At 37.5% G+C, this 144179-nt stretch overlaps 2 protein-coding genes across 2 annotated transcripts; one reads left to right on the plus strand and one right to left on the minus strand.

Moving 5' to 3' along the window:
• The first annotated feature begins 7432 nt into the window (after positions 1 to 7432).
• kcna4 (potassium voltage-gated channel, shaker-related subfamily, member 4) lies at positions 7433 to 90046 on the plus strand. The gene is made up of 2 exons (XM_041985381.1): positions 7433 to 10652; positions 85269 to 90046. Exon 1 carries the CDS (start codon positions 7433 to 7435, stop codon positions 9524 to 9526), a length of 2094 nt encoding a protein of 697 aa, XP_041841315.1. The 3' UTR covers positions 9527 to 10652; positions 85269 to 90046.
• A 34782-nt stretch (positions 90047 to 124828) lies between these two features.
• LOC121641846 lies at positions 124829 to 127011 on the minus strand. Its single transcript, XM_041988198.1, has 3 exons — positions 126480 to 127011; positions 125338 to 125773; positions 124829 to 125187 (listed from the first exon to the last, which is right to left on the minus strand). The coding sequence occupies exons 1-3, from the start codon at positions 126828 to 126830 to the stop codon at positions 124829 to 124831; spliced, it is 1146 nt and encodes a 381-aa protein (XP_041844132.1). The 5' UTR covers positions 126831 to 127011.
• Positions 127012 to 144179: the final 17168 nt, after the last annotated feature.

The following is a 144179-nucleotide window of genomic DNA, read 5'->3' on the forward strand; positions in this document are numbered from 1 at the left end:
TTTTTTTTTTAATTTATTTTCCTTGTTTCATTCGTTTCAATATTTCCTCTATTTTGCTATTCATGCTGTTTTCTCATTACACATTAGTGAGTTGTTTGAGATCCCTTTATGATGTTGTCTCCAGTTGCTTTTTATTGAGTATTTTCTTTCTTTTACTTTATTTCTTTAAAAAACAAAGTCATTTGTTGCTTTGTGTGTGGATGTGGGTGGGGGTAAGGAAGGGTACAAGACACTGGGGGTTATTGTTATCTATTTATTTAAATAATTTGCTGTCTAAAACTCTGTGTACTATATTCTGTGTACAAAAATGCTATACAAATAAAAATCTATTGACTGACAAACCCATCCATCCATCCATCCATCCATCCATTCATCCATTTTCTATACCGTTTAGTCCAATACAGGGTCACAGGAAAGCTGGAGCTTATCCCAGCAATTAGCAGGTGAGAGGCAGGGTACGCCCTGGACAGGTCACCAGTCCATTACAGGTCCGACATAGAGACACAAACAACCACTCACACACTAGGGAGAATTTAAAGTGACCAATTAACCTAACACATACTGTTAAACTACTCTAATGAAAAGCCAGATTTGCTGAGAAGAATTTTAAAATTAATAAATGATATTTGCAGCAGAAGTGAAGAAGAAATTGATTACAAAACTCCTGGTGTGCTCTCTGAGCAACGTGACCTGGAGCTTTGAGCCTCAGGCAGGAATGAGAAGAAACAGTCAACTGATCATCAGCCTAGATAATTACTGCATACAATATTCAGCATTTGTTTTAATCCCCATTTATTTATTTATTTAAATCAGCTTGATCAGGTTAAAACGTGGAGTCATTCAGCTCTGATGCGGCTGTCTCCATCCACAGAACCACTCTGTATAATGCCCCTCCCTCCCAGTTCCCAGATTCCACTGAAAAGGATCAAATAAATTCAGAACGGCTTGTAACTTTGTACCAAAAAGTTTTTAAAAAACAAACCCCCACCACCTGCCCCCAAATGGGAGCAAGATGGTATACGAAATGTTGACTTGTGGATGGATGGATGTAAATATGTGATCAAACAAATAACAGTTCTTACTATCTGCTCTGGAACGATCATATCAGCAAATCCTTGATGAAGAACAGGTCTCAGATGTGTGGTGAACACCCCTCCTCCTCATTTGTTTTTTTTTCTTTTTAATCTAACATGTAGTTCTTAGACCCAACTCGAAATGGCCTTCCTTCTGGCATTTTAACTCATTTACATGCAGCTCTGTCTGGACCCACAAAAAGCTTTTTTTTCTCCTTTTACAGCATATTACATATGCAGCTGTGCACCTGTTGACACCCTCTGATGTTAAAAGATCACCTTCAAGAGCAGACTGAAAGGCTGAGCATCAACTCTGCTCTCTGTTTGACTGCAGCATCCCTCACCTGCACATCATGACCGCAAGGTGAGACATTATACCGGATTCAGCAAAGAAATATTTTGTTGGTGTATTGTCATACATTTCCATAAAGAAGAAATACAACTGTATTTATTGTAATTAATGATATTGGTCAGATGTGCTTGAACTGAGTAGTTAGGCTTAATGATGCAGTTGTTATGCAGTTTGTTTCAAGGCATCTGCAACAATCTTTGACCTTTTCCAACTAACAGACGAAATAAGAATTCTGTTTATTACTAAGACCTAAAGCTCCTTCAAAAACAAGATTCTGTAACATCAACAATGTTTGAGCATATTCTGTGAACCTGTTGCAGTAGTTCTACTGAGCTTTTTTCTTTAACATTTCTCTATGCTAAACTGGATGTTGTTCTACTGGAATGATTCCTGCTATTACTTTTGGACCTATTAAAAATACCCATGATAAGTTACCATGCCAACAAGACACTTTACATAAAAGAGCAGGTGACTGAACTTAAGTCATGCTTGAAATAAGACCCTAAATCCAGAGAAGTTGACATAGAGAAGTTGTGAATGTAGAGCAAATAGGGAGCAAATAGGAGGAAGTTTAAACCCTTTTGGGAAATCTCTGGAAAATGAAGTGGATAAACTTGGAGCACTGATAAGGACTCAGTGTTAATATCAGGAATGTAGTATTGTGTGCTTCCACAAGATGCATGTCTATGCAGCTGTCAGACCGTACAGGCATAAGAGAGCAGCAGACAGACGATGTTAAACTGTTGACTGTAAGTTTCCATCCATTTTGTCAACAGAGAGATCACCTGTGTTACTTGCCAACACTACCTGTGATATCATGAGCTGACTTGTTGCCAAGCTACAAATGCAGCATCCCAACCTATTTATAAGAGCTATGGAAATTTCAGCCATGTCTTTCTAAACACATGATATATATATATATATATATATATATATATATATATATATATATATATATATTATTTACATTCTGTTTTATATTTATTTAACATTTGTAAGACTTACAATATTATACAGAATTGATGTAATTTTATTTTGGGAGTAAATGAAGTATCATCCTGTTCAATACAATATAGTTCAATTCTCAAATGTGGAGGGTTTACTAAACAACTTGTTACTGTCCACCAGAACCATTTTTAACCTTATGAAAGACACATAAACATGACAAAATAATATTTGAGAGTTTAAACATATTGTTTTCCCTGTAAATTGTTGCATTTTTCTTGTGGTAAGCAACAATGCTTTAAAATATGGTCAAATTGGTCAGATGTCTTCAAAATAACAAGGTCTTAAAGCTTGATGGTTAATGTTATATTACAAATATTTTTATGACAAAAAGTATGTCAAAATTCCTTCCTGTAATTTTATTATTTACACCACCTGTTGAACATTTGGACACATTTTCCCATTAAATGTAATGGGAAAGTGTGTCCAAACTTTTGACTGGCACTGTAAATGGGTGAATTGTAAAAAGATGCAAGTTCAGTTTTGCAGGGTGAGCATCAGAATTAAGTAGCACCAACATTTTTGTTTACTCTGTAGGATTTGCAATGTGTTGCAACTGTGGCATTAGTCCAGGATGCATCTAAATTTGTGCATAAGAAGACACTTTGCATCCCCACTTTATCAACTCTTATTATTACTGACCTCACAACTCCCCCTGGTGCTGACTGAGGTGGATGCTCAATGAAGTGCAAGGGGTGAGGGTGCAAGATGAATGTGCTCCAGGAGGAGGGTTGCCTACATCTTGTTCAGATTATAAAAGAACGTTTTAGGAAAGTATCTGGAATACAGATAAACTACTGTGGAGACAAACTCTTTAAAGAACCTGTGTATGATATTTGCACTGTCAGCAGTACTGCTGATTTAATATGTAGACTGTAAGCCTCTGCATAGGATTCAACATTATGTTTCAACTTTCTTCTTATCAAAAAAGAAGTACAATAGCTGAATAAAAATGTTTTAGAAAGAGGCTGCTCAAGCAACCAAAAATACCCCTGTAGGAGTATTACAACTGGAGATTTGCAAAATACCTCAGGGGATGATTGGGATTCCTTAGAGGAATATTGTATCTGGAATAACAGGCTGTTCTGTCCTAATTAGAGCTTTTGATTCAAATGTATACTTGAATCAAATGGATTGAAGTGAATTGGCTAGAGCTGCTGATTGTTGTGTATCCCAGCACTGGGCCTGCGGGGGACCTGCAGAAAAACTAATTATCTGTGCAATCAAATTCAACCAGACAAGTTTCAAAGGTGCAATGAATAAGACCTTTACTCTCCCACAGCACAAAATGATCCAAATAAATCTGAGGTTGCAATAAGGTGGATAATCAGTAACAGGGACTTAACCGTTACATCACCAAGCACTGCACTGTCTAATTTAGCGGCTTTTTGAGTTTGTCTGCATGTTCTGATTAAAGACATGGTAATGTAATGTGGCATTATTTCCAAAAATCTTTTACACCTATGTTGCATATTAATACTCATTATACCAATTTGTCTGGTTTCAAATACTCATTAATAAAACAAAAAAACTAAAGTATTCTTAATTACTTTTCAATACAAACACGTTTGACTAATTAATACCCGATCGCAGTCATTTGTTAGCCTGACACTTGTGTTATAATCTCCAAACATGTGACTGTATCTCTCAAACAAATCAGGTTAGTTTAAGACTTTCTCCTGTCAATGTTCAAGGTTTTAAAAACATTGTGTTTTTCCTCTTAAAGTGTAAGAGGAAATACTCTTCATATCCATAATAGAAATGTATTGCTACTCAAAGCTTTACATTTTCTAATGAAACAAATGCTGTTGTTTCTGTTGTTGGGGTTTTAGGGGGAGGCTGAGCACAGAGCTGCTGGTGTCACTGACCATCTCGGCTCCTTGTCTCATGTCTAAATATTTTATATTTTATCTCCCACTGTTGGTTTTAAACAAGTTTTTTTTTTTATCTATAAACCTCCGAAGTTGTATAACGTCCTTAGCCTGTCATATAGATGTAGGAAACGGAGTTAACAAGATGTGTTCACCACACAACTCAGTTTCCAATAATGACATCTTAGTTAAAGAAGGATGACTTCTAGTTTTAATTGCCTACACATGTGTATGAAACCTCAGAGGACTTGGTTGTAACATGACCTCATACCACATACTATTTCATATTCATTACTTTTGATAAGGATAGGTGTCGGGTTGGGATTGTTTGTTTGCTAGTAGATCACATTGGAACATATTGCATGGATGGTTTTATTGACACAGTCTCAGGCTGCTTTTTGTATTATATTTGAAAATTGTATGATCATTACTTTTTCTAGTTACAGTGAAGACATTTTTTTACTAGCCTGCTTGTTGTTCCTCATCATTTTTTAACTATTTTGAAGACAAAATTTGGTATTTTAGATAAAATTTAAATCTGCTCCCTGTTTGATTTAATGTAAATATTGATCTGCAGCAATACTGAGGGGCATTTTATTCAAGATAGTTTGTCTCTTTTTTTTATAAAGTCTTTACGTTTGAGCAAAGTCGTATTTTTACTTATGAAATCACACGACACAAATGAATTGCCATGAAGTTTGCATATCAGTGACACTTCTTTGGCATCACTTGGAGATTTCATTCATGTCCCCAGTTATATTTTTACATTGTGCACATTTCAATGTTTAAATCTTCGAAAAAGCATATATCCACTATAGCAGACAAGAAACTTGGATTGCATCCTAACGGGATAATCATCAAGTGAGTGATTTCACTGTATAAACAGGTGGTATTCCCCTTTGAGTGCCTCCTTAATCATACATCAGAGAGAGGCAGAAACAGCGGGCATTAATGGTGCTCAGAGTTGACTCATAGGGGAAATGCAAGCCTATGCAAACCTTTTTTTTTTAAATTATTATTATTCTTAAAATACAGAGCAAATTTTTTTTTTACTTTGGACCTCTTGGGGAAATAATTGGTTTAAAGACCTGATGCCTAATTAATATAATGGAGTGTTGGCATTTCAGGAAAACGCAGCTGTAACTGCTTGTGTTGTTCTTACTCTCAAATGTAAGTCGCTTTAGATAAAAGCGTCTGCTAAATGACTGTAGAATAGAAAAGAATAACTGGTATTTTATTAAAGAAAAAGGTATTACCATTATTTCCATTGAGCTGAAGTATATTTTATCTTTAAATGTCCACTCTAATCTTGTAGCAACACCTGTGTTCAGGTAAGATATGGATTTATGAATTCATTATAATACAATACATGATTGAAACATCGGTAATTGTGTGTGAGTGTGTGACTGCACCATCCTCTGTTAGACGAATAGCGTTTTTACGAAAATAAATAAAAAAGTAATACAGTACTTTTGAGGGAGGGAAAGAACAACGGTTGCCATCATTCAGTGACGACGGTAGGCTCGGTTGTCAGACTGCATCACGGTGCGCAATGACCGGGTGCATCCACTGGGGGAGGACCGAGCACCGCCTGCATGCGCTGCGGTACATGAACGACTCTCTCACCGAGACTCTCCATCATCACACACACAATGGGAGGGATACAGGAGTATAGGTAGGGCTACAGCGGCAGACAGACAGATGTGTGATGCTCAGACTTAACCATGGGGCTATTTCTCCTCGCCTGTGCCAAGCTAAACTTTTACCCACCCTTTCATCTTTTGGCGGCGATCGCGTGGAGCTGTCATTGATGCCAACTCGTTGGTTGAATATCTGATTCTTTCTTTTTTTTTCTTTCTTTTTTAATGACTATTGCTGCCACTATGTATCAGAAGCGATGCAGCAGAAACGGGGGCTGAAGTACCAGTAGATCCTGTTGAATTGAGACAAGACGTCGAGACGCAGCCCAAAAAAAGAAGAAAAAAAGTATCCTCCTCAGAGTGCGTCAGAGCACGGATGTATATACTGGATGTGGATATAGTCGCTGGTTGGATACGACGAGGGATTTGTGATGTTGCTCCCCCAAATCAAGACGGAAATTTGAGCAAAAGCGAGGATCTGCATCTTCACCTAACATCCATTCAGATTTGTTTGGAGGGGGGCTGAGGCAATTTCATTTGGCCCCTTTTCACATGTAAGTATGGATGACAGAATAAAAAGGAAGCCACTTTGAGAAGATGTGATGAAAAGATTTTGTGCATAATGTTTATTCTAAGCATACCATCCGTGCACAATAATGATGATGATAATAATAATAATACCAATAATACTAATAATAATAACAATAATATTAATAATAATAAGCTGGAGAAGTTGCGTAATATCCTGGACAATTTATTCAGATTCTCCTTTCTTATTCATCTCTTTCTTTCTTAAACCCATTGCTGTTTTCTCTTTTCTTCTCTTTTTCTGGCAGTTCCTTAGAGCGTCAGAGGAATAAAAGTCATTCAGATTCATCAGAGCTCCATACAACAACAGCGAAGATCCCTTTCTTTAAAAAAAAGACACAAAAAGACAAAAAAAAAAAAAAAAAAAAAAAAAAAAATCCCATAAAATGGCAACCATGGGTGACCACAGAGGATCAAAAGAAGCATTTGGGCTCAAGCTCCCGGCGTTGGGAAATTAACCACCTGATGGGCACAGGAGAACCCGAGGAGAGACTGTTTTGGTGTAGCTTGTTGACTCGGTGATTTATAACGCTGAGCATATAAAGGGGCGCTGCAAGTTTGACAGAGCGTCTGCGTAACAGGCTATGCCACCGGCCCTTATATTTTTTGGTTATGGTAATGATGTCATAAATAATTCAAGGACGCTTGTGCCAACATTGGAAGGATAACTAATGATTATATCCTATTATGTAACATGGAATACAGTCAATATGGACCTAAGTGAGGTGTGTTTATTTTGACTTTCTCATATTCACAACGGATTGGTCGAAGCGTTTGATGCCTCATTCTCTCTCTCTCTCTCTCTCTGCACGCTCCGAGCTGCAACTTTTTATCCTCTGGTCTGTATCCACCTCGCCTTGAGGCGGCTGTTGTAGCCTTCACGGACTGAACCGTTGACTGAAAATGGAGTTTGCCATGGTGGGTGCAGATGGCGGGTGCAATAGTCACCTGCCTTACGGATATGCCCAAGCTCGAGCTCGAGAGAGGGAACGCGAGAGGGAGCGCCAGGCTGCTCACACCAGAGCGGCGGCTGCAGCGGCCGCGGCCGAAGGTGGATCTGGCGCGGAGGGAGGAGGAGGTGGAGGTGGAGGAGGAGGAGGAGGAGGGGGAGGCGGTGGCAGCGGCGGTGGTGTTGGGGGATCCACCTCCACCACCTCCTCGAGCGCTCATCTCCTTAACAACCGCCAGCATCAGTCTCGCGCCGCCTCCTCCACGAACGCCAACATCAGCAGCGGTACCGCCTCGCGCCCCTCCTCCTCCTCCACCTCCTCCTCGCAGCCGCCACAGCACCAACAGGAGCCCGAGCAGCAGCAGAGAGTTCTCAGAGAGCGGAAAAAGCAGCGCGGCGTCGGACGGTGGAGACGCAACCGAACAACTCTCGGAGGAGACTTGCGCCACTCGGAGCTGGCGTTGCTCGGATCCGAGGAGGACATCATGATAGAGGAGGAAGAGGCCGAGGGAGCGGAAGAAGAGGAGGAGGCGGAGGGGGGCCGGGGAAGCAAAAGGTCGAGTTTTTTGTGCAACATGGATGATGAAGAAGAGACTGTGTCGATCACTGACAGGCGCCCTCAGTCCGGATACGAAAACGTTTACAGTGAGTGCGGCTGCTGCGAGAGAGTTGTCATCAACGTGTCGGGTCTGAAGTTTGAAACTCAGCTGAAGACTCTCACTCAGTTCCCGGACACTCTCCTGGGAGACCCCGACAAGCGAATCAGGTACTTCGACCCGCTGAGGAATGAATACTTCTTTGACAGGAACCGACCAAGTTTTGACGCAATTCTTTACTATTATCAGTCAGGGGGGCGGTTAAAAAGACCAGTAAACGTCCCGTTTGATATATTCTCCGAGGAAGTGAAGTTTTATGAACTCGGGGAGGAGGCGATACTCAAATTTCGAGAGGATGAGGGTTTTGTTAAAGAGGAGGAAAAACCTCTGCCAGAGGACGAGTTCAAGCGCCAAATCTGGCTTCTTTTTGAGTATCCGGAAAGTTCGAGTCCTGCCAGAGGGATAGCAGTCGTGTCCGTCCTGGTTATAGTAATTTCTATTGTCATTTTCTGCCTGGAGACGCTGCCGGAGTTCAGGGATGAAAAAGAATATCTACAGCCACGACACAACTCATCTCAGCCTGACCACGGATTTACTCCTTTCAACGACCCGTTTTTCATAGTGGAAACTGTCTGCATCATCTGGTTCTCTTTTGAGTTTATAGTTCGCTTCTTTGCCAGTCCGAGTAAGACCGCTTTCTTTAAAAACATTATGAACTCAATAGACATTGTTTCCATTTTGCCTTATTTCATAACTCTGGGCACGGACCTGGCGCAACACCAGGGCAACGGACAGCAGGCGATGAGCTTTGCCATTCTGAGAATAATCCGCCTTGTCAGGGTGTTTCGCATCTTCAAACTGTCCAGGCACTCCAAGGGGCTGCAGATCCTGGGTCATACCCTGCGCGCCAGCATGAGGGAGCTGGCCCTCCTCATTTTCTTTCTGGTCATAGGTGTCATCCTGTTCTCCAGTGCGGTGTATTTCGCCGAAGCGGACGAGCCCACCTCTCAGTTCACAAGCATCCCAGATGCATTCTGGTGGGCCGTGGTTACCATGACCACGGTGGGCTACGGTGACATGAAGCCCATCACTGTAGGTGGAAAGATAGTGGGCTCCCTCTGCGCGATCGCCGGCGTGTTAACCATCGCGCTCCCGGTGCCAGTCATAGTGTCCAACTTCAACTACTTTTACCACAGGGAGACCGATAACGAGGACCAGTCGCCTGTGGTAGAGAGCATGCCCCCTGGCTGCCCATATTTCCCCGACTTTTTAAGGAAATTCAAAGGGTCACCCTCTGGCTCCTCGCTGGGTGATAAAGCGGAGTATATGGAGATGGAGGAGGGGGTGACGGAGTCTCTTTGCGGGGTGGACAAAAGCCCCAGTAAAGGAAATGGAACAGACATAAGCCGAAAAAACAGTACTAACTCAAAATCCATTCAGACTGACGTGTGATTACAAGTAGTCCTGCCCCCTCCTCTAAGTAGAAAAACACTCCGTAAAGATACTTTCTGCCCAACAGCAGGTGACTTCCCCCAGCACAAGTTTTACGCAAGCCTCAGAGCAGTCCCACACGGATACACAAGCACACCCACGTCCACACTCACTGAGCACCATTTGGCAAGTTAAGATGTTAAATATTAAAAATTCACTGCACACTGACGAAATGTGAGGCGCAATCTTGACTATATTTGCAGATTAATCTATAAATTTAACCTGTGCGGGCTTCCAAATCCGTCATGAAATCTAAATTTGATCCAAGACAGGCTATGCATTCGCACTTTATAAGTTTCATCTGTCACATTTGAGGGGTAGGTCCATGGATGTTCGTTTTGCTGTTATGCAATAAAGTTAAAATTTGTTTGCACTAATGTAGAATTTGCGCTGGGTTTGGCAGATTTCTATTTAGAGACAGAAACTGTAGGCCATGCAAATGGCAATAATTCAGTCATCCTTTGCTTTCGTAGACAAGGAACATTTTACTTAAATTCTTAAAGGAGAGCAAAATAAGCATATTAATAACCCCTTTCATTTGCTGCCAGTAAAAACTGGACGAAAAGCTGGAATGATAAAAGACTTGTAAATGTTCCAACACTTTACATGAAAAAACAAAACAATCGAAAAAAAAAAATCCAGCATTTAAAAGGCTTCAAACAAACCAGGGCTACAATGACATCTACACAAATAAGCTTTTTCACAAGTGGCCACAAAATATGTTTAAAAAAGGAAAAAAAGGGAGAAAAAAAGTCTCGTGGTGTTGACCCATCATGAGAGCTAAGCACAGCAGTTTAAAATGGCTGGAGAAATGACTCGCCCCAGATTATGAATGGACATTCTTGGAGCCTTGGCGACATTTTTTTTTCCAGTTTCATTTAAGACACCTCAAAATGACAATATCCCTTTACACACGGACGGAGATGGAAAGTTAAAGCAAAAATGACTGTCTTGAAAACCCATTGGAGGCGAGTTTACGAGCATTTTTCCTCCTGTCCGCTGGACTCTGCACAATTTTTTTTTTTCTCAAGAGGACTATGATAATCTCGAAGCTCAGAGGATCACCGGGATGTGGATGTCTTCCAAGGTACGTAGCCTTCAGATCGTGACACTGATTTATTATTAAGTGGAGATGAAAGCAACCGGATTCTCATTAAAGTAGGCCTACGCATGCAGTGCACATGAAAACATTCACAACGCACCATATTTAGATATACATTATATCCTTTTCTGATTCTTCTGGTTGTCCCTTAGACCAAAGGATGACGCATGGATACGCGCGTAACTGCGCGTAAACGCAATATGAATGCTGGACGACTATGACGCACATTCCAGCCATCATTAGTTAATTTCTCCTGTGCAACGTTGAAGCTACACTCAGATTTAATATCCAATAGTATAGGAACCCTTTCATTACTAAAAACTGCAATTATTTAATCTCTGCTGACATCAGGTCAGTCTCACGAGAACTTGTGCCAAGTCTTTTGAAAGATTTAGAAGAAATGATTTTGCAGCTCATTAAGAAGATTAAAAAAATGGGTTTATATTCTTTTTAATATAACTCTAAATTAGTCAAGGGTTTCCTTCCAGTTCTGCTGGAAAGCTTTTGACAGCTAACATCAAAGGCCAATTTATTATACTTCAGCTGTCCTTGTTTTGTCTCTAGTATCCACTTTTTTAAGTCATAATATTTTCATTCTCTACAGCAGAAGTAGCACGAGGTCACTGTGCAATAAAGATCCAGGGTATAGTATTCACATTTATCAGCTGAAGTCATAACTTTTTATGATCTAAAATGATTTAGCAAGTCCTCTTTGTATACTAAATCCAAACATTTTAAAAAAGTTAAAGTCTCTCTTCTTTACAAAAAGTGTGCTTTGGTTTTTATTAACTTATATTTGAGTTTCTGCAGGATGACATGTGTATGTGTGTGTGTGTGTGTGTGTGTGCAAGGTTTGGCACTGGAAAGATGTTTTTATAGCCATCTGCTGAAGGAGGAAATATTCTGTGTGCTCACCCTAGATCTCAGTTTAAAGACATGTACACAGAAGCAGGACTCTGTGACACAGACTGGCTGGAAAGCAAGTCGTGGTCAAATATATGCCTCTTGCACAAAGTGGAAAGTTAAAGCCTCTGTTGCTTCTTTCTATGAGAATGAACTTCTCAGTGAAGTAAGAGTCATTTTACATTTGACTTCTGGAATGGGTAGCATTTAATCCTAGATTATATTTTTTTAGCACGGTATAGATATGTTATTGTTTGAACAGAATAATTATGTGTTAAAACATGTCTGGAAGTATGTTTAGATTTAGTGCAATGACTATTCTGCATGTTCTCCTGTAAAAGAAATTAGGTAAAGTGTGTTTGTGATAAATGAATTACTGTTTAAGGCTCTAGAACTGTTTCATGTTGGTGAAAAGTTGAAAAAATATTAAGAAAACAAAAACTAACAAAATCAAAACAACAGCACCACTTCACATTACCGTGCAGTGCTTTGCATTCTGATAACCTGCTCTAAAATGTTCACAATGCAGCATAACATCAAAACAAATTTCAGACTATGCACATTTCTGATTGTGGTAAACTCATTCAACCCACCACTCACTCATATCTACTTCTTGGTGCACAATCAAAGCATCAGTGTTTAATCATTTGTTCAACTGCATGTTTATGTCCTCAGAGGAACTAGGATATATTTAACACTTGTACCCACAACCAAACATACACAACACCATGCTGGCTCAGGGCCCATTCCTCCTGATACCTCACACTTAGCACTTACATAATGTGGCTTATGGTAGAGACACAATCCAAAGCATTTTAAAGCAAACTGTGTGGGTCAGGCATATTCCGAGGCTTGTAGCTGCTGAGTTGACTGTGAAAACAGCCTGTATCATCTCGAGCCACAGAGGCTCAATGACTGAGTGTTTGTAGTGTCCTACTGTCACGTGCAGGCTGACTCTTTGTAGTGCAGATTTAAACCATATGGCTGGGCCATGTGACAAAGTTATTTATGGTTATTTCTCCAAAGGTATTCCTTGTCTGTCAAAGGACACAGAGGAGAGGTGGAAAGAAACTGGCTGTACAGCATAATGTCAGACTGGATTATGTAATGCTAGGAAGAGCAGAGTACAAAATGAGTAGGGCTGATCATCATAAAGTTAAGCGGCAGTTCAGCTAATTAGATAATAGCTTGAGACAACTTGTCTGTAAGGAACTCTTTGCTGGTTTGAGCTTTTCCCTGTGAGAAGATCTGCTGCTTATTTAATTTCAAATCATTATAATGTCAGGACTTCAAAGTTTTTTTTCCACAAAAAAAGTAAAATGCTTTGAGGCTGTGTGAGAAACTGCTGTCCGTTAGTCTTTATTAATGTTTGAAATGAATGATTAACTAACAAATTGTTCATCGTTTATTTGGATGGGACAGTGGATATTAATTAACATACAATATATTGCTGTAAATATAGCAAATTTAGCAAGATACTGATTTCCATTCGCTGTCCGAAAAGGAAAAAAACAAAAACAAACAAACAAAAAAAGAAAACAAACAAAAAAAAAACAAACAAACAAAAAAAAAAACAACAGTCTAATGCTATGAACAGTGTAATAAAGATAAAAACAATAAAACAGTATGAATAAAATAAAAACAAACAAGGCAGTAGTGGTAAAATTGAAACTGCCTTACAAATATGTTTGGACAAGGCATAACAAATATACTGCTGTCACAACTTTAACATGTATTGATGCAGATGTGTTATCATTCTCACGTGGATGGACAGCTTTTTGATTTATTTGTGATCCTTGGGTTGTGCAGTCAAAATCAAGCAGAAGCTGCAAACTGGCCAGAGACCCCAAGGAGAGTCATTTGCTTTGATTAGTTCATTACATATATACCAAATGAAACTGTGAGGACTCAAAAAGAGGTAGTTGGGGAGATATATCCAATTTTAGTTTTATGTTTTGTATCACACTGGTAAATAGAAAGATTATTGGACAAATTGAGAGAGAAGATTGAATCAGATAATTCTTTTATACATTGCTAGGAAAACAGGAAATACAAAACTGTATTGAATCATGTAAATTTAAATGGAAAAACAGTACTTAAGGCAAAAATTATAATAAAAAATGTTCAATATTTGGTATATATATTTTTTTGTCATTTATTTAAGTAGTTCTCCAGTAATAGTTCTCCAGACTTATTGCAGGACATTTCAAAGCCATTCTTTAGAATTTGCTTCCTTTCTGTCTTTTCTCTGACAAGATGGTCCCACACTCTTATTGAACAGTAGTTCTTCAGCTTTCTGAGGGCCTTTCAATGTTTTTCTTTGGATGTTGACTGCTCCTTTTACTCATTTTCAGTCCATTCCTTATAGCTGACCATTAGTTATTAGTTGAGATACAAACTCTGGGGAGGATTCATCACCCTTAAGACCTGTTGCCCTTGATTTTCAGTCCAGTTCTGGTCTCAGTTGTCTTACCTCAGCCTTTTCTCCCTGTTTTCCTTCCTTAAGAATGGCTTCTTGCCTGATGCCTATGGATTTTTTTCTATTTATTCAGGACATCACTTTTACATAATGCTTATCTGCTGTAGGTAGATATTTGGGCCTGCCACTTCTTCTTTTGTCCTCCACTTGTCCAGTTTCCTGATATTTTTAATTACAACAAGATGAGATATCCCAAGTTTTTGGTTAATAGTTGTTCAGGTATCACCTTGTTGGTGGGAAAGTACTATTTTATGTATGCCTATTATGATTCAACAAAAGAACTGGAAGTAAACTGTTATAATGCAAAAGGCTGCTATGTGCTTAAGTTATAACTGGTCCTATGCTAAGCTCTCAGCAGTGTGTAGAAAAAAAACTGGTTCATCTATTGAGTTTGGTGCCATAAAATTACTTTTTAATGCAAACCAACTGCTATGATGTCTCCCAGTTAGGTTTAAGCCAGCACCACAACACTGAGACTGCTCTGACCAAAGTCATTATTGACATATGTTTAAATACAGACAATGGAAAAATGCTGTTCCTAAATATATATTACAATGTCACCAGGAGATTGAGGCCCCATACAGGCGCTTGGTAAATGCATTGAGGAGATTAATGACTTGATGTGCCTGAAATTTCTTCAGTTAAACAAAAGCAAATTTGAGGTGATTGTCTTTAGCGCGAAACAGAAACGATTAAAGCTCACCACTACTGCTGGTCTGTAAAGCTCGGAAAGGTTTAGGACATCTAGGATAGATGGGCAAGGCAAGGCAAGTTTATTTGTATAGCACATTTCATGTTCAAAACAATTCAATGTGATTTAAATAAAACATGAATAGCATTACAGCAGGGTGCAGGAAGCAATAACATGTGCATTAAAAACAAACTTTAAAAATAAATAAATAAATAAATAAGAACAGAAAGATATAAAGCTTTAAAATAAATTAGAAAAAAATGCAAGAAATAAAGTTCCAGTGTGAGGAATTAACAGTGGTTAGGTAAAAGGCAGCAAATAGAAATGTTTTTAACCCTGATTTAAAACTGCTGAGAGTTTCAGCAGACCTGCAGTTTTCTGGGAGTTTGTTCCATATGTGAGGAGCATTTAAAGCTGAATGGTACTTCTCCATATTTAGTTCTGACTCTGGGAAACCGAAAGTAGATTTGACCCTGATGACCTGAGGGATCTGGCTGGTTTATAACAAACCAGAAGATCCGGAATGTATTTTGGTCCTAAACCATTCAGTGCTTTGTAAACTAACAGCAGATAAATGCATGGACAAGTTTTTCTAAATCCTGCTGAGTCGTCAGTCCTTTTGTCCTTGATATGTTCCGTAAGCGATAACAGACTGATTTTATGACTGTTTTAATATAAATGCTAAAAGTCAGCTGAATACTGACATTTTTCTTTCTTCTTTGGCTCCAAAAACTATTATTTCAGTTTTGTCTTCATTTAACTGAAGGCACCTCTAATCTTTAATTTGACTGATGCTGTTGATCATAGTTTGGATCGGACTGTAATCTTCTGGTGAAATGGTTATGTAGATTTGTGTGTCATCAGCATAACTTTGGTAACATATTTTGTTGTTTTTCATAATTTGAGTGAGTGGCAGCATGTAGATGTTGAACAGCGGTGGCACCATGATGGAGCCTTGGGGAATCCCACGGGTTAATTTGGTTTGCTAAGTTTAAAGTTAGCTATAGACACAAAGTAGTCCTTGTCTTTTAAATAGTACTCAAACCAATTAATTCAGTGCCAGAAAGTCCTACCCAGTTTTTCTAGTGAGATGTTATGGTTAACCATGTCAAATGCAGCACTGAGATCTAGTAGTACAAGGACTGAAATGTTTCTGCTATCTGTGCTCAAGCGGATGTTATTAAAGACCTTAACTAGAGCAGTCTTAGTGCTGTGGTGTGGCTAAAAAACCTGACTGGTAGACATCATAACAGTTATTCAGTGTCAGGAAGTTTTGTAGCTGTTGAAAGAAAGCTTTTTCTATAATCTTACTAAGAAAGGTGAGGTTTGATATCAGCCTGTAGCTGCTCATGAGTGACGAATTTAAGTTTTTCCTTTTACAATAGTGGCTTGATGATAGCTGTTTTTAGGGTGTGTGGGAAGACACCTGAAAGCAGAGATGTGTTCACATTCTGTAAGATTTCTAAGGCCATGCATCCTGAAACATTCTTAAAAACCCTGGTTGGCAAGATGTCAAGACAGCAAGTGGTGGTATTTAGATGACCAATGATCTCATCCAGGTTTTTAGGAGAATAGAGATTGGAGAAAAATGTGTCATGGTGTTCATATCTCTGAGCAGACACAGGGACGTATGTCCTGCCCCTGGCATGGAAGCACTGACTGACTGCCTGATTTTCTGAATTAAGTAAAGAAAGAAGAAAACTCATTACAGGTCTGGTTGGATACACACCACAGGAGGATTAGTTAGCCTGTCAACAGTAACAAACAAGGCACAAGCATTATTGCTGTTCTTACTGCTTATCTTATTGCTGGGTTTATTGATCACTTTGGGAGTAGTTGCATGACTTCACCAGTCAGACCTGAAGAACAGCTTGCAGTCCAATAAAATACCTATCCATTTATTCAGAATTCACAAACACTCAGACTGAACCATTTCCTTCACTTCTTGCCTGCCCCCATTTCAGTATCTCTGAAAACTTTCAGTAGTGTCGATGAAAGAATGTCATCTTTTGACAATGACTGAAAAAGCAAAAGTAGCATGGGAAGGATGTTAATTTTAATTAGATTTATCTGATTATACATATTCACAAGGAATAATGACCATCCGTTTAAATCTGATCGTAGTTCTGTTGTTAAATTGTTTAGTTCATAGATAGCGGTTAGATTATTTGGTTTTTAATGGTATTTATTCCTAAGTATTTAATTATCCTCCCATTTAAATAGACAAACTATAAGAATTTTTAATGATTCATAGTTTTTCCTTCCTTTAAGTGCCCTTAAAATATTGGTAAATGCCTTTCTTTTCAGCATAATTTTGGTTGAACAGTCCCTCATTTACCCCTTTCTTTTTCCATGCCTCTTAAAGCCGAGTCTTTATTTTGTACTCAAGTAAGTGAATGATCTTAGACTTGGGTTACTCCTGCTGGCAGTTTTGCACCAAGGAACCAATGACAGCACTGACTACCAAGGCTGGCGTCTGAGAGAGAGAGAGTTCAAATTTAATAAACTTTTCAACAAAGTCTGGAAGCAGAGGGCGAGAACATGCAGTTCTCGTCCTCTGCGTCCTGGGAAATCCCATGAGTATGACTGTTATTTCTGTAGGAATGTGTCTCCAAATACGTGACAGGAGTTTGCAGCTCCTCACAAAGTTTTAAACTATTGTTTCTCTGGACTTCTGATTTATGTCCGAGCAGACTGCTTTCATCTCAGCATTGATACTGGCTTGAGCGGCCTACATATCATTAACTTTCACACGCATGTTCTGAAGAGCATAGTCTTCATTTATTTATTCATTTATTTATTTTTTGTTGCCCCTCATTTCCGCCTGACATATAACGTGACGTAACTTTTCAACCTACATGTTCCTATATGTATACTGGGAGAAGTCTACCGCCTGGGAGACAATGTTTTATGCTGCCAGTATCTCAACACTATGCCTGAAGTCCTGGTGTAGTCAGTGTTGACAGACTAAAGCTAGCTAGGACTAAGAACTTAAACCCTCTACTTTGGATCTATTTTTTAGTTGTGTGTTAGTTGATATCTTCTTCTTTTTTCTTTTTTTTTTTTCAAAGCAGATTAAGTATAGAATACATCTGAAAAGAAGTACTTTTTCTCTACTATTGAAAAAAACAAATCTTTTGCCGATACTTATAATCAGACTAAGCTGATATCAGCTGTAATATGACAGGTTTAAAAGAAGAAAAAATACATTTCATTTAAGAATAACAAAGTCAATCTAATAATATATAAAAAAAAATAATATACTTTATAACTAAATGACAGACTGTTTAAGGTTCAGCTGAGTTGTTTAACAAAGACACAAACCAGAGTTCTTTAAATCTGTAATGTCTTCACCTTTCAGTTCCAGAAGGTCCACAGTTTGATCAAGTTTATATCTGACTTGAAATGGAAAACTTGCAGTTTCTCTGGATCAGCATCACCTTTTATATAAAATTAATCAATGTCCATTCTTTTACTCTTATCAGCATTATGTTTTTTGAAGAAATGTAATTGTCGAGGAATATCATAAACACTGAACATTTGTGATTTTTCTGATTCAGAGGTTTGATGAGTTCTTCCAAATTAAAATCGTAATCATTATCCTTTGACCAGTTAGTGACATTTTTCTGGAAGTGTGCCATCTCTACTACAGGTGTGCGATACAGCTAGATTTAGATTGTTCCGATACCATGAAATTAAAGGGTTGGTATCATCAATACCACTACAGATACTTTTTAATAGGGCTGTCAAAATGTTATGTCTTAATGGGAAGAGGTAAATCTGTAGAATTTATGCATTCTGTTTTTTTTAATAATTTATTTTTTTCACACATTAAAAGGTAGTGCACCCAAAAATGTGTTTGTTTAAGCTGTAAATAACACAGAATTAATTACTTGTGATGAAAACTACATATACTTTTGATAAATTTTGTATTTGTATTGTATTTTCTTTTGTACCAGGTTATGTTTTTTGTGACATAGAGAGGTTATCTACACCACGAGAAAATTTTAAAAACCTCACAGCCTCTCCCTCCAGATGCAGACAGATGGTCCTTGCCTTCCAGGCAAAGAAAACCATGCCCACCATTGAATATGAAGGGATGTGAACTTATATGGTGTAGATTTGCTAGTTTCAGACTTCTATTATTTCGTAGAGTTTCTGATTAAATATTCCTGCAATGGGATGGATTTGTGCTTTTGAGGGGTGTAAAAGTAACACCGGGACTTTATTCTTTACCTGCTGATCCTCATTTGGTGACAGACAGCAACTCAAATTGTGGCAACTTACAGTGGCACTTCCTGCAGCTGCCACAACCTGCTGCGAGTCTCCACAGAGCTGTTGTAGCTGCTGACAGGCCAGCACAACAGTGCTAACGGCTCAGACTGATACGGTTCAGAACCACCTTGTTGACATGTAGCTGAGGTGATTCAGGAGGGGAAAAGTCTTCCACCTCAAAGACCGCTCTGTGGCGTAGTTGCTTTGTGAATCTCGCTTTGCATCTTGCCAGTGAGCTGAGCTGCTGTCTGTCAATCATTTCTACCTGTGTATCCCGACCAATAAAACACTTTATCCTTCTTATTTATGAATATTCAGATAGTTTTCAAGCCTCACAATAAAGTATTGATGTTGTCACACTAGTATTGATCTATATCAATACAAACATTGGAATCAATATTATCAGTGTTTAACTAATTACACACAAATAAAAAGTCTCCATTGAACATAACAGACTATTTTTGAGATTGTATTTGTGGCATCTGCTTTAAATAATGTGTCATTGAAATGTGCTCCTCACGCACTGCAGTCCACATTTAAGTGACTCTTTCAGACTGAAACAGCCTGCTCTGCATAACGAAGCCAAATTGTGCTGACAACCATAGTTCAAAGTCATGACTGACCCTGTTGAAAAATGGCTCATTTAGCTGCTCAGAAAATGACTCCCACCTGCAGCCAAGACACCCATCCATCTTCTACATTGGCTTATACGTGCTCAGGGTCACCAAGGGCTGGAGTCCATACCAGATTACACTGGGCGAGAAGCAGCAAACATGTCGATGGGAGTCTTGGGGGACAGGTAAAACATATTGAAATTTACCTCATACCTCCGCAGGTGGGCTGCTGCATTGAAAAGATAGGAACCCCTCTTAAGGTTGAACAGTCAGGAAAGTTAAGATTACTTTTTAATTTTCTAATGTCAGTTAAATCACATCAGGTGAAGCTGCTTTTGACCATTTCTTATGTTAACTGTTGCTGAGAATATTGATGTTAGCATATTTATGATAAACTAAATTATTTGCTGATAAAATGACAGAATTATGTTGCTTCAGATTAAAATAATGTCATGATATGAATAATAAAGTCATGCTGTGACTGTTTGAGTTTTTTGATGAGAAGCACCTTATGTGCTTCTACTCTTGTACATGCCATTATGCATGTAGCCAATTGAAACAAAATTAGGCCATCAAAAGATTACACCACAGCTGTCAGAATCTCTGCAGGGCGTCTGTGATGGGAAACCAGCAATAAGTAACACAATTAACCTTCGGTGACTCCCTGAAACAAGAGTTATTAATGCAACAGCTCCTACCCTTTGTGCTACCTTTCCTCTATATGAATGAACAGCTGGCTTTGGTGAGTTTGCCACTTAAGCGAGAGTGCTGGGCTTTGTGTACAGCAGTCTCCCTTTCTTAGTTTAGAGAGAATAAAGTGTTAAACTCTTTGATAGATAAAAAAAACAAAAAACAAACAAAAAAAAAAAAAAAAAACACCACTCAGTAAAATCGCCAGAACTTAGATTTGACCTTTGCATAATTAAAATAAGCATATACCATATAAAGTTAATGTTTCAATATGTTTTCTTCAGATGCACCAATGATGTTAGTGCATTAAACAGCGATAGCCTGTTGTTGTTTTTCTAAAGCACTAAAATGAGACTTTTGTCCTACAAACACAGTTAACTGGAGGTCAATCAGTATAACAAGATTAAGGAGCCATCTTGAAATTACATTGAAAAATGGATAGTCATGTGACAATGTGACATTTTTAAAAGGATCCCTGTGGAGCATGCAGTATTGCAAGGTGGGCTTATCTCTACTTTATATCTTAGAATACCACTTTTCAGTGAGACATGCTCTAAATTAGAGTTTGAGATAAAAAAAAAATATGGAAGTTTGAAATTTACTGTGCTTTCCTTTATTGGTCAAGCTCTTTCTTTACATGATCAGCTGACAGTCCGTATAATGCATTTAAGTATACGTTTCCTCATTCACAGTAATGTTTTTTAATGCTTGCTCAGGAATCTGATTGACTGTGGTTTCAGTGGTCATCATAAACCTCAAGTGACTTCAGGTAAAGAGTATAAAAAGCCTGCAAACAAGTCTGACACTTTTTATTATAATGAATTAGCTTACAACAGTGGTTGATCTCATGGGGACACCTGTGGGCAATGCTTAAAAAAGATAACTTTGTGTTTAATTAATCAGCATAGACTTGAAAATTACAGTAAGTTATACTGCCAGGAGGCTGATAGGAAAATAAATTTATTATGACCTATAAGAGCTTATACTTCTTTTTCAACAGTAGTACAGCATGACTGAATTCAACTGTTTTACAACTTTGCTGAAAAGATAAAAAAGAAATACTTGTCATATATGTGCAAAAACTGAGATACCAGAAGGAGAAGGATCATGTTTGTTTCAATTACCTGGTTTGTAGCGATTAAAATAGAGTTTACATATGTTGTCAGCAGGTAGTAGTAAAGTTGAATATTCATCATGTGTTAGTAGTTTGCTTTCATACAAAAAGTAGCACAAAGTATTTTACATAAAAACATATTTGACACATTAAAAACACAAGTCTTCACAGTCAGTATGTGACCTAACAATTTTAAAAACACACACCCAATGATAATCTCAGTCTCACATGCACTTATGCACACATACACACAACATGCAATAATAAGTAAGAAATAAATCTATAAATTTATCAAATAAGATCAAATAAAATAGCCTATTCTTTTTATAAACATCAACAGTATCTGCAGTCCTGGGAGGTTTTTTCCACAGACAAGGGCCGTAATGATTGAACGAGGCCTCAACATAAGTTTTCGTTGTGACTTTTACTAAAAGACCTCAGGGTCCGTAAAGGTTTACAATTTAAAAGGAAGTCAGATAAATAAGAGAGAAAAGGGCAAACAAAACTGGCAACTGCGCCATGAATGATGGCAAATTGAACAGAGCTTTTGGAGATCTTTCCATATATAGTGATTATTCTGTGATGTCGATAAGATTTGATCTTGTTTACTCTGTAGCAGCAACCATCAATCACACGAGTAACATGTTTACCATGTCAGAACAGATTTGCAATTTCATTACATGTACAACAACTTCTTGTAAAAAATACCTCAAGCAGGGCAAAAACTTTTCTTTGGTAAAACTGAGTTAAGATCAGCTCAAAGATTGCCTTAAAGCCATCATGCTGTTTGAAGTTGGAGCTGTACAGTGCTACAGCCACTGTCGTTTAGTTTACTGACACTGTGTTGTAATTTCAGTTCAATATTCACTGTAAATGGCTTGTGATGCATATTTTTTTCCACGGTCATAATTGTAATAGATAGTCCTACAGAAAAGAAGTTTAGAAGTTTACATGATGATACAGACCAATATTTTAGAATGAAACACTACACTTAAACTTCCTAGCATTTTAATAAGGCCTGTCAAATTATAATTTTTTTTAATCAGATTAATCACAGCTTACAAATCATGATTATTCATAATGAATCACTTCACAACTATATATGTCAGTTTTTACTGTATTGTACCAACAAAAAGAGCAAACCAATGCTCAAATATTTAGTGTTAACTGACCTTCACTTTAGTTTTAATAATTTGTTTCTCAGAACCTGTTAATAAGTTCTCTCATCACATTCATGGCCCCTAAATGATCAGCCCGGTGTCTCCAACATCTGCACAGTGCCAATGATTTAGAGAGGACGTCCGCTTGCTTCCTTTTGCTGTTTCTCTCACTAGATATCTGGACCTGATCTATCTACATAGAGGTGTGCATGGCTGTCTGATGACTAGTAAATTTTACAGCTGTTGTACTAGCAAACCTCATTAATTCTGAAAAGTTTTATGGAATAAATGCAAATTATATCTAACTAAAATAGGCTGCTCTTAACATTTTTTATTCTTTAGCTTCACATGATAATGAAATGAGTTTGACAGATAAGTGTTGCCTACTTTAAAACAATACATTGGGGTGAATCATGAACCGCTAGCTTCCTCCTTCTCAGCTGAAAAAAGTGCAACAAAAGAGACAAACACCATCATCCTCCATGGGAGTGACACTTTCAAGAGCCAGTCAGCTCCATGTCTCGCCGCCATAAATGACGGATGCTGCACATGCATTAAATACGTAAAAAATTTTTAAATGCAATTAAATGCATAATTAACATAATTATGGTCATGAACATGTTATTTTTGGCAGGCTTATTTTTAATGTAATCTTTTCAAAGGTTCTTATGTACAAATAACTGAAACCTAGTAGATGGAAGGACAAAGTTTGAAGAATAAACATTTGTTCTTTTCATTCTTTGTTTTCATCGTCACACATATTAAATATTGCACTCAAGAAGTACACTACTCCGCTGTGATGGAAGAATGCATACCGGCCCACGTGCATACTCTAAATCATGTCAAAATAAATAAAACAAAGCTGTACAGAAGACTTAATGCACTTTGCTGCTGCAAAACATGACTAACTGTTACCAAGTTGGCCTGGACTGTTTGTCTCACAGGTCCAGATGCGTTTATCTTATTGGTCATAAATTAAAAGATTTTGTGGAAAAGCATCAGTCAGGCAAAATTACATACCCTGGAACAATGTGAAAAAAAATCTTTTTTTTTTTTAACAAAAGAATCTTAAATATGTTGTTTTTAGCAGTGATTGTAAATAATCTAGTCGCAAATGAGCTATCATGGTTCACTGATAAAATCCTTTCCTTGGAAGTAACCAAAGCAACAAGAAACACAACAAGAAAAAGTGGGATTTAATGAGTTTGGAATATCTCTCCATTTATCTGTCTTTCCAGTACATTAATCGGGTCTGTCGGATGGCTCTATTGCCAACATCCACAACAGACAGTTCCAGCTGTTGTCGTTGTGAGAGATTGTATGTAAATTTGTGTATAGGAAAAAAAAAGCTAAGGAAAAATACAGTTCAAGGAGTAGAAGATTGATTTATCTGCTTCTACTCAGGAAGGCAGTTAAGTTGGATTTCTGTTGAAGTGCAGTCTAAATGGTCAGGTCAGAGAAGCCTGACACAGAGTTTCTTTAAAGGGAGAAAAAGTTATTCACAAGGAGAAAATGGAAAGAGTTTTTCAAGAACTACTTTCATCTCTGGGAATATCTGGGATTTTATGTCCAGTCAGTCTCAAGGGTTGATTGTTTGACAGCTTAGATTGATCATATAAGATGTGATTCTTTTTTTTTTTTAAGATTGTTTACATTTACTCCAACAGGCAGCATGTCTTCTTCACAAGCAAAACCCACCTTAATCAAATCATTAAATCAATCATTCTTAAATAAAAAACAACAAAGAAAACCCAAATTCTGGCCCCTGAGCCCTTCCCCCAAACATCAAAAATGGCCTTAGCATCCATAGCTGATCCCAGAATGCCCACTCAGGTTTGGATCTAAGGATTGGTTAATGATGTTTCTAGGTTAAGAGGAATAAATGAGTATAGTTTGTGATCTGTTATGAGTCTCCAAATATCTTTAACCTTTTAACGTGAGACCCAAGAAATATTGAGCAGAATTTTATTTTATTTTATTTTATTTTTTTGTTTTAATCTGAAGTCTTTATTTGGCCATTTAACAAAATGTAAAAAAAAATAAAAATAAAATAATGTGCATATATGTAGCCTACCATTTGTTACCAAATATGGTAATGGTACCAGAATTATTCTAGTGCAAGTAGCATCAATTAAGCAAAGTTTTTTTTTTCACATTTTACTCTGAAACATCATCATTACATCATAACTGCCTGCACAGGCACTAAGCCGCCAGGTGAGAGAAGGTCTCACTTAATACTTGACACCATGGACGATGAGGATGGAAAGTCACACCATGCTGTATGACACCACACAACCCTATTATAAAGACGTGACTATAAAGCACATGAGACACAGGTTGGACTGGTCAAATAACCTTTTGTTGGTTTAAATGCCATTGAATGCACCAGCTATTGTGCAATGTTGCAATCCTTGTGTGATCTAGTGAAGTGGAGATTTCAGCTGCGGCAGAGATGCTCTGCAGACACTGCACAAACTAAACCTTGTGAAGAATGTATTCCCCTCCTTTCCAGAGGTGACACTTATTAAAAAAATTACTAAAGGAAAGACATGACAAACAACAAAGAAGAAAACTGCTTCATATATTGGGTTAATGCTGGACATCTTTCCTTCTACCTCATAAGAGAAAAACATGGAGCTGCATCAGATTCTAGCAGTCAGAACATTTACTGCATTATTTCCTTTCAGACTGCGAGCCATTTCTTCTGACTAGCATCCTTACATGGGTTTTGGTTGTGTTTACCCACAATACCCCCTGTGTTGTAGTCTATTTCCTGCATTTGGTTAACTTGAAGCAAACCAAGACCTACTTTTATAGGCGAACCAGAATTCCCTTCTTTCATCAGTTTGTTTGCACATTCACACCTCCCCAAATGAAGTGAACTTTCCGAGCAGATGAACTAGGAATTGAATGAGACGGGCTCAACTGAATGCTCTCTAAGATCAACATCGACATCATCCTCAGATAAAACTGGAAAAGCTGGAGGACACTAGAGTCAGATGTGACTTGTAGATGCATTTTGCTACCGAAAAAAGCAAGCAGTGGATTGTTGCTAACGTCATCATAATCAATATAGCCGAAACCTGGTTCCGCTTCGGAGAAAGCTGATTTAAAGGCTTTAATCAAGAAGCTGCGACTTTCTCTCTCTCTCTTTTTTTTTTTCTTTTTTGTACAATGCACAATTCTCATGACAATGGCATTGGCTATTCTTAGCCGGCTGCAGTCATTCTTTTCTCAATCAGTGGAAAAATGCGGTTAACACTGAGTCATGTATGGCAAAAAAAAAAAAAAGAAAGAATATAGACACACACACATATATCCTACCATTTTGAAAAACAGTATGATTTTCATCATACTAACCAGCACGTATTTGTTTACAGTTGTCTGCCTCTTTTTATCAGGCATATCAGACCTTATTCAGCTCTTTTTTATTTGTGTAAAGTTGAAAAAAACAAACAAACAGATCTCACATTTTCCATTTAAAACACCAACATTATATGTTACAGTGACATGCTCTTCATGTCTGTCTTCTGTGTGAATCATCAGTTGGAGAGTACGCTGGCTTTTTGCTTGGGGTATATTTTCTTTAGCCTCAATCTTTCAGCACGTTATTGTGTATAGAACCATCCACTACATAAGACCCAGAATTTTTCACTCGAGTGGGCTGAAACATTAAAAAACATTCTGACAATTAATCAGCTTAATTAGCGGGGCAGCTACAGCTGATAAACTTTGCTAATGACAGTTGTCCTTTCAGTCAGCAATGTCAATACAAACTGGATGCCACAAAGAATCTGTAATACTCCATTTCACCAGTTGTGTGTCCTGCAAATTTTTGCCTTACTCTGAGGATGTATAGTTTCAAGATTCAATTGAAAATGTACCAGCAGTATCACGGTGAACTGTATTATGTTACAAATACTTAACAGGACAACTTTCCTCTTCATTTACCAACTAATTGGGTAACATTTTAATTTGTCCAGGCCATTATGCATTTACCAGTAACTAACTTTCTATATTATCTCTATTGGATCACTGAGTAAATTCAAAGCAAACTTTTGAAATGTTATAAACAGAAAAAGGGTTTCATGAACTCCACTGGAGTGAATTAATTAAGCCATGTAGTGTTATCAGAAGGAGGTGGAATAGTGAGGTCCTGCATTGCTGTAATAAACAGAGAAGGAGCAGCGAACATCCTCCAGAAGTAAAAAAGAAAATAATAAAAAAAAACTAAACTAAAAAAAGAAAAAACAAACAAACAAAAAAAACAGAAACAAACAAACAAACAACAACAACAACAACAACAAAAAATTCAAAGCAAAGAGCAAGAACAAAATCAACTTGAAAAAGATGCAAAAACAAACCTAACCAGTTGTCTTGGACTTAAATGAAAAAAATGAGGAATCTTCAATTGTTTAATTATTAATCTTTCATGTCTGCTACTGTTAACCATATCTGCTATAGCAGAGACAACAGAAGATTCATGTGACCAATGCAAATTAAATTAAGTCACTGGACATTTGAAGCTAATAACAGTATAACCTTTAAAGGAGTAAGTATTGAAGCATCATATATTTTCCCATCTTATTTGTATATTTAGATATTAGTAAAGAATGAGAATAACCATTCTTTTTGTTTTGCTGTTTCCATTTAGCTGAATCCCTTTCAGTACTTTAAAATGTGTATAAAACATATTAATAGAAACTCAAGTGAAGATTGTTTGTCTCCTCCTATTTTCCACATAAACACAATGTTCACAGCCTCATCTGACACGAGCGGTTAATAAAGCACACCTGGGATTATAGCCCAAGTGTAAGTTTATACCAGCATGTGGTTTCCATGTGGCAGCTATATAATGTCCCTCTATTGATGGATAGGAACCTGATTCTTTGCACCCTCCACTTTATCCCTCCAATAGGCTGCATTAATCAGACAGTATCTCAGCCTTTATTGTGTTACTTCATTCTAGACGTGTAGATTGTATTGCTAATTACACATATGACTGGGTGTTGGGTGTCTCCATCCAATAACATGTACACTGTGTTACTGACTGAAGGTTATTAACAAAAACAAAAACAGCAAAACATCAGTTTTATGAGACATGTTCAAAATACAAAAGCTGATTTGGTTTTATAGACTTTGAAATGATAGTGTTTGTTGAAACATAAATTATTAAATCAGTTTGATAATTTACTACACTGCGTAGTCAGTTTACCTGCTGTGTCGAGGTATGAGTGGTCAAAATGGTGATTAAGTCTGCTGTTATGGCATTGGACAAGGTAAGCATTTCAAAGATTTTTCATATCAAATTGTGGCTTTTTTCCCCTCATTTTCCAGAGTGCAACCTAAAACCTTTCAGCACTGCCGGTTTCTATGAACAGGCTTGAGATTTGATTAAATGGAGCAGCTGCTCAACCATAAAAAGTTTTCTCTCCTGCTCCCTGTGAAGGTGAGCTGGTGAGCAGCGTTCGAGTGCAATGCTGGTCCTGTAAACTTTGCAGGGGCTGCAAATGTTGATGATAAACTGTGAGACTCAAAAAATATAAAGACAAACATCAGAAGTAATCTGCAAAACCACTGAATGGTGAATTTGATGAGTAGTCACCAGGAGTCATCCTTTCTAAGCTGTAATGTAAAGATTTTGCTTGAGATTTCTACAGTATTTTATGGTCAGAAGTAATGTTAAGCAAATAGGTTGAGACAGGATTTATGGATGCACTGCATTAACATTCTCATCATGCAAGCCTTACATTTAGAACTGCAGTCTTGAAATGCAACATGCTAACGCAAGTATAGGTCGTTTCTAAGAGTTAATATAGCTCGGTAGGCATGCAAAGCCTATGTGCTAGTCAAAAAACCCATGGCTACATCGGTATTGGGCTCTCCACAGTGCTTGTTGGTTTAATACATACATATTTACTGGTCTTACAAAGCCCTGTTGGACAGCTACTGTATTTTCATTGGCAAGGCAACTTTATTTGTATCTTTCACATACAAGACAAATTAAAAGTTTACATATAACATTAAGAAGCATTAAAATGTACGTAAAAGAATATAAAGAGAAACAAAATCATATTAAGACAGTTAAAATTATGTGCAAAAATCATATTAAAATCATAAAATAATCAAATTTAAACGATTAAAAGCAAGCAACAGTCTACATAAGATAAGAGACACCATGCAGATTTCATGAAAAGGCTCATGAAAAAAGAAATGTGTTTAACTTGGATTTAAAAATGTCCACATTTACTTAAATACACAAACAAAACCAAGTCTATACAATCTGCAGTGTTACAAGCGAGTTAGAAATGCATAGACAGAGCAAGCTTTAAGAAACATGAGGGTGCATTCCTATCCAGTGCTGTCTGATCACATCCACGATAGTGGGCAACCAAGGGAGTCTTTAAGGGCAATTGGTGACCAATGCGATCAGTCAGCAATTGCTGTGATGCTTCTTGAACGGTTAAAAGTAAAATAAAAAACATCAAGAAAATACAAGAAATGGAAAACCGAAGTGTGTAGACGAAAGCTAGAGCTTATATCGTGCCTAGCTGTGTTTCAAAAATAAAAACACGTGTCAATTTGAATAAAAGATACAGATCAAAAAGCAACAAGAAGTGAAGCACAGGCACCAATAATGAGAAGAGCAACTCATCATAAGCGTAAGTTTCATCCCCAAAATGTACATAAAAATGTGGAAACATATTTCTCAGATTAAGGCTTATGCTGTTTCTTTAATGATGTTTACACAGGAGGTCAATTTGAACCATGTTGATACTACAATTGTCCTGCACCAAAACCAAACTGAAGAAACTTTCTTTATGAAATCTGTGTATGTTGGTTCCTTTTAATATGAAGCAGTTTATAATTTCTCTTCTGAGAAAGGCCTATTGTATGCTGTTAAAACATTTTATCCAAAAATATGTCAGTCTACTTGTAATTAAATTAGACAACAGACAAATTCTCAGCTTTTTTATACACCAAGGTCTTGTGTAGGACAATCTAAAACTGATGACATGGGGTCAGGCACTGTGTCACACTGATGTGCTGTCATTGTCAACATTATAATGGATTAATCTGAATATGTTATGACACTTTTCACTTATAATGAACATCTGACTTTAGTGTATTAAGTGGGGAGGAATTTTTAATATTTTTGGATGCTGATCTTACTGGACCCTACACCTTCAGAGATAAGAGAATAAATGCTAAACAAAACATACAGGAACATACATGCATACTTCTTTTCTTCTGCACAAACTGGTATATTTAAAGGAAAAATGTTAAAATCTGGACACCTCATGCATTCTTAAGACAATTCATACACACATTTTTATATACGAGAAAGAAATTAAAAGATGTTATCTAATTCACCATAAAATGAATTTTTTACAAGCCTATTCAGGATGACATTGTTTCTCATAGCTTTCCCAATACATCCTATTTCCAAAAAAACTGGGTGCTACGGTGTGTGATTGCTGTGGAAGACCTCACTAATGAGACTTAAAAAAGAAAATAAGTATTTAAAGTTCATTCTAGCTTTCTGATGCAAGACTGGCTCAAAGACATTGCTGTTTAAGAACACAACAAACATACAATGATCCATCTGCACATGTGTGTCCATCCTGATCATCTCCAAGCTGGCTGTATACTGTGCAGGCTGTGTTTATCTGTTGAAGATAAAACAGGAATTGCCTCTACTCTGCCAGAGCCCTGATGTCATGGGCAAGCTGATCCTCATTCTGTCTGCTGGGTGATAATCCAATCATTTTATTTTATCACTTGAAGGTCCTTTACTCTGAATTTACAGTCGATTGCTTGTAACCTTTTTAATTCAGCTGTTTTTTTTCTGTTCATGGTTATGTAATTCTTATTTGCTGTTGATTTTGTGGCCATGTCTATTTAGTTGTGGTGCATACAATGCTTTGAGATGAAAATGATAAGTAGGAAACATGATAACAAAGTTCTATAAATGAGAACTGTACACATACATGAAACTACACACACATTTGTGCATTTGGCCTAAGGACTTCATTTAATGACAGAGAATACAGTACTTACCCAAATCAAAAGCCATTTACTCATCGATAATGTATTTGTGAAACAAAATGTGAAAAATGTCTACCTCATTTATAATGCTTATGTAAAACCAGTACTTGCCTGAGTAACTTTGAATGGCTATCTCTATTTTTTGTACAAACCAATCAATCAGTGCAATGTTTTTTCACTGCACCCTCTGGCATTTTTCTGGATTGCATTAATATCAGTAAAAGGGACTGCTATTTAATATTCATTAATTAAATGAAAAATTCTACTTCATTAATCCAGTGGTCATAATATTGTTTTTCTATTTTAAAGTCATAAATAGTCTTATGTAGTTCTTGTTGTAAATGACTACTGCTACTGCTGTTTTTGTTGCAGTGGACCTGAAAAGGCATCTCAATGAACACACCCAATCATTTTATCACTGCTTTAATTAGAGGACCGGTATTTTCTGAACTGTAATCTGCATTGTTACAAGTGAGCTGCAAATCAGATTACAGTCTCCATTACAGACTTGTAGCACAAAATCTTGGTGCTGACACTGAAGGATCTATGCTTCCTTAAGAAGTAGAATCTGCTCTGTCCTTCCATGTAGACAGGCTTACTGTACCATTTTCATTCTGATCTGTTGTCAACTGCCTAAACCTATTATAAGATGGAAACAGTTCTTGGCTTACTCCTGGTCCTCCCAAAACAATCATCTCTTTTGTTTTGTCCATGTTGAAGATAATATACTTTGTTCCACACCATCACACAAAGTGACTGACCAGTTCCATGTGAAAACCTCTTGTCCATTGCTGATACGCCTCACCACTGCAGCAGCTGAATATTTTAGCATATGATAGGACTCAAAGTTGTATTGGAAGTCTGAGCTATACAGTAAGAAGACGACTGGTGAGAGTACAGTCCCCTGTGGTGCTCCTGTACTGCTGACCAACCTCCCAGACACACAACCTTTCAGTTTCAAAAACTGTAATTGAAAGCCCGGGCAATTGGGGAGGTTTCTCCCTGAATATTCTAGAGCTGCCCACATAGCCCTACAGGCTGAATAGTCTCAAAAGGATTTAAGAAATCAAGAAACATTATCCTCTTCATGCTACCTGATTTGTCTAGAATAGAGTGGGCTCACTTAAGCAGGCAGATGATGACGTTTTCAACCACCACCCTATTATGATAAAACTGTAATGGGTCCTGAAAGGTGTTCACTTGCCCATTGAGGTGAGCCAATAACCGTTTCTCTAGGACTTTCATTATGTGAAATGTTAAAGGCAACTGGTCTGTAGTTACTGAAGGCAGATGAATGAGATTTTTATAGGCACTAGAACAAGGCAGAATGTTTTCCACAACGCTAGAACTTTCTCCTGATTCAGGCTAATGTTGAAAAAGTGCTGTAGAATCTCAGAGCTTCAGAAACCTTGGGATGACAATATCTGAACCTGTTGTCTTGTTCTAGTTCAGTCTCTCTGGTGGCTTCTTTACCTGACTGCCCAAGACATACAGGTTGGAGAGGGACTCAGCGGAGGTCTCAGTGTGTCCTGATATGAGGGAGGATGATGTTGTATTAAGATCCCTGACTGAGCTGCTGGGTGACATTGTGAAGTTATGACAGTAAAGCTGTGGGTTCATGAAGAGCTCTGTCTGAACCTATTGAAAAATATGTTTTCTTCAGCTTGAAACCTGTGCTTTTTTTTTTATCATTACCATAACCACACATCTCTAACGTTGTTCTGTTGAAACTTGCTTTCTTTATTTCTATACTCCCCGCACTCTTATCTTTGTTTTCAGCTGTTTTTGAACCGTTCTTAGTAACTCCCTCCTCCCTTCCTGAAGGCTTTCTTTTTCATGTTTAGCAGCTTTTTCAGGTCACTGGTGATCCAGGGCTTGTTACTGGGAAACACCTCGCTGTCCTTATGGGAATAATAGTCTCTGCACAGAAGTTTATGTAATCTGTCAAACACTTCATTGATGTCATCTCCAAATGGCACATAACATAGTGTATTTCAGTCTGTGGTTTTAAAGTACCCTCGCCAAGCATGTTCAGCATACTTAGACCATTTTTTTGAGAGTCTGCTTTCATTGCTGGTTACCTCTGACCAGTGGATGTGTTTTTAGAGGTTATCACATTACATTCTGATTTTCCTAACAGAGGCAAGGCAGAAATGCTATATTTACATAGGATAAATCCAACATCTCATTTATTCTGATGGTGGAGGAGTTGGCAAACTGTTCAAAGGTTGGTTCTGTAGCAGAGAGGTAGATATGGTTTAAATCCCCAAAGATTGCCATGGATGTGCTGGGATGTCACATTGGATGACTGAACTGATAATCTTAAAGGTCTCGTCGGTACCAAGTGTGATATGCACCACTACCAGAATAACACAAATAAACTCTCTGGAATCACATGAGCTTAAACCTACAGCAGTCTGGCCTCTGCTAAAAGGATAATAATGCATCCTCTGTATTCCTGTTGTGCCCTCATTAACACTTCAACCTTGTCCATTTTGTTGCTTGCAACCTTACATGTCCCAAGATGATGGAAGAAAGAAATAGCTTAAATCATAATCAGTGTCCAAAGTATGAGGAGAAAACATACCAGCAGTGCCACTTTCAAATTTAGGGTTACAAACAAATGAAGTATCACATAAGTAAATAGTTGCAGGATGTGAGAAAAAGAGAAACCAAAGATCATTTTAAATCACCATCTCCTCTCTCTTAGTTTGTATATTGCAGATCCACACTATGCTAAACACATAAACTCACTCAACAGAATGCAGACTTTTACATAAACTCCAGTGATGCGTTACATTGCTGTAGTGGGGTTTAAAGGTGTGAGCATGTTTGCTTGCACTCTGAAATGTAACTGCTGTGAAACAGTTGGCAAATAATATTTCATTTATCTGGTTTCCTGCTTCACTCTGAAACTTAGCATTTTCCCAGCTCAAGCAAACACTGTTGATGCTCCACCTCACACAGACTAATTGAACTAAAGATGTTGGGCCAAGTTTGAAAGTTGAATTTGTTGACATTAAAAAAAAGTTGCCTTTTAGGCCTTTCAGCTTATAGGTTTGGTTGCTCGATTTATCAATTGACTGAGTGGTTCCACTTTACCTTTCTCAGTCACATCTTTAGAAAGCAAACAACAAAAAGCAAAATAATAATATAAGTAACAAACGAGTAATAGCAAAGGAAACTAAGGATTTAGATTAATCAGGTGTAAAAATATGACACTTTGATGTGAGCAAAGAAACAACTGCTTGCCAACCATGTCAGGAAAAAAATACTGTGACGTGCATCTGTCAGCTCGTTAGATCTCCTAAAAGGCTACAGTAGATGAGCCAGTCAGGATGGTGACATGCATTGCTTACAGCTCCAATCATTCAGCAAACATGATCTCTTTCTGACCCAGTAATTCATAAACATCAGACAAACTGTTCATGCTGAAGCTTGCAGCTTTATATCATCACAATAAGCTACGTCAAATGATGGAACAGAATGAGGAGGTAGAATTTCCAGGTATGTGCTAAATAAAAATTTCCGTCCTCAGTTTCCTTCAAAACGTTTGTGAAGATGAAAACTCAGTGCACTGAAGTGTGCATTACAACACTATCACAATGTGAGGCTGTACAGTCTAGAATACTAATAACAATCCGTCTTGTGCTTCAGTTCAAAAGCTGTTTAGTTTCTTTGTATTTTTGTCTTGGTCTGTCAGATACCATGAGCATGACAAAAGGGCTCAGTGATTACATCTTACAGAGTTTGGTAGTGCTGTCAGTATATAGTTTACTACTGTTTCTAAGGGACAGTTTTTGCTTTGCCAATGCTGTGGGTGTATTACTCACTTGCTTTTGCACTAAGACAACCAGTGCTTGAATTCAGATCAAATAATAGAATTAAGTACAGCTGAATAGACACCTCTTGTCCTCAGATATTTTTCACTACTTCTGGTCAGCCTGACAGCCATTAATGTTAAATGCTAATAGGTAATATCCGGTTATGTAAGTGCCACGTGTGCAGTCAACATTAATTATAGTCAGACGGCCTCAAGTTTCACCCTTTGGTCAGTGTAGTTCAGCGTGGACATGGAAACACAAATCTCAGCTGAGCATGGATCAGGGGGCGTCTCCTCTTGTATCGATCACTGTTACATAAACTTGATCCCAGCTCTGCAGCATTAAAGCTTTCTCAGTTTTTGTCCTGCCCAAGCATCATTTGTACATGTTGGAAAATGGCTGCCATGGCCAGACCTCTACAGACCTTGTCTCCCACTCGTTCTCTCTGCTCTCCTGCTTTGGAGTGACTAGATGCTTTTATGTGGAGTGACTAATGCTCACTCTAAAGGGCCTGGGGTATAACTCACTGGGTGTGCATGCATGCGGGTTTGTCCATTTGTGTGTGTGTGTGTGTGTGTGAGTGTGCCAGTGAATGCTATATGCAGCCAATCAGGATACCAGGGCTTGACTCGCTTACATGAAGATGAGTCACTTTCATGGTCCGCGAAGACCAAGATCCCCCACACATACTTCAGCTCAATCCATGCAAATGGCTTGATTTGTAAATGTGCAGTAGAGTTACTGTGCACCATAACACCACAGTGCCAATTCATGCGCATTTAAGGGCAGTCAGATGAGAGTTACAGTGAGAGTAGGAGGTCGGAGGTGAGAGTGATGGGCTCAGATTGCCACAAACAATAACATCCTTAATGTGGCTGGTTTGTACTCAGAAGCAGGATGCAAAATCATTTCTGTTCTCAGTTATGACAAATCAAGAGATTGAGAAAAGTAGGAGTGATATTAGACTGTAAATGGCTCCTTGTAGATGGATATGCATAATATGAAATAGCAGTATCTTTATGTGAACTACAGCAAGTCATCATTAATGATTTGTTTTATTTCTTTTACATAAATGTTAAGTGTTAAGCCTGGTACACACAAAGATTATCAGGCTGTTTTTGTCCTGATTTTGCCCCTTCCCAACCAAGGACAGCAAATGTCCGATTATCTTAAGTCTTATAAGATTATCCTCTAAAATTGTCATTTGCTCTGAGGTGTGTTACAAGCGGATTTGTCCCAACAATCCGCTCCGAAACGGGTCGTGGCCGATAACCAGAAGTATTGAACATGTTCAATGTTTATGACCAAATATTTTCATGTGTGTGTGTAAAGGCGATGACTCCTGAATTGTGGATTGTGACGTGGAACGTAATGTAGCCAGTCAGAGAGCGAGTTGACTGGGGAACAAGGAAGGATATACAGTAAAGTCCAAAGTCCAGGCGCTGCCTCCAGCCTGTTATTTTTTTCAGTTCTGGATTTTTCTGTTAACAATAGTCGCTTCATCATGTATGTCCTCTGCCATGCTAGGTGTTGTGTTTTCCGGTTGTTGCTATGTTTCTTCTTCTTCATGTTTGGTCACGCAAGATTTTCCTGCTCGGAGGACTAGATTCCAGATCAGTTGCAGGACAGCATCGTTATGTGTGTGTTGTTCTGTGATGAGATTATTTGATTATTCTACATTTATAAACTGTTCAGTGTAGGATGTAGTTTCACTACTTACGATTGCTACTTTTCTAATTATTTGAGTATTTCCTTCTCACTGCTGTTTTATTTCCATGGAGGAGTGTAGAAAACAGTGGCTCTGGGGGTTAAAGCCCCTTATTGCTGTCTTTGGCATAAGCTGCCTTCTGGACAAAACAAAGAAAGTGTAATTACAAAAACATATTTTTACAAGTTTTGGTGCTAGAATTTGCTTCTGTCAATAACTCTAGGGGTTCCTCTTGTTTTTGCTTCTACAGTTCATCTTTCATTCAGAGTGGAGTGTGGTTAAATGATAACACTGCAAGTGGGACAGGACTCACACTCAGTGGTTAGCAGTACCATCTCAGTCAGCTTTTAGATAATGAATGGATGGATTGTTAATGTGACCGTCTCACATTTACCTAAGCAGTTACTGGTTTAGCTGATGGGCTTATACTGTTACTTCAGCATAACCTCTGCATGTGAAGTATTTTCTTGTGACATTATAACTGATATTCCTTCAAACCTTTCTATTGTGCATATGGGGCAAGGTTCAGTCTTTGTTCTTTTATACTGATTTCGTCATGTTGCATTAGATAACTTGGATGTCATATTTGTTAAACACCTGAATAATTGGCAGCTATAAGGGTAAAGTTGGCTTATGAAAGAAAGCTGAAGGCTCAAAAAATTAATTCAAAACATCAGCTGGCAAAAGAATGAATCTTCACAACATTAAAGTGTTTGCCATGAGGAGTTTTATGGATATAAGGCTTCTCTTGATACTTATTATTCTGTGTTTTTAAGTTTATCATAAAGTAAAAGTAATTGTTCTATTAAATGTGGCAAGTTGTAAGGTAATACCTGTCTTGAAGGCAAATTGAGCCCAGTGAAACTACAGCTACCTCCATGCTGCTGGTAATATCAAACCCCTTAAGATGGCCGGCAAAAATAGAATTTTCTTCTGATTATGACAGTGGCTCAGGTGATAGAGCGAGACATCCAATGATTGCAAAGTTGGCGGTTTGAATCCCGCGTCAATCTGTCATTGTGTCCTTGGGCATGACACCTCACCCTTTTTGCCTCCAGTGTTGGCATCGCTTGTGTATGACTGTATATGAATGTTTGGTGGTGGATTGGCTGCCATGTTTTTATGAGTCTGCCCCAGGGCAGTTGTGGCTACACATGTAGCTCACCATCACCAAGTATGAATAAGGAGTGAATGAATAATGGATACAATGTAAAGCACTCTGAGTGCCTTGAATAGTGCTATCTAAATGTAATCCATTATTATTAAGATCATTCCAAAATATTGTCAAGTTTTCAGGAAATATCATCACTGAATTATGAAATATCATTTTATGATTGAATTGATTCATCATTATCTATTTAGTCATGCTTGCAGTTTAATCTCACCCACCGTTGCCTTACAATGCATCCCCGAGGCTCCAGCAGAGTCACTACAGAAAAGGATAGCTGCTGCTAAAAAGAATACACATTTTTGGGGTGAAGGCTTTGGATGGGTGCAAACATTGCAGAGACACAGGAGTAAGCATTGTGGGCGAATGTCATTAATGCTAAGGCATGCTCTGTATTATATAAGATGGAATATGAATAGAAATAATATGTAATATGTGCAACTTATATAAACACCATCATCTTAATTTTATCCTATTTGGATTCAAGGTCAATATTCAGAGTACTGCATTTAAAATGGATCTTGCGTCAACTTTTCTGCATGGAAATCTTTCCAAAATATGTACCAAGTTCTGGAATAAGGAAATAAAAAGAAAAGGAAACATTTTCTCTTCGATACATGTTCTTGCATATTTTCAGTTTGTCAAATTTATCAAGGAAAATAATACTGAGAGTTAGCTGAACAAATGGTCTGACACATAAATAACCCCCAGTTAAAAGTTATTTTCAGACCTTGGTGTTAATGTGGGATAAAACATACATGATATAAGTAATTTACCTGTTACCTCCGGCTGTAGTAACATATGAGCTGTTTTCCCTTTTTCAGGCGTTATGCAACCCAGCTACTGGTTGTGGCTTAGTCATAAAAGCAGGATTAGTTTCCTCATCTAACTCCCTGCAAGGAATCAAATGAGTGTATTTCTCAAAATGTTAAAATACTGCATTAAAAAATGTATCTCTTTGACTTATAAGATTTGTTAGTTGACACTTCTGTAATCATCAACTGTTAAAGGTGTAGTTTGTGACTGTGGTCTACCACAAAGGGGCAAAGCTTTACCATATGAGGTTTATGTTTTCAATACTAATCAGATAAATTTCTTCATTTACTTCTTTTTCTTCTTAGTTTTTTCTTCCCCAGCCTTCAAGGTGACAAGAAAGGTAGAAAAAAAGAAACTAGAAACTCTGTTGCTTCAAAATGAATCCTTTCACTTTAATTGAAAGGTCATCAAATAGAAGACTTAAAGCTTAGAAAAAGATGGGCAAACTCAGATTTTAATCTTAGGGCTAATATCCTATGGCCCAGTCATGATTATGCAGCTACCTTTACATGAGTACCAATTACATCACATGTTTGCATGTTGGTTTTAGGACATTTTAGCAAACATATTAACATGGTTGTATTTCTGAAAAATACAGACCACTCTGTAAATCTCTGTCGTAAAGTACACAGGCATTTTTTTTTTTAACACAACTGTTACAACGCCATTACAGGACTCGGGGAATTTGGGTCAATAACAACAGCAAATAGGATCTTTTTGCTTTTTAATTCTGTTTGGACCTTCAGCTGATTTTTTAATGTTTTAAACATTATTTTCTAAAAGGAGCACCTCAAAACTTTGGTTGTTACAATACAGTGTATATAAATCAACGAATTCTTACGTTTTAACATAAATGGCAGCTTAACAAACTGGTCACAATAATATAAACATAAAAAATGAAGCATTGATTAGATATGAATCTTGTTTCTGCTCAACAAATAGTTGTGCTTTCAATTTTTAAAGCAAAATATTATATTTTATCTTTGAAACATGATATCTGATCAGATTTATAGATGCAGTTTGATGTGCAACTTTAAACTATAAGGTGAGGCCTCTGGATAGTACTGCTGAATGAGACTGCTTCTTGGCAACATGTCTGTGCTCATCTCTGGTGCAGACTGAAATTTTTGCTGCCCTTTTTGATCAAATAACTGCTCCTTCTATCCTCTGCAGATACCTGTTGAATATAAACCCAAGACTTGTATGAGTAACCAAACCGCTTGACTGTTTCCCTCAGTGGCACATCTGAACCTCCCTCCCTCGCTCTGTGTTCCCCTCTTTGATCACACATACTGTTACACACAACACACACACACTCTTCCACCGACTTCCACGCATTCTGTTTTCCTTTTGATTCCATTTACTGCAGCAGGGTGGTTTTAATTTATTTATGCTGTTTCACCTCATATTCAGATAGTTTGTTATCATGTTTTGCTTCCGTATGTGTGTTTCTTTATGGCTTTTTTTTTTAAAGGAATTATTATGTTTTGTTCTGATTTTAATTAACCATCTTAATATTAGGTTTAGCAGTTTTTTTTCTGAGGTTATGAATGTCAGGGCTTTCTTACAGGCCATACTTTATGGTATCAGTCAGTTATTTGTCTTGTGTATCACCATAAAATCTCTTCAACTTGAAGGCGAATGGCTGTGGTCTTTGCACCTTATTAAAGTATAAATATGCTCATAATAGAACTGTGGAATGAATGCTACAGCTATTTTTGAGAGGCTTGAATTATGAGTGAATAAGTCACTTATGATTTGAGTCATTATTTGTGCCTAGTCAAATGTGCACATTTGGATATTATCCAATGACTCTCGTATTAGTTCGTCATTCAAATGCAACAATTCCAAAGTTATATTTATATATGCACATACACACTTTTTGTTTTTATTTTTTTTTTGCAAGCACTATGAAATGTTATTGATAAAATTGTGTGGAAATAATTCTCCGAGCACACTGCCGTTGCCAATTTTGGCTTCGCTCATACCTCCAAGGGTGAAAGACGTTTTTATGTTCAAGGGACTTTACAGTTACATTTTTCTTGGACCAGCTCCACACAGTTATTTTGGACTGCTATAACTTGACGTCTGTTGGGTAATGCAGGAAAACCACAATGTCCTCTTTTAGGAGTTTTGTTTTTACTTCTCTGGCCACTTATGACAAATCCTTTCTGCCTCCAGCCAACTCCTGGTTTTATACAAGCATGCTGTTTTGCCTGTGTTAAGATATTAGAGTCTGCAGTTGGCAGATTTGAATAGTTAACACAGTGTTGATGGAAATTTTTATTTAATTTGCATTCCTAACAAATAGTTGGTTTGTTCACTTTCCCACAGTCACAGTAACTCTTTGTAGGAAACTTACAGCAGATGATCACAGAAGCAAGATACAAAGGGTGTAGTGTAATATCACACTATTTTTGATTATTCAGGTGGCTTTTTTTAAGCACATGATTTCTGAATGTGTTATTCATCATTTAAAACCCTTCAAACTACTCTCAAGCAAACCTGTCTCTGTGCAAAATACCTTAATACCTTGTTCATTAATTCATTTTGACTAAATTTATCTTATTTGTCTTGTTCATCACATTTATTGAATTTTTTGTTGTGCTCTTCTTATTTACATGGATTTTTTTTTAGCACTTTTAGAATCTATTAACAGCAAATTTACCTCACCACAATAAGCAGTCACACTGTAGGTTTAATTAATCTTAATTCAACAAACAGCCTCAAATATACAAACACCTGAATGGATATTTAGACTGTGAAGCATACAAGCACCTGCAGAGAGAGGTTTGATTGCTTATTTTGATTACAGTGACTGGACAGCAGAAACAGTTTTAAAACTAAAATCCCTTGGAATTCAAGTATGAAATTGCTGGTTTAAATCCTGACCTGCAAAATCTTCACAGTCCTTTTTCCTTTTTCACTTTGAACATTATTTTCTTTGCTACTTTGCTCCCATCTATAAGGTCTTATTCATGCTCCCTTTATGTATGCAAGCAGGTATGTCCATGTCAAACTTCATTCATGTCAAACATTATTGGCAAGGCGATGCATCCACTAGAGGGCAGTGCAGAGTTCACTTCTGAGTTATGCCATCAGCTTAAGTAGCGATGCAGCAAACATGACCATGTTGGAAAAGATCATGATCATGCACATTCTCAGAAAGACATATAAAGAGAGGCAGCAGAATAGACAGCGGTGACCTGAGCAGCCCTTAAATACAAATCGTTGGTTCTTTCTTCTTTCTTCTTTGGTGCAACACTGCCCCCATAGTTTCCAGCGGTACTGCTCCATTTGCTCCGTTTGGCTACACCAAAACAGACTGAAATATGCACAAACATTAACACAGAGGATGGGCAGGAGATCTGTTGAGCATAAATATGCCTTAATGGTTACAGTTAGGAGTTAAAAGTACATAGTTAGGTTTAAATGTTCAAAAATACATTACTAGTCAAAGGTTTGGACACAACTCCCTGTTAGGTTTGATGGAAAAGTGTGTCCAAGCCTTTGACTGGTAGTGTTCATGCTATAGAAAACTACACTAGAATTGTTTAATCCCTCCTGTTAGCTGACAAAGTGTCACCCGAAGCAAAACAACTGCCAACCAAAATGGTGTCATCTCCCACATCTCTAACCTAGATGATAAAACTTCTACATATTCGACATGTGGAGAAACATTCCTACCTCCCAAATTCTGGGACTGGAATGAACAAAAGGTGCACAAAGAGATTGCAATCCTCCACCAAATCTTGTGCTGTCTTGTGATCGCATTTTTACTACTGAAAGTCACACACCTGTAATTTTTGTATAAAATAAACTGATAAGACCAAAGATTCAGACTGAATGAGGTACACGTAAAAGCGCTGGAGGAATAAGGTCCTGAGCTACATAGGATTCTTCTTTTGCCTATGTTCCTCATTACCATCAGCTTTTGTGAGATTTTTCCCACTATTCTGTTCCTCAGTCTCACTGAAAAGGAAATATTACCCAAACATATATAAAACTGGGTAGAGGGTGGAACTGATTTATACCTGATGATCATCTAGATAAACAACCAGAAAATGATTTTAGAGGCTACACATTAAAGAGAATATACAAATGAGTGTACTTTTCTATCAAGCCATCAATGATCGAATGACTGAATGTAATGAAAAATGAATTCATAAATGAACAGTGAGCCAGATTATGAAAGGAGGAAGGTAAATAATGAATGAGTAAAAGAGGTGAATGAATGACAAAAAGATTTAGAATCGGCAAATAAATGGAAAATTACTGAGTAATGGGCAAGAGAGTAGTTTAAAAAATTAAACATGGACTAGAATGAAGGTGTAAGAAGGTCAGTCAGTAGAAGAGTTTGTGAATGGAAGAAAATTCAGTGAATGAGTGGATGAGTCAGTGTGTGAATGAAAGAAAAGGTGAATGGACAAATAAATGAGAAAAATGTCTGTTTATGAATGAGCAAAACAATGACGGATTATACAGTGAATTAAAATTTGTGTTTGATAATTATACTTTTATGTGTTAAAAAGGATTTACAATAAATATCACATATATGTCAGAAAATATGGAAACAAAAGATTGTATTTTACCATCAAACTGTTCATTCTTTAAAGTTCACAGCAAGACTTGACCGTCCTCTACGTTCTGTGTACAACATTCCTCCCAAAATCAGATCCTTCTAGACATGTCAAGTTGTTTCTTTTTCCTTCTGGTGCAGTATGTCAGCAGAAGGGGGGGGGGGGGGGGGGGGGGGGACATATTATTAGTTATCTCAGTGTTTGCCTCTGTGGGTTTCCTGTGAGCTAATTGGAGCCCTCCTGTGTGTCCCAGCAGAAAACTGGATGTTTGCAGTTAAAAATAGGTGCAGCATTTCCTGCTGTGCCAGCAACAGTATTTGTCTCACAAAGACTCCACCTTTGTGCTGCTTGTACATTCTGGTGGCACCTTCTGCATTCAAAATGGTGCAAAAGCAAATTGTATTACTTTTAAAAAGAGTAATGTTTTGTAAAATGGCAAAAAATAAATAAAAAAAAAAAACAAAAAAAAAACCAACCGAACAAACAAAAAACCAACAACAACTTGATTTTATTCTAGTATAATCTGATGTAAGTGTGGGTATAGATCGGGGAAAGATGGCCAAATAATGTTTCAGGCATTTAAACAGATTAACAGATTTTTGTCAGTATCACAAAATAAAATTACCATGTAGAATTTGACATATTTTGAGAATTCTCTTATTAGCATTTGTTAGCTCTATATGGCATTCCAGCTCTTTATAGCTTCTTTTAGATGTCCTTAGCCACAGAACTTGTCTTTACTGTTAGACCATGCTGCCTTTAGTTAGCTATGTTAGTATTATTTCTAGATGACTGACCAGTATTATTACCAATTTTAGTTCTACTTTTTAGACCAGGAACATCTTTTTTTGTTGCTATTCTGATCAATTAGTAGCAGGTCCTACAATGTTGCACCAGTGGTGCATTAAGAGGACATGGGCTGTGTAAGGAAAAGTTTGAAATGTTATGTTATTTCTAACTTCCTTGCTGGATAATTGCTAACCATGTTAAGCCAAAATCCCTGCACAGATATGATCTTTTACTGGGGTGAAAGATGATTTTGTTGGATGATGTAATTATACAATAGGTTTTTTAAGAACAGAGCCAAAAGTCAGTTCTGTCTGACAAAATACAAGAAAAATATGAGAAAAACAAAAACATATAATATGAAAATGAAACCAGCTTTATTAGGCAGTAGTTTGTATTAACTAGCTGTATATGTGAGCGCAGACATGGGAGAGAAGCAAACAGGAGTAAAGGGCTGACAGAAAGCATTGTGTCATGAAGATACCAAATAATTGTCTCATATAATCTACCAACATTTAGTTGTTTGCTACTTTCTTTTTCTTTGAACAAACTCAGATAGATGTCTGTCCACTGGATGCAAAATAGATAAATAAATAGATAAGTTAATGAGTTTTACTAACAAAAAACACAAAAGTCATAATAGTCCACTGCATTAGTGGTTAATAAGCTGGGGTACCTGGATCCTTATCAGGGTTCCCCAAAGAGCGCAGGGGGTCTCCAAGGCTTTGACTGTTCAGGGCAAGTGTGATTTAAATTAAGTCCATGCCCACACAGAGATGAGCTGAAATGTCTTCACTTAAAAATTTTTTCATTTGGGTGTTTTATTCACATGGAATCAGTGTTTTGGGAGCCCGAGAACACTGAGAACTCCACACTGTTTTATTAATGAGACATTTCTGAGAAATGCCACAGTGCAGATAATTTGTCCTTATTTTGAAAAAAGCAAAAAAAAAACAAAACTAAGGCTATATGTCGGCAACTACCTTAACTTTGGATTTATCAAAGTAAAAGTGTGAGCCAGAATGCATCATTTATAGTGAGAAGCTAGCTAATGAAAGCATTAAACCAAGCATGGTTTCAACACAAAGTGGGTGGGGGGGTCCACAGCTTTTTGGTAGTGGCATGAAGGGGGTCCTCAGGGAAAATAAGTTGGGAACATTGCAAACACATTTTATGTAGGATAAACCCAAAATCTGACCCCCTTTTTCCCCTTTCCCATAAACTGTGGATCAGATTTCATTAGAGAATACCTTTGTTAGTAGACCTTAAATTTAGCAGCACAATTAAATTAATCTATAGATGGTCCATCTTCTGTTTCTATATCATTTCCTGCTTCATTACACTTAATAGTTTTTAGCCAAACAAAACCAAATCTAACCAGGCAGCAATTGCTGTAAAAGGAGGTACTAGGTGAGCATTACTTACAAGATGGTGCTTTTATCCCAACCACTAGCATGACATGTTATATCTTTATATTCTCTATAGATGACAACATTTGCCAGTTGCTCCTGTTTAGTCCAGACAGTAAATGATTGTCTGTTAGAAATCTGGCTCTTATGAAAGCAAAATGATTCAAAAGATTAAGTTTTTTTTTCCATGATTTAAGGACTTGTTTTCATTGTATTTATCAACAATTTAGATAAGTTATGTCTCAAGACCTAAATGAGATATTCATATTCTAGCCTGAAAAAAATGTGAAAAATAATTAAAAAAAAATATGGGAAATAATTTTTAACAATCATAGAAAGGCAGTGAAACAAGAACATAAGAAACCCTCTGCTCTGGCAACAAGAAGTCGGATATATTAGTAGCAATGCAGTCCACACTATGTTAGTCATTTACAAATTGATTGAACCGGTACTATACGCACTTCGAAGTCATTATATGTTTTATGCAATGACCATAAAAAATTACCTTTAATTCTACTGATACATCCAAGCTTGACACTTTTTATACTAACATCTAGCGATTAAATTATTGATATATTCATTCAATCTTCAGTGTATCGTAATAAAACAGCTCAGCACCTCTCTTCTGTTATGGTGTCATAGATTCACAAATCAAGAATGAGGGTCAATAACACTCAACTTGAGCTACTGAGTAACAGAATAGACCAAAATAAAATATGATATGCACAATATTTTAGCTAAGATCTATCAACCTGAAAACTAAAAGTTGGAATTTCCTCCAGCATGTCCACTATGGATATTATAGCATTTTATATAATAATGCAAACATGATAAAACATTTAAACACCATTAAATCTATCAATCCTGGACTAACTGCAGTTCTAGTACATTAAATGTAGCAGACTGTAGGTCTGAAAAATGGATGCAAAACCAGCAAGAAAAAAAAAAAAAAAACCTGATTAAAAATACTAAAGAAAATAATAGAGATCTATTTTGCCTTATAAAAAGAGATCTCATAACTGGAAATAAACCTTAGACTCAGCTCAAATCCAACTTAAAGTAGTGAGCAAACCTAAACCCTTCTTAAGTTAGTTTATTTTAAAACTGTAGAATGTTAATGACCAATCAATGTAATTCTTGTTGATAATATTGTTGGTATTCATTACTTTAAACTATTCCATACCCTATACTATTGTTCCTTCAGTGGCAGACCAACTCCACTATTCCAATGCAAGATAGTGGCAAGTGCAGTTAATGAAGAGGTTTATTGTAGTCAGCTGCTTTGCACACTTCCACATCCAGAGCAGAGGGCTGTCAGTGCAGATCAGACCCCACGCTTTACACTTTGTCAAATGATATCAATCACAGACCTAATCTTTAACAGCTATTCTCTCTAAAGAAGGACTTTGTATGTAGAAATATTCACTGTAAATACTGCAGAAACACAACTGCATTTGCAGCCATGGCAAACTCACTTCCCATGACAAATGACAATTTAATCTAAAGTAGTTTTGTAATTTTATTTTCTTTTTGCTGTAGAATTTGACTAGGGAAATTTGTGTGAAAGATTTAAATTTAGAAAAATAAATTCATGTCTTTCTCCAGCATTCTCCTGCTTGATTAAACACATTAGTGTAAATTTTAGAGAGTTTGAAACAGGAGCAGATTCATAGTGGTTACACCACAAACACAAGATTTCTGCATTTTGCTTTAGGCAGCAGTTAAACAATGAAAATGATCCAGTTAGACCCTATTCTAGTGAAATATTCAGATGGCTTGTCAGGTTCCGTAACACTATACAGGAGTTGGTAATGCTTTAAGGAAGGATTTCATAGCTTGGGACATTTTAATGAAATCATTCTTTTCATCCTGCATCTGAATGAGTTTATTCATTTATTTATGTATGTATTTTTTATAACACCAAGGCAGGATCTTGTTTGAAATCATGCATTTAGTCAAGGGTGAAGTTTTGCAGAACTCTGCTGCAGCATCTGACGTCTGTTGCCATAGTATTTTTCCTTTTACTTTCCTGTGCAAACAGGCTTTTTTTGTGCTTGTAACTAGTGCTGCTGTTTGCTAGTACCAGACTGAATTGCCTTCAATCTTGGTGTCATAGATTCTACGAGGTGTTGGAAGCATTCCTCTGAGATTTTGGTCCATATTGAGATAATAGCATCACATAGTTGCTGCAGATTCATCGGCTGCACCTCCATGATGAGAATCTCCCGTTCCACCACATCCCAAAGGTGCTCTATTGAAATGAAATCGGGTGACTGTGGAGACCATTGGAGTACAGTGAAATAATTGCCATGTTAAAAACATAACAGTTGGAGAGCTTTGTGACATGGTGCATCATCCTGCTGGAAGTAGCCATCAGATGATGGATACATTGTCAGCGACAACAATACGCAGATAGACTGTGAAGTTTAAACCAAGCTCAGTTACTCACAAGGCCTAAAGTGTCCCTATAAAATGCCCCACACATTGTTACACCGACCGGCAGCCTGAACTGTTGATATAAGGCAGGATGAATCTGTGCTTTCAAGTTGTATGAGCCAAATTTTGACACTATGACCCTATACAATGTTGAGACTGATTGATTTACTGTTGCCTTTTTTATTATTTCCAACCAGTATGCCAATTCTCCTCCTACCTCTAACATTAACACGGCATTTTTGTGTGGACAACTGTCATTCACTGGATATTTTCTCTTTTTCATACCATTCTCTGTAAATCCTAGAGGTGTTTGTGTGTGAAATTCTCAGTAGATCAGCCGGTTCTGTACTGCCAAGTTCAAAGTCACTTAAACCCAGATTCTTCTTCAAGTCATCTTGACCATTTCTGCCTGAATGCACTGACTTGCTGCCGTGTGATTTGCTGATTAGCTATTTGTGTTAACAAGTAATTGAACAAGCGTACCTAATAAAAGTGGCTGGTGAGTGTGTCAGTTAAAGTGGTAGATGGAAATATGACCTGACATGTAATACATGCAGGTCCCAAGAATCTTCAAAAACAAGCAAAAGATGTGATATCGCTAGATGAAACTGCAGAACATTGTTTAATGTTGGTGGACAGTTTATCCTTTTTTCCTTCTCTTTCCTTTTTTTCAGTAATCTCTCTCTTTCTCTCTCTTTCTCTCTCGCTCTGTGCACACCAGGGTCTTCATGTCAGACTTGATCAATTGGCTTCATATAATGTTCCAAGGCTGCATTGCCATGCATTATGCTGAAAACACTCTCCCAAAGGATGGGGTGTAGGGCATAATAAGTCATAACTAAAAAACTCATGTTTGGAGTAAATGTAATCATTGTCATGGCAACAAGGGCTGGAATCTCTGATTGGGGCTATTTTCCTATGGAAAACACTATCCTCAAGAGTGTGTAAGTGTGCCATGTGCTTGAGCTTTGTTAAGTGCAAGTTTTAAAAAAAGGAAAAAAAGACATCTGTGTGTGAACATTTGCACTTTCCATGTCTCACCCACAGTTTGGAAAATGTGTGTTTTGGAAGGTGGACTTTTTCCAAACAGACCACTGGCAAACAGCAACTTAGAAAATATATGTGTGCCTTTCCTTTGTGACTCAATCTGCTGCACATTCTGGAGTGAAATTCAGCTGCTAAACAGTGAAAAGGAGTCTCATAATATCAGTAACAGCTCAGGGTCTTGGCTGTCGTGTTACACGCTTTTTTTAAGTGGCTCTCTGTAACAGCTGGGGAGCAGGATTTAATCCACAGCGCAGGGCTGAATTATGTATTATACTGTGAATGTTACACCATGTCTATTTAAATGCATTGCTTGTTCTGCGTCCTCGGTCTGCATTGTCTCTGGAGCCCTTTGGCTTGCCACAAGAGGAGGGAGAGGGTGTTTCAAAAAGCTAGTAGCTTGCATTATATACAGTTTTGTCTCTGTGCTTTTACAGTAAGTATTTGCTGTCTGTTTAAACTGGTTTGCTTTTTCTATTACCCCCTTTTTTTTACTAGTAAGTTTAAGGCCATATTGTCTGAATTCTTTGGATGGTGTCGTGTATCATTTGTACTTTCTAGATGCCCAGATAAAAATGTCAGTTTTTATTTTTTTCACTTTCAGATCCATGTGCTTGCTGTGGTCATGCGTTAAATTTAATGACCAATAATTCCCTGCTGGGTGAGCACTACAAAACAGGCCTGTCTTTTTCCCAACCATCCAAACCCAACCTGTTTTCTTTGTTGTAAAGGCGCACACAATGGAAATTGATTCTCTTTGAAATAATATCTTCATACAACAGTGATATAGACATATATTTTAAACAAAGAATTCATATAAAATTTGTATAATTGACATTTTTATTATCTAAATTAAAACCAAAATAAAAGATAAGCTTTATGGAAGAAAGACCTACATTTACAGCAGCTCCATGACAGTAAGAGCCAGCCCAAGCTTTGATGGGGCCCTGAGCAAATTTGATTTGGGGGTCCCCGACCACCATGGCACCACTGGTGCTTAAATTATACTGGTGCTTATACACTGTAAATGTAATACACTCATTAATTTGTTTTATTTTGTAGCTGGTACATGTCATGCTGGTGTCACTTTGGCTAGTAAATTTAGAAAAATGCTCTGGTTTTAATTTGCAAATTTTAATATTGCAAGTGATGTCTGAGTGTAGCAGTCTATTTGAAAGTAAGAGTAAACATCAGCTAGTGTAACACATTTTAAGTACCCAAGTTTACCGGTTTAATAATAAAAAAAAACCAAAAAAAAAACAGACATGCAATCCTCCACTACAAAATATAGCTTAAACCTGTAGCAGCCAGTTCTTTGACTTCTTACGTTATAGTTGACCTTAAAGATGCTAGAGGTCTCCACGGAGCACAGAACTATGCACATGCACTGCACAATCGAGGCAGTAGCCAACACCAAGAATCAATAAAACTAGCATATTTTGTGTGCCAACCATAATAATTTTAAGGCTGACACACAGTCTGGTACAAAATTGAGTTTTTGTGCGTATTATAAATTTTAAAATATTCAATGACAGATTTTAAATTTCTTTTTTATCAAGATATCTTGACATTGCAAGATATTTTTCAGTTTATTTTGACTCTTGTCACTTTAAGTGCCTTCATCACTTAACTTCCCCTCTTTGTGTCAGACTACTTCTTTACATTTTGTCACTTTATTTCACTCTATCCCTTTATTGTATTTTATTTCTGATTGTACATTTCCATAGTTTTGTATTTCTATTTTTACTTTATCTTTATTTTTTCTTTTTAATAAGTTTGTTTTTCTATTGTTGTTAGTGCTGCTGACTTTCCAAATTATCTTCAGGTTCAATAAAGAATTTATCTTTCTATCTATCTACCTATTTCAAGTGCACTTGGGGGCCCCAGGTGGCTGCTTAGTCTACTTATGCCTTGGGTCGGCTCTGACATTAGCATCTGGAGTTGTAATAGAACTCATACATCGATAGTCTGCTGTTCAATTTGTTTTAATAGGCCTTCACAGTAAAACACTGTAAATGCAAGTAGGTCTGGTGAAGGGTTTAAATGTTTTGCAAACTTATATTGGAGGAAAAAAAGGGAGGGATAATTCATGAATGGTTTAGATTTTAAACAACAGAAAGACCCCAAAATTTCATCATCATTAGTAATAACGGTCAAAGTGCTGCATCAACCATCACAAAGAAATTCATCTGCTCTATAGTAAAGAGACTTTGATGTCAGAAAAATATATTAAATCAAAACATCCAAACATTTATGAGTGAATGCACAGGCAAATGTGACAAGAAGGGAGAATGCAGCACAACCGTGGTTTTTAGCCGGCTAACAGTGCGCCTTAGCTTTAGCTCACCTACCTTTGTTAGCCGGTTAGCTCACGTTAGTTAGTAGAAAATCAAACTTTGCAACTTCCCTCCGTAGCGACCAACCTTCTGCTTGGCAGCACATCCTACAACATGAGGCCCCACCCTTTTAGTTCAAATTAGCCGATCACATCTGACCTCTAAAAAATAAAATCAACAAAATTATCAACAATTGTATGATTATATTGGAGTATTTTCCACTCAACTGTACAGCTCATGAATAACCAATTCAAACATAATCATAAAAAGAAACAATTCATTTACACAGTCCTCTAGATTCACCTTTCTACCTTTAATCACAACCACTCAATTATTCAATCAGAACTGAGAACACACCCTACAAGAAAGCTGTGCTGTATGCAGGCCTCTTCCTTGAACAATGGACTGACTTCTACCCAAGAAGGTACATTTTGAAAGGGAATGATTGACATTACTAATAAAAATAAAAAACAGAGGGCATTACATTAATCCGACTGTAATTTTGTATGTTAAATACTTTTAAGCTTTAATATTGACATTTTGTTCTATGTAGATTTTAACTGACATATTTGCATCAACACAATGTTTAAAGCTTGTTTTTTTTTTTGTTTTTTTGTTTGTTTGTTTTTTATAATGTTTCATAGCAAAGTGCTGAGCTGACTACAACTTACGGCCATTTATGAGGTTTAAGAGATGACGGCATCAGTTGTGACCACTGTGAAATTACGTTTCGTTTCGTTTATCTGTAAAATCATTGAGTTAAATGTGTCACACCTCCAGTAGCAAGTTATAAAGTCAGCATCCAGCTCGTTAAACCATGAAAAATAAAGTAAATAGCAGCCTGTGTGAAAACAAAGACATGTCACTTATAACGGATCCATTATGTTCATATTTACCATTTTTTAGTCTACCCTGGTAGTTTTGCACCATTGAAAGTTAAAAAAAAAAATACATCTGAAACTTTTCATTTCTTGATTTTTAATCTGAATATATGTTCAATTAAATTTTTTATGAAAAAATTGAAAGAAAGAAAAAAAAAAACAGGGTCAGGGAAAAAAATCGAAATCTAAAACAAGTTTAGTCTTTTCCTTTCAGATTAATGATCTCAAGATTCCACACATGTTTTTTTCTGGTATTCATATGTACTTATTAAATTCACTTCAAACAGCTACAACAGTATTTTGCTGTGTCTACACTGATATGATAAACTGGCTGATCAGTTTAAAAAAATCAAATTATGCCATTTACTGTATAATAACACACTATGTCAATCAGAAGAAGTAAGCAATGTCTTTAATAGTTTCACTACATCTTGCTACTAATCAGGCTAATTAATAGTATTTTTTTAATGCAGGACTTTCATTAAATATTTTTCATTGCTGTATGTTTCTACTCAAGTAAATGACCTGTTTCATCAGTGGTAGCAAACTATGTGGACAAGCAGGGCTTGAAAAAGTTCAAATGACAAATTAAGTGATTTTCTTTCAATTTTATATATCAGACTTTACGGGGCTAATATGACTGACCAACTTACTAATTTGTTTAATTTTTTTTCTTTTTTACCTTATTTAATAATGCATAAACTCCTCATCATTTTACAATACATGCACAGCTGGATTGTACATGGTAGTTGGCAGTTGGAGGGCATCTTGGTGATGGAATTGCAGTGCAGTGCACTGCAGTGGAGTATCATTTCAGACCATTAAGTTCAGTTCAGACCATGAAAAATGGGAGCAAGAGTTGCTTTTATATTTTTGTTCAGTGTATATACATAAAAACATCATTTTATGAGATTACTGGGTTTTTTTAATTTTATAGGATTTTTTGTTATTTTACAAGGCAAGACAAGGAAAGGCAATTTATTTGTATAGCACATTTCATGTACAGGACAATTCAAGGTGCTTTACATAAAAAAAGGCATTACAGATATTTAGAAATAGCAAACGGCATCAACACGTAATCACAATAAAATAATAAATTACATTAAAATGATTAAAAGCAAGATAAGTTAAAAAAGTTAACATGCAGATTTCATGCATAGGTGCATGTGAACAGAAATGTTTTTAACCTGGATTTAAAAATGTCTACATTTGGTGAAAGTTTAATCTCCACTGGCAGTTTGTTCCACTTGTTTGCAGCATAATAGCTAAATGCTGCTTCTCCATGTTTAGTCTGGACTCTGGTCTGGACTAGTTGACCAGAGTCTTTGGATCTAAGAGCTCTGCTAGGTTTATATTCTCTGAACATATCACAGATGTATTCTGGGCCTAAACCATTTTGGGATTTGTAAATGATCAGAAGGGTTTTAAAATCTATTCTGTGACTGACTGGAAGCCAGTGTAAAGATTTCAAAACTGGTGTGATGTGTTCAGATCTCTTAATCCTGGTTAAAACTCCAGCAGCAGCGTTTTGAATGAGCTGCAGATGTTTAATTCTCTTTTTAGGAAGTCCTGTTAATAGACCATTACAGTAATCCAGCCTACTGGAGATGAATGCATGGATGAGTTTCTCCTGGTCTTTCTGGGAGACTAAACTTTTAATTCTTTTGATGTTTCTGAGCTGGTAAAAAGCTGTCTTAGTGACAGCTTTGATGTGGCTGCTGAAAGTCAGATCTGAGTCTATCAACACTCCAAGGTTACAAACTTGGTCGGTGATTTTAAGAGCCAGAGTCTCCAGGTGTTTGCCAATGCTGACTTCTCTTTGCTACCAAACAGATTAATCTCAATTTTGTCTTCTTTTAATTGTAGAAAATTCTCCCACATCCAGGTGTTTATTTGTTCCAGACACTGACACAATAAGTCTATTGGACTGCAGTCATCTGGTGACAGAGACACATAAAGTTGTGTATCATCTGCATAACTTTGATCATTAATGCTATAGTTCTGTAATATTTGACCCAAAGGGAGCATATACAAGTTGAACAGAAGAGGTCCAAGGACTGACCCCTGGGGGACTCCACAAGTCATGGTCACTCGCTCAGATTCATAGCTGCCGATCGTAACAAAATAACTCCGGCCTTCTAAATAGGACCTGAACCAGTTAAGGACCGCTCCAGAAAGTCCAACCCAGTTTTCCAGCCTGTGCAACAGGATTCTGTGATCTACAGCGTCAAACACAACACTGAGATCCAACAGAACCAGGACTGATACTTGACCAGAATCAGTATTCAACCTAATGTCATTTAACACTTTGACCAGAGCTGTTTCAGTGCTGTGATGAGGTCGGAAGTCGGACTGAAATTTATCAAGATTTCCACTTTCATTTAAAAAGTCATTAAGCTGGTGAAATACAACTTTCTCAATAATCTTGGAAATAAAAGAGAGGTTAGAGACAGGTCTATATTTGTTCATTATAGAGGCGTCTAGAGTCCTTTTCTTTAGAAGTGGCTTAATAGCAGCTATCTTTAGTGAAAAAGTGCCTGATGCCAGTGAGCTGTTAACTATGAGTAGGAGATCACTTTCTACTGAGATAAAAACTGGTTTTAAAAAGTCTGATGGTATCATGCCCAGAGTGCAAGACAAATACAAACTGAGGTAACTTGTACTCACTCTAACATCAATCAAGTCAATAATCAATCCAATTATTATGCATACCTCAAATCACCGGCATTACCTTCAAGTGTCTATTCACGCAGAATCTTAGCATAATCAGCTGGTCAAAGATTTAGTCTTTTCTTAGCACTCCTTTTACCTTTTTTCTTGTTAATGAAGTACAAATGTCTGAATCAGGTGCTTTCAGCCCAACTATTCTCCTTCTGCTTTCATGGCAAAGAAAAATTATCACACCTATCTTTCTGCTTCTCAGGAATCAAATACAAATAGCGCATTGTGAATATACTGTAGATTAACTATAAAAGGATGAACAACAACAAAAAAAAAATGGCACCAGAGGAAGTGTATACAAAGATGGTGCCATTGTTTACTAAATCAAATCCATACTGGCAGAATCACATACTTGCAAAAGTATTTGAAGCTTTAATATTTTAGGTGAGAAATGCACAGATAGAAAATTTGCTGCATATTTACACTCTGTGGTTTGATCAGTTTTCTATCAAGTAAAGTCTGATGTGTATGTCTAAGCTGAGAATGGAAATTAAGTGGTAAATTAACAGAGATCTCAGTTGAGTCAAGTGAAACAGATACTTCATAAAGAGCAACAACATCTTTGGAAAATCAGTGAGGTTGCCTTTAAGATTTAGTTACCCTCATCATGGAACATGTATAGTACAGCAACCATGATTGTGGGTGCCGTAAACATTTGTTCAACAGATATTTTGTCAGACAACAGAGGAGCAGCTGGCGTTTCCGTTTAGAGACCAACTAAACAATCTCAAGTTGTTTTCATGAGGAAGTTAGAGAATAATTAGCTTTTCCCATCACGTCATCACAAATCAAAATCTGTTGTTCTGCTTTAAGTGCTGTGAGTAATTTTCCTCCATCATTCTCTGTCATTTCTGAAGTGAAAACAAAAATGAAAGATGGGAAACGGCAGACATCACTTTCCTTTGTTCCGCATTACTGAAACCAGTTTGTTCCTGTTACATGAACTTGCCTAAGAAACAGTATACAGTACATATGATTGCTGTGTGTGATTTACAAAAGCAAAAAATTACTTAAATTTACATAATTAAACTGTAGTGGTATGAAGTAATGAGGTATTGTTAGTGCAGGTATTGTTTTAGGCAGGCAAAAAAATTATGTGCAGAACAGAACTTGAGATAGCAGTAACTAAATTTCATTTATATATCACTTCTGTTTTATAGTTATGAAAACCTAAAACAATAAAAGAAAAGAAATGTGAGTTGAAATAGTGATGAAAAATAATAATAAAAAAAATGCCAACAAGATAAAAAGAAGACAAAACAGATGAAAGCCAATCAAACCAGATAATGAGACACAATTTGACAGAAGCCAGTTTAAAGAAATGGATCTTAAAGGTGCAGTGTGTAACAAAATCAGAGGTCATTGACTGGGAAATTAAATATATCATTAAAAACTGTTTTTCTATTGGTACCTGAGGCCACTGGATCCATTCGCAGATGAATAGATGTTTATATCTGGAAGAATTTTGGCTACTGATGTCTACCACCATTCACAACTTTGCTTGGCATTTAAAGTATTTTCTATGCCCATCTTTACCACTAGATGTCAGTAATTATTACACACTATACCTTTTAGTTGCTTTTTAGCAGTGTCCACAATATTACAACTCAAAAGGTCAGTTTTCCAACAACCTTTGAACAGAGGACCTCAGGATCCTACCTAACAGTCAGTAAGTCTAATATACATTCAGGGCATTAACCACACACAGCTCCAGAATTTTAAACAAAATTCTGAACTTGATGGTCAAGAATTAATCAAGACTGGTAGGACATCTAGAATGTTTTTGCCTGTAGACTGGTAGCTGCATTTTCAAAACAAAATAATGATAATCCAAACACTCTGAAAAAAAAACATGGGCAACCATTTCCATCTGCACGAGGGATACAACTGACCTTATTTTAGCAACACTCCCAAGTTGGAACAAACAGGAGCAAACAGTAGTAAAAAAAAAAAAGGAAAAAAAAAGTAGGAACATTGTGTAAAGAAAAATCTGCTCATTCAATTCAAAGCAGCTTTTTAAAATGAGACCAGGAGATCTACAAAAGACCATTTAAAAGGGACGAAGGTGTTTGTTTGGAGCTGCATTTCTTAAGCACAAATCCAATAGTGTTGCTGTGCATGAAAAGTAAGAAAAATACTTATTTTTTTAAACCATCAAAGGATTATGTGAAGATGACTGGAAACAAACCAGTCTGGAGAATAGTTGTCCTCCACTCAATGTGAGACCTGTCTCTACGATAAAGGTTTTCCAGATTTTCAGCTTGCCAATTATTTCACAAAATGCAAAAGCATTAAGTCTCTCAACCTTAACAGAAGGTAAAGTTTTCAAAGCTTTAAGAAATACTTATTTTTCTCTCAAAACCTGATTTGGCTTATTAGCTATGGCGATAAGAGTGTTTTTTGTTTTGGACAAAAATAGAACACTTGCACTGCCAAAATGTGTGAATATAAGACAGTGAATACTGTGTAGAACATTTTCTATAATTAATGCTCCGCTGCTGACAGGAAGCAAACTAACCACTGTTTTGCAGTCAATAGGAAAGAAATATGTAAATCCTCAAGAAAGCAGGCACCATGTGCAGAAGTATTAGATAGTTTTTGTATGGATGGCATGATATAATGAATGTAAATTTGTTTTCTTTTTTAGTTATATTTCTGTAGCATCAAATTAGTAGAGATGCAACACTATGAAAAAAGGCTTAACACTAGCATCACTAACTCATAATCTTCAGATTGTATTTACTTTCTAATTAAAAATTTTAGTGATATTCAAATCTCATCCTGACCAGGTAAGGATAAGGAGACTTACTGTATTTCAGAGTTCTCTTATTCACACAAGCCAAGGCTGTTCAGTTTGTTAGACTTTACTGAATAAATATGAAAATTATTTTTCTGATGGGAGCTTTAAATAACAACATTAGACTGAAATAACATGTCTGGAAGGTTCCAATATAATATAACCATAACATTTTTTAAATGTTCTCTTTTTTTAATGTGTCTTTTTTTTTTTTTTTTTTTTTTTTTTGGTTGGTTTTTATATATTACGATGCATATCATGAGCAAATCCCCCATCAATGGGGATGTCTACTTCCAATAACAAGAAAAATACCTTCATCTTCTGAAAGGTTATAAAGTTTGTATGTCCTCCATAGACTGTTGTCGGGAATCTATTCTGCCAGTTGTGTGGCTGCATAGTTACTTTGCACAAAAGAAGCTAGGAGGCTAACACAGGGGCCAAAGTTGGTCAAAAGCTACACACATAAAAATTTTTAATCTGATGAGATTTTTTAACTGTTTGAGACCTCACATGAAAATAAAAAATCAGGCATTTAACAGTTTTGATCATACTGTGTGTGGTGTGCTCAGATGATCTTATGACAGAACAACACACATATAACGATACTGTCCTGCAACCAATCTGGAATCTAGTCCCCCGAGCAGGGAAGCTCGCGTGATCAAACGTGATCTAAAAAAAACGAAGAAGAAGAAACATAGCAACAACCGGAAACACAACACCCAGCATGGCAGAGGACATACATGATGAAGTAACGATGGTGGTCTTGCAACTATTGCAAGAAAAATCCAGAACTGATAAAAATGACAGACTGTAGACAGTGTAAACATGGACTTTATATCTTCCTTGTTCCTCAGTCAGCTTGATCTTTGATTGGCTACATTAAGTTCCACGTCACAATCCACAGAGTCACAACTCACGAGTCATCAGCTTTACACATACACATCAAGAGTTTTGGTCGTAAATTTTGAACATGTTTAAAATTTCCAATTGTTGGCCACAATCCGTTTCGGAGCCGATTGTTGGGACAAATCCGCTTGTAATACACCTCAGACCAAATGATAATTTCATAGGAAAAAGACTCCAGTTAATCAGACGTTTACCATCCTTGGTCAGGAAGGGGCAAAATCAGGACAAAAACAGCCCGATAATTTTTATGTGTGTACCAGGTCTAAGGTTCACTTAAATGAGAACTTGAGAACCATAAGTTTGGTTGAAAACATGTTTGGAGGTCACTCCAGACCAGTGGGAGCCCATAGATAGCTAGCTGCCGGCTAATTAAAGATCCCATATTATGCAAAATTCGCTTTCTAAAGTTTTTCTAACAGTCATATGTGTCCTCATAGCCTGTACACGAGGCCCAAGAATGAAAAATTCTGTCCTCTCTCACTTGCTCACTCCACTTTTTAGTGAATGTGTGCTCAAATTGGTGAATCCGAGATCTTTCCCCGTGTGACACCACAAAGGGGAAAAAACATTTCCCCCCAGCAGTGGATTCTGTCATTGACCCATCCCCCCGGCTAGCTGAGCTTACCCTCTAAAATCACAGAGTGGGGTCCAGCGAAATCCAGATCCTCTCCCAGAGATGATCAGGGACAGGCGCCACTCATGAACATTTAAAGGTTCAGACACCGAAACAGACCACTGTTCCACTTTTGGAATGGCTGAGATGAAGGACCAAGGCTGAATTTGGGGTTATATACTTTAAAAACAATGTTGTTGGACCTCTGACACCCATATAAAAATGTTGAAAAAATGTATAATATGGGACCTTTAAGCAACTTAAACTAGTTCCTGAACCAACAAGCAGCTCCCAACTCTGGAGATCCAGGCTTCTTAGCACAAGAGCTAATTTGGCTAGTTTCCAAGTTCATGGCAAGCAGCCAAAATTAGTCGAGCTCCTGAGTGTTCAGCCAGGAACTTGTGAGCAAAATAAGTTAAATAAGCCAGTAGCTTGCTGGCTGACGGTCTTGCCCAGTAAACAGTGCCTTTATGTAAATTAGCCAAAGAAAGTGAATACTCTTAGAGTTTTCTCTCTAGCTCAAACTTTTATAGCTGAATTACATCAACATTTAAAGTGCTTGACAAAGCTTCACAAAACCAGCATCAGAGTAAACAGGAAGGCTAGCATCAGCTGGTGGCAAGTAGAACTGTGGGTTGAGCCAATTAACAAATAGATTTCATCCATTCATCCATTGAGGATCGCTGGGAAGGACAGGTCACCAGTCCATCACAGGGCCAACACAGACCACAACCATTCACTCTCACACTCACACTCACACTCACACTCACACTCATTCCTACGGAGAGTTTAGTGACCAATTTACCTAGCATGCATGTCTGTGGACTGTGGGAGGAAGCTGGCGTACCTGGAGAGAACCCAAGCAAAGATGGGGAAAACATGCAAACTCCACACAGAGGCCACTGTTTGAACCTCCCCCAAGCTGAGACTCGACCCAGTGACCTTCTGGCTCAGTTGACCCCAAGTCATCTTAAAACTACGAGAAATAGATATAAGGTAGAAATATAAACAAATTTATGAAAAACAGATACGTTTTTAAAGTGAATTGACTGCCAAACTTAAAGCTTTTTTTTTCTTCACTAAATTCAGGCATTCTCACAATTAGGTCTAGTCTTGCTGCACAATTCTTTACTCCTCCCAAAAAGCTGTGATAGAGAAAAATCCACTTGAGACAGTATTTTTAATCTAGATTTTACCAAAACGACAACTGTTTTTTCGTTACAATTCAACAAAGTGCTTTGTTAAAGCTGATCCTAGATGTAGGGCTGCATGCAAATTCTAGCTTTTGTACAAATGCCATCCAGAAAACATACTTTCTGGGAGACATTGTTGATAATTGAAATAAACAGTTCAGTATGTGCATGTCAGCTTACAACAGATTTAATATTACTGAACTCCAACCTCCTGTGCATCACCGCTTCATTATTCATGCTTACAAATTGCCAAGTGGACCGTTGAGTTGAGTTGAGTTGAGTCAACCCAAACAGGTGAACAGGGCCAATGTGTGAGTCACTGCACTCACCACTCTGGGCAACTTTGCAGGTTTGTAATAGCTGACGTGTCTGGTCTCAGCTTTGAACCTGCTGTTTCATGCACATGCAGGTATTACAGTACATGCACTTCATTTCTAATCAGATAGAAATTTAGGTATAAAATTACCCAGTTTTAACCATTCCTGTCAATTCAACAACCCAAACAACATAAAAGGAAACAAAATCAAAACAAACTATATCACAAAAGTCTTATTATAAGGTAAAAGGTTAGACATTTTTATTCAATAGCAGGAGTAATATGCATAAACAATAAATAAAGATTACTACAAATTGGGAACTGATAAAGTGAAGGTCATTAATTTAATTACTGGAAGCAGAAATTCAGAGAACTCCATCCTCATTAACACATCAACAATAAAAGATGTGTGTAGTGGATGAGTGGGGATAAGCAAAAAGCAAATATCCAGATTTTCTGCATCACTGCTGTGTTGGGGACAAACAAATCTGTCTGATGTATGGAACAAAATAAGTACAAAAGTGGCCAGTTGGAAGGGAGACAGTAAGAAGCCATCCATCTGGGAAAGAGCCACCACTTGAGGAAAAGACTTGTGAAGGAACTTTAATTTTTTTTTATCTTTCTTCTTGTCTCCTTTTAAATATATATATTTATATATCTTGAGAGACAGTGAAAGAAACCTACTTTACTCTCAAATTAAGTTAAAACTTCAGAGTGACATTGTTCATTAAGACTATGCAGTGAAAGGACATAAAGATTTCTAAAACACTTTGAGAAATTCAGCTGTTTGACAAGGTAGTGATCAAGCTGTGGGGAGGCTAAGCAGGGAACAGTGACAGGCTCAAATCACACTGGTTTTAACTGGCTTTATAACAACAGAAGACTTTCCATTTAATCATACTGTTTGTTGTTTGGACTCATCTGTTGGGTATTTTAACTTAACATAATTACCTGTACTCGAACAAAGTGGATAGATAGCTTTAATTATGTGGAAACAATTCGGTTTCTGAACAACTGATTGAGCCTTTACAGTACTTTGTGCCTTTAAAAAAACACAGCTGTTGTTCTCGCTAGTGATTTACCTCAGTCACTTTTAAAATATCTGTGGATGAATGCAAGAGACAGTGTTAGGTCAGAAGCATGTGTAATTTATGGTCTCAACAGGAATGGTAGCTGCTAAAGGCCATCTGGGGCCAAAGCATCACAAACTGTTGAGCTCAGCTTGTTATTAACTAAACATAAGAGATTAATAAAAGTGTGGTACACAAGAATGACTTTTACTGACTCTCAGATTAGTGCACATTTCGTCCAACACTGCAGAAACAGCTGAGTCGTTGTGAGTGTACAAAGGTAACAATATGCATGCATGCTTTGATTAGATTTATAAAGATGTGCATACAAAAATGGTCAGATGTGACTGAAAATGATTTCCACTCCTACATTTAGCTATACATGGATAATAATCACTCTGGCAGTCTTACAGACACATTTGGCAGCATTTGCAGGTAGGAAGGTTGGGATTGCATCTGTGTTGCTTGTATGGCGGTACATGCAGGGAGGCGGCTGGCAACTTTTTGTGTACTGGAGGCACATGCTTGTCTACTGCCTCCCCCAGCAAGCGGAGGGGGTTGGCAATGACAAAAAAGATAAATATCACAACTAAAGCTTGAGGAGACATTATTTTTTGTTGAATGTTGTTGGTGATCTATTTAAAAGCACATTTTTTAATGTAGTTTCCAACTGATCTTTACAACCCCCAGTTTTACAATTGTTACTCAGTTAGTTGGAAAAACCAGAAAACAAAGGAAATTATGATTTTTTAAAAATTCTTTATGATGTTACTTGCTTAATAAAATTGTATGCTGGATAAATTAAACTGATCGCAGTCTGCTGCTGCAAAAAGTTTCAAGATTCAGTTGAAATCTTTGAACTAATTTCTTGCAAACAGTGCATCGAACAGCAGCTGAAAAAAAATTATTAAGTCTTGATTCTGACTTAGACAATTAACTATCGAACCTCAGGTCTAATTATTTAAAAGGTCATTAAAAGAGGAAACTCAAATACTTTTAAAGAATCAATAAAAATACCTTTGGCCACTCAAGGGCAGCAAAAACAAGATGCAAACACATCAATAGTTTTACATTGAGAGCACTTTTAATCCGATCAAACGTCCAATCACAATAAAAATGTTTCAAGTAAACATATCAGCTGATCCGATCGGCCTCAAATAGCTAGAACTTTCAGTCTGACCGAGAGGGGTGGTTTAATCCTTTTCACGCTCGGATCAGTCTGAAAAAATAACCATGTATACACTCATTCCATTCGCTTTGTGTTGTATGTTGTTTCTGTGCATGCTTGAACTTCATCGGATACATGACGTAATGAGTTTCAGAGAAGATGACAGCAAACTAGAACGGGACTGTGCAGAGCATTTCGACGATCAAAAGCCCTTTAAGATGACAAGAAAATACTTCTTTTTCAGAGCTAGTTGGCATTGTGCACGTCAAAACTGTTACGAAATCTGACCATCATGAAATACAACCGATCATAGCAGCTGTTTAGTTTGTCAGTTTAGCTTTGATTGCCATTGCTGTGGTTTCTTTTTTACCTTTTGTTCTGTTTCTCCTGTCCGGTCCAGCAGTTATAAGCAAAAAAATATTTAAAAATTATAATAAAGAATAACATTAAAGACTCAAGTGGAGCCCCATATCCAAAAGGCTCCTCTTGGCAGAGTAAATTTGTACAGCACAGTATGACAGGACAGATTAAATAATAAATTAAAAACTACAACTGATCAGATTACTTCATCCAGTGTCCATGTAAACATGTCAGCTGGACTCTCCAATCAGATTGATTTCAGTCAGATAGATGAAATACTTGTTCCATGTTAACAAAGCTAATGACAAACATGTTAACTCATATTTATAAACTACAAACCATCTAAATTCTTTGTATTTCTGACCAATAACCATTTTCTTACTCTCTTTTCATAGTTTTTATTTTTTATTTATTTGTTGTTGTTGTTTTTTTTGTCTTTTTTTGTTTGTTCTCACTGTCAGTTTGTGAAAGAATGTCTCGCTCTAGCTGATGTGTTTCTAACTGGGTCTATATACTTAGTTTTTATCACTAATGTTTTAGTTGTTTCTTTCAGTCTGGGGTTTTCATTAGGCAGAAAAGACTACTCAGGACTCCCGATTGTGTTTTGGCCAAGACAGCACATGACAATACTTTAGTGTTTGACCAAAATAAAAAAAAAAAAATGATGACACTGTAACAAATTAAATTCACATCCCTAATTACAGAAAACAAAGGCATGAAATGCACTAATTAGTTATTAACATATAATTTGAAAACAACATAAACAACAGAATAGTTTTTATAGAGTAATGGAGTTTTTATTTGGCATATAAATCAAATAATATCACTGCTGGATTTTACTATTTTAACTTAAGTAAATTGTAATGGGCATTGCCTTTGTCCAACTCGTACACATAATTTAATTAAATTTGGTTGTTTTTAAAGTAATTATGCCAACAAACAAACCGTACTGGTATATCTCCATCAAGGCTCATTTAAAGGTTTAAAATTAATCCTCATATAATACCAGAGATTATTTTGATATATCTAGAACTAGACACTATGAATTTCTTTGGTTTATCTTCATTCATTGTCTGACTGCGCACATTCAGTGATGTGATGAATTTATAACATGCTCCTTTGCAATTATCTATTTTCTTTTTTTGTTTGATTTCAGTTTTTACAAACAAGTTATAATATTATTGGATAGGGCTAATTTAGTTGAAGTTAGTAGTAAATTATAAATAACATGCATTTCATCTGATGCAATGGTATTTGGAAATTCCTCCACTCAGTCACTTTTAAATTTCTTAGATTTCACTAATATTGTCACACATGGTAGTGTAGCACATTAGTTGCACCATAAAAATCTAAGCCTATGTTAGAGCAAAGTTTGCAGTATTTTAAAGTTCTTGCAGAAGACTAGTGCTTATCTAGTACAATGCCACTTTTGAGGCATATGATAAAATATCCAAAGCACAATTACAGTGGGGCAAAATGAGTTCTAGCTTGTAATTTAGTTTGTAAATTGGGGGATATATTGCCAGCAGCAACCATTATCAAGGGAAACAACATGGTAATTTTTATGCTTGGCAGCACAACTGGCAGGCATCTACATCTGCTTGATAAGTGATTGTAGGCGTTTCATTAAGTCACTGTTGTAATGCACATGTGAGAAATGCCTGCGGGGGCCTGAGATAGAGGAGGCTGGTTTGGAGGTGGTACAATGTGACTGACTGGGATGAGATGATAATGACAGTCTTCATTTTGCGTACAAGGCTCTGCTCTAATATCATACAACTTATAAAATTATTCTTATTGTACTGCAATGACAATCTATACATGTAATACATATCAATGTGGTAAATTAAAATGATGAACTGGGGAACTTTGAAAGACAAAAAAAAAAAAAAAAAAAAAAGAAATTCTGACAATTTATCTGATGTAGCAGTGATTCCAAAGTAGTGGTACTTTGTGAGGTATCTACAAAGGTAGCCCAAATGTTTTGTAAAACTGAATATCTAATTTCACAATGCAATGCATCCACCACATGATTCTCCTTTAACTCCTGGAAATTTTATTGTAGTAGAGAATTCCTGAAACCAGTAAACAAATAAGCAAACTAGCAGCAATTGCAGTGCAGATCTTTGCAAAAGATTGTGGGAATTATTTTAGAGTTAGAAGCTGTAAAGGCAAAATTATCCCTATTTCCCCATTAAAAAAATTCTTTAAAAAAATTCCTGGATCCAGGCGGTGGTCCGGATCACCCCCAAAATCTAATCACTTGTTCTTTGTTCCACTTCTTTTCCTGAATTTCCTGAAAATTTGATCAAAATCCATCGATAACTTTTTGAATTATATTGCCAACAGACAGACAAAACAACAGCTCCAAATACATGACCTCTGCCTCAGGTCTGAGCATTTAGCTAAGAGTAAGGGGCAAAGAAGAAAGAACTTGAAGCTTGATTGATTGATTGATTGATTCCAGAAATGTCAACATCATTGTACCAAACATAATACATACCAACATAATAAGAAAACAATCTTTAACAGATTTGAAACTATGATTACATATATACATGTAAATACTATAAATAAATCTCTACCTACCATGCATACACCCATTTATATGCACATCTATGTATTTAGACACATACCCCCACAGGTACACTCACACAGCAACACAAATACACATGTATCCACTTAACATGTCTGAAAGAGGGTAGGAAGAAGCAAAATTTATTTAATCCTACCCCTTCTCCAATAATCAACAATTCCCCTTTGCAATCATCCTGTTTCCTGTGTCCCATGAATCCATAGGAACATAGAAAAAAGAAGAATATATACACTGTATACCAAAGGGAAAAAGTAATCTAACATTATGTCATTATTTCACAATAAATTTTAAAAGCGATAATTTTACACCCTCATTCGCATCAACTGTTACTGACACCTGCATCCATACACACATATACCCACCAACACACACTGTTCACCCTGAGAGCACTCATATACATAATCCCATTTACAACGCTAGAGCCACCCATTCGAATTCTGAGTTTATTCCAAACCTTTACACCGCTGACTGAGATGCACATTCTCTACATGGATGTTCGAACGCTCCTGGTTCTAAAGTTCAGGTTTCCTCTGTAATCACTACCCGCTCTGTATGTGTGAAGAGTTTCTGATCATTATCTGGTAGTTGGTTGTTCCTGAATTTATACATTAACAGAGCAGATTGAAATTCTACCAGATCTGAGAATTTAAGTAGGTAGGAGTTTCTAAATAACCCATTAGTGTGGTTTATTTATTTACAATATCTATGATTTATTTCTCCTCCACTGCTGTTGAGTTTGGATTGCTACTTATTAGTGTCTCGTTCCATCCATCAGCAGTTCCAGGATTATCAGTTGTTTCTGTCAGCTTTGGTCTAACACTTAAAAAATACCTGTAATGATACATTATTAAGTATCATGAGTGGGAACTATATTATAAAGCTGACATTTACATAATTAACTGTCTTATAAAAGAGTAAACCTAGCTGTTAACCCTAACCCTATTAAATGTATCTACCAGGATTGTGGGGGTTTATCTAATTAAAATAAAAGTTGTTTAGACATGGCATTTTTAGCTGTTATGACTCTGCTGGACTGTATTTCTACACAGCAATGTTTGCAGCTAAAAGCACCATCACCATGCTAACAAGTCAATATTTAGCATAATATTCATTTATTTGTGTTTAGATTAGAATCAAACTCAAAGACAAAAAACATGTTAATTAAATTTCATCCGCTGGTAACCATGCATGTACATCCAAGATGTCTTTTTATGTAGTTTTTGGATATACATTTTAGACATTTATATTTCTGCCTGGACCAAAGTGCCAGCAGACAATGATAATTATTATAATGACGAATTGGATTTATATAACACTTGTACAGGTACCTAAAGCACTTTACATTGACTCCATTATTCATTCATATTATTATTCCCATATTCACACACTGGTGGTGGTAAGCTGCAGGTGTTGCCACAGCTACCCTGAGGTAGACTGATGGACTGCCGCTGCTAATCTGCACCACCAAGCAGTTGTTCACTTTCATACACCAGTGTTGCCGGGACAAGGTGGGTAAAGTGTTTTGCACAAGGCTGGTAAAATGATTGGGATGAAGCGGGGTTTGAACTGTCAAACCTCTGGTTATCTACCGTCTAAGCTGTTGCTGCCTAAAATACAACAGTAAAGTCCCTGTTTTGTGTGGTATGTGACTTTTTACCAAATCAATAAACTAGACAAAAAAAGAAAGAAAAAGAAAACACACACACACACAGACACAAAAAGAAGAAGAAGAAGAAAAAAAAAACATAAGAATCTATAACAAACATAATTCAATTCTTTTAAAACATTCTTAATTCAGACATTTGGACTCTAAACTCTTGTTTTGTAGGGCTAAAAGATTAGATTGGTGTCACTGACCAGAGAACCTTCCGAACTTGTAGATTCTTTGGCTGCTGGCATGGAAGTAATTGGATCTAAGCCAGATTTAATCTTCTTCTGTCATGTCATATCATACTAATTATATTGTACATCTCTTAGTGGACACAGATATGGGCATTTGTACAATTGGTTATTTCTTGTTAACAATGTTTAAAGTTCTTTGTAAACAAGAAAGCTAATATTTAGATTTGTAGTTTCTAGTCCAAGTCTCCCAGTTCTATTATCTGCTGGTCATGTTTGGAGTGGACCTGAACAATGTGGCATTAACAATTTTTCTCGACCACTGCCTCCGTTTGTGTTCCAACTTTAATTCACTGTGACAGTTTGTCATGATGTAATGTGATGCGTTGTGTAGCACATGTGCTTTCCAACCAGTACCTCTCACCCTCTGAAGGGGACACATACAAACATACCACCTGAAGCATGGCTTGTCATGCTGCAGCCAACAAATCTTATGAATACATTGATGGGTCTGCTCATGTCTGAACTCCATAGAGCTCATTCATGAACGAGTCTGCCTAAATGAGCACCATCCGATAAGCAGATGTGCAAATGTTTTTTTTCCCCCACAGAATAGTGCTGACAGAGAGCTCAGTGACAGGGTTGAAATGAGCACAGTGTGTGTTATGTCCCCAACATACACTGTGCTGCACATACCGTCGATCCTGGCCTGAATATTTATAGTCTATCGTGTTCATCTGTATATTGTTAGCTTTTGCTAACAGGATATATTTTGGATGCTGTGTGTAGATGAAAGACACTCCGGACCAGGAATATAACGTTTAGCTTCCTTTTACTGGAGATGACAACACTTTACAATCTGCGGGACAATCACAGACTGTTGAACGCTCTAGCACCAGTGCAGACGAACGTTTTACGTCCACACCAGGGCCAGCGAGCGATCACACACAAACAATTCCCCCCGGAACACTAAACAACTCCTACAAAGTTCCGCTTACAGGTAAAGCTGTACTACTAAAACACAAACGGTCTTTCTGTACTACGAAATATAACTGACAACCCAAATACTAAGCAATATAAGAACATAAACATTGTTTGTACTAATTCTACACTACCCCCCCTTTTAAACCACACCGAGTCTCTTCGGCGTCATACCAAATGAAGGGTCAAAGTTTACCCACAATAACCTAACAGGAACTACCTGAACTTAACTGCCTACAACTTGACATTACTATTTAGTTGTCCTAATTATTTTAAAGAGTCATTCAGTCCAACCATCCTGATATCGAGCTGGGGTTCGTATCTTCCGTCCTCGAAGAGTTTTTCGCACCGTTGATCGTCGCATCTCCTCATCAGATGAAGTATGTGGTTCCATCTGCTGCTGATGCCGAGTGGAGAGTCTCCGTCTACGTGCTGCAACTTGACGTTTGTTTTTTCTGTCCCGTTGCACAAATCCTGGTAACTTTGATCCATTGTCACTGATATCGTCAGCAGACAATGTCTTATGGACAACCATAGTTTCCTCGGGCTCAAAGACTGCATCCTGGTTCTCTGGCAGAGCTAGATGTCTTTGTCGCCTTATCCATGTGGGGATCACATCACTGGTGTAAGGTTTTATCTGATCGTGGTGCATGACTTTCTTTCCACGTTGAGTCAAGAGCTCATACAGTACAGGTCCACAACGGCCCTTCACTATACATGGCCCTTTCCAGGGGGCTTGCAACTTAGGACTAAACCCCTTCTTTTTTGTGTTGTCTCTTATGTACACAAGGTCTCCTACATTGTAGTTGTGCTGTTGAGCTCTTAAGTCGTGAGTCTTCTTCTGCCTGAGTAGAGCAGTACGGAGATGCTGTCGAGCCACCTCATGGACCTTACATAGGTTCTCTTCAAGATTGTGCACATACTCTGGAGGCTCTTTCCCACTGTGTTTCTGTTCTGCCACTCCAAGCCAAATATCCTGTGGCTGATGCGCCTCTCTTCCCAGCATTAACATGTTGGGTGAGAAACCAGTACTAGAATTTTGGGCACTACGATACGCTGCTGTTAGTAGGGGTAGATGTTCATCCCAGTTCTTCTGATCTTGGTCGACATAGCAGCGGATCATCTGAAGAAGTGTGCGATTAAATCGCTCCGCCTGTCCATTTGAAGCAGGATGGTATGGTGTAGTGCGGGTCTTGGAGATCTGAAACAGCCGACAGACCTCTTTGAACAGTGCACTTTCGAAGTTACGACCTTGGTCTGTGTGAAGCTCCAAGGGGGCTCCAAAACGTGAGATGAAGTCGTTGACCAGTGTTTTGGCCGTTGTTTCTGCACTTTGGTCTTGGACTGGAAATGCCTCCACCCACCTAGTAAACTGGTCCATGATGACCAAGATGTACTTGTTTCCAGTAGATGAGGTGGGAAAAGGGCCCAATACATCCAAGTGCAACCGGTCCATTGGTGCTCCAGCCTGGTAAGTTTGAAGTTTGGCCCTTTGCATGGGACTGCTTGATTTCCGGGCTTTGCATGGGGGACATTTTAAAATGTACCTATGAAGATCACTTCCCATGCTGTACCAGTGATAAGCTTGTCGTAGACGTTGAAGGGTCTTTGCTTCTCCAAAATGCCCAGAGTGTGGGGGGTCATGACAAGCTTGCATGACCTCTTCCTGCAGCGAAGCAGGAACCATCAACAACAAGGAAGGACCGCAGCCGTCAACACTCTCCCAGCGGTAATATAGAACCCCTTCATGAAGCTCTATTTGGGGCCAGCAGAGCCAGTACTTCCTCACTGCTGGACATTCGATTGCAACTTGCTCTTTGCTTGGAAGATTTCCCGATTCTTTCCAGCCATGTAAAATAGAGAGTACTGGGTCCTCCTTTTGGGCTGTCACCAACTGTTGGTGACTCAGGGGTTGCAACCAGTTTATTTTGCAACTGGGAGGATCAACTTCCATTTGCTGCTGTCCCTCCCCATTGTTTTCAACCTCCTGCACAGAGATCTGTCTGATGACCAGTGGCACAACATCATCCACATCTTCTTCGAATCGGGCCCATCGCTCATGCAGGTTTTGACAATGTGAGCACCCTTTGCATGGGAGATCTGTTACTTGCTTGCCTGCTTGGTAGCAGTCACAGCGTCCTAGGCCTTCAACATCTCTCCTTGACAGTGCATCTGCATTTAAATGCCTTTGGCCTGAGCGATGCTCAATATCAAAGTCATATTGGCTCAATTCTTCAAGCCAACGAGCTAACTGGCCCTCTGGATGTTTGAAACGGAAGAGCCAAGCAAGACTGCAGTGGTCTGTTCGGAGGAGGAACTTTTTTCCAAGGAGAAAGTGACGAAACTGTCTTGTGTATCTGACAATGGCCAGCAGTTCTCGTCTCGTTACACAGTATCTCTGCTGTGCAGGAGTGAGGTGATTACTAGCAAAAGAGATAACTCTTTCCTCCCCCCATTGGACTTGTGACAGTACTGCGCCAATGCTGTGACTGGAAGCATCAGTGTCCAGGATGTATTTGCCTGCAGCTGCTGGGTAAGCAAGAATAGGGGCAGTAACCAGTCTCTCTTTGAGTTTCACAAAAGCTGCCTGTTGTGGTTCGCCCCAAAAGAATTCTGCTGTCTTCTTAAGGAGGCCGTTAAGAGGAGCAGCAAGCTCAGCAAAGGCTGGTACAAAGCGGCGATAGTAATTGCATAGTCCCAGGAAAGCCTGCAGCTGTTGTTTATTTGTGGGGGGCTGCCACTCCTGTACATCTCTTATCAGTTCTGGATTAGGGCTTATCCCCTCTCCACTGACCACATGTCCCAGAAAAAGGACCTTGTCTTTCAACAGCTGACATTTTTTTGGCTTCAGCTTCAGCCCATAACTGTGGAGACGTTCAAAAACCTCAGCCAGGTGCTGCAGATTCTGCTCGACCCCTCTTCCCAGGATGATAATGTCATCCAAGTAGATGAGAAGTGTCTTCCACTGAAAACCTCGAAGGACCAGTTCCATGGCTCTCTGGAATGTACCAGGTGCGTTGCAGAGGCCAAATGGCATCCTGGTGTATTCATAGAGGCCATAGCGGGTGATGAATGCTGTTTTGCTGCGATCTTTAGGGTCCACAGCAATCTGCCAGTATCCACACTGGAGATCCAAAGTGGAGAAGACAGTGGACTCCCCCAAGACGTCAAGACACTCATCTATTTTGGGCAGCGGATATGCATCCTTTAGTGTAATAGCATTCAGACGCCGATAGTCCACGCACCATCGCACACCACCATCTTTTTTACGAACGAGAACGACCGGTGACGCCCACTCAGAGGATGACGGCACAACAACTCCTGATTCCAGCATTTCTTTAAGGTGCTTTTCATCCTCATCTTGAAACCCAAGAGGTGTCCGTCGGACCGGCTGACGTACTGGCCTAGCATCTCCAGTGTCAATCTTGTGACTAATAGCAGAGAGGTGGCCCAGGTCTGTATCATTGGCTGCAAAAAGAGATTGGTACTTTATAAGCAACTCGATCAGTCCTGCTTGCTGATCTTCATTAAGAGCCTCGCTAGCTGATGTGTACAGGGCTTGCAGGTGGTTTGGTAAATCTACTGCATTTCTTGTCACGCGCCCAATTTTTGTAGCAGCTGTTTTATTGCTTTCCTCATCTGTCATGCTTTTTTGCTCGTTGTTTTCAGAGGAATACATGACAAAGAGATCATCTGGGAAAGTCTCAACCAAAATGCCAACACATACCCCACAGGGCAGGGACGCTTTGGTGCTTGAAAGATTACAGAGCCTCACTGGCACTCTGGAGTTCATGTAGGTGGCAACACTTCCTGATGAGACCTCCTCAGTTATGTTTAATGGCTCCAGGACAGCTGGGAGACCGGGTTTTGGTTTATCAACTCTACCCCACACAAGACACTCACTTTCAGGGGGCAGGGTAATGTTGCTTTCCAAAAGCACACGTGCCACAGAGTAATCCTCACCACCTCCTTTAACGACACGAGCGGGCACTGGCTCTTTGCCTACAAACACCTGGCGACCAGCAAAAACTGTCATCTCAGCTGCTTGCATTGCATCGAGGCCAAGGAGGAGAGAGTCATGTATTTGACCAACAAAGACTTTCCATTTGAACTTGCGGCTCCCAATTTCCAGTGTCACTTCCAGTTCACCCAAAGCAGACATTGTACTCCCAACTCCGGCATTACGGAGAGACGTCTCATTAAGAGGTTTCCGTGCCTCCATTGGAAGCATGTTGTAAACCTCTTCAGATATCACTGTGGCTTCTGCGCCAGTGTCAACAACTGCCTGAACAGGTAGGCCATTCACTGTCATTTCGATTTGTAAACTAGGACCTCTTTTGGAAGTGCGTCCAAGCTGAGGGCTTAAAGGATTTTCCTCCTTGTTTGCTGGCTTCTTGACAGCTTCAGATGTAGTTCGGGGAATGGCCCTCTGGCGAGTTGGACTAGGCGACCTTGAACACTCTCTGACGATGTGACCTGCTTCTCCACAGCGGAAACAGGTGATTTTGGCTAGCTGACTTGGGCTAGGTGGTCGCACTTTGGGATTTTGAGCAGGTAGGTGGAGTGACAATCTCCTATCAGGCTCTTGTTCCTGCGTTCTGCCAGCATATGCAGATGCCACACCTCCACAGTCCCTCACCACAGGCTGGAGACGTTCCAGCTTCAGATGTAACTGCTCCACTCTGTCGATGAGCACTTTAAACTGCTCCTCTGTTACATACTTTGGGCCTTGTAAGCGTCGGGAAACAGGACAAAAGTCCTCAGTTAAGCTTTCTTCTTCATCTGCCCAGGAAATACGTCTTGCCCTTCCTGCTCTTGTTTCAGTCTCTCGGCCCAAAGTTGCTTTGAAATTGTGCTCATGAGCTTCTGCTAGCTTTTGTGCCTCCGCCAGGGATTGTGGGTCTCGATTCATAACCTCATAGGCTACTTTTTGGTTCTTTAGTCCTTTTAAGAAGGCATCAGTGGCAAGCTGATCCTGTAGCGCCAAATCTGTTCCAGGATATGCCAGACTCACTAGTCGTCGCACTTCCTCTGCAAATTCTGCTGGTGACTCTTTCCCCTGGCGCACCTCTCCCAGTTTCCTGCGAACAGTTGTGGGTGGTTCTTTTACTCCAAACCGTTGAGTGAGCTGCTCCTTAAGGAGAGTGTAGTCTTCACGAATGTGTTCGGGTAGGGAGCAAACATAACGGATGGCAACTCCCCGTAGGCACTCATGAAGTTTATCCACCCGCTGCAACCCCGTCCAACCACACTTCCGTGCCTGACGCTCAAAGGGCAGTAGAAATGAGTCCCAGTCCTCTTTGCCATCATAAGTTGCAAGCTTGATTTTGGAGACTTCGCAGGGAGGTTGCTGCACTCTGTCAGGATGGTTTCCAATGTAGTTATGAGTGTCATAAGTGTCATGTGAAACTGTGCGGGCTGGGACAGAGCGCTGGGGCACTTGTTCATCTCTGCGACGTACAGCTGGGTTGTGTGTAGCTGAAGCATAAGGACCTGAATTACGTGACCTCTGTCGAATTACTTCTAATTCTGCTGCAAATGGTGGATCTGACCTGTTGCTCGTTTGTTCTGTCAGTTCTTGAGGAGTTGGGTGGGGGAGAACAGCAGCATCTGGGGCTTGGCTGCTTGGGTGAGCGGATGTGGCTTTATTTGCTCCTACTTGCTCTGTTGTTACATGTTGGAGAACTGGTGTCAGCAGCTGTTTAAACTGCTGGGTCTGATGGTCCAATAACATCTGCAGCCAAGGTGGAGGCCCTGGATCTAAGGATGCGGCTGTAGCTCCCAGTAATTCCTCATTCTCATCCATTTTTCCTTTTTTTTTTTTTTTTTTTTTTTTTTTTACTTTATTTACTGTCCAGCCGCTGTGGCAAAATGTACTGTCTTGAAATGGTCTTTGATTAAGTTTATTTGTTAGTCCTTTTTTCTTTCTTTTACAGTGCAGTCAAATCTTCTCATGCTCCTCACTTTTTGCAGTGTAGATTTGCTTGGCAGCTTGCCACTTGCACAGCGTGTAGCTGTTCATCCGTCCTGTAGCTTGCACTTGTTGCTAGCCGCTGAGGGTAGCCCACAGGACTAAGGCTGCACCTTTTTGATTATTTATTTTTTTCTTCTTAACTGCAGTTTGATTGCGATTCACTACCTTGGATTTGCTCCAGTGATTAGTCCGACGTGAAGAGGCTGTTCTTTTCCGTCTTGAATCCTGACTGTGAAGCCACTTCTGACACCAATTGTTAGCTTTTGCTAACAGGATATATTTTGGATGCTGTGTGTAGATGAAAGACACTCCGGACCAGGAATATAACGTTTAGCTTCCTTTTACTGGAGATGACAACACTTTACAATCTGCGGGACAATCACAGACTGTTGAACGCTCTAGCACCAGTGCAGACGAACGTTTTACGTCCACACCAGGGCCAGCGAGCGATCACACACAAACAATTCCCCCCGGAACACTAAACAACTCCTACAAAGTTCCGCTTACAGGTAAAGCTGTACTACTAAAACACAAACGGTCTTTCTGTACTACGAAATATAACTGACAACCCAAATACTAAGCAATATAAGAACATAAACATTGTTTGTACTAATTCTACAATATGTTTGTGTGTGTGTGAGTGGGAGAGTGGCTGTGGATCTAAGAGCCCTGCAGGGGTGTGAGGCAAGAAGCAGCAAGAGGCAGAAAATTCCCGCTGCCTTTGGATTAATGTCAGTAAACAGGAAGTCAGGCACCGTGCTCCATGGGCATGTGCACACTCCTGAATTCAATCCGGCTGGATTATTTAGTTTCAGGAATGTAACCACATGTAATTTTGTGAAAATTTTCTTGGTATTCCCTTAAATGTTTATCATATCTAGAAACTTTATAAGCATTCTAACTTCACTACATCCTGTTTTTAACAAGTTGGAAAGCTGTGGTCAATGAAAACATAATGCATTGATTGGCAAGTCTTTTTGAAACATTTTATTCTTAGTAAAATACTAATAAACGATAACATTAAGTGAAAGAGAGCTCTCTGAAGACAATGCTAAACTCAAAGCATTTTTGTCCAACCCTCAACCCTTTTAAGCACAGTCAACATACAGACATTGTTATGCTCCTGCAGCTCCTGATTGGACATTACCATCAATTTAAGCTATCTGATTGGTTGAACATATGACAGGAAGTAGCTTCATCATAATTTCTGGTTGAAAATAAAGGTCACTTAGCACAATAGCAGTGATAGCAATCTTTATTTATAACAAAAATGTGATAAATAATTGTGTTTTTATGGATCACTCATTATGGATTTACAATACAGAATCTCTGAATAAACATTACATTTTGTGGCTGAATTGTAAACCTCCTAGATGGGATATAAATGCCTGAAAAATTTCTATATATCTCCAAAAAGTAAGCTATCGATCAGAATATACCCACGATTCAAGATCCAGATAAATAAACCTAATTAAATATGCAGTGAAGTAAAACAAATCTCCTTTGGTCTGACCAGTAAAAATCTAAAACTTTTCCTTTCGTTTGGCCAATCAAGAAAAGATTGTTTATGTGTAAATTAAAGATTCTGCCTGTGCTGAGCTAAACTGAGAAAGGACTAACAAGCTTGGTATCAGTAGACAGTTAAAAGAAATATAATTTTGGATTGTATATGCTTGCATTAATGATCATGCCACAGTTACCTGGCGTGCCTGTAGGCACCGTCAGTGTTAAATGATGGCACAAATTTGCTTATTTCAGCAAAATTTTCCTAGTCAGCATTCTGCACCATTTCCCTAATAAACATAAATGAATTACAAATAGCTGAATTCATGATCTAAATCAGTTGAACATGATGCACATAATCTCAACTTCAGAGGTTGTGCTGAGGTAAGTCATTTAATCACATTTTTAATAGCAGGAAAATTATATTGATTTACATTGCAGTCCTCCCTTTGCAGAATGTGGTAGGCATGCAAATTTTTCAGATTTTGTAGACATTTGTCTACGCTGCAAAAACGATGTCTTATGTTTTTAGAACTTGTAAATATTTGTGTCCCAGTTTTACCTATCAAAATATCAGCACATGTAGGCTTTGTGGGTCATGGCTGTTCATCATTTGTCTTGTTCTCCAAAAAGCTACACAAACACTGCCCTGATAACAAATAACGTCTGAAAGCCTCAGCAAAGGACAGCGAAAGTCACGTCTGTTGCCATATTGGAAACAACTCTGTCTCTTGACCTGTTTCTTTCAGAAGTGTTAAAGATGACTTGTCTGTGATGTGCTTGTCGGTGCTTTGATGGTGTCAGATTAAAGCACTTTTGAAACAGAGACCAGAATATTTAAGTGAGACTGTTATCAAGAACACTTTGGTGCCAGAAAGAATATTCTCATGGGAGGAAAAGCTGTAGTATGATCTGTCGCAATCATGCAGGTCTATCTAAAAAAAAAAAAAAGAAATTATAGGGGTTGAGAAAAAGTTGGCATTCTTCTACCTGCAGCACATCTAATGTTTTTCTTTTCCTTTTGAGTTCTTTTGGGCCGCTTGTTAACTTTTTAAAAAGTCATTACATATCAAATGTCTGAAATTAATATGTTTTAACTTGACATTTAGAGTGGTTGTCAAGTTTGTGGCAATGCTAGCATCTTTGAAAGCAGAGCACAACTGCTGACAACTTTTCTGGAGATTAGTTCCGCTAAAAAAAAAAGGCATTTACTCACATTTTGTTAAGCGTTACTTATTATGTTGGAGATTTCCATGCTAGAAAGCAAGGAACACTAAGAAATATGCATACAACATCAGATGCATTCTTTTCATGGGAGCCTGCAGGTTTAAAGTGCAAGGAAGGTAGCCAGTAATGAGAAGCTGTTATGTCTCATTTCCCAATTTGATTCAGCAATAACAGTTCTTGCTGCTGATGTGATCTCACCTATTTGGCCTCTTGAAGAATTTGTTCCAGTGTGAGGTCCAGGCATTATTGTTCCAGCCAAGTGGAAAAATTTCCATTTTGTACTTCATTGCAAAGGGCCCGACATAAAGGCTGTACAATAATACATATACAAACTCATGTTAAAAAGCTGTGAAATAAATTTCAGCCAATGAGAAAAAACACACCTTTGTTTGCACATCTCCACTGCTCTGTTCGTAGTCTTTAAACCTAAAAACCACATCATTTCGGTTAATTTCCTGGCTGTTTTCATATGTTCAGGTGTTATTCACAGATATTCATATACTGTCAGTAATTACATACAAACATGCTATTTTAAGTACCAAAGCTAGCAAGTTATGCAGGTCATAGAAAGTCTGGTACAAGCTTGATGTTTATTTCCCCCCAAAACACATCTTTCCTTGGCTAATCAATCACCTCAGTCACAATCTTCCTTGTGTTCTTAAGTCATCCATAAAGGGGTAGCCAGCACAGAGTCATATCTAACCTGTTTTGGTGAGAAAAGCTGCAGTAACATAAGTTGTGTTAATGTCCATGTTTTTCCCCCAATGGGACAAGCATAAAGTCGCTTGGCGAGCTCCCAGGAAGGACAAAAAAATAGTCAGACCTTCTGTGAGTCACATATACCTCCATTAGATCAAAGAATTTATGAATAATTGTCATGTCATTCAAAACATATGCTTCAATTAAATTGTTTCCCACCAGACTTGACGCTGACTTTAATTTGCCTTCTCCTAGTCTTTGTGGAAAATCAGCACTAAGTATAGAAATGTGGTGAGCTGTGGATGTCCTTTTGCTTTCTCACTTAATCTAAAGCCTGCAGGCAAGGTATGTGCTACTGTCATTGTTCCTTAATTAAAAAGATCAGTCAAAATCCAAATATTGATCCCAGGAATAATGAGGGGCCATCTTGGTCCTCTCCCTAATTTGAATTAATAGAACTGTGTCAATAAGATGAGCTTCTTGTTCTCTTTCTTGTATTATATTTCTGTCAGATGAAGAGGCAGAACAACTTTGCACATATTAAAAAAAAGAAAAGTTTCCCGATGACTTAATCCTTCTGGGCAGGCAGTCAAATCTCATTTGATCTCCTATTTTAGCATCCCTGTGAATGGCTAAATTGGGATCTCTAATCAGAATGCTATTAGTCAGATTGAAGAAATACATGTCTACATAACCACAATGATTGTAAGCCTAGAACCGTCTTTTTATTTCATTCAGATATGTTCCAGTTTCCTAACATGAAGTAGTGTTCAATTATGTTTTGCTTTACAAACAAGTTGCAGAGAAAAAGAAAGACATTGTATGGAAGGAATTATATGATTATCAAACAAATCTTGAGAAATATAACTGATATTTTTTTCTGTAAATACATATACAGCAGCACTGATTTCTATCCACCGTTGCTACTGCTTTTCTGTCATTTTCATGAATGCACCATGTCTAGTTAGGAAGGTACAACTTGACAGCTGTCAAGAGGCAGAATGACAGATCTAAATAAATTGGTTAAAGAAAAAAAGATTTTTGGAAGTGAGTTTGATGTTTGGCTAAAGCATAACTTAGTGTGCACAAAGGAGAAAATATATTTCATAATAATTATAGCTGAAAGATGGCTTAATTAAATTTTTGCAATCAAAGAGTCCCAAAATGATAAAGAAATTGTCAGAAATCAGGAGAAGTGGCTGTTGAGTCATTTTGATGTATTAATTCAATCAGCCGCCTGGAGTTTTGTTAGTTAATATAATTTCATGCTCCGGGGCTGTAAAAATCTCCACTCACAGTGTTGTACCTGCAACTTCTCTTTCTGGCAGTCTCAACCCGCCGCCTTCTGCAAACACCATAATGATTTTAAATCCAGTCCCATTGAAAAACAGCTGCTGGGCTCCAGAATCCTAAAATGGGAGGACTTCTTGGCAGACAGGTAGTTGTGCAGATCTTAACAGGTTGAATGTGGTGCTTTTGGCTTAGCCTTGAGCAGACAGTGGCATAATGTAGAAATAAAACCAGCCCTTTCTCCTACTGAGACATAGAAGAGAAGGCATCCAGTGTACAATTCATCCAGGTGGGCACACAGCTGCTGGGCCCGCTACATGACTTGAGTATTTTGCAGCTGTTCCAGCTTTGGATTTAGAAAACCAATTAATTAGATCCTGATTTAGTATTGTTTTGAAGATATTTACATAAAGGTGAACATTTCATGGGAAGACTGTTACAGTATTGGCAAGGGGATAAATATCGGCCACTGTCATTGGTTGATGTCATGCTATTTACTGATTAGTCAAGCTGGTTTCAGTCAAGATGAAAATCAGCCGATACAGATATTAGATCAATGTATTTGTACATCCCTGATGATAACTGCTTAGTATGAACTAGTTTTAAGAGGTTTTTAAAAGGCAGTTTTAACTAAATAAAAAAAAAAAACATTTAAAAAAGTGAAAATTTAAAAAAGATCTACCATCTCAAATATAATTGACAGTCATGAGACTGATCAGGGTTATGAGTTCATGTATTCATCTTGTTAAATGTATATAAACAATTATACTATTCATCTTTATCTAAGAGTTTTTGTACAATTTCATTAACTTATTTATTCATTAGATTTATTAAAATCATCCCTGAAATATAAACGATGTACTTGCAGTTTTATCCCAACAATTTGATCCTTAAGTGAGTTTATCTAAACATGTCTGTACATTCATGGTCATATCCATATGCTTTAATTAAAACTAAGCTAGGATTAAAAACTTCTAAAAATATAAAATTAGAGCTTGCATAAGAACAAACAATTTACCCCACTGGGATGATCACTTTTGAGTTTGTTTTTTGTTTTATGCGAAGAACATTTGTCTGTCAGTAAGCAGCACTTTGGTCAACTAAGTTGTTTTTAAAATGCTTTATGAATTAAAGCATTTTCCTCATCTTTCTTTTTTGCTCTGACTGCAGCGACTGTGTTGATTTTCAGCCTGTGAGAAATATATGATTGCAATTGGTCATCTGTTTCCAGCTTGCTTAATTTACATGAATAGGCAGCATCAGAAAAGCGGGGTTGACTTGATAAACATCATCAATCAAGATTGAGATCCCCCATTGTTAGTAGATAAGCTAGATTACATAAAGATACTCTGGATATGCTTGAACCCATCTTCCATCATGGTGTAAACAAGAAAATTTCTGCAGCATACTTTCTGTATTGCACCCATTTCCTTCATGCTATGCTCAGGTGTCACTCCAAAGTATTTCCAGTGGTGCAAATGCATCTCATGCAGAGAATCTCCTGCTGCGAAGTGCATGTATGACCAGGCAACTGCAGATAAAAATCTGCACTAGTTCTCCCTTCATTCATCGCTGTTTATGTTTGAAAATAACTTATCTGACTCTTTTGCTACTCTCTCTACATTACCCTCATTTTATTTGTATAACCTTTGTTTTACCAGGCAGACTTGTGAAATCACATGATCTCTTCAAAGCATATCAAGCAGCACGATCTCCCATCAACAAGCCTGTGACAAGAGTTTTAAAATCATGGCGGCAAACAAGGGCCTGAAGCTTTTTTTTTAAAAGTCAGTTCCAAGTAAATGGAGCAAAATACATGAATGCCCTTTTCCTACTTTTTGTGCAAGTTTTGAGCACTAAGGCAGAGAGACAGACCTGGGACCATAGATTGTTATATTGTTATATGTTTTAATGTAAGGTAAAGTCATGAAGGGAGTAGTCCAAAAATAGTATTACGAATCTGTGACCAGTGAAGAAGCCAGCTAGGAACAGCTAACCAGGACTCAAATAACACAGGGACCTTTGGGGAGCCTGTTGTAGAAATCAAAGATTATCAAGAGTCTGGATGAGTGAAGTTTAACAAAGTTTATTACAAAAGAGAAATGAGACTTGTACAAGGAGAGCATCACACAGACCATTAAGTCTGAAGCTCTGAAGAGAAAGAATGATGTGTAGAGGATTTTACCCACGGAGGTAGGGAAAAATTAAACAGTGTAGCTGTGAATAAGATCAAGTTCTGTCTTCGAGGCCGTTCTTATCTTGGCAGGTATTGTTTTGATGCCTCAGTGCAACCCAGTGTTCTCAGTCCAGGGGTCAAGTTAACCTTGTACACAGACAGAACTTAAGTATATGATGATTTCTAGTTTAAAAAGGATTAATAAAGAGATTAGTAAGGAAATTCTTTTACAAGCCTTGTTTTCAGGCGTGTACTGCAACTTCACAAGTCACATGTACATGCATAGGCAAGGCACTTTCATTTGTATAGCACATTTAATTTACAAGACAATTCAAGGTGCTTATATAATAATGCACAGCAATGCAAGCAACAACAGGGTTATTGCCAAAAACACTCAACTACAACTATGCAAAATAGTCTCTGCTTGGGCAACTCTCAGCACACAACAAACACACAATGCTGCTGTCCGCTGTGCTGAAAGAAACTAAACAGATCACCTGCACAGTTTATATGAAAAAACACAACACTGATGAATGCTGTTCTTTTAATTTAAGAAACATAGAAACCTCATAGAAAATTAAATTAAATTAAATTAAATTAAATTAAATTAAATTAAATTAAATTAAATGTGACAGGAATATTTTTAGAGCTTTCTCATGTGAATTTCTTTCCAGGGGAGCTCATCTGCTTTTTGGGGGAGCCAAGCTCCCCTTAGCTTCCCTGTGATTTGAACCCTGCAGCCAACCAACCCTAGTATACAACGGAGTTGTGCAAGTTCATGCTTCTCATGAATTAGTTCATAAGTTCAGTTCCCACAGGTTAAAATGAATAGTTCATGTTCAGAGTCCACCTTCAGTTCATTAAATTTTTTTAGACTAGAAAAAGGGGGGAAGGAGTGGACTTATAATGTTGTTTCTTGCAATTAAATCAATTATACTAGATCTTAAACTGTATCACACAAAACGTTTATGCATGTGGAACAGATGTGTGGACAAAAATAAAATTTTTCAGAAGTTCATTTGTTTGTTAAAGAGCTATTTTCAGCTTACCTACTCCCTAAATATTAAAGCAAGATATAAATGTTTATAAAAGTTTCGAAATACTATGAATAGATATCTTCTCAGACTGGACAGTTCAACTCCACATCTTTTCAAATTATAAGGTGACAAAGTTGATGTTCTGACATGCTTTTGAGTGCATTTGCACAGAAATGTTAGGTTTTATTTTAAGAGTGCAGAATATTCCTGTAAATAATCATAAGAAGACGTGGCGTCTGATGTGCATGCTGCATCTGCAGCTTCTCTGCACTGGCATTGCCGCAGAGCATTGCTGGTTTGTTATGGTTGAGTGCACAATGCATCGTGGGTAAAGTAGTGTGAAGTAGGTGTAGAGCTGGGAAAATTTAGGCAGTGTCTCTTGCGAGATCTTGCACAGTCTAAATGAGCTGATGCTCAAGTTTTTTATTTGTAAATACATTTAGTTCAGTTCACGTGTTTAATGAACGTGTGCTTTTGAACTGTTTGTGCTACACTGATGCTTTTGGAATTTCTAAGCAGTAATAAATTGTAAAGCAGGATCATTTTTATTTCGCATATGTCATCAGGTTAAAGTACATCTCCATATTCCAACAATACTGAGAGTTTGCGTTTAAAAGTTAAACCATTGTCTACAATTAAACCCAGATTTTTAAAATAACTCCCCTTACTATTCTCCCAATTTTTGTTATGGAAATTAGAAAGCTATATCTTTAAAGCAATAAACTCCCAGAGTAACCCCTCAGGAAGTGGCGTAGTTGTCAGGCCCTGATTGTCTGGCATTAATAATCCTCAGCAAGCTTATTGTATCAATTTTCTGAAAACAACAAACGTTTTTTCCAATAAAACATCTTCTTATTAAAAAGAAATTAACCTTGTTTTGCTGCCATGATATTTGCTCATAAAACCATGCAGATCTATTATAGTGTCATCATACAATTTATTTTTGTAATAATGATAATAATTTTCAACAGAGATCCTAGAATGGATCGAGGCTGCAGCAGTAGAAACATCTCAAATGATTGTTTTTTTTTGTTTGTTTTTTTAATTGTTTACTTTGGTGTACTATGTAGTCAACATAGTCTTGTTTACTCCCACCTGTAGGATAAAAACTGAACACACAAAGCTGCCTTTATTTGCAAATGTAAGTTCAAATGTATTCAAAACTCTATTTACAGAGTGTTTAAACTTGCTTAAATATTGGATGCTATATTTGTCCACCTAGGATTACAGGTGCAGTGAATTCAAAGCTAAACAAATGTAAACAACCACAGGTTTAGCTCTAAAACTCTAATAAGGGAATTAGATAAAAACACTCAGTATGTTTGATGTAATTGCCTTGCGCCTGCTGCAGCTATGATTGCATACAGAATGTTTCTAACTCCTGTGAGACTATGGGAAAATCCTCAAATTATTGGGGTGGAGAATTACACAACAGCTGCTCAGTTTAAAGAGGATGCTTGTCTCTAATAGTGTGTATCTTAATAAGCACAAATAGCAGTTCCACAAAACAGTTATTTTGCAAAATGTCTCACCAGAGAGGGGGTAGCCAACATAACATAAATGCTTTAGAAAGGAATTTAAATTTGAGTTAAATCTCCATAATAAACACAGCTACAGAGGAATGTCTGCATTAGGCTAAATTCCAGTTAGAAGTGTTTGTGTATTTTTTAATGCAGTATGTGTCCATCATGTCATTATTGGTTTGCTTCAAACATGTCACCACAATCAGTTTGAATGTGTCTTATATAGCCTGTTAGGATTTCCCAGACTTTATTTTTCCTCACCATATTTTGGTTTTTCTTTACAGAACTGTGGTTTACACAGAATTGATTCTTTAATTTGAGCTGATTTACAGTTAAAGTTTTAATTTGATCCCTTTTACAACTTGCCTTTGTTAGCAGCAACTGCAGATTTAATTTAGATACAGTCTTTCAATATTTAAGTAAATAACACTTTTAAAGTAATGCCTATTTATTATTTGTGCAGCTTTTATAAGCATATATGGATCTGATTCCTCCTCTGCAGGCAAACTTCACTGTTCCAGTGTATAAAATCTAATCTACAATCAGCAAAGCATTATTATTGTCATAAGTAGTGATTTTTTTAAATCATGGTAGAACTGTGTGAAAAGACTATGTTTTTGTTTTGTTTCTTTCTGTGGAAAGCACAGTCCTTTCACACTCACAGGGCAGCACATGCTGCAGTTTTGTTTTGACGGAGGTGTCGCTGAGATATTCATTAGGTATGATTTAGCATCTCTGCTGTGACACGACAGCCACAGTTTCACTTCCAATTTTCAGCCTATGTTTCTAACCCTGTGTTGTGTGTTAAGTCAGTCACCTTTCAGAGAGAGGTTTGAGTCACTTGTAAGTCTTGTGTGGGAGCATTGATTGTTCTGTTCTAATCTTGCACAGGTTTAGGCACTAACACAGGAAAATTGTACTTGGCTTGAGGTACTCCATCAGAATGACAGCCTAGAACTAGAATAAATACACGAAAGGATAAACATTGTAATGCAGTGGAATGAATGTGACCATGCTTCTTTATCACTTTACAAAATTAATATAATAATTATAACAACTACTACACTGCTTTGTTAAAGAAATAAATGGTTGTTTTGGGGGTACTTACGGCTGTTAAATAAAAATTATAATATCCCTTGCTATTTTTCCCCTCTTTCCTTAATATTTACTTTTGATTGTTTATTTTAAATGACGATTAAAAAAAAAATAGCCTTTGAGTGTTTGTGCCTTCTTGGGTTTAATCTAGATCAACAAAATTTTACTTGCACACCTAATAATTCAAACAACAGTTTGTTTAGTAATGAAGCAAAAAGGTAATTAAAACATTAAAGAGATGAAATAATTTGACTCAGAGTAAATATGATAAAAATGAAATAATTTATTAGTGTGAATCTGCCCAGACTGTTTCAGTGTGTGCTGCATGTGTACTTGTGTTTGACAAAGCTCAAACTAAAATGCATCTGAAGCAGTTTCTCTTTAACAACTCTGGTGATTATCTCTAGTGGATGCATCTTTCACAATCTCTGGGTTGGGGAAAATATGCACAGAATAAATTTGGTGTTTGGGCAAATTACTCTATTTTGGAGATGCCATTTTCTTGAGAATGATGACGGATTTCCATCCATTTCCTGTTTGTCTCTTTGTTGCAGCGCTGCCAGTTACAGGGAGAGGGATTGTCCCCCTGCATCTCTGGAAATTGCAGAAAACAAGCAAAACATTGTGACCGGTCAACTTGAGCATGAGCGGACACTGAAAAGCAACAACTGGATGGGACTTTGAACACATTTGGACAAGAGGAGATGAAAGCTGCTGTACTGTGTCAGTAAACAAACCCTCTGGGGTTGAGACCGGAGTTGGTTAAAGAGTAAGTGGTGGCCCAAAATGATTGCCTTAATTACTACACATATATAGATGTATGAAGTGACGAAACTAAGAGACTTATAAGAGTTTAAAGATGTTTTTCTTTACATGTGAAAAAAAAGTGTCTTGTAAGGAACAGATGTGAATATTTTAATATGATAGAGATAATGTTTGCTTGTAATGTCGACATAATGTTTTAGTTGGGTCGGCTTTGTAGGTGTCATTGGTTACTAAATGGTGAGGTTGCTCTCTGCTTATATGCAGCCAGCACTACAATTTAAACTATTTTTATCTTGTTTCATATTGTCAACCTAACAAGGCTGGCCTGAGTTGCTTCAGTCAAATTGCTGGCAACAAAGTCTTGATTCACATTCATAACACATGAAAATCCTCATTCAGCAGGTGTTTAGAGGGTTGGAAGAGAAATACGAGACATAAATTGACTGGCTCAATGCAACACACTGAAGTACATCAGAAAAGTATCCTCTTACATTAAGATTCACTTACACTTAAGCAAAGATGTCAGGCACATAAACACCCATCATAAATATCTGCCACATTCATTTTCTATCACAGAGAAATGGCAGATAAAACTCGGCGGGCTTTGCCGCCCGGGAATTATCAACATCAAGATGAAATACTGTAGGTTTTTTTCTCAGATGCAAATTTAGAGCTGACCAGCTGCTTTGTTGATATGTTTTCACTCTGAATTTAAATGTATGCAAAAGTAACATGGACGTGTGTTCTATATTTTTTTAAACCTAGCCTTGATAATTACATAACCAAAGGTGAAACCCTGAATTTATTGTATGTTGTGGACTTCTGGAAAATGTTGTGATATAGATGCACACTAAATAGGAAAAAAAAATTGTAAATATCAGACGTTTATACTTGTGTGTCCGAAGATGTGTTGCAGGTAAAGTAATTTGAGACTTTTTACTTTCTTTGACTGTTATGACCATCAAGCATAACAATTTGTGTTTGGTTTGTCCTCTCTGATACAATCATGTTCCTCGTATTGTTGCGAATGCTGCTCCACGATTCTCCACTTTAATGTTTTTAAAAGTTTTCTTTCAGTTTTCAGTTTGTTTCCCATATTCCCCATTAAAAGTACACATATTGATTTATATTGCACAGTGAGATATGAAGCTGCTGTTGTTGTTCGCACAGCTTTGTCAGAGAAGAATTGGATTTTGTTATGTTACTTTTAACCTGCGATGTTGCCTGTGAATGAAATGATTAGAAATGTCCACTGATATACCAGTAGTAGTAGGTTATATTTCATATTTTTATGAAAATAGTGTTTTATTTTCCTACATTTTAATTTAAAAATATCCTTTACATACTGTGTTAGTTATAATGACTCTTGAAAGCTTGAATTTAGAATTTTAATTATGTCCTAGAGAAAATCCAAAGTTCACATTCATGTTCTTTCTGACAATTTGTTTCTGTAATTACCTCATAAATGGTATCCTTTCAGAAAAGATGTTTACTGAATGTTCCATATTTTCCCCAAATGCTGAAATACTTGTAACTGAGAAATGCAATTAGCCAATAGTTGGAGAAATTATTTTAGGGTAGATGTTTTCATTGAGACGCTGTAAACATAAATTTGAAATTTCAAGTTTTATCAAAACCACTGTCATACACCTGTTTAGGGTTTAACAAATCTACAAAATGTAAAACCTTAAAACCTTTTATATCAATCAAAGTAAGACATGAAAGACCTAATCCAAAGAAAACTGGACATGAAAGCAGTGTGAGACAGTGATTTATATCATAAAGCTGTTGCCAGCTGAAACAAACGTGACCTTTTTAAACAAAGTTACAATTAAGTACAACTTCAGGGATACAAAAATGATGAAGGGAAAGCAAAATGATTAAAAAAAATTAATTTTGCAATAATTCATGAGGACATGGAGCATAAAGAAGCTATTATGCTTAACATAATATTATTCTAACCTTATCAGCTTGATAGTTCTGAAATGCTAGACATACTCAGACACATAACCCCAGCACTTCCTGTAATTACGCTTCTGATTGTGTACAGATTGTAAAAATAAGACCCAACATAACTGGTGAGCTTAAAAGGCGCTGGTAGGCAGATCTGGTTGCTCTAAGCAAAGCCAGTCCAGGCCAACTGTTTCATTTCAGATCTTAAAGCTTAGCTAACCTGTTTTCAAGTGGATTAACAACATATTTGCCAAACAGACATGCAGGTATGGACCCAACTCCTGACAAAAATTAGAACAAGAATATCCCCTGTTATGCTGAACTACTCCTCCCAGATGAAAATATAACCACTGTGTAGAAATATATTTTCCAAAGTGATTTTGTAACACTGATCTTGTCAGATTACGAGCTTCAAGCACAAGCAGTTCCACACCCACAGGGGCTCCTTCAGCGGAAGCATCATCTGCTCTGGTTTAGGGACTGTCAGAGGCATGGCCCAGGGATTTTAATCTGAACATTAGCTCGCAGGGTGTTTATAGATCTGACTACAGAACTATCACACCGACAACAGTGTCTGGAAGCTGCCTACTGATATATTTATGAAGGACAAATCGATCAGCTACAGCTTGGTGTGACCACAGAAGACACAGAGCCAATGAGTAATGGGCCCACATGTTGGTAGATGCAACAAGTTTGGGATCGGTTTGAGAATTGATCCTTCAGGTCTCGAGGTATCCAATCAGGCAGAACAAATAATCTGTGCAGCCTCTATCCAATTTTCTCTATCTACGAATTAAGAACTATTATTTGGTCAGAAGCGCAGCTGCACTGATTTCAGCCTCACTTACGTCTGCTTTAATCAGGAGATCAGTAGTAACGTAAAGTGATAGGCCATTTACTACTGTCATGTAGATAAAAGAGGATAGCAAAAGCTGATGAGCAAATACTGAAGCAGACTCATTCTGTAGGTGGAAAAATAACTGTGAGCTGAACACATGCATTAAATATAAAGAGAGAATTAAGTGAATTTATCTTTGTAATATTCATTCATGTTATATAAAAAATATTCTAAAGACAAATCAACATTAGATTTTCTGTGTATCAGTGCTGCTAGATATTCCTGTGAATAAAAAAACAAATTACAGACTTTTTTGAGGATGAGAGGTGAATAGTTTTTCTGTAGAGGGACATCAGATAGCAACCCATCAAATCTAAAATTAGACATTGGCTCATTCAAAAGAAAATTCTTGCTGGGTACTGGTTTTATATTGGCAAGGCAGAAACTGATTTTCCGTTAAAGAACACAGACTTTTGAGGACTAAAGATGTCTGAGACTCCTCCAGGGCTCCAAACAATGTGATTGAGAATGCCTCTAGAAATCAATAAGAAGGATTTCCCCTAGGAAAAAAAGAAAGTTCTACTCCCATGTAAACTGACGGCCCAGTATTAAGAGTTAAGGATGCACTAAGTGTCAGACTACTTAATGTGTTATTGGATTAAAGGACACAAAAACATCCCAATTATTAGTTTCCATTTATAAAACTGTAATTATGAAGTCACCTTTGTATGTTTGACCTCAAATATTTATTTGGATATCCTGAATATAAAGCATCTATAACAAGTTACAATGATTAAAAAAAGTATCTCAAATTAATCTAAAATCAGAAAATACTAAATTTTCAAAAGCTGCAGAAATAAAAGTACTAAGCAAAAAGAAAAAAAACAAACTTATTCAGTTATATAAAAAGAGGCCAAATTGTAAAGCTGAATTGCCTTTGTCCCATAATATCTTAAACTATTCTATTATTATTGTGTGTGGTTTATGTTTCCAAGACTTTTGGAGCAACTTTGGAGCAAGAAAAAAAAACAACCTGACTGAGCGGCATACCTTCATATTGTACCCAGGCTGCATACACACTCCCGTACAACTTAGGTTTGATACTATGTGCATCAGACACAACTGTACATAACTGAAACTACTGCATTAGTCTGAGGATAAAAGCTGGTGTTTGCTGTAACAGCCTCAGTGTTAGATAACACCAGAGAACCGTTTTATGTCTTAATCTCCTTATGAGCACGGGGCTGCATGAGGAGTGCTGCAAAACTGTTGAGTGGTGACGCACTTCTTATTTGTTGTGAGGCACTCGTGCAGGATATTACGTGACTGACTGGATTTCAGGTTGTTTTCCACCATCTGCATCCTGCAGAAAAGTATTAGTGTTCATTGCTGCAAATAGAAATGATTGCAATGTCCGTGAAACAAGCTGAATTTATATTTATTAAAGGCCTGGATTTTATACAATCACTGCAACATTAAAATAGTTGAGCTTATAGCAGGATCACCATAGCACTTGATCTGAATCAGGCTATTTAAAGTTGTACTGAGTATGAAACATCTTCTTTTAAATATCATGATGTTGAATAGCATTAATGTTTAAGCATCAATCAAATATTTTGTAATGTCTCTGGATTATTGTGTATCAGAGCAGAAAGTTTCTGTTATGCAAGATCAAGAAGATGACTTGTGTCATCAAGTGTTAAATGTAGGTTCTCCACTTATGTAATGACCCCAGAGTTGGCACAGTGTAGTGTTGGGAGTGGCTTGAAAACAAAAGAAACTATAATCACACATCCACACACACAATTTGTGATGATGCACCTGTCCTCACACTTAACAACAGCCTGTGAGTTCAGTGCTGTCACAGCTTTCTTGAGCAAAAACTTTTTTTATTTATTTATTTATTTATTTTTTTATGGTTTTCCAAAATGAATATGTGAACAGAAGGGTAATTACATCAGCCCTCTTTCATCAAGCTGCAAGATAATTCATATGTTAGCTTCACAAACGATAGAAACTGACATAAGGTCAGTGAGAAAAGTTTGGATCTTTTGATGATCTCTGCAACTTTTTCTAAATGCTCATGGACTGTGATTTCTTTACATATTGATAAAATCTATAAATATCTACAGGTTTATATGTACAAATTATATTTGTGTGTGCACAGAAAACACACACACACAAACTTTTTTGGCTGTATTTCTTTATGTTTCATTAATTTTGCAGCACATTTTGTTAAGTTATATGATCTAAAAATGTTGCAGATGTTTGTTTCTTTTAAGTTGTTTATTTGTTGGAATCTTTTTTGCTACTACAGTGCTTTGGTTTCTCAGGGTTGCTGTAATTCTGGCATGAAAAATGAGAGTGGGGAGCTTGTAGATGGTAATAAATATGAACTTATTGTTTTTGAAAGCAGAGACCATAATTGAATGATGAGTGTTTGCACTTGATACTGTACGGACCAATTATTAGGGTGACGTTTGGCATGAAATATCTTGCCAAGAGATCTTTTTGTCATGTAATGAATTGCACTTGGTTAACTAATCATTTGCAAATGTGGAGATCTCTTGAAAAGCAGTTTCTCTCAATGAGTAAATGTTTTTTTTGTAAACATTTCTTATATTAAGTTAGCATTTAGTTTAAAAACAGTCAGACAGGAACAACTATATTCAGATCCTTTTGTTTTAGTTTCCAGCTTTTACTCCTTCATGAAAAAAGCTTGATGAAAGAGAGTCTCTGTTTATTAAAGAAATCTACACAAACTCAACATCATACACAGAGGAAAAAAATGGGATTGAATCAAATAATAATCAGGGGGTTTATATGAACTGGTTGCATTTTAAATGCTCTAAATATGATTCAAATCCAGCATATCTTTATCAGTTGTCATTCTCATAATCATCTCACCAGCAGAGAGATCAATTGTTCTTTACACACTCGCTGATGGAAAGCAAATAAATGCATATTTTTCTATTTGTTTAGGTTTTCGTTCCTTTAGGACAGAGGTCGTGGGTGCATTTGTTTCAATGTTACACCTTCACATACATGTACATTTATTCAAACTGCTCATTTGCAGCTGTCACTCATAACAACATAGGCATATCATCATCGATCAGCAAAGGAAAAATGACAGTAACTATTAATGAACATGTAAAATATTTCTACAGTTCAGGTGTCACGAAATATCCATGTGAGTTTTGGCCAGCCTTGCTTTTATTCTGCATGATGCTTTGTTTTGAGAAATATGCATCCTAACCCAAGGTATGTTTGTATTATTTTCCTCTGAGGGTGCTCCTCTCCTCCTTCTCTCTGTATCTTTGGAGCTTGTCACTTCTAACCCAAGTTTTGTTTCCTTTGTTTTTTTTTTTTTTTTTATTTTTTTTTTTTTGGGGTAAACCTTCCAAACTTCTGGATTTTCTACATTCATAACATTTTGTAGACAGCAATATGAGATGTGATTGAAAATGGAATATGTGCAATGTTGATTAAAGAAAAATATAATATATTAAATAAAAATCAGAAAAGAGAATCATTGTAAAATGTGCTTTTTTGGGGGGAAATGTACCTCTGTGGTTTTTGTAATTAAACATTTATTATTAAAGTCCGAAAGCCAGAGACGAACAAAATCCATTTCATTCCTACACAGCTAACATAGAGCTACCATGTCTCATATGTTTATTTATTTTTGTTGTTGTTTTTGGGATGCAGTACAAAATGATAACTCTCTTAATTAATTGCCACTTTGTTTTTGCTTATGCTATCCATAGATGTTTCCTTTTCTCGCTACTTTCCCCTCACCTAAAAATACACAGCTATGTTTACCTTCTCCCTCAGTTGCCTCAGTCTGCTAATAAAAGCCAAAGTAAAAGCCAAACTGAATCTTTACTGAAAAACACATTTCAGTAAATAATCTTAAACTCATTTATTATACCTGTTCATATTTTCTAAAACTGTTTTGTGTGCAGCTGACTGACGTGCTGAGAGAAGTTAATGTACATTAACTGTGTCCCTCGGTCAAAAACAGCTCCATCAGCAGGGGCTGGGTAGTACAGTGAAGGAAAATTTTCATCTACAGAGGCCGATTATGGCGGATGTGTTTGAAATCCGATGCCCCAACCATTCATGTTCAACACTGTTTAAATATTTTAAATGGGTCTGCTGTAGTGCAATTACTTTGACTCTTGGACAATCACCAGGTCATTCATCAAACTGCTGATGGATGCAGTGCAGTCATGGTTGTGCCCTAACTCCTCACAACAAAACCCACAAGGTCCTGCAAGGATGCAGCAATGTATTTCACTCAGATAAAAACTCAGCTGATTAAAAAAAATAATAATAATAACTGATGGAGAAAAAGTACTTATTTTCAAAGTTCTACTAACTTTTGACAAACAAAAGGAATTTTTTTTATGAATTTCTTGTGCATGATGATGACCCTGAAAGGTCCATGTGCATTTCTGGGTTCAGGTCATAATAAGGCAAATTACGCCATATATGTATATATACACACACACACACACACACACACACACACACACATATATATATATAAGACAAGGTACACAAGGTCTAACCTGCACAAGTCACCACAGAAGCATGTGCACTCATACACATGCACAAGGCAACTACAGAAACTAATATGAGTAAATCTCTGCCACACACCCAGACTACCTCATTGAGATGACTGCTTCATCCTTGTTGTGAGAGAACATGAAGAGGCAGTGATGCAGAACATGTCAATCTCTCTCTCTCTGTGTGTGTCTCTCTCCCGTGGTCCTACTTTTATGAACAAAAATGAAAATAAAAAAAAACCCAACTTTAACAAATATTTTTTTCTTTTTTTGGGATGGGGGACTGGTATAACTGCATGCTTAATAGCTGCTTATCATTTTACATTATAACTTTTGTTGTTTAATCAAAATGTCACACAACATTTTTCTTATCTTAGTTGGTAGGGATTAATATGTGTTTAATGTAGCATCTTCAGCAAAGCATGAAGGAAAACCTCCCAGAATGGACTGAGGATTCACAAATAGGTTAATTGCTTTAAGTGAATAAGACTGTTTGAGAGCCTCTGCATGTGTTGCTATTTCATGCTGCATTCTTGTCTTCATATCTTCATATCCCAAACAGATCAGATGTATAAGGACTAAATAATGTATTTGTTTTGTTTGCTTTGTTTTGTTTTAATGTGCTGACATGTAATACACAGCACTGTCTTGACTTCACACTTATGTCAGTGTCTGCTTTTGTCTTCCTGGAAATGACCCCCATCCCTTAGAGGTGTAAAATGACACCTGACTGAGAACAATATCGTGGCACATGAGGTTGCTCCCATTTAATCATGTCAACAAATTTGGCGTTTGCCATTTTCCCTCTGCATGGAAACCCAATGCCACCGTACTGTTGGTCTATGAAACTCAATCATCCAAATCCCAAAAGAGAACCCGCTTGCTTCTTTTACAAACAACGCTGCCGTCATAGGGCTGTGGATGGAAAAATTGTCAGCAATAATTGTTCTTGCTGCTGTGGACAAAATGCTTTCATACATCCACAGAGTGTTAGCAGATCTTCTGCCAAGCAAATGCAACAAGATGCAGGGCAGTGACCTCCCCAGGGGAACATTTACCAGCTCCTGCACTGAGATCCAGTGGTGCTGACCTTGGACTTACTCCCCTGGCATACTCCTTTCACTTCCTTTTCATTAAATTTGACAGTCAATGACACAGACAGATGAGTTGTCTGGGATAGATATGCTTTCTATGGTATTGCAGTTTGCAGCTATAAAATATTATAAACTTTAGTATTGAGAGCAAGGGATAAAGTAATGACAGATAGAGGAGAGAGGAGATTAAAAAAAATTTGTAAAACAAGACAAGAACCAGGGGTGTATTTTTGAATCATTTACATCAGCCCAACAGTTGTTTAAAGATAAGGCTCAACCAGCTTGTTAGATTTTAGTGAAGAGAAGAGAAGAGAAATCACAGTTTGGGTTGTCAAAAACAGTGTCATTAATCTCACAAAACTGCTCAACTGTAAGTGTAAGTTCATTCCCAATGTGTCACTTCTTGCAGCTTTGGACACTTCCAGACGCATTTTTGGTTTAATTATAGTAGCTGTATCCACATGTAGTACTTCATTTATGATATTCTAGCTCAGACTTTTTACTAAATAGTCTCTGACTAATGGTAATTTATCTTTTAAACTCCAAAATATGTAAATAGATGTTTTTTTACCAAGTAAATGAAGGTGTTTAATGTCCCTCTCTGGCAATGAAAACCAAACAGGTGTGTTTTATAACCTTGGGTATCTTATCCACTGCAGGCTAAACAGCCTTCATACACAGTTATTTTTTCAGGAAGCCTAGAGAGGTCACACAGCTGGATCACCACTGAGCACTTTGTCACTCAGCCTTTCAGCGAGTAGCACCTTAACTCATTCTGTTTCAGATTGGAATTCAGTCACAGTCAGAGCAGCTTGCTCCCAAACTGATACAGCTTGAAAACAAAGAAGTAATAAGGCAGTGATCTCACTGACATTTGAATTAGTCATGTGATCAATCTCACTATGCTCGTCGGCAGGCGATCAATTCAAGTGTATTCCCCAAACTCTGGGGATGCAAGAAGTAAGGAGTTACCTCAGAGAGAGGAAGGGAATGTTTCACTGATGAAAAGCATTTCAGTGAAGTGTATGAAGGGAAATTCTGTTTGTTGTCATGGTAACAGGCAGTGTGGTCTGTAGCAAAAACATATCCCTGCTAGCATAAAGGCTTGATCAGAATCCAGCTCTTTGCTGCACAGCTCTACTCCTCCATTTTGAACATAGAAACACTGATTGTGTTGCATTTGTTTAATGATCCACGATGCTCAAAACTGCATGAATTACACACATCAGCCTGTAAAACCCATCCGTTGTACAGCACTATCAGGTCCAATGTAGGATTCATAAATGGAGGTGAATCACTGAATTGCTGCTGAATTGCTGTAGGGAGTGTGAGAAGAGCATTTTTTTCTCCTCTTTTTTTCTTTTAAAGGTGTGTGGGATTTTAGAGCAACCATGTGTGAAGGTGAGATAGAAAATGTCAACAGCAGCAACATTTACAGTAAGGCTGATATCAAACAGAGGGAAGCTTACGTTTTAAGGACCATTAATGGCAAGGCAAGGCAGTTTATTTTTATAGCATATTTCATGTACAGGAGAATCAAAATACTTCATATAAAAAACATTAACAGTTTTACAAATACTAAGAAGTAGTAAAAGGCAGCAACACATAGCAAGAATCACAATAAATATGACAATAAGAATCATAAATCACATTAAACGATTGCAAGTTAAGTTAAAAAGTTACTGTGCAGATTTCATGCAAAGGTGCATGAGAAAAGAAATGTTTTTAACCTGGATTTAAAAGTGTTTGGTAAAAATTTAATCTCAACTGGCAGTTTGTTCCATTTGTTTGCAGCATAACAGCTAAATGCTGCTTCTCCATGTTTAGTCTGGACTCTGGTCTGGACTAGTTGACCAGAGTCTTTGGATCTAAGAGCTCTGCTAGGTTTATATTCTCTGAACATATCACAGATGTATTCTGGGCTTAAACCATTCTGAGATTTGTAAACAATCAAAAGGGTTTTAAAATCTATTCCGTGACTGACTGGAAGCCAGCGTAAAGATTTCAAAACTGGTGTGATGTGTTCAGATCTCTTAGTCCTGGTTAAAACTCTAGCAGCAGCTTTAAATGTAAATATCTCTCACAAAAACATTAATAAAACCACTTCAGTATAATAAATTATGGTCAGTGGTATTTTGGGAACCTTTTGTTTTATTCAGTACATAAATTTGTTCAGAATACTATAACCTACAACCCAGAAGTCATTAAAACAATGACAGTGGTTCATATTTTGGTATATCCTGCAGGATTTGGGAAATTCTGCAAAATAAATAAATAAATAAATAATATTTGCAGTAGGAAGGTCAATATTAATAGATTTCACAATTAATCACAGTATTAAATATACTCAATAATCGCAAATATCCCTCCAAATCGTTGCACAAGCAAACAAAATTATTCAATAACTTCTGATTGTTCACTTTTTCTTGTTCCATGCAAGCTGTAGAAGAGGTGCATCCGAGTGGAAAAGTATGATGTCAGGACAAAGTTATTCACTTAATTGTTGGATTTCACAAAACAACTGTGTTGAATTATAGTCATGTGCAAAAGTATAGAAACCAATAGCTTCACAGTGCACCTCTACAATCAGGTTTGTCTTGTTCTAATCTACCCATCTTCATTTATTTATTATCTCTTTGTTGGTATCAAATATTTCCTGGGTAATGATAAGGAATTTCAAATTAAGGCATTGAAAATGGTTTTATGAAAGGAAAACAAGTACGATTTGTATGCTCTGCTCTTGAAGTTCATCCATTTCCAACCAACTGTTCAGAGGTTAACTAAACATAATTATCTTTATTGCTCAATGTCCAGACCATAACTTGGCCACATGAAAAGTAAATTTTACACTGTTAGTGAAAGTAATGCATAGATGGAGGGAAGAAAAGTCATTAAAAAAAATACCTGCCAAGGGACAGAGTTGGGATTAAGTTTGGGTTAAGATGAGGATTAAATCATGGAATTAAGAAAATACATGGATTTAGGATTAGGTTTAAGTAGTGAATATTGTCAGAGGTGCTGTAAGATAACTATGTGTAAACTTGTGTGCATATGCATTTCATAGAGAAGGAAGGCATTGCATCAAAAAGCAGGAAAGTTGTCTTTTGTCTTCAGAGATTCTTTTTGTGATGTGGAACCTTTTAGAAATTGACATCTTTCACACTTCAAGGCGAATGAAGAGTCACATATTCCTGCTCAATCACAACATCTCTCCTTCATAGGCACAAAGAAAAACATGTTTTCAGTCTTTTCTCACATACAACAGGAGCGTGTGACTGTCTGATGGAAGCAACATGCAGAAAATCAGTGCATGTGCCTGACGTTCATTCTTAACTGTAATCCGCAACACAAGCGCAGCTGTAAACTGACTGATGTCTGCTTCGATTGTCTTTGTGCATTTGAGTGAAAAGAATCATATCTCCCTTCTCCTAAAAGAAAATACAACTAGAATTGTCGTATATATATATTGTCGTGACCCTTTTCTTAAAATTTTGTTTTCAAGACACAAAAATAGAAATCAAATGGCTTGCAGGGAAACAAAAGCCTTCCCCCATTCTGAACATCACACAGTCTGCGCCTGGGAGCTCAGGCTTTGCATAAAATGAGCATTGATAAATTTAGCAGTGCTTATGCAACTCACGCTCAGTTTGAATCTTACTGATGAGGCAGAAAAAGGCGTTTATTTCATTTCAGCTTCCCTCGGCTAATGAATTTTTGTGGTAAGGCTGCAACCACGTAGCACCAGTGACAGCAGAGCTTGACAAGGAGCATGCATGGGGTGCCACTAAGCTGACGAATGTCATGCTGTGAAAGTAATGGTATAGAAATATTAGTTGCCCCCTCCCCCTCCCTCTTCCGCAACCGGCAGCAGCATGAATATGCACAAACCTCAGAGAAACTGTCACTGTTTTGGTGTTACCTACGCTTAACTCTCGCTGCATAGTGTAAAAGCTTCTGGCAGAAATCCCCGCTCCAAAAAAAAAAAAAAAAAGAAAAGAAGGAGCTTCACAACATTAATATTCAGAGAATTGCCACCAAAGAATAGTAGTTTTACAAATAGCAGTGACAGTAAAAAGAATAAACTCTGGCAGCTCTCCAGGATGTGTTCTTTTCTCTTCACTGCGTCTGGAGGCAAGAAATGCTCAGATGCACTGAAGCATGATGGTAAGAGATACTCATCAAGCCTCAGCTGAGAGGAGGCCACTCTCATTCACATCGAACGGCCAACCCCTTTCGGTTTGAATGGCGCTGCAGGAATTTTACTATTGGAGTCCAATAAATTAACATCAATTCAAGAAATAGCCGATGCATTTCTATTACACACTGAATTCGACTTCTGTGTTCGATAGAGAGAGCAAAGGGGAGAATAAACACCACCGCAGCCAGTTGAATGTCAATTCATGTAATCACCGGGAAGCAATCACCTCTCTCTAGGCTGTTGCTTGGCTGCTTCGCTGTTCCAAAGAAACATCCAGAGACTTGAAGGGAGAGCATACTGAAGGGCTACTCACAATCACGTCCAATTCTCCCCTGGCAAAATGACCATCCAGCCATGCCAAATGTAGATCAGGAGTGAGAGAGATGAGCATAACACAAGCAAAAAGGAATTCTGGGTAACACAATGCTAGTGATAAGTCTGTAGATACTTCTCTATTCATTTTGTTCAACTTGAGCAGCCGCTGTGATGGTTGTAGGGCTACTTAGCAGTAGGTGGCCAGAACACTGTCTCTGTTAGTACCTCTGATGATGCAGCACAAACAAAGCAGAGATGCTGCAAAGTAATTCAAAAAGAACCTGTTCACACTCCAAAGAAAACTGGACAAATTTCTGGCTGTCTATTGAGCCACAAAGGTGAAGGCATCTCATCCTTGTGGAAAATAAATCAGAAAACTGAAGGAAGGCCTTCGGCGATTTTACTTTTAGTTGTTAAATCTTATAGGTGGTATGTCAGATGTCAGAAGTATAGTGCTGATTTTCAAAATAGAAAGAAAAATGATATGAATAAAGCTTGATGTTTTGAGCTAATATGTTTTTTTTAATAAATCAGGGTCAGCATTTACATCTTGAAGTTAAAAATCCAGAAGCAAAGCAGCAAAAAGTATAATTCACTGCAGAAGCAAGAATGGCCAAATGCTCTTCTAATCTCACAAGACTTTACAGTTAAGATTGTGATATTTTGGGCTGAAAATTAATCACAATAATAACCTTCCATGTCTTTTGTAGACATTTTTGGTTGACTTTGATGGACAAAGAAAAGTTGAGAATGTAAAGGTATGTAAATGTACATCATGCCATGTTGGATGCCAGGCCAGGAGCACCATCTTGTAAGCAGTCACCTGTTTGTGACTGCTATTGCCTGGTACAATTTTGCTTTGTTCAACTAAAACTTGCAAATCAAGTGGAAAGAGTAAAAGACAGAGAGAGAAAAAAAGGAAATAGAAGATGAACCTTCCCCATGAAGATCGATCTGCACCAAAGAAAGTGAATGCTAATTAGCAAGCTACCAAGTTCATTGACTGTGATGGGAAACTTTCTAAATATAAGAGAATGTGATGAGAGGAAACTGAAACACTTAAAGCAGGAAAAGACAACCTGCCTCAAGAATTCTTTCTATCTTCATGCACGCTTTATTGATTAAACTTCTTTATTATAGTTTGTTCCTTAAAACAAAAAGTGAGAGAATGAGAACTTTCAACTAACTAGATGTTGGTAAACTGCATTTATAATTAAAGTTTTTTTCTCTGAGATATCCTTTTATATGTAATTGCTGTTAAAAGATGTGCATCTTTAAGGTGTTTTAGATATTTATGTCTGTCAGATAATGTTGTTTTGATAACATTTGTGAATGCTACTTATTGGCTTTGGTCACTTTTTATATGCTGAATTCCTATTGCCAGAAAACAGAAACAGAAAAAAAAGGTCAGAAAAAAGGTCAGAGCTGCTTTACTGGGAAAACTTCACTTTTGAAAATTCAATAGACATGAGCACAGCTAGTAGCAGAGAAAGACTGACACCGAGGAGAATGAAATTAGCTCAGTTTGGCCCAGCACTACTGCTGGCTTAGAGGCATTTGATGCATTTGAACTGCTTGTAAGACAAATAAGATAAATAAGCTCCATGATCTTTTGAGGAGGTTATCCAGCCTCATCCCTCTGTATCTTCGTTTAACTTTGACTACAGTGGAAAGCTAAAATTCTTTTGTTCTGTTTGCCTTGATATTAATATCAAAATTCATCATTACAGTTTACTTAACATAAGGAATACATGCACTTATAATGTTTTGTTTTATATCCCCAAAAGGAAAACTTTTGACGGACTGACTGACTTTTTACTCATGTTCTTTTATCTTTTACTAATTGGTAGTTGTAAATTTTGATTTTCAAATGGTCAGTGAATCACTACATCACCAAATACTGCTCTTATAGAAGTGAACAACAGTGAAATACGGGTGATATATGCAACAGTTTTTAATGTTAGTCAGTTCACAGTGGACAGTGGCATTAGGCACCCCCGCTCCCCGTGAGGTCCCCCAGGGCAAGACAGGCCAGGAGAGACCGCCACCCACAACCGCGCCATACAGGGACCACAGCCAATGAGCTGCCACCGACCCCAGAAGGTACCCACCCCCCACATGCCTAACGGGGAATGAGACGATGGGGACAGCGGCAGAGGAATTTTTTTAAAGCAAATTGTAACTGACAGTGCTCAAAGAACACAAGCAAAAGAAAATAGAAATAAAAGATAAATATGACCACAAGAAAAAGTTGTGAATAATAGTAAAGTCAAATCCGATGGACGACAACAATTCTTCTCATCCGTTAAACTCTGAAACAACTGATGTCTGCAGTAGCACGATGAAGGAGCACCTGCAATTAGCCATACAGCACCCTGGGGCAGATGTTCTGTCATTACAACAAATTACATTATTAATACACTTGCATACCCTAATGTGACAGATAAGCTTGACTTTGGTTAGTAATGCAGAGACAGGCTGCCATATCCACCTTCTACTGCTCAATGAAACAAAAAGGAAAATGTATCTCAAACAGAGCCAGATGGGACGCAAAAGCCCTAAAGCCCACCTTAGTAATTAAGGTCTAATGATACATGATGTTAAAATCTTCTACCCTTTCTTTATTCATCACATAGCGCTTATGACCTTTGGCTTCCACAGATGCTGTTTCCAAATGACACAAGCTGGCCTTTTTTCTGTTTGCAACCTGCAACAATAATAATGGTGTGAATTTAAGTAAGAAATATGCAGGATATAGTAAGATATGCAAAAAAGTAAAACAGTATTCAGACTGTATAGCATGCATTAATTGATTTTTAATGACTACAGATTCAGAAAAGTATGAAACTTTAGTCTGGTTAAAATTTCCCGTTGCTGTTGAATTTTTTCACATTTTCAAATGTTTCTGTGTTTATGTTTTGCATCATCTGTGAGTGGATCCTGTGGCCTCAGATGCAGCAATGACAACACTACAGGTAACTACTTCAAAATGTGTACTGTCTTCTTGCCCATTAAGTCTAACTCCAATCAAACAAAGCCGATTTTTGTCCAATCATAGACACCTTTGCAAAAGTGGTGGAAAAGCTTTGGCAGCTTCCATTTATGTGGACCCACCATAAGTAGAAATAAAGGACCCATTCTAAGAGAATATACACTTTCAAAAAAGTTGATAAAATTAATAAAAGCATAAAAGTTATTTTAGCAAAGTGATCAAATAAAAAAGGTCATTGACCTTTGATTTTGTGTTTGCTTGCCTTCTGCACTGCTTTATTCTGACATATCAACAATGGAGCAATGTTGCAAGTAATTAGTTTGGGTGGGACTAGTCAGAGTTTTTCTTTCAAAGTAGCCTGACAAGCAAGTCTTACGTAAAACGTAACAAAGGTTTCAGTGAGCAGCTGCAAATACATTATTCAACATTATACCCCTGTTTAGCAGGTGTGATTATATAAGAATCTTATTGCTATTGAAAGATTAACTGTGTGAGCTCTAGAAAAAAAAAAAAAAAAAAAACATTGTTTATGACACTATGGGGCTGAGTTATGACGAGGGCAAAACTGCTGCGCTATTTAACATTTGCTGCGCAGTTTTGCTCTGGTTATGTTTCTACGATTAGCGCCTGATCTATTAAGACTGCTCCTGTTATCATTTGCGGAGCAAACAGCAGTATTTAAATGAGGATTTAGCGGCGCTGTTTGCTCTGTCATGTAAGGTTCTGGAGAGCAAGGAAACCGCAAACGCAAAATTAACTTTTATCCGATAGAAGTTGAGACAAATAAAGGAGACAAATAAAAATATTGCGGAAGTCGAGGAAAAAAATCTAAATGTCACCAGAAATGCTGCAATATAGTTTCATATTCAAGTTCAATTTATTTATAAGGCACACTAACAACAACCTTTAGGAACCAAGGTATTGTACATATAAAAACATGCAAGGAACAAATAAGAAATAATAAAGGTTTAAAAGCTATAAAGAAATAATAATAATAATAATAATAATAATAATAATAATAATAATAATAATAATAAAAGACAGGCATGATAAAGTCTTTAAACTTATCCAGCAATTCTAATATTGCAACGCTGGATCGTCTCCACAATCCTCTTCTCTGGCATTCTAAATATATTAATATAATAGAAAAAAATGCATTATCTTAGTCGCCTTTCATGGTGTCTGTGCCTCCTCCTTAAAATTATTACTGCAGCCATTGCGCGTATACTGTTGTGACAATTAGCACCTGCTTTTCAGAAACGCTATTTTTAGAGCAAACATAAACACCGCAAACTATTTGCGGGCTACATGAATCCCACTGCTGCGCAAACCAGATTTATTTGCATAGTCTCCTCCCACTAATGTGCACTTTCTGGCCGGAACGCCCATAATGCATATGCAGTAGCTTCAGAAACGCAAAGTGGAGAGCGGCGCAGTTTTGCCAGGATAACTGACGCAGTTCCATGTTTGCGGCTTTGATAGATAAGCTTGGGCCGATTTTAGCGGAGCAAAGCCGTCTGCACCTGTTTTAGTACACGCAAAGCGTTAATAGATCAGGGCCTATGTGTACACAAGTGAACACAAGTGAAACTAAAACAAAAATGAGGTTGAAAACCTTTGTTAGATTGTCGGTGTTTAAAAAAACACACATGTTTTCCATTTAATAGGGGCAGGAAAAAAGTCTATGGAAGCAAAGGTTGGACAGATGATTGTATTTCAAAACCTTATCTGCATAATTCCTCTAAAAAGACCACGACGTTGAAAGGACATGTGGTCTAGAAAGAGTCATTTATTTCTACCTTTACAGGATGGTCCTTGAAAGGTTAAGAGGCAGGGTACAGCCTGGACAGGTCACCGGTCCATCGCAGGGCCAACACAGACAGACAGAACCTAACATGCATGTTTTCGGATGGTGGGAGGAAGCCGGAGTACCCGGAGAGAACCCAGCCATACACAGGGAGGATATGCAAAACTCCACACAGAAAGGCCCTTGTTTGAACCTCCCAATAGCCGAGGGTTGAACCAGAAACCTTCTTGCTGTGAGGCCGCAGAGCAAACCACCACACCAGTGCACCCAACCGTTTAAGTCTAATATTTGTTGAGCAGGAGAAAGAGAAAAAAAAACATACCCTTTTACACAACACAAAAACGCTTTAACATATTTAAACAATGTGACTCTTGAGATTCTCAACCTCTCAAGTCCAAATAAGTCAATATCTTGTGCACTTCTCAGTTTTAGATACATGCCTCAGACCACATATAAAAAAACCCTCCCAAACGAAACGAAATAATGGCTGATGTTTAAAAAATCTTTTTTTTAATTTAATTTTATTTTTTTTGTTAACCAAAATCAATGAAGCTATTCTTCCCACTTGTGGCTTAGATGTGGAGAAACAGCCTCCTCCTTATCATCTGCTTGCACAGCATCTGCCAGCTGTGTGGAGAACAAGTTCAACAAACTGACATAGATCATATGTGTGATGCTTCCATAAAGGTGTCAAACTACCACCACAGTAACTGTGAAGAAAACATCTACCTTGCCTTGAGGTTGATGCTGGTGTTTGCTTACCTTACGGTGAAATACCACCGACTAGATGACAGCTCCTTAACAAAAGAAAATGAAAATAAATAAATAAATAAATAATTTGATAAATTTCTATTGAAAATAGATAAGTAGAAGTTGATTCTTTTTTTTTTAGGGAGCAAGCCATTGCAGTCTAAAAAGGCTACATTCAGTCTCTTTAACATTTCTGCTAATAATCACTTCAAAAATTATTTTTCAGTTGTTAAGATCTGAATGTTTCCAGAGAACTTTGATGTCAGTTATGCATAGCCAGTGATTGATGGCTGTGATTAACAGCCTGCTCCTCTTTCTGACGCTCTTGCCCTTTCTCCAGCTTATGGAGCACTGCTAAGCTCTTGGTGCAGCATACAGCCAGCAAGTCACTCACATCTTTTACTATATATTTTTTTATTCTTTCTGCACTTCCAAAATCCAAATTCCTTTTTTCTTTTTGTCTTGTTTTTTCTACATAGCTCAATGGAATCTCCAGTCAAAGCTTCTGATATAATGAACAAACAAATTCAGCATTTTTACATAAATTATACATTAAAATCCTAAATTAGTGTCTTAAAACTCTTTTTATGAAGATGCTGCATTGTGTTTTCATTTACCCTGTTAAAACCATTTGTTAAAATTTACGTAAAGGGGTCATAAAGTTTCATCTCATCTTGTATGAATCTGAGCACAAAGCCAAAACATCAGTAAAATTAAAATCATTTTGAAGCTAAAAACAATGAGATGAAGGACAAGCAAGCCACAACTACATAACCTCAGCTTTATGCGTTTGTGTATAAATCTGTGCCTTCTCCAGATTTTTTTGTTTAATTTATCAGGAGCATTTCTACAGAACAGAACATAAAAACATTCCCTGCACTACAAACAATATTCTCCAACTACCCATGCATGGTAAGATAACCAAACTGTTCAAGTCCTAAATACATTTTGAAGATTGTGAAGATAGTTAGATCATTTTCTTTTCTTATGACATCATTCTCAATAGAATTTTTAAATTAAGACAAGCTGTTAGACAGCAGGTAGCAAGCAAATCCACAGTGTGCTGCTCTTATCTAAACCAGTCATGTGGAAATTACTCAATGCACCTACATGGATTGTTGTATTTGACCATTAGATAAAAATATATAAACAGAGATTTATGGTCATTTCACATCAGATTATATTATATTCATCATGAGACTAGAAGTATAGCCTAAAAAATATAAAGTTTCAGCAACAAAATATATGAGAGGCCTCCAAACGAAGACTGTTGACAAAATCAAGTTCAGTTAATACCTACACTATATACTAAAATTGATTTTAAAGAAACTGTATTTAAGTAGGGCTGCACAGCCTGAGTGGTTGTTTGTCTCCATGTTGGCTCTGTGATGGGTTGGCAACCTGTACCTCGCCTGATTTGTATTATTTTCTTTGTTTATTACAAAAAAAAATGTTCTTAAAATGTGCTTTATAAATAAAGTGAAGTGGATTGGATAAAAGTTCATTATTTAATAGAGAAAAAGCTAGAAATGTGCCAAAAATCATGCGCACACATGCCATCTAGCATAGTAAACATGGAGCTTATGGACAGCAAACAGGAGCGAGGCAGAGGGAAAGGGGATGAACAATCTGGTAATATTTTATTGTTGCTATATTAAAGTTTGAAATACAGTATGTATTAAAAATGTAAATATAAAACTTTGGTATTTAGTGAGTTTATCTTGTAATCAACCATAACTAATCTTCAGAGAGATCCAAAATGTTCTATTTTTTCATTGCCTGGGTTTCTGATTTCTCAGCTGATGGTTAATTTATATGAAGGATGAATATAATTCAGCGAAGGCCAGTGAGATTAAACACTAATCGAGGAGTGCCAACCAACATGAGTTGGCAGGCTACAAAAGTTCTGAGAAGCAAGCCTCCAGCTGCCTTCTGTTCACTAGTATTGATCATCAGAGGATTTAGACTGGCAAAATGTCAGGGTGCTTTGCTGGTCCAGATCTGCAGACCAGCTTTGGAGAAGAATTAATGTGCCTGCTACTTTTTGCTTTATGAGTTCTGGACCAATTCTGCTTAAAGGTACAGTACACTGCAAAAAGGGAACCACTGAACCAACTTAAATGAATTGTTTCAATTGGTAACACGTAATTGTACTTGACAGTGTTTGAGTCAGACTTATTCAGATCATTTAGTTAGATCATATAAAGAATTTGAATTACTTCGATTCAATTTCATGAAAAGTTAACTTAAAAGATTCAAGTTGTTTTTGATAAAATGTTTAATTTATCCCCCAGTAAGTAAACATCTACAATATAATATACCTTGAAAAGAAGGTATTTCAGTTGTGTATGTTCACATTATTTTCGTTTGTTTTTAAAATAGGAGTATTTTACAGCAGTAAAAAATATAGAAACAAAAGAACAATATAAAATATGTTATCATAACATCATTATTTATGCTGCTGGATAACTTAATCAGCATTGCTAAAGGGTGGTGGATGTCCCTCCCTGTACTGTCCTTCACACTCATGGTTAGTTCACTTTAATAAGGACACATGTGGATCCATAATAAAAAATAAATAAATACAAATAAAGCACATAACATATTTATTTGAGAAGGCCTAAATGTCAGTGAACTAACATTATAAATGAACTTGGGTAAAATTAATTCAATCACTTGTTACAAATAGAAGTAATTTATTTAAATTGGTTCAACTTTTCTCTTTATTTTAAGTTAACTGAATCAACAAAAGTAAGTTGGTATCACAGCAAAAACTATTTGTGGGATTCTATGGAAATAAAACTATGGGCTTTAACTTCCTGAGATCTGGCGTCCCCATACTAGGACATCCCATTTTTGGTTCTCAGCACCACAGTACTAAATTCTATGTAACTGGAACCTGTTGTACACAAACGTGGACATGTGCACTTCCATTTCGTGGGGTCAGAAGACCAATATTTATTTGTAATCATATCTATATCTACGGACAATTTTTTTATTGGTTCCTCGTAATACAAAATAGCTAAGAAATCTGAAATGCAAGCCAAACTAAAGCTCGAGACTCAGAAGGTTAGAAAAACTGCCTGAAGTGTCAAGATCTGTGTTTTTGGTTTTGGTTGTTTATGTCACGTTTAGTTCTGTTTTGCGATCTGCTTCTTGTAATTATTGCACGTGTTTTGATTTGACTAACTCACTTCACCTGTTTCCATTTAGTTCTCCCACATGTGTGTGTGTGTGTGTGTGTGTATACATCTTGGTTTAATTTATTCCCTACCAATTCTTTTGGAGTCTTTACATGTCATAGTCTCCTCCAGGTCATGTACCTTGTCTATTTTCATGCAGGACAGGAAACTCCACAGCAAGCAGAGCAGCAAAACAACAGTAGAGACTCTCACATTCATCTGATATTAAATTAGTGCCTGCAGATCTCCTTATTAATATTTTAGATCAAGCTTGTTCATAAATCTCTGCACTGACAAGATTACTGTTTTGTTTATTTTAATTTTCAATGCAAGAAACGTTTGTCCCTTTGATGTCCAGGTTTAGAGGTTGTCATTGTGAAAACTCCAGTTCCAAGATGAAAATGTTAAGTCATAATAGTAGCTTGTTTCCCCATTTATGTCCTTATATATGAAATAAGCTTTTATTTTAACAGAACCCAAGAAGACCCCAAGCTCAGAAATCAAATGTGATAAATTCTGTTGACAGCCTACAGATCCTAATGCCGTTGGACAAAATGAAACAATGAATGATGCTGTAGAGCCAACAATAAGAAGAAAAAGAATTTGAGTCCACAGTAACTCTTCGGTATTGACACGGTCATTTATTTTTGTTTGCCCTGGGGAACTACTCTGTGCTGATTGACGAGTTTCTGCATTCATATAGCACAGCAACTAGGTACTGCTACAGATCTGAAATGTGTTCAGATTTTTTTCATTACAAGAATTATTACATATTATATATTACACTGTTTGCAGAATTTCCCCATTCCTGCACCCTCCACTTGTTTTGTGAAACAAAGATTTTCTGCTCATATAACAGAGTTGAGCAGTTAGAAAAAAAGTCCAAATTCATGGTAAATAGGTTCTATTTAAGATGGCCAGCAAATAGAGTGCTTTGTTTGGAGGGTGAAGAATGCTTTTATTAGAGCAGTCCTTGGAACAAACATAACAGATAGATTTACAATGCCTATGACATCCATCAAAGTTCCCCTTCGCTGACAGAACATCAGTGCTGTACGAGAGCAGAAAAGGAAAAAAAGGTACAGGGGGAAATGTCTGTTAAGGGGCTTTAACTAGCTTAATTCAGTTTTTGGTACAAGGATAAGTGGGATGTTAGCAGTTATGCAGTAATGTGATCGCTTGTTGCGAAGATAAATAATAAGTAAATTGATCCTTCTGATGCTTCTTTTACCTCGGCTGACCAACATGGTCTCACAGAAATGCATAAATTGACCACAACTTTTCAACAGTAGAATACATCAATGCCTGTGCCTGTGACCGCGGGGGGCTGTGGCTGGAGCTGTCCTCTGGCATTCTCTGGGTGGGTCCTGGGGCGTCTTTGTGGTGGGGTGGTTTCACTTTGTGCTACTGGATTGCTGCTGATCGCGTGGGCCGCCCTACTCTGCCTCTAGCCTCTGTAGAGGCGTGGTCGCATTTGCATGATCTCACTCACCACTCCTCATCACTGATCACTCCTCATCCTTCATACTCTGCATGCCGACACAGTCACTGAGTTGTCCAGTGGGTTTATACACTAGCGATACTTTTGTTGTTTGTTTGTTTTTTTCTGTGAGTGAGTATCTGGTACTTTGGTTGTTGTTGTGATACATTTCTGATATGTTTCCTGATTTTGTTATTGTTTAGGAACTCTTGATTTCTGTCAGCTCTGTTGTTTTTTTGTTTTGTTTTTTTTGTGAAAGCTGTAGGAAATTCTTTTGTGTGTTTTTGTACAAGTGTAGCAGTTGGTTGTCTGGTGATAGTTTGGATTGAAGGGTTGTTGCCTTCTATATGTTGTGTTTTTGTCTCCTCTGTCTTCCTTTTGCTTTCCTCTTTGCTTCTTTTTGCTGTCTTCCTTCCTTTTCTGTGCCCTCTGGTCAGGTCCAGCAAGATTACATAGATTCCATAATTCAGCTAAATAAATAAATAAATCAGATTATCATGAGAAGACTTATACCCATTAACCTCCCCTTGGCAAAGCAAATTTGTTCAGCACAACACAGCAATCAGACTATTGTTCGGTTTACTATGATGCTGGAAAGAGCAGGTAACAAAAAAAAAAAAAGGAATGTATCAATGTCCATGCAAAGACAACTAGTGTAATTATTAGCGTTGTCATATGCATTCATAGACAGGATAGAGTAGTGATAAAGTGGCACATTGTAAGGACAGAATACTTGGGTTCAGTATATGTTTAGTATTCCACTGCATTATTAGTGAGTGTGTTTTAGGCTGTGGTCACTCATGTTTTCACTTTGGTTTGCTGCAGGAACCAGAAGTACTTGATTTGTTCATGAAAAGACAGTTTTGTCAAACTGACTTAATGTGAAAAGTAACAATGTTGCTTGGTTTTTTTTTGTTGCTTGAATGAAATGTGTGTAAAACCTTCCACCTTCCCAAAGAGGTAATGCACCACTACCTGTGGCAGGACTAGTCACTCCTCACTCTGATATCCAGTGCAGTGGAGGAGATGCCATTTTATCCTGTGGTGCAGACATGTACCTCCACTGTGTAATGCAGTTTAAAGCAACATGGTCATTGTGAACCTTTCTGTATAATAACCCGGCAGCCTGTTAAATTAGCTTGACATCCTGTTTTGTTGTTTTGCAATTAATTAATTAATTAATTGATTAATTTATTTTAGAATACTTGTAAAACTACACTGGTTTTAGGGGAATTGTCAAACCAGTTGTACGATGTGAAGCTATAAAAAGACACAAGCCGTGTTGTGTTTATGATTTTTCTTTTTTCATTTACAGACACAGTGTGTCATATTTAGCATTTCCCCAGGATGCAATCATCAGGAATTCTACTTTAAATTTCAATAATAACATCTAATAAAAATGTGGAAGCTTTTCTCTCAGATGTTTTTCTCTATCCATGTGTGAAACAGGCTAAAACTGATACTTTACATCTGTGGTGAATATATTGGTTACTGTTATTACTTTGTCAATACAACCACAGAAAAAATAATGTGTGTGCAGTTTGATAGAGTGGATGAAATTTAGACCAACTGCACTGTTCTGCACAGAGCAGACTGAGCCAGACACAGTTGGTAATTTCACTGTGCCAAGTTTACACTCAGTTATCTTTGTGTAAAATGCCGCACAAGCTTTCCAAAGCAGAAATGTTCACCCTCCAAGATTTCTGTGTATTTTTAGTAAAAACGAAAGTGACTTACATAATTATTTATATCACAGATTATGATTAGCATTGCTCGTTGCTTTGCAGCAAGTAGATTTAATGATCTTTACATGCTACATATAAATATTTGACCACAAAAACAAAAATAATTTAAAGCTTTATACAAGGGTTTATACATTATACATTATAAAGATTTATACATTAAAAAGTCTTTGTGTCAGGGTTGCGTGGCGTGGAAGGTGAGAACCCGTGGCATGGGGTGGTGCTGTCTGAGGTGCCTCAATCTTTGCAGGATAACCAAAGTGGATGAGCTATCTCACATATGCTGCTCTTAGGGAGAATAAAGGAGGGCTGCAGGCAAGTAGCTAAGAGGTAAGGCAGGGTTAAAATTCATTGACCCTTGCATACTAAATTAGGCAAATGTGTAGAGTCTGATCTAAGCCACTTTAAGTCATAAAGGGATTATTTTCATGGGAAACACTTCTAAATGTGTAAGTGTATTGAACAGGGATTAGTTTTAGGGGTTTAATCAATGCAAGGAGACTTGGACAGATAATAAAGGCATCACAGAGGCCCTGCATACGTACAGGAATCACGGCTTTTGCAGCAAAACACCACTATCTACTGTTGCTGTAGATGTATGGAAAAAAAGTATTTAAGCATTTTACTCATTAGTACAACTGGGAAAAGATTCAAAATGATTCCGACAGAAAAAGAATATGGGATATAATATACACAAATTTCTTATTTTGTGTCTAAACTGGTCACCAGTAAAGTCGGAGAGCAACAAACTTCAACGATATAGCTCAAAATGTAAGGGATTAACTCTCAAAATGTGAGTGATAAACTCTTGTCATTTTATTAGGAACTAAATTGGACCCCCTTTTGCCTTTAGAACTGCCTTAATTCTTGGTGGCATAGATTTAACAAGGTATTAGAAGAGAGATTTTGCTCCATATTGGCATGATAACATCACACAGTTGCTGCAGATTTGTCAACCACACATCCACAATATGAATCTCCTGTTCCACTACATCCCAGGGGTGGATTGAGATCTGGTGACTGTAGAGGCCAATGATGTACATTCATTATCATCTATAAGAAACCAGTTGGAGATGATCTGAGCTTTGTGCCATGGTGCAGAAGATGAGTCCAATTTAGAAGATGGTTCACTGTGGTCATAAAGGCATGTAGATGGTCAATAACAATACTTAGGTAGACTCTGGTGTTTGAACAACTTTCAGTTGGTACTAAGGGACCCAAAGTGTCCTTACAAAGTGTCATCTTACACCACCAGCAGCCTGAGTTGTTGATCCAAGGCAGGGTGGATCCGTGTTTTCATGTTTCTTATGCCAAATTCTGACCCTACCAACTGACTGTTGAAGCTGAAATTGGGACACATTAAACCAAGAAACATTTTTCCAATCTTCTATTGTCAAATTTTGATGTGAACATATGTGAACTGTAAAAATCAATTTCTTGTTCTTAGCTGACAGGACTGGCACCCAGTGTGGTCTTCTATTACAGCAATCTGTCCTTCTTCAAGGCTTGGCGTGTTCTCAATTCAGGCATGGCATCCTGCATCCCTTGGTTGTAACCAGTAGTTATTTGAGTTCATGGCATTTTTGACCAGACCACTGCTGCTACTGGATTTTTCTCTTATTTTGATTATTCTCTGTAAACACTAGAGAGGCATGAAAATACTGAAATCCTCAGATCAGTCTGTGTGATAGTAACAACCATGTCACATTTAAGTCACTTAAATCACCTTTCTTCTCCACTTGGAAGCTTAGTTTGAATCTAAACAACTTTATTTGACCTGCATTCTTAAATGCATTGAGTTGCTACCTTGTGATTGGCTTATTATCTATTTGTTTTAACAGTGAATTGAATCTACTTAAAAAGGTACAGAGAAACTGCAGGGTTACAATAGTACAGAATAACACGGGACTCTCTGAACAATTTACTTATTAATTATGAAGAGTTTAAAAGTATTTGAGGGAATAGAAGACACTGATAATTGAAATATAAAAATATTTATGTAACAATAGAGTTTTTCAAAACAAATACAAAGTAAAATATTGAACTGGTGTAATTATGTATCATATTCATGTCAGCTCGTACATTTTCCAGCTTCTGAACAACCTCATCCATCCCCTGTAATATAAGCAGACTTGATCATTTTGCCATAAAGCTGCACTGAGTTGGATTGAAATACATTTCCAAACCAGAGTGCTCTGACGTGCTAAACATGAAAAAAGGACATTCCATCTTTGATGGTTCATCAGCTTTCAGAAAGGTGTTGGTTGATCTGTAGAAGGAGCAACCCTTTTGTGTTTGTCTCTTAACTTACTCTTACATAAAACAGGTTTATTACAGCGTTAACTTACCCTTAGTGGAATTCTGTAAGACTTGAAAAACAACATTTTTCATCACATCTTTCAGCAAGAGCATTAAGGGTATATTTGTTTCAATGTTTTATGAGAAAAGACAGTTGTCATGCTATTGAAATGAGGGATAATCTGTAAGTTTGCGTTATGCGTGATGTGTTCTTTTCATTTCTTTTACTTGCAGACAAAATGAGGAATTAGTCGCAGCTAATAAAAGCCAAAAGTTGTCAATGGGAAAAAAGCAACGCCACTAATAGGCTTTGTGTTCACAGCGTGTTCAGCGTTGTCTAGCTTATCCCACACAAAGCTAATGTCATTTAATTCATCTCATCATCCAAATCACAACATGAAGGAGCAGTATAGATTTGTAATGTTCATCAAAAGAACTGTATGCAGTCAACATCAATATCCTTATTTTTTAACAATATATTCACTGAAGACTATAAAAAAAATGAATCTTTTTTGATGTTGCATTAAAAGTAATTTTTACAGAGATTTTGCAGCAGGCCTTGTGATTGGCTGATTATCTATTTGTGTTAACAATGAATTGAACCTAACTAAAAAGGTTTATGTTCAATTCAGGTATTTATACAGGATTTACTTTAACATTCTGACATATTATTGCATAACACATCTGTACTCCATAACACGAGGCCACACTGAAACCAGAAAAGGTACAGTATATGTAGCAAGGACTTTCAGTCCCACAAGATTATTCAATGTACCAGAGCAGAAATGATCATTTGGAAACTGCTGTATCCAACTCAATGAAAAAAACTTCAGGGTTACAATAGTACAGAATAACACGGGACTCTCTGAACAATTTACATATTAATTATGAAGAGTTTAAAAGTATTTGAGGGAATAGAAGACACTGATAATTGAAATATAAAAATATTTATGTAACAATAGAGTTTTTCAAAACAAATACAAAGTAAAACATTGAACTGGTGTAATTGTGTATCATATTCATGTCAGCTCTTACATTTTTCAGCTTCTGAACAACCTCATCCATCCCCTGTAATATAAGCAGACTTGATCATTTTGCCATAAAGCTGCACTGAGTTGGATTGAAATACATTTCCAAACCAGAGTGCTCTGACGTGCTAAAGATGACAAAAGGACATTCCATCTTTGATGGTTCATCAGCTTTCAGAAAGGTGTTGGTTGATCTGTAGAAGGAGCAACCCTTTTGTGTTTGTCTCTTAACTTACTCTTACATAAAACAGGTTTATTACAGCGTTAACTTACCCTTAGTGGAATTCTGTAAGACTTGAAAAACAACATTTTTCATCACATCTTTCAGCAAGAGCATTAAGGGTGTATTTCTTTCAATGTTTTATGAGAAAAGACAGTTGTCATGCTATTGAAATGAGGGATAATCTGTAAGTTTGCGTTATGCGTGATGTGTTCTTTTCATTTCTTTTACTTGCAGACAAAAAGAGGAATTAGTCGCAGCTAATTATGCCAAAAGTTGTCAATGGGAAAAAAGCAACGCCACTAATAGGCTTTGTGTTCACAGCGGGTTCACCATTGTCTAGCTTATCCCACACAAAGCTAATGTCATTTAATTCATCTCATCATCCAAATCACAACATGAAGGAGCAGTATAGATTTGTAATGTTCATCAAAAGAACTGTTAGCAATTAACATCAATATGCCTCCACCACACACCTCTTTCATTAGCTCTGCCGGGGTTGGGGAATGCTTTAGGATCCCTGAGGGACCCTGTAAATGCATGTGTGTGTATGGGCATCTGTTTTGAACACTGGTGAGGCATCAATGTATCTATATGTTGGTATGGATGGACAATATGGATGAAGTAGAGGTGTGTAGTGTTGTCTGTTGTCTGCCTGGGGCTCCCTGCCGTCTGGCTGGGGGGAGGATATAGGTTTGGAGCGCTGGGCCTTCCCCAGGATGGTGGGTGGCCCTCAGGCTCGCAGGGTGCTGGGTTCTGTTCTGGGTTCTAGTATCTGGCAGGGCTGGTGGACTTCTCCTTCTGTCTGGACGTATTGCCATTCCTGTGGTGGGCTGTCTCGCTTCTGTTCTCTATGGTGGCTGCTGGTTGCCCGGGGCTTGGGACAGGTGCCCCTATAGATCATCTGTTGTGTTCTCTTAGAAAACTTTAGGATGTTTACTGTTTCTTTACAGGTGCAGCAGCTGTTTAGTTTATCTGTTCAGCTTTGATTGCAGATGATTTGGTTTGTTTTCTACCTTTTATTTCGTTTTCCCTTTTTCTATCTTGTCTTTACCTATTTGTCCTCTATCCACCTTTTGTCTTCTGTTTCTTCTGTCCGGTCCATCAGTTTTAAGCAAAAACATTTTAAAATAATAATAAAGAATAATATTTAAGCATCAATAGGAGCCCCATACCCACCCATAGCCCCATATATAAAAGAGTAAAAAAACACCAATATTTTTATTTCTAACAAGGTAACTGAAGACTATAAAATGAAAGAAAAAAAAAATATATACACACACACACACACACACACACACACACATATATATATATATATATATATATATATTTCTTTCTTTTTCTTTTTTTCATTTAAAAAAGATAAGCTTCAGTGTTGTTTCACAGTTAAAGTAGGCCTTAGATCCATTAAAAGCAGACCTCCTCTTGAAAAACTTACTCTCCCCAAAGCTCCACAAGGGCTGCTGCTTACTCTCGGTTACATTTGATTTTATTGCTGTTATGCAAATCACTGAAGCTCACCATGCAGCAGTTAAACAAGCAGCAGAAAACACTTTTAATGGTAAGAGGGTAGACTGAGCGTAGTAAAGTAGCATAGATGGTTGAGTTTTTCTATAGCAGTAAGAATTTATTATGCCACTTTTTTATTAATTTATTACTATACCATATTCCTAATTATTAATTAACCATAACTATTATTATAACTATTAAACCAACTATAATTTCAAGTGCTGAACGTTTCAGTGTGTAATGTCCTCTGAGATATTACAACCCAGATGTTATATAACAACTTTGTTTTTACTAGTGTGGCCCTAGTTGAAAATAACAATCTTTGTGTTTTTGTAACCATTAAGCATGGACTATACATCTACAGCAAACAAAGGTTCTTTTTACATAGTCAGTCACCAAGTTTCTACAGGAGCCCAGAACAGACAAACCAAACAGTGGATCTAAAGAGTGTTTTTCATGTTTAAGCAGCAACCTAAGTTTCTCCTAAAACTGTTTTTTTAACATCAAAGTATACAAATCCTCTGCAACACTAAAACTGAAATAGTTAAAAATAAATCATCTTGTGGTATACAACATATATCTTGAAATCTTTCTATCCTGGCATTCATTTGGATGTTACTTTGCCATGAATGGCCCACCTGAGTATTGCTGCAGGCCAAACACACCTCCCCTGTTGTGATGGTGCAAACAGAGACCAGCTGCTTACCAGAGCAGGACAATGTTTGCTGTAATTTTTAATGCCAGCTGTAATTTTCCAAAAACTGTTCAGGATCAGTTCGAGAAACAAAACTAAGTGCAAGAACCAAAGTCCTCTGATCTCACTTTGATCAAGCATGCAAGGATCTATCAAACAAGCCTGATGCAGTGATGCATGACCTTACAACCTAAAGGACCAGCGGCACTCCAATTCAGTTTAACTTACATGTCAGCTTTTTAAATCTCACACTGTAATTGGCCCATATTTATGAGCCTCTGTCTTAAACTGCAGTATACAAAAAAAAGAAAAGAAAACTCCAGAAAGTGTGTGTTTACCTTCATTTAAATTAAAAGCCTTTCCAGCAGGGGACATTTGTACTAGCTCTAGTAGCACAGGTGTTGCCAAGAGCATTAATGATGGTACTTTCATTCCCATGTGTATCAATAGCCATTATAATATGCCTTTAAATAATTTTTATTACTAAATATTTCCATTGGCAGCACCATGAAAAGTCAAAAATTAACCTTGATAAGGGTTTAATGACTCCACAATTTGTATGTGTATGATCAGATTTATTTTAGAGAACTTTAGCACCTTTTGGAACCTCTATTTTAGTCTTCAAACAACAGACTTATGCAGGCACAGACGACTATTATCATTTTGGCTGTTAAAGTGACCCACATCTGTCAGGTGCCAATGTATCATTTGCTGTGTGAACCCCACCAGTGAGTGATGAATGGACCTGCCTCTTCTGCGCAACAGCCTGGCTGGCTTGCAGTGTAGCACTGGGATTTCTAAAAAGAATCATTAGAGCACAACAACTTTGCAGAAACCCCTTAATCATATTGCATTTAAATTATCAACATATAAAGTTTAAAGTATAAATAGAAGCACTCAGAGAGCGCAGACCTCTGCCAAGCCATGAGGTTACTCACCTAAGAAAAACCTCAAAAGACCCAACAGCCCACCCAGTTACCAACTCCATGCCAACACTCTTATGTATGCTTCAAGCTAGTATCATTATCTATTTCATCATCAGGAAAGAGGACACATCTTATTGAGAATCCTTGATCCTGGAAATTTACCCTTACTGAGATGAAGCTAATGGCTATAATAGTCTTGAAATTATTGAAAAACATTTGTGTTTTCTTTAATGGCTGCAATCCAGGTTTCCTGTATGTAACATCTACCATGATGTCATCTTGTTATTGTTTTGGGCATTATCTGTTGAGTTAGAATCTGTATTGGCAAAATTACCCCTATCTCCCAATAGTAAAGAATCCTTTAATAAATTCCTGGATCCAGATGGTGATCCGGATCACCCCCAGAATGTAAGCACTTGTTCCTTTTTTCCATTTCTGATATTTTCTGACAATTTGATCAAAATCCATCCATAATTTTATGAATTATGTTGCTAACAGACAGACAGATTGGCCAATGCCACCAAAATACAACCTCCCCCTTGGCACAGGTAATAAATAAATAAATAAATAAATAGTGTAGACTCTGCATGCATGACTTTGTCATTGCCACTGACATGAGTTGCTGCTTATAATTGCTTTTAGATTTTAGATCTAAAGAGTTTTATCTCGGGTAATGTTCAAACAGAGATCCAAACTTTAGCCCAAATGTTTCCAATATAATTGTGACCTTTATTCAGTGTAAAGGTGTTTTATTTGTCTACTGTGGCTGCATAATTAAAGAACGCATCCAGGCGGTGTCACCTCGATGTGTGATGTGTGGCAGTGCTTTTTTCGTCTTTTTACTCTAGGACATCTTTGTGCGTGACATAAAAAACAAAGTTCTTTAAATAACAAACCCTGTGGGTAGAAAGACCCAAGGATGACAAGGGCAAATTTGATGGTTACATGATTTTATTTGTTGCATCCTTTTATCCAAAATGCACCTCAAATGCTCAGTTAGGGGTTAAAACATGTACAAGATGGAAAATCCTTTAAATTCTTAACACATTAGATTCTGAAGCACCCCCAGACCTGTGCTAAATCAAGTTGTTCTTGAGCTCCGCATCCATCCATCCATCTGTCCATCCGTCCGTCCTTCCGTCCGTCCATCTGTCCATCCATCCATCCATCCATAACTCCAAAGTATGGATTGATTTATCTGTCTGCACAACAAAAATGGACAATAATTTTTAATACATAATCTAGTTTAATAATCAATTCAGTTAACTGCACTAACTGGATGTTTAATATTTAAAGTCTAATAGAGAGCTGTATGTTTAAGAAAACCTGGATTAATAGGTTCAAAGCAAGAAAAGTATAAATGTGCCAATATATAGTAGATATAAAAAACCAAAAAGAACACCAGCAAATGCCAGGAGAACACAAACTGACAATAAACTGAAGTATTAAGAGATTTAAGATAAATTAAGGTCTTGGTCTCCATTTGAATGTTGAACATGCTGAATGTACATATGACTGCTGTATGGCACTCATATTTAAATAGGATGTCTACGGATTCTCTGGAACAACTTCGTGTCATCACCAAGTACTCTACGTGCCACCAAAACCTCCTGCTGTGCAGTGATTCGCGTTGGAAGTGCTGACAGTGCCCCACATGCCCCAGAATCAGCACGACAAGCTGTTAATCTTGTCAAGTCAGAACCTACCAAAGTCCCACACAGTTAGATGAACAAATCCTCACAACGCAGTCATACATCCACCTCCAGCTGTCTGGCTGAATGGCTGTTGGCATCTCAGAGCCAGCCTTCACAGTTCAGGCCTTTAGACTCATGCACTTGCTGATCTAACTCAAACAACTTTAATAGAAGAGGACCAGCCAAACACCTGACTGACACTGAGCAACACTTCTTATTTCATTCATTGCATTTGGCAGCCTCTGTGCTGTTGACTTTACAGACATGCACAATGGTTTTGAAAATACAAACTGTACCTTCAAAAGTAAACAGAGGAGAAGCCAGTACACTACTGTGCACTTGAGCCAAATGAAGGTGAAATAAGAGAAAATGTAGATTATTAGACCATTAAATTTTAAATGTGTCATTTTTATATTAATGAGCTAAACCTTTTAGGGCTGGGATATACTTGCTGTTAGCAACACGGCTGTGTATGGATCATGGCTGCCCTGAGTTCCTAGCATAGTTAGGAACGTGAGGCCGCTCACGTTGACACGAGATAATGTGTTGTGTGCACAAGTTGCAATATTGACTTGAATTATAGAGGCGCTCATGCAAACAAGAACATAAACATGATGTCAGAGGTAAACACAATGGCTGATAGTTTTGAAAAGTGCCTTATTCACAGCTAGTGGTATTTTTATGATTTTTTCTCCACGTTACACAGTAGCAAACACTTGTGCCTTAACAGTTGGCAACAGATTGGCAAACTGTTGTTTATGGAAATGACCCCCCAGAAATCCAATGTGACTAGCAGATTGGCCTTTTCACTAGAGGGTAAACTGTCAGAATGTGAAAATTACAGGAAAATAAGCTGAACAATCAGAAACTATATTCCTGCATTTAAATTATATATATAATTACATCAAAAGAAAACATACATCTACTGCTTAGGGAAATCATTTAATAAACTACAACCTAAATGTCTAAACCTTAAAACCATAGCATTACTCGACATAAATTTTAAGGAAATACCTAAGAAGTCTGTAACCTAAAAGAAAATAATACAAATAGATTTAGGAGTCATTGTCTTCATTATCAATCAAGCTATTAGGTTCTTATTGCTGTAGAAGAGCAGCAAAGGAAAAAACAAAAAGCAAAAATGGGAGTAAAAGGATATTCTCTCATGCCTGTCACATTGTTCTAAGAATAGTGACTATAAAAATCCTCTCATTCAAAATTTTTACACACACACACACACACACACACACACACACATATATATATATATATATATATATATATATATAATTTTCAGTGACGTGTGCATAAATTTCAACTGTCATAAAAATCAGAATGTTTTAGATTCTTTGGCAAAGTGTTGCACAAAATGCTCAAATTTCCCCTTGAAACTGTGTTAGTCATTGCACATAAATAAAATGTTGATCCAAAGTCATAATTGAAAGCGTGTGTAACTCAGCACAAGTCAGCGCTTCTCAGCTGAGGAGGCAGGTAGCCCGGGGACAACTAACATGACGTTATTTCTGCAGACATAAACTTGTTACCTCCAGGCCTTGGTGACAGATTTCATGCACAGATTTATTTTTATCTGCATATATATATATATATATATATATATATATATATATATATATATATATATAAGCTTGGGATACCCAACATTTCTACATTTTAAATTAAAATACACTGTTTAAAAAAATAAAAGGAGCACATAATTATTATGAACGTGTAACTCAAAGTCAGTCACATTTTTGGAATATCGGTCTGTCCAGTTAGGATGTAAATCCATTTCACCTGCTGTTGTACAAATGAAACAGACAACTGGAGGAAATGAGAGGCAATCAGCGAGACAGCCCCTATAAAGGAATGCTCCTGCAGGTGGTGGCCACAGACCATTTCCCTGTCTTCATCCTTTCTGGCTGATCTTTGGTCATGTTTGCATTTTGCCAGTGCCCTCACCACTAGAGGTAACATGAGGCGGTCTCTGCAACCCACAGAAGTTGCTCAGGTAGTGCAGCTCATCCAGAATGGTGCATCAATGTGAACTGTGGCAAGAAGGTTTGCTGTGTCTCACAATACAGCGCCGAAAGCATGGAGGAGATACAAGGAGACAGGTCAGTATACCAGTAGAGGCTGTAGGGGGACAACAAGACCGCTGTCTGCTCCTTTGTGCAAGGAAGAACAGGATGACTGCTAGAACCCTACAAAATGACCTCCAGCAGGCCATTAATGTGCACGTTTCTGCTCAGACTGTCAGAAACAGACTCCATGAGGGTGGTATGAGGGCCTAACATGCACAACAACGTGTGGGGCCTGTGGTCACAGTCCAACACCTTGCAGCCTGACTGGGATTTGCCAGAGAACACCAGGATTGGCAGATTTCCTTTTGGTGCCTTGTGTGCTTCACAGATGAGAGCAGGGTCACATTGAGCACATATGGCAGACGTGACAGTCTGAAGACGCCATGGAGAACATTCTGCTGCCTACAACATCCTTCAGCATGATTAGTATGGCAGTGGCTCTGTGATAGCCTGGGGGGGGCAGAGGTACTGTGACTGTTATTATGTATCGGGATGAGATCCTCAGACCTATTATTAGACCATATGCTGCTGCAGTGGGACCTGGGTTCCTTCTGATGCATGACTATGCTCGACCTCATGGCTGGAGTGTGTCAGCAGTTCCTTCATGACAAAGGCATTGATGCTATGGACTGGCCTGCCTGTTCACTGGACCTGAATCCAATATAGCACCTCTGGGACATCATGTCTCATTCCATCCACCACCAGCATGACGCACCACACACTGTCCAGACATTGACTGATGCCCCGATCCAGGGAGGAGATCCCTCAGGAGAACATCTGTTGTCTCATCAGGAGCATTCCCAGACATTGTAGGAAATGCATACAGGTCTGTGGAGCCCACACACACAACTGAATCTTCACTTTGAATTGTCTTGAGGAATTTCCAAAGAAGTTGAGTTATCCTGTGATCTGATCTTTCTACTTTTATTTTTGAGTATGATTCTGAATCCAATTAGTGATTTTAATTGATGATTCTTATGTAATTTTGTTCTCAACACATTCCATTATTTAATTAACATAGGTTTTCAGCTGGAATATTATACTCATCAAGATCTAAGATGTGTTGTTTAAGTCATCCCTTTATTGTTTAGAGCCAAAAACATTTCATACAGCAAATGACTGCAGCTCCAAATTCCAATACAAGGTAAATGAGAAAATATTGCAGTGGATTTTAAGTTAATGAGATTATTTCAGCTTTGGGATTTCATCTATTTTAATAATTAGGTAATTAATTGTTAATGTGGCACACTGTTAGCTAACAAAACTGTTTTAAATCTGCATCTCCAGTTCCAAACTGAGCAATCAGACTATGACGCTGAAGAAGAAGCTGGTTCAATGTCTGTTTGTTGCCTGCACATGATGATGGAAACATAATTTTGGAGTTTTAAATACATCAATTTTTCTATCTTACTCTAACTGCTGTTTAAGCGGTTTTCAAAGTTTTATGACTCACCACAGGCAGAAAACTTAGATTGAACCCGAAATGAGGCGGGTGATCTAAGGATCAGAGAAATAATTCAGTATGTGCCATTAATGAATAACATTGTTGTCTAAACCCCTAATTCTCCGCTTGGGGGTTTGGGCAGGGAGGTCGCAAGATCATTTCCAGAGACCACCAGTTGCTTGTGGAGAAGATCTAAAATTAAATGAAGTTAACACGTTTTTGACATGAGTTATGGATTAAATCCTCTCTACCAGAGATGCAGCAGAGTGGGATTTACTGAATGTTTTTGTGAGTGTCAAAGTGTGCATGAATAAATCTCTGATCAGGGCAACCTTATTATTGAAATAGCTTAAGAACAAATGATTAAACTTCTGTAGTCTACAATAAATGAGCAAAAGCAAAACACAAGATGATGCTCAGTGGCTGCATTTTGCCACTGGGAGGTCTAATTTATTTTGTTTAATATATTCTAAGACAGGTGCTGACTGCAACTTTATAATTGAAACTATCAACTCTTACAAAGTTGTATGGCATCTGTAATATTGTACAGCGGCAAAGAAAATGATATGTTTCAGTCCACAGCCTTCATCTTGTGTTTCAGCTCAGATCTTTTTGTTGATGTTTAATATTAAACCTGAAAAACAACACAGGTCACAGAGATCTAGGACTTGGGCTTTAAGCCCAAGAGTTGAATTTTGTGGTCAAAGAACAGCATATGAAATATATATATCAGAAATTAAATCAGATCTATGGGAATTTTGATTTAGATTATGAATTAGTTGAGCTTGGCCACGTTCTTGGAAATTAAGATGAATGAGTGACACTTTGATTTTATCATCCGCAAGGAAAAATGAATAGAAATCAGCCATTAGCTATAATCTGGAGTCTTTAAGTAGCATTTTTTTATGTGTTGTTGATTAACATTCACTGTCCATTGCAAAAAAAAAACCTGCTGACAGTTTCCATTCCTAGTGTTGCATCTTTTACTAAAACTCCTTTTAATGCTTCAACTTAACTAGTATAATGGCAGTCTTTAAACTATAACTCTTTATTAACTTACGTTGTAACAAACAGAGTAACAAAATGAATGTCGACACAAGTTTACATAACTTAGAAAAATCTCTCTTCATCTACCCCGTATAGTATGGGGTAATGTCTCATCAACAACAGTACTGGTGATGTGCAAACAGAATCAAATATTTTAAAGGATATATAAAACTAGAAAGAAATATAAAAAGGTTACTGACTTGTCAAAGAACAATTTACTATAAATATTTTTGACATAATGGCCAGATATTTTTCATTTCTGGTCACCGCAGCTATACAATTAGTATACTTTAAGTCCTAAAGAATAAAAAGAAGTCAAACTGCTGGTCAATCAGCAGAATGTACTCAGATAAATCGTCCCAGTTATACCATGTTTGGGTATTAAATAAATGAACATCATTTTTTCTAATCCCCATCAGTTGTTTGGTTAGTACCGAGCCCGTTTGCTTACACTGACAGAAAAAACAAACAAACTCATGACCACGTGCTACTATATTGTGGCCATGGCCATGGATTATTAACACTTGAGAACATGGCCACGCATTAGTATTGCATTACCATGAGTTATTTTTCTATTTTATTTTCTTTTTATCAATGCCACCATATGGGCTGGCAGGTTTTTATGAGAAGTGTTTTTTTCTTGTTTTGTTTTGTAGGCCCTTGGTCCTCATTTCTGATGAGTAGCTGTTGGACCGGTGAAGCTACACACCAAGGCCCAGCCCAACTCTAATTTGATTGTGCTCCTAAACAATGTGTTTCCTTTGAAAATAATCTGACAGCCTCTTTAATGCCATTATTGGAATATTTTTAAAGCTACACAGTAATGATCCATCCACAAAGGTCTGTTTATTTTAAACACAATTGTGGTGTATTTCAGTCTGGCGTGTTTCCCATAAATGTGGCTATTGAGGCTGATTGACTCATGCTGACACTGCACTCTCAAATAGGTCTGTCACAATAACTGCTCCTGCTTTAACTGGCTGCAGCAGTCATTTTGCAAGTGGCATTAGGGATCTCCATCTGGGATTATTTGCCAGCTGCCTTAATTGCTAGCATGCTCATTAAAACCAGAGGTGTATAAAGTAGTTGAAAAAAATAACTAAGTAAAAGTATAAATACCATGACTGAAAAGGACTTTGGTAAAAGTCAAAGTCACCTATAAGAAAATTACTTGAGTAAAAGTCTTAAAGTAGCTCACAGTAAATGTACTTAAGTATCAAAAGTATCTTGTGAAAAAATATACTCAAGTATCAAAAGTAAAAGTACAAGTATTTTATAGAACGCATGAAAAGCACAAACAACCAGTAATTATTCTCCCCTTGTTTTTTTATTTCACTTTTTCAGTTGAATGAAATGTGGTACAGAATGTAACTCAAAAAAATAAACAATATCTTGTAAAATTTAACACAAGGATAACTTTTTAACTATGTTTGGGGAATCCTCATGAACTGAGGCACACTTCCACACACACAAACTTTCTGGTTCAAGTGGAGAAGTTGAACTTGCGGTTCATCCTCAGCAGAAGCTGATTTTCAAAAGTGTTTGCAGCTAACCGTGCTCTTTTTGGGCTGAAGATGAGACCTGCTATGCTGAACAGCCTTTCGCAAGCTGCAGAAGCAGGCAGAGGTATGTTGAGTTTGACAGATAACTTGAGAACCACAGGAAATGTCTTGAGAATCTTGATGTCATCTGTTGTGTAGGCCAGGTACGAATCAAGCTGTTTGGTGGCGCGTGGTGTTTTGTGGGAACTTTTCAGGATGTGGAAGAAGTCTCCCTCATCAGATGAGCCAGACCCAGCATCTGCTGAAGGATCCTCCAACTGCTCCCTGATGTAGTCCAACCCTGAAACACAGGGACACTAGCATTAGTACAGTCACATTTTTATTGGACACATTTATTTACATTTATGACATTTTCCGTAATTCTGAAGTAATAAATAATATTATATTGACTAACAACACTATCAGAAACAAAGGGCCAAAATTAGCACACAGGCTGCTGATCGTCTAGTTAGGTCTGTAGGGTTCACCCAATGGGCAGTCACACCAAGGAAGCTCCTTCTCCTAACTGACCAGCAGTCTGTAGTGGTGGCAATGTGATCCACTTTACTCATCTCCTCAGTTAACACTTTTCTCATTGCCTTTGCTAAATCTCCAATCCTTGATCTCAGGGTGACCCGTGTGATGATTTTAGCAGTAGGAAGGAGATCTGTCAGAAGCTCTCTGAAGGCTTCATTTTCAACAGTTGACAATGGCTGGAGCCCATTGACAACATACTGAACGATGGCCCTGTCAACTGCACTCTGAGAGATGGATCGGGAATCCAGCAAGGTGGTCTGTTTGGTGGTGGAGGTCCCAGCTTCCGAAGCCCTCTTTCTTTTCTGTGAAGTCAGCTGCTCATACTTTTTTAGATGGTGTGGATGTGCTCTCTAGAAAAACACAAAAGTAAAAGAAATAACAATATTATTTTAAATGATACTCAAGACATCATGCAACAGTTTCCACAATGACAGGTCTGGATTGTTCTAACCACTTTCACCCATTGGTGTCCCATTTGTGGGCATGTCCAATATTGATTAAAAAAAAATGTTGGTCAACTGTCAACTGGCTATATTTTATCTTTCAGAAATACAAAATTGTTTAAAGCTAAAACATTATACAGCACACTGAGCTTGGACATCTAATTGCTGTACAACAAATACAATTTAAAAAACAAAAAATAGAACTATTTTATTGAACAGCATGCTATTACAACAGCTCCTATGGGCAAACAGTAACCTAATGATTAGCTTCAAGTTACTAATCTTGTATGATTTGTTTGTGTATTTTTCATTAAAAGGTAAAGCACTTGATATTAAAAATGTATCGTGCAGGAGGAAAACTGCCTCGTTTGATTACGTTAAAATGCTAACCTTGTCTTATTGACACTACTGCAGAACAATTTTCCGCAGTATATTATCTACGGGCAAGTTGCTTATGTTATTAGCACATAGCGTTAGCAACTTGCTTCTTACTAGCACGTAATGACGCTCGTTAATAAAGAATAGATCCATGCCCAGCACTGATATTTATACTCCTCCTGCCACAAGGCGTGACATTGGCAGCGATTAACTTACTTAACGCTAATTCACTTACCTCAATGTGTTTCTTAAGGTTGGATGGAGAGTTGTTAAACGCCTTTATCTCGTGGCACTTTGGAAGGCACAACATACATTTCATTCGGTAGGTTTTGGTATTTTCCCCCATCCCGAGGTAGCTGAACATTGTTGCCAGGTATGACCATGGGTGACCGTCGTCTTCTGCCGAAGCTGAACCATCTTCTATCTCCCCCTGCGTGTCGACATTCTCTGCGGCTGCCATGTTTACATATGCTGAAGAAGATCTCTGCCGCAACGCACATCCCGCCCGCCCATAGATCCCGCCCTTCACCTTAATCTTCGCGAGAGTACCGTAAGTGGTTCTACTCGTCCTCTCGGACCCGCGCATTCCAGATATCTTTTTGATTATTTTAATTTGTAACGAGTAACGAGGTGGCAAATGTCAAAGTAACTAAGTAAAAGTATATTTTTTAACTTTTAAATGTAGTGAAGTAAAAGTAAAAGTCTTGATTAAAAAAAAAACTCAAGTAAAGTACAAATCCTCAAAAAAACTACTTAAGTACTGTACTTAAGTACATCTACTTCGTTACTATACACCTCTGATTAAAACCCTTTTTGTTACAGATGTGCAGCTGGGAGAACTTTCATTCCTGGACACATTGAAGTTTTCAAAATTTGGGATCAGAAGGTTCCGCTCTGCTCAGGAAAACTTTCCCTGCTCAGACAACAGAAGAGCTGAAACAACAAGAACACAACCACCTGTCTTTCATGCTTCTATTGTATTGTATTTTCTTTGCTCTGCTTCAGTCATTTATGTTTCCTCCATCTTGTTCTTTGTCTCTAGTTTGTTTCCAAAAAAAAAAAAACAAAAGAAAAAAAAGATCTTAAGTTTCCAAAAAGTATTCATGCATGTAAAAAAAGATATGCAGTTAAATGTGGAAATATAGGGAAATTGAAGTTCCAAATTGTCATCCACAGTGTAAAAAGAAATGCATGTGGGTGGTTAACTCAACTGTTTAAAGTCGGTGCGACTCAGAAGCTGAAGAGAAGTCACAGACGTTTAAATTCAAATCAAAGCAAAATATCAAAATCATCTGAAAGAAATCAAAGCATCTGAAATTAAACCAGAATTACTCTTCAGTACATCAAATGCTTCATCTCAGCATTGTGTAGCTCAATTAAAACGTAAGACTACAAGGTCCAAGATACATCATGAACCCAATAAAGAAACAAAGCAGTATATGCATGAATACATACAAACATACATACATAGATACAAATATAATAATAATAATAATAATAATAATAATAATAATAATAATAATAATAATAATAATAATGCATTTTATTTAAAAGCGCCTTTTAAAACACCCAAGACACCATACAAACATTAAAATGGTTAAAAACAATAAGTACAAAACAAAACGGAACGGAGGACAACATAAAGATGGAGAGTGACTAGATGGCATAGGACTGTCTGAACAAATGTGTTTTGAGTTGTGATTTGAAGAGAAGAAGAGAGTCTATTGTACGGATGTCAGGGGGAAGAGAGTTCCAGAGATGGGGAGCAGAGCGGCTGAATGCTCGGCTCCCCATAGTGATGAGACGGGCAGGGGGGACAAGAAGCTGGAGAGAGGAGGAGGAGTGAAGTGAACGGACCGGGGGCAATGTGCAGGAGATCAGACATATATGGTGGGGCCAGATTGTGGAGTGCTTTGAATGTAATGAGTAGAATTTTGAAGTTAATTCTTTGTTTTACGGGGAGCCAGTGAAGTTGTTGTAAGATGGGGGTGATGTGGTGAGTAGTAGGGGCCCGTTTAATGATGCGTCCCGCAGAGTTTTGGAGGAGCTGCAGTTTTGGGAGGTAACAAGACTGTGGACGAGGATGCCAGTGGTGTGGGGGGTGAGAGAGGGTGAGAGAGGGACGGAGACAAGAAATGTTTCTCAAGTGAAAATATGCAGACCGGGTGATACTGTTAATGTGGGAGTGAAAGGAAAGAGTGCTGTCGAGGACGACACCCAGGCACTTTACCTGACGGGCAGGAAGGACAGTTGAGTTGTTGATGGAAATGGGAAAACTGTTAGATTTGGAGAGACTGTGGGGCATGCCTACCAGGAGGACTTCTGTTTTAGAACTGTTGAGTTTGAGGAAGTTGGATGAAAACCAAGAATGAATTTCTTGTAGACAGGTGGTAAGGGAGATTGGTGGAAGTGAAGAGGAAGCTTTGGTTGAGAGGTAGAGCTGGGTGTCATCTGCGTAGCAATGAAAATTAATATTGTGTCTGCGAAAGATGTAACCAAGTGGAAGAATGTAGATAATGAAAAGGAGGGGCCCCAGGACTGAGCCCTGGGGCACACCAGCTGATACAGGGAAAAAGTTTGATACATGGGATTTCATTTGAATGAATTGTGTGCAGCCAGAAAGGTAAGAAGTGAACCAGGTGAGGGGGATGTGAGTGATGTTGATGGATGATAGTCTATCAAGGAGAATGCTGTGAGAGATGGTGTCGAATGCTGCGGTGAGGTCAAGAAGGATGAGAATGGATAGTAAACCTGAATCTGAAGCTATGAGAAGGTCATTGGAGATTTTGAGGAGTGCTGTTTCAGTACTGTGAAGGGGACAGAAACCGGATTAAAACTGCTCATAAATATTGTTAGTAATAAGATGGTTATGAAGTTGAGAAGCAACAGACTTTTCAAGGATTTTGGAAATGAAGGATAAATTGGAAATTGGACGAAGGTTATTGAAATTTGTGGGGTCCAAGCCAGATTTTTTCAAGATAGGTGTGACTGTAGCGGTTTTGAGTGCAAGAGGGACGGTTCCAGAGATTAGGGAGGAGTGAATGATGTTGGTGATGAGGGGAGCAAATGAGGAGAGGCAGGTTTTAACAAGAGCTGTAAGGACTGGATCGAGCTGACAGGTAGAGGGTTGAGATGGCTTGGACGGAGGGGAGAATAAAACTGGAGAATGTTGTTATGGGTGATGTATAGGGGGCGGAGAAGTCCACTCCAGAGACTGCAGCTTTCCACGAGGCCAGGTGTTGGTGACTGTCAGAGATTTTGGAGACAAAGAAAGACATGAGTGAGTTATAGAAGTCAGTGGATTGCATGTGGTGGGGAAGAGAAATATTATAATATAATAATATATAACATAATATTACAAAGAGGTGGCTTTGTAATATTAGTGAGGAGAGAAAAGAGAGTTTTGGAGTTGTGTTGATTGGACTGAATGACACCAGAGTAGTATGCAGATTTAGTTAAGGAGAGACTGTCCTTGTATAGCATTACGTGATTATTATACATTTCTTTGTGTATAGTGAGTCCAGTTTTGTTATAGAGTCATTCCAGTTGTCGTCCTTGGGATTTGAGCAGACGGAGGGCAGGAGTGAACCAGGGTGCAGAGCGGGTAAAAGAGAAGGATCTGGTTTTCAGTGGAGCATGAGTATTCAGAAGAGTATGAAGATTGTTGTTATAGTGAGAAACCAGGTCATCAGGTGAGCAGTTGGCATGTGGACTGGGAAAATTGATGATTTCAGAAGAAAAAGTCTCAGAGTTGATGTCCTCAACTATACGGAATGAAATGGTCCAGGGGAGAATGATTCTGGACAGAAGGAGGTTGACATTGAAAGTAATGAGTCTATGGTCAGTGTGAGGGAGCATTTGAGGTTTACAGTCAAATGGGGTGATACCACAACAGCAGACTAAATCCAAGATATGACCTTTACAGTGAGTTGGAAAATTAATGTACTGTTGCAGACCAAAATTTTCTAGACAAGATGAGAAGTCTTTGGAGAGAGCATTACTGTTATTGTCCATATGAATATTAAAGTCACCAAGAATAATTGCGTTTGACGTCAGAGATGAGAAACGTGTAAGGAGATTGGAGAAGTCATTTAAAAAGTCCTTATTATGTTTTAGAGGACAGTAGATGGTAGCAACAATTCTAGGAGAGGGTCTGGGCAGCAGTCAGGCAAAGTACTCGAACGAGGAGGACACGGGAGCAGCAGGGACAGGTAAGACTTTCCAACTCTCGCGGTGTAACATTGAGAGACCTCCGTGCGGAGAGAGCAGATGTAAACAAACCCCGGCGAGTAGTGGACCAAGTTGATTTTATGGAGTAAGATTCATTGTAATGAACCTTACCACATGATCTGCAGTGAATGTATGTCCGACGGGGCTGAAAGGCGATGTCCAGGTGGATGTCAAGACCAGGTGGTGGCTGTGGAGTGCAGCTGGAGTGCTGTGAAGTTTTAAAACTTCAGCAGCAGAATACTGGAGGAGTGCACTTGCTTGCAGGTGGACAAGAGACACAAGGAGCCAGCCGACTGCAAACTAGCGTATGGTCTGATGGATCCACATCACTTCTTGTGAAGAGAAAAGCGAGCCAGAGGTCCCAGGTAGGAATTTATCAGAAAATAATTTTTAAAGTTTTACCGGTGAGCAGCGGTGACAGACACGCCAGCTTTCACTCAACCGCATGTACAATACAATATACATGCTTACACACATACACACACACATATACATACATATATATATTTATATATATATATATACATTAACTGTAAATGTATGCATAAAATAAATTGAAGAAAAACAATAACTCAATTTAATTTCCAAGGTTTTCCATATATCCTTTTGGTCCTAAAAAAATAGAGAGTAAGCTAAAGTAGAAATAACTTGTCTAAGCCTATCCCCACATTTCTTCATGATTACAAATAAACTATATGTGTACTCATTAATACATGTGTAGTCATTCTTTAATAAAACACATCTTCCCAGTTTTCCAGATTCCCCTGGATGTTAAGCGGAGTTTAATCACAAGTATGGGGATGTGCTGCACTGGAGATCCCTCAAAGTTCTGTTGTGCACATTTCTGCTGAGCTGGTGTATATTGTGTTGAGTTGAGATTGAACATACCAGTTGGCCTAATTATTGGTATACAGGTGCAGCAGTTTACGCACAAACAGCGATTCATATTTGCATGTTATTTAATTTCAGCTGGTTAACGTCAGTAAGGATCATAAACTGGAATTAAGAACATTAAACATACCATTCAACAAAGACAACTAGTAGCCTCATCTAGTGTCAGGCAGAGAAAGGCAGATCATTGCTTCACAACCTTTGGAAAACTAAAAATTTGATTATTTGTTCATCACTATTTGTGATGCTTCATCAGAAGTGATTTAGGAGTGGGTGTATTCACCAGTGACCTAACTGGGTAACCTGTTTGTTGAAACACTTTCTGAAACTTAGAGATATTAAATCAAATGAAAAACCTTTTTTATACCCCAAGGGAAATTTATTTAGTTCCTTGAGATTTAGCTGCCACTTTCTATGTCTTTTGGAGTATACCAAATGGAAACGCCCAGCAGCTTTTAAATCAAAATGCAACCCTGCCCCAAAGCATACCAGCTTTCTTGTTTATTTCACTCTTAATGTGACCATTATTCACAACCTGGACACTGATAGATTGACTAAATAGCACCTGGAAGCAATGATTAAGCCCAAAAATTCAGAAGGAAAACATTTACTGAGGTCACAGATTACGTGAAACAAGCTATAATCCTTTTACTATCTATCCAAACTATCTTGACAGTGATCAGCCAACGGCTCTTTAGGCACTTGTGCACTAGTTTGATGTGTGAAAAAGACATTCATCTTTTTAAAAATGTACCTATCATCAGACCATTTTTATAAAGCCACCAAGGATCCAATATACATTCATGCTGTATATACACAAGAGGGTAACTGAGTTATTGACCAAAGTATGTTTGATCCCAAGACACTAACTGCTGATATGTACCCTTTCAGCTTGTTAGGCTTCGGCCTCCTCTTTCTTTGTCCAGGCATCTTCTGTTACTTTCAGGTCAAAGCCCAGGATGATAACTGTGGGGCATGAACGAAGTGCCTAAGCCAGTTTGAGTCTAGTTGAGCGTACACACGTAGGCGTAATTCAACCCCCAACCATATTATCTGAGTAGTCAGTCTGATTTTGGGAGCTTCAGTTTCATGTGGATGTCTAACATGTCGACGAACATACTTATTTGATATTTTTCTAGGGTCATGTAAAAATTGTGATTTATTCTGCAGCACGACAACAGGCAAAAACACACAGCAGAGTGTAAAAGAGCTATGTTTACCTCACATGAAGTCCTGCAGCATATGGCATGTCCCCCACAGGCCCCTACTGAACATCACTTACATAATCTAGGATCAGAAGAGGCAGGAAGAGACAAAAAGAGAAAAAGACAACCTTTAAATTTACAGAAAACAATAGCAAGTTCCTTACAATGCTTTAAATAAAACTTCTACTACACCCTAAAACACAACTGACTATAGACTACCTTTAACATAAAGTAGAAAACATGCTTTAGAAAATAAAAAAAAAGCAAATAAAAAGAAAGAAATTAAACAGTTAAAATAACAATGCCTTCAAGGCTGTCTGTATGGCCTGTTACCTTTGAAACACCCTGTCACACAACATTGGATTCTCTGTGCAGGCGTTGGCTCCGGCCAAATACCAATTGATTTTTTTAAACGACAAGTGGCTGGCACCCAGAATGTTATATCATCATTCATTGTTTCAGACCCATCCAGATTAATTTGATCACAGCAGGATAATAACAGTCAATCAGGCTGTAAAGTAGCTGTAATGTTGCGTATGACATAACGTCCAACCCCACAGAAATGGAAAAATAGATGGGTAGGACAGAAAGTAGATGTTCAGCAGAGTGTGGTTTCATCAGTCTCTGATGACATACCAAAACCAACAAAGCATCTAAAAACTGATTAAATGGAGATTGCTGGCAGGACTCTGACTGACCATCGTCATTTAAATGTTCATGGTCAGGACTTTAAGGATGATTCTGGCCTAAGGATAAGTGTCTGATGAGATGTTCCTACCATCTGAACACAGATCAACAATTCTGTTTTTATTGTCTACCAATGTCTGATTGATAATTGTCTATTTATTGCTGGTCGTAGAATGATCGTCTGGCATATGATTAAGAGGATTATTTAATTAATAAAAAAATGTACAAAAATAGAAAATGTTTTAGGATCAGCAGCATATCTTATTTATAATATGAAAGCCCCACGACATGTTTTGAGCGTCTGGTGATTAGTGGCATGAGCCACACCTGGACCCAGTGTGCTCTGGCTCCTTCTTAAAAGCCTCACCAGCCTGGATTCAGGTGTCTCCCAGGCTTGGGCTGGTTTGGTTTTAATTTGTGTTTTCACATACGTTTCCCTACTGAAACAGACACTTTACACATTTTCCTGGTTTTCTTAAATAAATTAATATTTTTGCAAATGACACTTTTGTGCCTGACTCCCTTTTTTGTTACAGCCAATGAGCCGAGTTGAAGCAATAAAATCCAAAATGTAGGAAGAGAGCTGCAAATATCTAAGTATAAGTAAGCTGAATTGATACCTTACAAGTCATCCGCACATTACATCTATTTTAATAACTCAACTTTGACATGTTCATACAGTGATGTCAACTCCCATGCAGCTCACTGGTTGTATGTGTAGGCTTTCCTCCCTGAAAGTTAGCGAGGTCAGCTCCTGGTTACATCATTGCTTGGCTTTGAGCCTAATAAAACTACTGTGGGAGTATACATCAATCCAGTTGACTAGGACTGTGGTTGGGTTAATATCGTTTAGCATGTAACAAAGAAGGGTTGTACAAGCGACATCATTTACCTCAAGATTTTCTGTGAACACTACCACAACACATCACTCTTGCATTAAACAGAAAATAAACAGAACTTTAAGGTAGAGTTCAGCTGTCAAAACTACTTTGAATAAAAGTGCTTGTATGACTGCACAGAATAACACAGAATAAAGCATATAAAAATAGTAATACAAATCGTCCTCACTGTCACATCACATTGACATTAATGAGCAAGTCTGAGCAAATAGAAAACAGTATCCATTCTGATCAGGGTTCCAGCCACGTCACCAACAAATTCAGCAACCCAGAGCAAAGCTAACATCTTCAGATGCATCTCAATTGAGTCACTGATGCAACCCTAACATATTTCCAAATGAGCATCTGGCGAGACCCTCCTTGTCAAGGCAGATAGGATGACTGCATAGAGTCGTGTGGACAATTGGTGAGGGCGTTGAGCTGCAAACAGCATGGAAATGACCAGGAGAGACAAAGAGAGATGCCAAGAGAAAGACAAAGATGAAGGAAGGCTCATGCAGCTCCAGCACGCTTGACATCTCCACATCGTCCTTTTTTTTTTTATTGTATTGTTTTCGCAAGGGTGATTCTGCGATGAATCACCCTGTGACCTACATCCGAGATTTCAGGCTTACAGAAAATTAAACAGATATCATTAGTAGTCTGCTCCCATCCATTTCTTTCCAATCACAGTCATTTATTAGCTTTCTGCACTGTGACAGAGGTTACTGCATAGCTGGGTAAAGTGTGTGTCTGGCCCCAGGAAGGTAAGTTGTGTTTTTACATTTTCAAGATACTTGACTAAATCCTTCTTTTTAAAAATGAGAAACACCTCTGATGTCAACCAGTCCTTCCCAAACAGAAATACCTCACTCCATTCAATTAACTTCCAGGTTAACTAATCTCTTAATTTTAAATGTACAACATCAAAGACTTTTGGAAAATAAAAAGCAAATCACAATTATTTACACAAACGTGGCCCAAAGATCCTCAGTTGAATGCTTTAAGAAAACCTTACATTTAAGCGCTGCACACCATGTGTCAGCCTTAGGATCTGAATGGCTCATTCTAATTTAAGGATGAGCAAATTATCATAATGAGATGTCCATGGATGTCAAATGTATGACAAACATTCTGTCACAAACTTCCCTGAGGCATATTACACATACAGAGACTGCTTCTTCAAGCGAATCCACTTCACCATTGACCGAATGATTTGGAGCAATGTGCACTCCTAGAAAGTCATTTTCTCTCTCAACATGGGGTGAAACCGTGTGAAGAGAATGCAAGAATTTATACCTGAATGGTATTTCAGAAGAAAGCAGGAGAAAATATTGAGGAAATTAAATCCTTGGTTAGAGCTGCAAAATTTGGAGATGAAGAAGTTATACTTCCTCAGAAAATAAGCAATCAATGGATGTTACAGTGGCCTTGTTCAAACAGCATACACTCTAGCTGCAATGTCTGAAGTTTAGATCAGACATGGAACAACATGTTCATGTAAATCCATACATCTAGCCTTCAAAATCTACACCTATTTAATTAAATTAGATCATTTTAAAAAATGTAAACAAGCAGGGACACATAGCAGCAACAGATGCACTTTGCATCTGAACTGGGATGTTTGTGTCATCTGTTGGTTTGTGTCCAATGAATGTGTTTCATTAACAATAAGGGAAAAAATACAAATGATAAAGAGGATTATTACACAAAACTCAAAATGAGAGACTGTTAATTTAGGAAACTACATCATAATATCTAAAACCACTTTATACATTAAATAAATTAAATACAATCACTACAGTTATAGTGTTTATTGCATTATCAAGAGGATAATAAACAGCTTTAAAAGGGCACACAAGTAACTTGTTGCATGTTGCCTGCAATGACTGTACTTATAAACAGATATATATATATATGTAAAACAGTGAATCGGTTTAATAAAGTATTACATTAAAGCCCTTCTCAGACATGACAAATGTAACATGAATGATTTCATCAATCCTGTATGACTCTTGTACACCCAATCGGTCCAACTCCCAGTTTGGATGTATGTGTGCCACAGTACAACTTTGCAGTCCATAGACTTTATAAAGATAAAAATATTTGTATATAGTCAGATTATTATTTATTATTAGTTTATTTTAAGTAACAAACATTACTTTACTTCTGCTGGGCATGATTTAATGTGTCTAGACATTATGAAAAGCTTGACTTTTAATCTAAACTAACATAGCACTTAAGCTTTATGCAATGAAAAATAACATTTACCAGCACATGGTACAGCACTCACTCACAATGGAGAGGAGTCAAACTGTGGTCTCTTTTATTTATCCTACTGATGCAGATTAACATGTTGGTTCAGATAAAAATAGTAATAATTATAAAATAGATCAATAAACCACTTAATGGGTATGACAGAGTCAATTGTCCAGGATATAAAGAAGAAACAACGAAGACAGACTTTCACAACCGTTGATTCTCAGCTTGGTGTGTAAGAGCCCTTAAAGCATCAACAGTCAGTCATTCAGACGCCGGTCACTTTGGTGTTAATGTTTCTTGCGGCTTCATTCAACAACACGTCATATTGCCATGAGAATTCCCATTAGTCTGCCAAGTTTGCATTAGAAACAGCCAAAAAGTGTCAGTTTTCTACATGTTTAAGTCTATTAATCATTGTGATTTAAAAACAGTGGGGAAAAAAGACTGTTAGCTTATATCTGCCAATCTCCCCTGAAAACACACCACCTTAATCACCACTATATTACAGGTGAGATTTTTAGGAAACTGTACCAAATAAAGAGATGGAGAGGATTTTCTGTAATTACTATGTAAGTGGACTTGAAAGATATTAATATTTCTGAAGTTTAACAGAAATAAAAAGGAAACACAAATACCCTTCCACTGCCACCATCTGAAAGCTTATTTTCTCTGTGATCTCTGAGTCTGGAACACAAAAATCAGCTGTAATAGAGCTGCTGTTGTTTAAGCAGCTGAGCATAGAGTTTCAGTCCTGGCACACAGATTTTTGAGTCAAGGAATAAAAAAAATTTAATGTGGAGAAACTGCAATAATGTTTCCTCAGAGCTTTCAAACATTGGTCTAACACCACATCCAAATATAAACACTTACTCACTATTTTTCATACACACAAATGCAAACCCTTGTTATATTTTTTCCCCTTGACATTACTCTTTCGCACTCACTTGCGTCTCTCCTCGGCGCTACATGGAGACAGAGCTGGCAGCCTCAACCACCCCCCAGCTAGTAAAGTGACAGGGGGGAGCAAACAAACGACACATGTGCACACGTGAGCAAGCATCCTCCTAGCCTGCATGCACTAACTGGGTCCATATAAAGTCACATGCAGCTTCTTTACAAGATAACAAGAGAGAAATTATTAATACTCAATTACAACCAAGATAAACAAAACACATATTGTTATGGCTTTTAGGCAAATTAATGGCAATTTAAAGTAATCTGAGTTGCTAGAGTCCCTCAAGCTTTCAAGCCTTCAAAGTAGAAATGGAAATTGCTAGTGCTGACCAATCGTAGGATGTGTTGTTTCTCTAAAGGATCACTTGATTATATTTGAGTTAAATTAATTTTTTGTCCTTGTAAACAAAGAACCATAATATCTGTTCACAAATTGCAGAAATGCATGCGGTGAACTTAAAAAGCATGAAGCTTAAGTTTTTAGTTTTTCATCTAAACCAGGGGTGTCAAACATTTAGTTCAGGAGCCATACAATTAGTTCTCAAGTATGCCAGACATAAAGGAATTTATATATGTTAGGGTTGTCAAAATTAATATGTAAGTAGATGGCAGTAACTAATTTATGTAATTAACTGCGTTAATATTTTTAACCCAAGTAACACATGCAAGCCATAACAAGCTCAATACATCCGTCCTTTCTGCGTTACGACGGTGGGACACGGAGGTGTCTAGATGCAAGATGGAAAAGATGAGCCTGCTGACTCTATGGATGAATGAGAATAAAAAGAACATCGATGGAACAACACATGGGCATCACTGCCGTGGAGGGTGATGGTGTTTTAACACCCACACTTATCACATTGAGAGGGTTTGTGTTGTTTCCTGCGTTGTGCGTTCATCATCAGCATCAGCTGTTTAACTTCATTTGTCAACATCTGGTGGTTTGATGACAGATTTTATCACCATGTGATAATGTGTACATGGCTGGTGAGATGATGCTGGATGAATTCTGCATTATGATGTAGAACATGGTAGAGATGATGCAAAACAACATATAGAAGAACATTACATGCTGCATTTACTGACCATTAGACATCTAATGTTTAGCCAAGGGAAGGTCAGTTAACACTAAATATTTGTTTGCACAGGCTTGCAGTTACAACATAAAGATATCAGGCATAGTCTGAAATGGTGATTAAATACACACACACACACACACACACACACACACACACACACACACACATAACACGACTGTCTTGTGCTGCAAATGGATGCTTGTCATTTTGACCTAGAGGTCTCCAGTCCATATATACTGCACAGATGTTTCTGTAAACTGTGCTGGCTAATTGATTATGGTGTTGCATGTATTCTTTTCATGCCAGTATATTAAACCCTGATGTTAGGTACTGGATTGTTTGGCACCTATGAAATTCTTTTGGCACCAAGAAAGTCATTAAGCCATCTGTAAAATACATTCAAGTCACAGAGGAATCTGTAGGTTTTCTAAAGATTTATTGAAAAAAGTTTGTATCATCTGAAAGATCACAAAACAGAGAGCAAGAATAACTCATAATGACCTTTGGAAACGATACTCTTTGAAACTGTCTACCACCTCCATAATCCTCAAAAGAGCAAATCTCAGGATGCAATTGTGAATAAAGTGAACTGAGCTTGCACCCACACACACACACACAGACACAAATACATACCCCCAAAGACACACACATACATGTCCTTTTCCACTCCCTCACTTATATAACCTTAATGCAAGAGACAGCTTGACTAAGACATCCTGAGCCCATCTTGTGATCGCCGTTTACTTCGGCATGCTGGGGAATTCATTCATTCATTACCATGTTGAGCTGATGACCTGTGTGTCAAGAGAGATGAATCATGTGGGAGGAAAGCACTGGCCTTGGGGAGGACCAGTGTGTGTGTGTGTGTGTGTGTGTGTGTGTTTTATGTGTGTTTGTGGACAGGAGATGTTACTGCCCATCTTCATTTTGTATGCTCTTTTAAATTAAGTAAACCCACTCTTTGTCATACTAACATGCATACGCACTTACTTGTATTACATTTTTGTGGCATGCATGAGCATCACATCATGCACTTCTGTGTGTTGACATGAGAGTTTCTTGACAAACTGATGTGACAGTCAATGCAAGGGTCATGTGGTCTAAAGATATAGCCATAGGCATCAGAACACTAGTTTTCAGTGGCCTTGTTAGCGTGTCTACTAGTACAGAAGGATGTAAACAGCAAAGAAGCTCATAGCATGCCTAAATAAAATCCGTAACAACATAAATTGGCCACCCTTAAAATCAGACTGGATCTCTAGGAGCCATTCTAAGAATAGAGAAACAAATTCAAACAATGTTTGCAAAGTTAAATGCCAAAAAATAAAGAAAATCTGATACAAATTTGAGATTTGGCTTAAAGCAATTTTTTTGTCATTATCAATTAAATGTTTGTGCAGCAGTGATTAAAGCCATACAATACAAGATCATTCTAAGGAAACATTTGTTTGATTAAAGAAAAAAAATATTTGCTCTTTTACAAATGTTGCTTTACTTTTTTATATCAAATAACCACTTAAATTGTAGTAATCAGTTCAATATTTTTTATAGATCCGCCCCTAGTTTAGCTTTTTAAATGTATGGTCAATACTTGGCTCGAAGTATGAATACTGACAATTAAACTAATAAGAGACACTTTAAATGTATCCATTTGATCCTTTTGCAGATTAAAAGCACAGGAAACACTGCTGTCATGGCAGTCAGATAGCTTACAGATTAGCTCACTAGTTGCAAGCTGAAATAAGTACATTGGTAAGCCTTCTTTGTGGGTAGTCCAAATCTCTCTTCTCACAGACATTTTACATGCAAAGCGAGCAACAGGCGTTCACGTTCCTGCCTTGCAGATACGTGCAGTGAGAAGCTCCCAGAGGCCTTTCCTGCTGCATGCAGGCAGGCACCACTGACAGCCAGGCACTGAATCCACAGTGACAAATAGTAGTAGACTTTTTACGCCCCAGCAACTTGCAACCCCCACCAACACACTGCCAACTGAAACACACCCCCCTCTTGGCACCTCATCTCTCCTTCTCCTCTTTTCTCATCAGTGACACATACAAGATTGGAGGCACAGCCCATCAACAGCTTCTGGCTTTTTTTTTTTTCTGTTTGTTTGTTTGTTTCTGTAAAGAAAAATTTAAAAACAACAATTATGGCAAAGAAAATGCAGCACAGCGAAAGCACTCTGCATCATCATATCGAGCCTGAATTTTGACGCACCGCACAGAGATGTAATACCTTAAAGAATTGTTTTGTGCTGAAATCCATCCAGTTCAAAGCCATTAAAGGATCATTTTCAATGAAAGTGAATAATACAGCGCCATTGGTAGATGTGGACAGCTTAGCAATCTCATAAAAAACTAAATCTTATCTGTGCTGATGTTTTGATTTAGTAACCGATACAAATCTGCGCTTAAAAGTGCCTGCGCTTAAGGTGCAAGTTATATAACTTGGATTAAGGTGCTTTGTATAAACAAAAGTAATGGAATGCTGATTTTGTGGTGGAAATCATCAAGTCAACAAAAGTACTTTTTATCAATTGTCTGAACTCAGTGGAAGCTACTGTGGATAATCTTCAATGTGTGGGCCCAGCATCACATGTGGATTAAACATCCAACACAATCTACATCCACCCCTCACCCTGCAGAGGACATCAGATAAAAACATCTAAAATAAGTATACTAAAAGGATTAATCTAAAAATAAGGAAACCACCTCAAATTCATATAGGTGAACATACAGTATATTTACCACTTTATGGAGCAAGTTATTAAAGTGCACAAGCAGAACATTTCACTTTCAGATAGAAAGATAAACCTTGCTGAGATGTGGCTCATTTCTTGGCCATTTTTCCCAGTGCCGAGCAGAATGTGTGGGAAGAATATGTGAATGGGGCCATAGGAAGTTCTGTGGAAAGCCTTTTTTACAAGCAAATAATTACTGTATGTGTGTAGAGGGACAACAATTACGTTTGCATTCCCAAAGCAAATTTACAATACTACTGTGACTGAAAAAAGCTGCTAAGGGAAAGAAATTATTTAAATGATTGTTCCAATCAAATGTCCATATCCTGTACAGATAGATAGATATTACGTCTATCTATGGGAGATTATTCAATCCCTGTTCTTTGTACTTTACGAAAAAAAAAAAGTTAAATGCTGGATTACAATATAAATCCATCTTTAAAAACTATTTTAAAAATTAAAAAATGTTTCCTGCTACCATAGCTGTTAAAATGCTAATTACAATGCAGTCTGTGCTTTCCAAAATGAGTTCTAAGCACCATTTTACACTTTGACTTTGTTAAAGTTATTTATAATACAACTTTAATTAGTCAGATCTGGGTTACATTTAAGTTTATTAGAGGTCAAAATGATTTCTAGACAGGTTTTACCTAGTTATTTCTCCAGCTCTGAAATTTCCATCACTCTACTTTGATAACAGTTAAAATGTTATTATGATGTTTTAGTTTGAAAACTTGTCTCATGTTGCAAAGACATTGAGAAAAGAGGTGAACAGCTGATCTGCACAATTAAACTAGAGTTCAGTAGGTTTGCAGAGAACAGTAATGATGATTGCAGTTATTTGACATCACACAATACAAGAGGAGTGGCCCATCGCTACAGAAGTTGATTTCATGAGGATTTCATGAGAGGGCAGGAAGCATCCATGAGCTGCACCATCATCCATCTCGCACACTCACGTCTCCAGAACCTAAAGAGTGTCCTGGGGAGGGACTGCCTTCTCTTTGTCCAGTCTCTCTTCCTGTCTGAAGCTCTGACGCCACTGGCAAGAACGTCACAGCTGACTCCATAACAAAAGAATTATGTCACCTCTGACACCAGCAGAAAGAACAGTTACTTAAGCCCTGTCCTCAGTACAGTTTTAAAGTTCTTATATTTATTTAATTTTAGAGTGAATTAAACTGCATTGCTGAAATGAACTGTGAACTGTAAAATAGAGTTTCAATAAGCATCTGTGTATGCAGGGCAGCTGTGCTCTAAGATTATGGTTTTCAGAAGTGTCCTTAAACTGGTAAAGTGGTAATCATGCAAGTGATTTAAAGAATCATGTCAGTTTTCATGAAGGGCTGCCCAAAAGAACCTTAAAGCCATGGCTATCCTGGTCTGGTTTGCAGCTTTGTCGCTTACATACAGAGATTATTCAAAATTCTGTTATTGATATTATGCACCACTAATGAGCAAAACCCTGAAATGAACATATTACATTGAGAAACATTGTTCTGAGATTGTTCTTGAATTGTTTACACACATAAGTGACTGAATGGTGAAGCATTTTCCATATTTTCTTCTGGAAGACAGCCTCTCTAGGAAGTTTTTTAGTACCCAGTCATCAATCATGTCTGACCTGTTGCCAGTTAACCTAATTAATTGTGAGATGTTCCACTAGGAAATTAATTTTTGTAGAATCTTTGTATCTCTCTTTAAAACCTTTTTGAGAAAATGGGCATGTATTTTTCACCAAACAACAATTTTTTGCTTCTTCCATGTTAGATACATAATTTTTATTGGTTTTATTTAAATACTGGGTTTGATTTCTTTTTTTTTTTTCAGTTTTCAAAAGGTCCCAATTATACAAGCAAATAATAATTAATACAAATTAATAAAATATCATATTAAATTATATAATGTAATATTAATATAAATTACTCTTCACATTGTTTTGATCTATTTACAGTGTACAGTCAGAGCACATGTGGTACAAGTTAATGTTTTTTTTTTTATCTATTAATGCAGAAGTATCAAATAATCATTTTAGGTGTATGTATGCAAATACTCTGAAACTGCATACTTAAAAAAGTCACAGTAATCAACATTAAGCTAAAAAAATGTATAAGCTCAATGTAATTATGTCCTTAAAAATAGAAAAGCTTGGTTTACACCGGACTGACCCAGCACATTTACTTTATAATGGTGCCAATATAGTGGCACATTCAGACACCCTGAGGGGTCTTTGTATCACTGCAGCTCAGTCACAAAAGGCCAACTAGAAAGAGAATATGTTGCACACCTTTATGCATATTGGTTTTATCCCAGTACAAGCATTCATGTACAGATATTATGTAGCATCTTACTTACTTATACACTCTGTCTCTCTATACATGCACATATACATGTAAATACAACAAATCTATAAATATACGACAGGTCCTTGTCTCTATGCTATAAGCAGAAGTCAGCATTTACACCCTCCTCTTCAGGCTCACAAAAAATGCAGGTGGACCTAATTCTCAAAGCTCCAAATTAAGTGAGTGTCTGTTATCAGCCCTTTTGTTTTCCTGGACATTAATAGTTGTGATTACAACAATGACAACACATCTGTGTCCAAATCTGTGGTATAGCCACTTGTCAATGATCATTTTATCACCCACTATTATCAGACTCAATGATCTTCAGCATATTCGAGATGCAATCAAAGTTTATGTTTGAAATATTTATTAAAATACACAAGCGCTATGATCAGCAGTTAAAGAAATTGTCTTTAAATAACATGTATGTACCCGCTGGATGAAGAAGAGCTATGTTCAGCTACTTTATGCATCTAGCAGTTCAGCTGTTTCATACTCATCCTTTCAAAGGGTCATAGCTTCTACTGCATAAATGTGTTTTATTTAATAGATTTTGTTGATATTTGGGTAAGGAATAATTTTTAAAGAAACCCTTTTGCTGCCCACTACAAGAAACCAAATGGCACTGTGTCTTTTCCGTCTGAGAATCAGTTTGAAAACTTTG

Source organism: Melanotaenia boesemani, chromosome 1 (assembly GCF_017639745.1).
Source record: "Melanotaenia boesemani isolate fMelBoe1 chromosome 1, fMelBoe1.pri, whole genome shotgun sequence".
Classification (NCBI taxonomy): Eukaryota; Metazoa; Chordata; class Actinopteri; order Atheriniformes; family Melanotaeniidae; genus Melanotaenia; species Melanotaenia boesemani.

Excerpts from the sequence above, each read along its gene's own strand:
- kcna4 (XM_041985381.1), top strand. The coding sequence starts at position 7,433 with ATGGAGTTTGCCATGGTGGGTGCAGATGGCGGGTGCAATAGTCACCTG.
- LOC121641846 (XM_041988198.1), bottom strand. The coding sequence starts at position 126,830 with ATGCGCGGGTCCGAGAGGACGAGTAGAACCACTTACGGTACTCTCGCG. Across the intron at positions 125,774-126,479 it reads ACCTTAAGAAACACATTGAG|AGAGCACATCCACACCATCT; the intron begins GTAAGTGAATTA and ends GTGTTTTTCTAG. Across the intron at positions 125,188-125,337 it reads AACTAGACGATCAGCAGCCT|GGTTGGACTACATCAGGGAG; the intron begins GTGTGCTAATTT and ends CCTGTGTTTCAG.